At 28.6% G+C, this 144,179-nt stretch overlaps 4 protein-coding genes, 3 long non-coding RNA genes and 1 pseudogene across 9 annotated transcripts; 6 read left to right on the top strand and 2 right to left on the bottom strand.

The window, feature by feature from the left end:
* The first annotated feature begins 2,842 nt into the window (after positions 1 to 2,842).
* Positions 2,843 to 6,860, top strand: LOC132935120 (uncharacterized RING finger protein T02C1.1-like). The gene is given in 5 exon segments (XM_061001581.1): positions 2,843 to 2,896; positions 3,407 to 3,458; positions 6,199 to 6,392; positions 6,507 to 6,729; positions 6,787 to 6,860. Coding segments are annotated over 5 exon segments (597 nt in total).
* Positions 6,861 to 45,755: 38,895 nt separating this feature from the next.
* LOC132935470 (protein-L-isoaspartate O-methyltransferase domain-containing protein 2-like) lies at positions 45,756 to 51,586 on the top strand. 2 transcript variants are annotated; one of them, XM_061002031.1, is made up of 6 exons: positions 45,756 to 45,857; positions 48,232 to 48,589; positions 48,687 to 48,821; positions 50,109 to 50,209; positions 50,277 to 50,430; positions 50,491 to 51,586. In XM_061002031.1, the coding sequence occupies exons 2-6, from the start codon at positions 48,274 to 48,276 to the stop codon at positions 51,234 to 51,236; spliced, it is 1,452 nt and encodes a 483-aa protein (XP_060858014.1). In that variant the 5' UTR covers positions 45,756 to 45,857; positions 48,232 to 48,273; the 3' UTR covers positions 51,237 to 51,586. The 2 variants fall into 2 exon arrangements, with proteins under 2 accessions (XP_060858014.1, XP_060858015.1); XM_061002032.1 differs by having other exon boundaries at positions 45,766 to 45,870.
* Positions 51,587 to 54,025: 2,439 nt separating this feature from the next.
* On the top strand, positions 54,026 to 55,627 carry LOC132936099 (uncharacterized). The gene is made up of 5 exons (XR_009663396.1): positions 54,026 to 54,266; positions 54,352 to 54,623; positions 54,690 to 54,826; positions 54,903 to 55,086; positions 55,471 to 55,627. It is a non-coding gene; the product is annotated as an uncharacterized LOC132936099 (long non-coding RNA).
* A 564-nt stretch (positions 55,628 to 56,191) lies between these two features.
* On the top strand, positions 56,192 to 60,127 carry LOC132936098 (uncharacterized). Of its 2 annotated transcripts, XR_009663395.1 has the most exons (7): positions 56,192 to 57,648; positions 57,773 to 57,890; positions 57,977 to 58,245; positions 58,303 to 58,439; positions 58,503 to 58,687; positions 59,116 to 59,259; positions 59,860 to 60,127. It is a non-coding gene; the product is annotated as an uncharacterized LOC132936098 (long non-coding RNA). The 2 variants fall into 2 exon arrangements; XR_009663394.1 differs by having other exon boundaries at positions 56,192 to 57,890.
* Positions 60,128 to 61,769: 1,642 nt separating this feature from the next.
* Positions 61,770 to 72,184, top strand: LOC132935109 (protein ERGIC-53-like; annotated as a pseudogene).
* Positions 72,185 to 74,166: 1,982 nt separating this feature from the next.
* Positions 74,167 to 103,561, bottom strand: LOC132935101 (uncharacterized). The gene is given in 6 exon segments (XM_061001564.1): positions 74,167 to 74,254; positions 75,845 to 76,551; positions 76,553 to 76,857; positions 76,994 to 77,318; positions 77,403 to 77,663; positions 103,211 to 103,561. Coding segments are annotated over 6 exon segments (2,037 nt in total).
* Positions 103,562 to 108,309: 4,748 nt separating this feature from the next.
* On the bottom strand, positions 108,310 to 115,773 carry LOC132935228 (transcription initiation factor TFIID subunit 7-like). Its single transcript, XM_061001704.1, has 9 exons — positions 115,066 to 115,773; positions 114,078 to 114,200; positions 113,834 to 113,914; positions 110,647 to 110,853; positions 110,440 to 110,584; positions 110,182 to 110,309; positions 109,318 to 109,567; positions 109,074 to 109,243; positions 108,310 to 108,967 (listed from the first exon to the last, which is right to left on the bottom strand). The coding sequence occupies exons 1-9, from the start codon at positions 115,141 to 115,143 to the stop codon at positions 108,938 to 108,940; spliced, it is 1,212 nt and encodes a 403-aa protein (XP_060857687.1). The 5' UTR covers positions 115,144 to 115,773; the 3' UTR covers positions 108,310 to 108,937.
* On the top strand, positions 115,774 to 121,102 carry LOC132935229 (uncharacterized). The gene is made up of 7 exons (XR_009663189.1): positions 115,774 to 115,986; positions 116,126 to 116,369; positions 118,857 to 119,051; positions 119,129 to 119,221; positions 120,134 to 120,351; positions 120,427 to 120,748; positions 120,828 to 121,102. It is a non-coding gene; the product is annotated as an uncharacterized LOC132935229 (long non-coding RNA).
* Positions 121,103 to 144,179: the final 23,077 nt, after the last annotated feature.

The raw sequence follows: 144,179 nt of genomic DNA, 5'->3' as shown, positions 1-144,179 counted from the left end.
CTTAAAATATTTGTATCTATTTAACTAATTATATTGTATTGTATGGTAAACACGAATTAAAATAATTAAAATAATATTATAATCCACATATTAATTTTATGAGCGTTCCGGTTCATAAAATTTTCCATTTCTAGCACTGATAGTAATTTAGATTTAGTCGTATCAGAATCAGACAGTACCTACCGATAAATCGTCAGGAGAACTTCAAACATCGAAAAGATGATTAGAGAAAAAAAAGTTTCGTGATTAGATTTCATTTTCTACTCAATTGAGTGGCACATGTTGTAATTTGGTGGGTTGGTTTAATTTATTATGTACAAGATAGGTTACTATTTAATAGAAGTATTTAACTGATACACATTTTTAAATTAACATTTTAAGCAAAATCATAATTTTGTTTGTTAGGTACCTATCCCTATACCTATATTATTATTTTGTATAAAAGTCTTAAAAATATTTAGGTATAGATTATAGTGAACAAAATAAAAAATAATTATTCATAAATTGATTTAATTCCTATAGTGTTAATATTGTAGTTTTTCTTCAGGGAATTTCAATAAAAAAAGTAAAAACGTAGGTACAAATAAAATGTATGTATGTACATTCACGAATTGGGCACATGCGACATACTAACATACTGTGTATTTGACGTACCCACTTAGATACCTAATTTCATAATTTGATAATAATATACGTATCTTAAATCCACGAGTGTTGGATAAAATAAAATTAAAACTCTGAAATTGAATTCGCATAAAATAAACGGTTTCAATTATTGGGTGGTACCTATTCATTACTCGAAATTTCATATTTTTTTATTAAAATATTATAAAGAATTATTAGTAACAATGAACAAGTTATTCATGTACTGTGTCTGACGAATTTGATCGTAACGATTATACCTCCGAGTTCGGTACATAGTGCCTAATTTTGACGTGCGGTACTTCTGCATTATCGTAATTTTAATTTAATATTTTACCTAGAATTGATTTACTGATATACACGCGTTGTCGAGTCTCAATCATCGTACAATAATATTATACGAGCCCGTATGAGCTAAATATATATATATTTATACCTCACAATGAAACTATAACTTTATTACAATACGTATTACCAAGTATTGCAGTTGAAAAACCATACTCTTATTTTAAAAAAGCTGTTGAATTTTATGAAAATGATTTACCGGGGCTAAATGACGTTATAGAAACAGAGTACGAAATTTGGTAAGCTAAGTGGAAGAATATTGAAGACAACTTAAGGCCCACAACAGCTGAATGCAGCTTTTCCATGTTGAGAAGACTCAAAACGTATTTAAGAAATACAACTTTAGAATCCAGACTAGTGGGACTTTTAGCTATTCATAGAGACATTGACATACCAGATGACATTTTATTAGACAAATTCGCCAACAGTGGCAAAGAAAGAAATTTAAATTTAATATGATTTGTTATATTATTATTATTATATATTATTTCATTATTAATTTTTTGAAAACATAAAAAATCATAACAAAAATTGAAATTGTGTACTAATTTTTTAACTCTTGTCTTTAATAGGCTGAATTGGGGAATTCCAGTTGGAGAAAATACCACAGCCCAATCCCCCCCCCAAAAAAAATCTAAATACGCCCCTATAGTGCACGCTTTATTAGTGCACTTAATATTTTATATGCAGGTTATCAATTTTTGATTTACAAAGTTCTCTACTTACTGGAGTTTTTTTGGAAATTGATTTATGCAAAAGTCTCATTATGATAATAACTACTGTCTGGTGGCAAATCAAACAAACGGCCAAGAACCCTGAGCCTAACTATGTAGTTTATTATCGGTTATTACTTTTATTCATTGTCTGTAGAGCTCCATTTCAACAGCATGTACATTTTCGATTTTTCTAATTTTCTTATATACATTATTTTGCGGATAATTTGCTTAATTTTGCAGACTAGTCCTCAAAATTGTGCGATTTATCCGCAAAATGGTAGAATACTAAAAAGTAAAATAGGATTTTTTTTAATTTTTTGCAAAGGGTTTTTTTAGTTTGGTAAAAAAATATTTGTCCGCAAAATTACGTGAATTATCCGAAAAATAACATATATAATAAAATTGGAAAAATCGATTATGTACATGCTGTTGAAATGGAGCTTGTCTGTGGGCCAGGTAAAATTTGTAAGAGTGCAGAATCCGGCCCGTGAGCCGCTATTTGGTGACCGCTGAATTGTAATGCATAAAAAGAAACTGAAATATGTACAAGTTGTTATTTATATTATTATTATAATATCAAATAAACCAAATAATAACTGTTGTGAATATAATGATTCATTCTATTTTTTTGTTTATAAAAGTGAATTTGCTTAGCGTACCACTTACGACCTTTCCACGTACCACTAGTAGTACACGTACCACAGGTTGGTAAACGATGCATTATACAATTGTATAGGTATGTCACGATTTAAAATAATCCACAGGTTGGACATCGGGATATGATAAGGTGACTACCAAACTGAATTCTAGAAATTACAGAAAGCGGTCCCCGTGAGAAAAAGTTAATTACAGCAACGATTTAAGATATCTTAACTCGTGATTACAGTGTACACTACCGTCGGGTTAGTAGGGCGCTGGCGCCTTTTCCAACAGCTGATTTTGAGTGTCGATTTCATAGTAAATTTCACAGCATTGTGGGGGGGGGGGGGATCGGGTTATGAGCTTCCATGCCATCAGTCGCGATTCGTGAAACTAGTGTATTCTATTTTGAGACTGAGTATAGTATTTAATATCATAGTAGTATCTGTTAACAAGACACCTTTTGAGCAATATTAATCCCATTTGTAAATTTTGCTTGTATGGATCTTGTCGATCTAGGAATAAATGTGTCAATAGACATGAAAAGCTGTCACGTGAGTATCATATAATTAAAAATAATTTTAATAACCTACCTACTTACAAACTGGCTGTGACAAAATAGTAATATATTAAACATAATCAAATTTAAAAGATTCCAATCAAAATAACTGATATTAAACTAGATGCAAATAGTATATGAGTATGATTATAGTTATTTTTTTTTTTAACTAATAAGATCAAAATAATTATGTCAAAAAAAGTATTGACTTTTCTGAAATATTATAATTTTTAATGATAGGTAAAATACATTTTATAATTATATAAATCAAGTTCCTATATATATATATATATATATATATATATATATAACGAATTATATAAAAGAATAGAATACTATGCATTTTCAAATATAGTCGGACTTGGTTAACACAAATTTTAAAGGTTTAAAGTTCGAGTTATCCAAGATAATACAACAATAGAAAATTCTAGGGATATTGAAAAAGTTTGCGGTATCAACTATCTCGAGTTAAAAAATTTGAGTAAAACTGTTTAACTGTTTGCAGGTACCACCCGTCAACAAGTTCAGCAAACAACCACCACCGAGTCCACCATCAAGTAGGGTTTTCACAAAATTAAATTGTAATTATGGACGGTACTCTTTTCGCCCAAAAATGACCTTTCGATTTTCGCCCACGTCTCTTTTCGCCCAAATATTTTAAAACTACTTTCCCTTTTTGTCCAAGAATATTTTATAGCACTTTTCAGCCACATTTTTATAATACACACTTTGGGAAACACTATATCTACATCATATATCTACAATGGGCCGCTCAATATTTTAATATTATCTTTATAATATTTGGAAACTATATAAGTATATAATAGTATATATATATAAAGTTGATTTTGAATTAGCTATTCATAAAGCTATAGAAAATGTCTGGCCGAATACAACAATAGTTGGATGCCGGTTCACTTAACTCAATCATGGTGGAGAAATATTCAAAACTGTGGTTTAACTTCTTTCTATTAAGACGAATCATCAGAAATTGGTAAGTGGATACGGTATACATTTCGTATAGTATTTTTAAATCCAGATGAAGTTGTAGTAAGCAAGTTACTACTTAACAATAAAACAAATCCCACAGGTACATAATTACACTATACTATAATTTAGATACTGTAATTCGGCATATATCGGATAATAGAAACGGAAATAAGGGTTCTTTCTGTTAGTAAATAATATTACATTATTAGTTCTTGTTTAAGAAACGCACTGAACAATATAATTGCTCTGTATACCACAATGTACAAAATATAAAAAATATAAAACAGTAGAATGATTATTTTTAGTACAACGCTGTACGTGACGATATCCAATATAAAAAAATATTAATGATTATCTCAAATCGAATACACAGAATTATACTGGAAGTCATAAAAGGCGTGGGCTGGAACGATGTTCACACAAACCACATCCGTGAGCCGTGATACAGTATCTATAGGCAAGGGGTACGGGGAACTTAATATAAAAGGGAGCCCGAATCGGCCTGTTTTCAGACGTGTACTACCACCCATTAGTGCAAGCACCTTCACGCCACTCTGTACAACATTATTTTGGACTTAGAAAATTATCGAACAATATAATAAAATTCACTATAAACAACAACTGTCTTTTATTTATTCAACAACCACGACTTCAACATCAAACAAATTGTCTGCGACCTGCATCTATAATATCTTGGCAGCCACTTATCTACTATCAGCACTACGATAGTAGGTCAAACAACCCGAGAATATTACAAAGTGTCAAATTGTTTCGTTGAAGACCTACTATCTGACTGTCCAGTAAATGACAAATTAACAAATTATTGTGACTATTTAACCGATACTTACATATCTGAAGATAGTCTATTTCCACCGAGTATTTGGGCATCTAATACGTCGGAATTAATAAGAACAACCAACGCGTGTGAATTTTTCCATTCTTTTTTTAACAAAAGTTTTAATCACATTTCTCCACCAATAAGTGCCTGATTAAGTGTTATAAATAAAATTCAAACCTAGGTCTACATAAAATTAAATAGTATTAATTTACAAAGGTGTCCCAAAGATAAAAAAATTATAGATCGACAGCGAAAAAATGAGGAAAAATACAGCAATATAAAGCAGGAACAATTAATCGGTATAATTTGATTGAATCAGTGTCATTTAACTATTCTATCTAATACTACAATACTAACAAATAGGTAATAATATTTTGACGATTTAAATTATTGATAAAAACTTGCTTACATTATATAAAAATTATATAAATGTGCAATTAACAAACACAATACATTTTTGGAGGGTAATAAAAGCCGCCTCCTCGTGGTACTCTCTGGGTAATGCTAAATGGCTTTATAAAACTAATTTACCTAAATAAATAATTTAAATATAACAAATTTATTATTATGTTTGATATAATTTAAAGTAAGTGTTTTCCAAAGTGTGTGTTATAAAAATGTGGCTGAAAAGTGCTATATCATATTCTTGGGTAAAAAGGGAAAGTAGTTTTAAAATATTTGGGCGAAAAGAGACGTAGGCGAAAAGCGAAAGGTCATTTTTGGGCGAACGGGGTCTTGCCTTGTAATTATAATAGCTATAATTTATTTTTGTTTTGCATTATTTATTTTCAGACCGACTACAGCTGTTGTATACGATGAAAAATATTTATTTGAAAAATCAAATAAATTAAAGAAAATCAAATCCACAAAAAAACAACAGGAACAAGGTATAAATCACCACCTAAAATTGTAAGCTTAATTCCAGGGCTTGCATTTGAAAAAAAAAAATCCGTTTTATGTTATTTACAATTTTTGTGTTTATCGTTATTTTAAACTAAAACGTTACAGAAGTTTTGCGTTTATCGTTATTTAAAATAGCGTTAATGCTTATTAAATTTAAAAATAGTAACTAATGCGGGTAGGTAATGGCCCAGATACGGGATATAATATACCTAATCAATTCTTAGATTGATTGCATGAAATAAATGTTTCTACGAAACCAATAGACCTTTTAAATAAATAGATTTTAAAATATTTCGTTTTGCGTTATATTTTGTTCATGATATTCTATAAATTACGTTTTGCATTTTGTTTTGTTTAATGATATATAACATATTTTGTTAATCGTTATGTTTTGTTTTGCGGTATTAAATTTTTTGTGATTTTTTCGTTTTCTGTTATAATTACGTTTACAAATTTCAATCGTTTTTTGTCAAATATAACGTTTTAATCATAACGTTATTATATCGTTTGCAAGCCCTATTTAATTCATATTAAAATATATAAAAACATTTAAACGTTTTGTTCAGATTTAAAAGCGCTAAGAAATGAGAATGCCAAACTAAATGGAAAAATTGTTACACTCCAAAAATCAACAAGTACGCTAACTCGACAATTAAAAGAGGAAAAATATAAAAATGCTAAGCTTACTGAGGAATTAAATATTGCGCTGTTGGATAATGACGATTACCAGTGCTGTATTTGTCTTCAAGTATTCATAAGGGTAAAACTTTGATAATTTTCCAGGAAATAAAATATACATATAAAAGATACAATTAAAAGTATAATTTATCATAGAGAACCACATTTTTAATTATTTTATTTTACATTGATTTAGCCATCATTGCTTAGTTGCTCACACATGTTTTGTGAATATTGCATTGACAAATGGTTAGAGAAATCTAATCATTGTCCAACATGTCGGGTTTTGATAGTCACTATTACATACTGTTTAAATATGAACAATTTCATTCAAAATAGGATGCAACTGATGCCAGATAAAATTAGATTGGCGTTCAGGAACTTGGAAGTAGCTCGAGCTAAGGAAATCAAGTAATAAAGTACGTATACCGTGATTGAATATTTCCAATTGTTACAAAATTAATTTATTATTGTAGGTATACAAATTCAAGCTGAGCGTAGGCGACTTGAGTTTATAACTATGAGATTAAATCAACATCGTCCAAGCTAATATTCAACCCTTAAATAATGAAAAAGTGGTAAATGTATCCCTACCTCACTAAATTACTGTATACAACATATTTTGAATTAAAACTATTTCTATACTTGTTAAAAAATTAGTAACTTGATTCTATCATGCCTTATGGTTAAATATCAATAATAGCATATAAGTGGTTGTGTGTCACATTAAAAAATAGCTTATGTTTTTCTAAAAATAGGATATTAATTGATTTTTTAGATATTTGTATAAAAATTAATTAAACAAAGTGTACTACACTGTGTGATGCAATCAATTCACTAAATACTTTTAAGTTATGTACCTACTATAGAATTTTTATATAATATTAAAAATTCAAAAAAAAAATTATTTGTGTACAGAGTGATCCATTTAAGTGAGTACACTAATTATTTCGAAAAGTATTAACTTTTTTTGAATTTTTTTTTTTTAAAACTGATAGATTTATGCTTTTCTAAAACTGTATATGCTATTTTAATTTTTTACACCCTTATATTTATTGGTGAAACCACTATCAACTTTTGATTTTCAAATGGTAACATATAATAAAAAGATCATCAATTAATAAAACCATTTTTTATGATTTTACGAGTTAACATTTTTATTTTTTGTTGATTGCTTTGCGAGATACAGCTCATACATACTCCTCAAAGTATTTATGGTCGAAGGAGGTGTTATAGTCGGTACCGCTACAAATATTGTTTTTTTATAGGTACCTACATGTCACATTGGAGATTATACTTCTCAAATTAAGACAAAAGTCTGTTGATCTTAAATGTTGAATTGTAATTTTTTATGTAGGTAAACGCAGCTTTGTTTAGACTATTGTCTATTTCTTCATTTATAAAGAACCAGGAGCTATAACTGATAAATTTGATACCGTTAGGTAATAATAAACCAATATTACAGATATTTGACGATATTTTTATCATTATTTATAATTATCTATGACCACGGTATTATAAGATAATAGGTAGCATTAATTAAAATATCATTTAATATTAATTAATTAATGATAATAGTAAAGAAAAATTAATCAGTTGTGATACTGAATACTGATACTGAAGTGTAAACTTATAAAGTAAAATACTAAAATGTAAATTGTAAACCATGTGGCATAGCACTTATTACTTAAATAGTTAAATATTAAATGTATAGTATAATTAATAATTAAACTAATTATTGTATGTTTTAAACCGTTATAAGTAGGTATACGGACAGTTAGAATTATCTTTAATAAAATAATATACCTAAAGCAATAGTTGTTGAATCATTAAGTTTGTCAAAAAAATTCAATTGAACTTAAAATTATATTATACCTAAGTCATAATTTGTGATACATTTATGTATTTTATTTGATATTTTAATTAAAAATATCCGTATTGAAGTTTCATGTGTTCATCACACTTCAAAAAGTGTGATAGAAATTTGATAATACCTACCACTTGGAAGCACAATATTTGTACCTACATAAAGTTTATTGGTAAGCTTTCTTAAAATGTATAAGTAGAAAAATGAATTGTTATGATTAATACATTAATTTGTACATACATTATTATACATTATTATGTATTAACCGTTTTTATTTAAATTTTATTAAAGCAGTTTTGTTCATTCAGTTACCAATAAATATTATTCAAAGTTTGACAACACAAAAGTTATAAAAAAATATGTTAAATTAAAATTGTACATGCTAATGTTTTTTTTTAATTTTAACAAATATTATACAATTAAGTTAAATTAGCTAACAACATCAAATCAATCATTGATACTTAAATGTGTGGTAAAATGTATGTATTTTTTAATTAATTAAAAAAAAAATCATAAATTCACCTTCATAATACATGGAATTATAAAATATTATATTTAAATAACTACTTTGTTATAATATTAGGTAGTTACGTCTTAATCCTATTGTTGAGGTATCGATAAAATATTTTTATTTAAGACTAGTATATTGTATTAGTGTTTTGCGACTGAATAGGGCCTTCTGTTTGATTGATGTTGTTAGCTATAACAAAATGTTAAAATATTATTATTCTCATTTTTTAATTTTACTGTATTATTTTAAGTTAGGGGTTAAGTTGAGTTTGTTTCAATTTTTTGAATACGTGTTGTGATCTTAACTCATATTTTGCATTATTACATGACGAATATTTTGATCTAATCATTTAATTTGGAATCATAGTCCTGAGCTTTTAAATTATGGTAACATTTTAAAGGCCGTTTATCTAGCAGGTGCTCTATCAAATTTTATAAATGTTTTGCTACAGTTACCTGTGCATTTCTTTCATAGTAGTAAAGTCGATCGATATATATTATGTACCTACTTACATATAATTATAATAATTTATTGGGAACAAATCTAGTTTAGACTCCACGCAAATTTTTCATTTTTTTTTTTCGGAAACCTTTATATTACGAGTCAAGATCGGAGTTTCAAAAATGAATTGCCGAAAATCATCAGTTTTTAGTTAATAGCCTTACAAAGTTCACGATTTTCTGTGGACACATTTGTACAACGCAATAATTTACCACGCGTTTTGAACTTTTCTATTTTACAAAACAACATTTTTTTTCAATTCTTTTGTTGTAATGTACTTATGAGTTGAGCATTTTGAAAACGTTAGGGAAGTCAGAATTTGGCAGTTATTTTAAAGTTATACCTAATTGAAGTTTTTGGTATTTTTATATACACAATACACCCGGCGTGGTCCCTCGAGCGCTCTGCTTGCTCAGACAATAAAAATCAAAATCATCCCCTGATTTTTCATGTAAAACCAACATGGGTGGGTTTCAGAGTTATATTTTATCATAATTTTTAAAACGCCGATTTTTCAGGTTTCAAAAAAATATAAATTGAAAATTCGTTATAAGCCCGGTAAATAATAAGAGGTGCACGTGTGCGTTTAACAACGAAACTCCTTAATTTCGTAAGGCTATACCATAAAAACTATAATGATTTCCGGCAATTCATTTTTGCACCATCGTTCTTAACTAGTTGTAATACATAGGTTTCCAAAAAAAAAAATTCGCGAGTGCGATAAACTTGATTAATAACGCTAAATTTAACAAATATTTTGTTTGAAATAATTTCAAACCAATCCCCCCCCCCTCCTAAACAAAAATTCCTGAGTACGCCTCTGGTACCTACTATATGCAATACCCACGTATTATAATTGAATTAATAACATACAGTTGTTGAAGATAATTAATAACTATGGGTTTTTCCTTCTATTATTAAAAATATTGCTTATTAGACAAATAACAAAAAGATGCGTATAATATTATATTAATAATATGTATGGAAGGAGCAATTTTTATGAGTGTATATTATCTACGTGTATTATATTATGCACTGTGTACACGATATAATGCTTAGATTTCAACTCCAGTATCTTTTTCGATGGAAAAGTGAATCAAGTTGGCACATTGAGGATATTAAAATTTTAAATTATCAGTAGTTTTCAAGAGCACGTGGATAAACAAAAAAAAAAATAATAAAAAACGTGGATTTGCACGCAAAAACGGATTTTGACAAAATTATTTTGGTCTTGGTTGTAACTCTAAAAAAAATGAACGAAGATACATGCAATTTTACTGAATGTTTATATTATCATTTTCTATACACCATAAAATTTTCAAAATATTTTGACTTGTTTTGAGATGCTTACGGAAATTTTTAGTTTTTTTTTTCTATAAATGCCAATAAAATTGTATTAGAATGATCAAAAACCTTAAATCTGTAATACAACGCTCCTAATATATCCTTACAATGGCAGTTGAAAATATTAAAATACAATGTCACAATTTTTTTATAAGCATTTTAAGTTTGAATTTTCGCAATATACGTAAAATCAAGAAAATTTGAAAATATTTTGAGTTAGAAATTCATAAAAATTTTTCTTAAGATTTGAAAATGTAATACAAGATTTCTCATAAGTTTTTCTACTTATTAGTTATTTTATCAACAAAAAATCTATCAGTTGATGATGGAATGGTTGATTAATTGGTAAAACATTATTTCAGTTTGCACTTAAAACATTTAATTTTTTACTCTTCAATCATATTTGATATTATAATAATTGACAAAATATAAGACATCAAATAATATTTAAATTATTTTTTCGATACATAGTACCTCACCATTAACCATGATTAAATTGTTGATAAAGTAATAATGAATATTAATTATTCATGTATCATTATACAACTAAACACTACATGTAAATTGTATTATCAGAAATATAAAAATATAATTACATTGAAATTAATTAAGTACTGCTACTATTAAGTATTAATTATATTTTTAAATATATAGGTAATAATTAGCATAGTTTATGTACAGTGTACTTACCAAAGTTATATTTTTCTGTTATTGATGTATCGTAAAAATGTTTGTAAAATATTTTACTTATATTTTCCCAGGCCTTTGAACTAGCACTTCTCTGGCTATATTCAGCAGTTTGAGTGTTCCATAATGTATTCTCAACATTTTTAGGATGTGAATGTGAATGTGTTGTGAACAGGAAAAGTGGAGATAGGTTACCCAACAATTAAATAAGTTATAATCTCAATGGCATTGCAAATATTAAAGCGCCATGCGCACTATATATGTATTATTATGTATATAAAACTGTACAAAATAATTATGCTATTATAAGTGGGCGCCCAACAAATAAAAATAATATCCAATTAGGCTGAATAGGACAAGCTCATGTACCACTAGAGTTATAAATAATAATACTAAATAATAGCTGAATAATTAATATGCTAACTACGTGAAATATATAAATATACAATATACAGCGGGCGAAACGTCTTCGTTGATGAAGGTAGGTGAAACAATTGGGTGTATCAGTTGATCACACCAATGACATGAATATAATATATAATCGATGATCGATAGCCTTTTACTAAAGGCGGCCAGGTAATCACACCAACAGCTAAGAAAAAATAAAATTTTACCACATTATAACCACATAATAAAATTTGACACGGTACCAGTCGAAAGAGTATGATAAGCATAATTTTTATTTTAGATTTACAATGAGTAAATATAATGAGTAATGGTTAAAATAAGTTTTTTTTTTATAAACGATGCCGCCCCGCCCCTAAGGTTCCGAAAAAAATTGCCTCCTTGTGCGGTCGCACGTCCCTTCCGCCGACCATGGTTACTACACAGGTCTGATTGTATCAAATCGACTTCCTAAAAAGCCTAGATATTTTGTCAAAGAGTTCATACATATGTAAAAAAGGTGGATAAGTGGATGTTGCTCTGCTGTACAGTAGGTTACAAGTGGGTCACTGTAATGGATGGTGTTAAATTTGAATTCAATGATATAATATCATTGTATAAGAAAAACGATTCTGAGCGAAAACGGTCAGTCAGCCTATGATTTTACCAAGTATATTTGATGATATTATTGTGAATAAAGTAATTTATATATAACCTATTTACGTGGAGCCTTGTTTTAAATTTTCAATCCTTACCCATAAAAGTTAAAAATTTATAAATTTATAAATTTTTAACCACAAAATATTTAATAAATTATAAATTTGATAAATGTTGTCAAAATTTGAACTTTCAATGCTTATAAAAAAAAATTGTGCTTATGTATTTTTAACATTTTTCAACTGCTATTAGAACGATATATCAGGAGCCTTATATTAAATTTTCACGCTTTTTTACCCAACAAATAAATATTTATTGATATTTATAGAAAAAAAAACTAAAAAAATTGAAAACTGACAATGTCCGTAAACAGCTCAAAAAGAGTCAAAATATTTTCAACATTTTATGGTGTATAGAAAATGCTAATATAAACATTCAGTGAAATTTTCAAGTATCTACAGTCATTCGTTTTTTAATTACAATAAAATAAGAAAATTGTTACATGAGAAATCGAGTAATTATCAAATGTTGTAAAAATATAAATTTCAGACGCTCATAAAAATTTTGTATAAGTTTCTTCTAGACATTTTTTTTTTGATAAAGGTAGACAAACTTATGAGTAATCTTATATTACATTTTCAAATCTTAGATTTAAAAAGAAAAATTTTTATGAATTCTCAACTCAAAATAATTTGCTATTTTTCGTGATTTTTCCGTATTTTGTCAAAATTTGAACTTTAAATGCTTATAAATAAAAACTGTGACAAAGGATTTTTAATTTTTTTCATCTGCCTTTGAAACAATAACCTAGGAGCTTTCTATTAAATTTTCAAGCTTTTTTATTCGACGGATAAAATTTTATTGATATTTATAGAATTAAAAACTAAAAAAAATGGAAATTGACAATGTCCGTAAACAGCTCAAAATAAGTCAAAATATTTGGAAAATGTTATGGTGAATATGAAATGCAATTATAAACATTCAGTCAAAATTTCATGTCCTTACGGTAATTTTTTTGAGAGTTACACCAAACACCATAATCGATTTTCTCGAAAACAGATATTGCGTAAAAATTCCCGTTTTTCCTTAATTTTTCTTTTGTTTTTCACGTCGCTTGTGAAAACTACTGGGAAATTTTTACTTTTGACCCCCCAATAAAGTACCAACTACATTCACTTTCCTATCAGAAAAGTTACTATTGAAGAAAATCCAAGCACTTTTACTGTCCTAAAAGGTGATGACAGACACAAAAATAAAAAAAAAACAAAAAAAAAACACACATCATTGTAGAATCAATACATTCATCGCTTCGCTCAGAATCTAAAAATTAAAATCAGACATTCTAAAGTATATCTTATTTACCACCGCTTATTGGTCAAAAACGTATGAAAAATACGTGTGCTGCGACCCCATCAAGTCATCATCCACATCATCATCATCATAGATTTAATATAGATTTTAAGTATTCGTCTGATTTGTATGAGCTCGCTGGTCATTGCACCAAACCGATTCCGACCATCGCTACATCCCCCCATTATAACTAAATTCATCTTCCTTATTCCCGTGCATAAATTCAACTTCCTTGGTCCCATAATTTTAGGTCTCTTTTGGTCCCCTCCTATCGTTGTCGTCGTATCCTGGCCTACCCAGTCACTTTAAGGCAGTGCACATTGGGTTGCCTATGTCAACTATACCAGGCGTCTTAGCATCATCGTAACAAGCCCAAGTGGCATCAGGCACAACAATACCTTTATTTAATAATAACTAGGGCTAGAACGTATCATATTGTTTATTAATAGGTACTGACTTATTAAGCTAATCCCACATAATAAAATATGGCACAGGGGGACGGAGTGGCCGAGTGGACTAAGGCGTCGGCTGCGACGCAGTCGACCCGAGTTCGATTCCTAGGCCATGGGCGGCATTTTTCTTCGGACAAGTCACGGTGTCCGGAGAACAAGTGTCGCCATCTCCCACCCAGGCATGGCAGATACCTACAAGTGCCCAATCAAAAATTCTGCCAAACTAAACACATACGTGTTCCTCCCCCTACCGACTTAATAACCTACAGTAAAAACTAAAAATAGCTAATGGCCTCAGCTGCCGGGCTCAAGATCAATAAAAAAAAAAAAGGTGGATAAGTGGATGTTGCTCTGCTGTACAGTAGGTTACAAGTGGGTCACTGTAATGGATGGTGTTAAATTTGAATTCAATGATATAATATCATTGTATAAGAAAAACGATTCTGAGCGAAAACAGTCAGTCAGCCTATGATTTTACCAAGTATATTTGATGATATTATTGTGAATAAAGTAATTTATATATAACCTATTTACTCAGAGCCTTGTTTTAAATTTTCAATCTTTAGCCATAAAAGTTAAACATTTTATACATTTTTAACCACAAAATAATTAATAAATTATAAATTTGATAAATGTTGTCAAAATTTGAACTTTAAATGCTTATAATTAAAAACTGTGACTAAGGATTTTTAATTTTTTTCATCTGCCTTTGAAACAATAACCTAGGAGCCTTCTATTAAATTTTCAAGCTTTTTTACTGAACAGATAAAATTTTATTGATATATATAGAAAAAAAAACTAAAAAAATTGAAAACTGACAATGTCCGTAAATAGCTCAAAAAGAGTCAAAATATTTTGTAAATTTTATGGTGTATAGAAAATGCTAATATAAACATTCAGTCAAAATTTCATGTCCCTACGGTCATTTGTTTTAGAGTTACACCAAAAACCAAAATCGATTTTCTCGAAAACAGATTTTGCGTAAAAATTCCCGTTTTTCCTTAATTTTTCTTTTGTTTTTCACGTCGCTTGTGAAAACTACTGGGAAATTTTTACTTTTGACCCCCCAAAGTACCAACTAGATTCACTTTCCTATCAGAAAAGTTACTATTGAAGAAAATCCAAGCACTTTTACTGTCCTAAAAGGTGATGACAGACACAAAAATAAAAAAAAAAATTAAAAAATTAAAAAAATTAAAAAAAAAAACACACATCATTGTAGAATCAATACATTCATCGCTTCGCTCAGAATCAAAAAAAAAAAAATATGGCAGAGTACCAGTTGAAAGAGTATAATAAGCATAATTTCTAAATAGATTTACAATGAGTAATGGAGAAATATACATATGTTTATTTATAAACAATGCCGCCCCTAAGGTTCCAAAAAAATTTGCCAACCTGTGCGATCGCATGGGTCACACGTGCCTTCTGCAGGCCCTGGTTACTACATAGGTCTGACTGTATCAAATCAACTTCCCAAAAAGCCTAGATATTTTGTCAAAGAGTTCATACATATTAAATAAAAATTAAAATCGGACATTCCGAAGTATATTTAATTTACCACCGCTTATTGGTCTAAAACAAATGAAAAATACGTGTGCTATGATCCCCTTAAGCCAACGTCATTCATGAACAAAATAAAAAGTAGAGGTGAAACATAACCACACTGTATTTTTTGAAGCATATCCATTTAACCTTACGTTTTGAGACCTAGGTACTAGATATTATACGAACTGAACAATTGTATCATGAACTCATTATTAACAGCAATCCATGCACTAAATAGGTGCTTATTTTTTTAGGGGGGTTAAATGATTAACCTTTTTCAGAATGGTTGAGGCTTAAATAATGAGCTAATTAATTATTAGTTACTACAATACGGTATTTTGGGGGGAGACAATCGCTCCAACTGTCCGCCTAAATTACGTGCCTGCAGCCATGAACTGTAATTTACGAATCAGTTACCAGGCGTTCGCCCCCCCCCTCCCCCCCTGTAACAGTTATTAATGTATATAATAATTACTCTCATTGTCAACAAAATAATAATTGATCAACATTTTAATTTATTGTTATACCTAAGTAGAAAAAATAATCACCACAAAAATAATAATTATTATTTATAGTTAACCATTACTGTTTAGATAAAGATAATAATTAGTAAAAATAAGTAAAAATAGAAATAATAATAAGTAATAAATACTTATGTGGTAAACTGATATCGCCATAGTCTACGCGGGTATCGGTTATCTAGTTCGCCCAAACTATTGAAAAATACGCGATAATTATTGATTTAAAAAATAGATTCGCATCTCCCTAGAAAACTGTCTAGGAACGTCCCTGTCAGTTACAGCGTGGTTAATCGTGTCAAATACTTTACTCATATAAGTATAGATAGCATTAACCTTACACCTTTTTCAAAAGAATCCATTAAATATTTATGGTATTTAAGTAAATTTGAGGAAGTGAAAGTTGTGGACGAAATCCAAATTGTTGTGGAATTATATATTTAGAAAAATATTGAATATATTACATTACAATTTATAATATTCTATGACAGTATGACAAAAACTAAGTTAACATACAATGTTTGATTTTTATATTTTAATTTTAAAGCAAGTTATCAACATTTTAAAATTGTTAATGTGGTATCTAATCCATACATTATTAACAGTGGAAAATAGGCAGGCAATGTCCCCGATAAGCGGGCTTTTTTTTATGAAATAATATAATAATACCCGTAATAATAGTCCGCAAATATAGTAATAAAGGTCCATTATACAATAATTACTCAAGGTCGTGGACAATTCTTCGTTTTTTATAAATATATTGGAATGAATATTTTCATATTTTGGACCCCCAAGTTACGCCTTTTCCTAGGTAGCTCCTGGGGTGATGGTGTTATTTAATTTTTATGGAAATCATGAACTAACATACGTATGTATATCACTAGTAATGACAACTATAAATGAATTATTTTTTATTTTCTCATAGGACGACAGATAATTTTGATGAAAGTGTACAAGAAGAAGGAGGAAAATACCGGTGGAAAAGATTCATCCCACGAGCTTGTCTTTGATAATGAAATTATACCACCTCAACCCGATAGATATTCAACTCCAAAAAGTAAAAAAGAAAATAATTGCAAGGTACAAAAGATGACACCATTTCAAAAAGATTACTAAACAATTTATGTATAACTTATATAGATAAGTGTTGAATATTTTAAACGAGGTTGCTCACAAATAACTATTCAAACTAAAAATCTAAAATCTAATATAAATATACGGAGTTTATTTTTTATAGATATTTTAGGGGGGATGACTTGCATTTTTTACCTAAATTAAACGGTCGAACTGCACTCGAGTTCAAAAAAGGGTTATCAACAAAAATGTTCAAAAATAAACTTAATTTAAACCTTTGTAAAACACTAACTTCCTTTCCAGCTCAAAATGTAATCATTGGCATACTAATTTTTATTTTTTATACTTTTAAATTGTATATTATATTATTATGTATTATCAGTGGCGGCTATCCTTTAGTAGAGGTGTAGCATCCGCTACACCTTTAATTAGAGGTAGGTGGGGTGGGTTTTCGGTACTAAGATTGTAGGTACTAGATGTCTATAATATGTGTTATTTATTAATTTAAATATTATTTTTTTTTTTTTAAAATTAAGGAAAACTGGGGATTTTTACGCAAAATCGGTTTTCGACAAGATCGATTTTGGTTTTTGGTGTAACTTTAAAACAAATGACTGTTGATATATGCAATTATTACTGGTTGTTTATATTAGCATTTTCTATAAACGATAAAATTTTCAAAAAATTTAGAGTTGTTTCGACATGTTTACGGACATTTTCAGTTTCAATTTTTTTTAGTTTTTATCTCTATGAATATAAATAAAATTGTATTTGTTGTGTAAAAAATCTTGAAAAATACAATGCTCCTAATATATTATTATAATGAAATTTGAAAAATATTAAAAATCCAGTCACAATTTTTTTTATAAGGATTTAAAGTTCAAATATTGACAAAATGCGTAAAACTAACAAAAATTATTTTGAGCTAGAAATTGATAAAATATTTTCTATTTACATCTAAGATTTGAAAATACAATATTTCTCATAAGTTGGTCTACTTTAATCAAAAAAAAAAATCTCTACGAGAAAGTCAAATTAAATTTTTATGAGCGTTTGATGTTCATATTTTTACAACATTGCATTTTCACTCGATTTTTCATGTAGCGATTTTCTTATTTTATTGTAATTCAATAACTGTAGATACATGAAAATTTCACTGAATGTGTTTATATTTTCATTTTCTATACATGGGTTCTAAATTTAAAATTTCACTCTCCTTGAAATAATAAAAAAATATTTTTTTTCTTTTGAACGTTTTTGGTTATAGATGATTATAAATTATATATTGATTAATGATTACACAATTAGAAATAAAGAAAAACATATTATTTATGTTGATTTATTATTTCATATTTGTATATTCTATATTATTATGTAGTTCTGAAAAATATTCCTAGCATTATTTTACAAGTAAAAACATTTTTTATATGAGTTTTAAAATGTTATTGTATGTGGACCGTCAGCGATCCAAAAGATGGTTTAAATTATTTAAACTATTAAGTTGAAGTCAATTTCAACAGTGAATGAAATAATAGTGTATTTTCAGTAATTATAAAGTGTACAAAAGTCGTATATGTGTGTGTATATGGCTGAGTGATGTGAAGAGGCTCTTTTACTTAATACCTACTTAGATAATATTTTGTATATTGTAAAAGGTCACGATTCACGACTATTAAGAGCGGTTTATGTCTATATATTGTGAATATAATATAATATAGTATAATATAATATGCATCCGCAGAGCCATGGCTCCCAACAATATGTTCTGATGTTGAGTTGGTTTATGAACTTGTAACTTAAGAGTTAAAAGGCAATGTTTAAATTTGTTATATTAGAGATTTGTTAAACAACTTATAAATTATATGTAAATATGTTGCATATTTTTTTTTGTTACATACACTAAACCAACTTTTAAAAATGTTCACTCGAAGTTGACGACTATATACATTTTTAGATATAATAAACAATTTATTTTTATTTTGCATGGAAATGAAATATTTCATGAAATTTTAAAACTCTGACTATACACCATAAAATTTGAAAAATGTTTGATTCATTTTGAGCTATTTACAATTTCAAATTTTAATCAATAAAATTGTATTTGTTGGTCTAAAAAGCGTGAAACTTTAATACAAGGCTCCTGATATATTGTTACAATAGATGTTGAAAAAAAATATTAAAAATACATAGGCACAATTGTTAGGAATAAGTATTAAAGTTCGAATTTTGACAAAATTTAATAACTATTTTGTAGTTAAAAATTTATAAAATGTTCAACTTTTATAGCTAACGGTTTAAAATTTAAAACAAGGTTCCACGTAAATAGGTTTTATATAAACGCCTTTGTTCACAATAATATCATCAAATATACAAATAACTTATAACTTATAAGTAATATCAATATCATAGGTTGACTGACCGTCTTCGCTCAGAATCGTTTTCTTATGATATTATATCATTGAATTCAAATTTAACACCATCCATTATAGTAACCCACCTGACACCTATTGTACATCAGAGCGATACCTACTTGCCCACCTTTTTTTTTAAAAATATTATAGTGTTATATCTGTAATTGAACTTTGGAGAAAGAATATGTAATTCATACATGAAATACATATAATCTATTATTTTAAAGTTTAGTTGAATGTAATTTTATGTATTGGGTCAAGATAACTATGTTTGGTATTGCCGTGTCTTAATGTATGCAATATTTGAAAATTCCAAAGTTCTTATGGCAAAAATAGTCATGAGGTACCTAATATGATGTTAGGGCATTTATTTGGTAAAATTGAGAGGATCCTAATTTTATTTTTTAACATGTGGATTAAACTATTCAGTAGATGGGATGTTATATTATGGATGATTATTGTTGAGGGTGGATGATTACTTCTTATGTTTCGCTACACCTATATTTTTAAGGATAGCCGCCACTGTGTATTATTATAATATAATATTATTTATTGAAATTATTTTATGTAGACATTTTAAGAAAGTTAATTATGACGTATTATTTTATTGAATTACACAATCTAAGACAGATGTGTTAGAAAAATAGCAAATGCCCTTTTTTCTTGAGATACAGCTGCATTTCAGTTTACAAGAAACCGGATGATATGCTCTGATATCATATCAGTAAAAGTTTATATTAATGATGTATGAATTTTACAGTACGTATATCTTATTTTTATAACATAGTAGGTACTACTTAAATGCAGAATACGGACACAAGACCTTCAACTAGACAATACCAGCAAAAAATCGAAAAATATATTAACTTAGGTAAGTATATCATCAAAAATCGATTACCTAATTAGAGTTTTTGAATTCAGTTTTTATAATTACTACAAAAAATAATTTAAAATAATATTTTCGTATTTTATATAAAAAGCCCAATTATCGGGGACATTATACCTACCTATTTTCAACAGTTAATAAAGTATAGATTAGACACCACATTAAATTCCTTCGATGAAGGAATCAATAGAATTATTTTGTTAATTATAACTATACCGAGGCGAATAGGTATAGCATATATGGTATATTTTTGAACAAACGACATAGTTTTTTTTATACAAACAAGTATTTTTTTGATTAAATCCAATAAGAAAATGTGATATTAAATTATAATTTTAAGTTCTAACATAGACAAACAAAATAATATAATATAATTTTTAAGAAACCAGTCCGAGCTTAGCTCCCTGTCGTCCGGTGTTTATTCATTTTTAAATGTAAAAACGGTATGGCGAGCATGTTTGGCAAATCAATGGTATTATCTATTCAGCACGTTAAAATTAAGATACAAACCTGATAAGTTAAAAAAAATAATTATAATAATGACATTGTCCCGTCGGATACGATTGGAACACATCAGAACACATAATAATACTATAATGTATTATAATATGGTAACACATTAAAAAAGTATCAACTAAATAATTTACGGTAAAAAAGAGGGATTTCGAAAACAAAAGTTTGCAGATGTTTTCCCTAAGTAGTAGGTACAACAAATATCCAGAATTTGAATTAATCCTAACAAATAATTGTGTATGTGTGCCTATGCATTTTGTAAGTTTCTATTTTTGTAGTGGCGTATCTTATTAATAAATAATAATAATATTTAATGCGTTACCATATAATATGTATATTATTATTATGACGTGTTCTGATATTATGTTCTCGTATCCGAGCGGACGATGTAATTTTTTTTCGAACTGGTCAGGTATATTTCATATCCCGGCTTGCAAACGTTATAACACCGTTATGATTATTACGTTATATTTGAAAAAAAAAACGATTGAAATTTGTAAACGTAATTATAACGGAAAGTGATAATCAAAAATAATTAAATACCACAAAACAAAACATGACGTAAAACATAATTTATAGGTTAGGTTAGAAAAATAACGAAAAACGTAATTAATAGAATATCATTGAACGAAAAACAACGCAAAATGAAATATTACATACTATTTAATAAAGTATTGAATGCAGGTTGATACCTACTTATTCGAGTATATTCGTGGAATAATTTTCGTAGACATAAAATATTCAAAATTGCAATCTTCAAAAGGTTTTAACTTTGGAACTAAGTCTGACCAACAAATTCTAATTGCACCATTGTACTTAACTCGTTGAAATAAATATATTTCCGAAAATAATTTCTAAAAATCGTTTGGGAGCTGAACTGCATTTTCTATAATATGTAGATATCTGCGTATGCGTAATATACCTATACGCAAAATCACGAACTTCAAAATGGTATAATCATCTACTAAGTCCGACCAAAATATTCGGATTGCACCATTGGGCTTAACTCGTTAAAATATACCTATTACCTATAGTTTTCCGAAAAATAATCCCAAAAATTGAGCTAAACTGCATTATTTCAAAATATTTGTGCAATAGGTATTCAATTGGCAATATTGATTAGTGTTTATTACGAACTAATATTTTCTTAGTTACAGCTACTTTAGGGGATTTGGGTTTTTATTCTTGGTTTTCAAAATAGACTATATTTGTACCAATAAATAATAACAATGGATATTTTAAGGAATTATCACAGGGCGACATTAAAAAAAAATTTCACACTGGCTATCAAAATCAACATATTATTATGAGCTTATAAAAAACTTTTCAGAATTAAATATTATAGAAAATATTACCTATTTTTTCGGGGTTATTTAGTAACTTATGTCTTACGAGTTAATTTGTTTTATTGTCACGTTAAGTTAATTTTATTCCTAAGCCACAGATTAAAAAATATTCCATTTTGTAAAAATGAATTTAAAAACAATAAGTAATAATTATCCAAAATATTAAATATTATATTAATTAATAAAAAATAGTTTATAATAATAGTTATTACTTGTTATATTGAATATTCACAGAAATTCACAGAATATTTATAATATTACACCAATACGTAATACCATTGATTATAAATACTACTATTTTTACTAGTATTTATATAAATTATACCTAAAGACCGGATTTATATGTTTTTACATATCGTTACTGGGTCTATGCAGTCTTATGAGAGTAAAAAATGTGGATGATTTGTTCAATTCTGAATGCATAGAAAAAAGTTTTTTTTGCATATTTGAGAATATTTTATGGGTTAGAGAATATTTAACTCATTTAGCATATTTTGGAATATTTCGTAAATTGTGAGAAAAAATTTGTATTTATTTTTAATTTTAATATAACGGTACCCAGAAAAAATTTTTTTGAACATTTACAATTTTTTATTTTATCATTTCCAACTCTTACTAAAGTGCAGTAATATTCCATTAGAATACGAAACTTTAAATACCTAATAATTAAATCACTATTAATATAAAATTGAAAAAAAAAAATTTTAAATGCATATTATTGTTTACATGTTTAATACATGTTTATTGATTATTTTTGCATATTTTTGCTTTTTTTTTGTATATTTTGCATATTTTAGCATATTTTTTAAATTTTTAAGAGAATATAATGAGAATATTTTAAGGTTTTTTCGAGAATATTAGCATCATATTTAAGGTATTTTAAGAGAATATAAATCCGGTCTTTAGTTATAACTAATGGTAATACGTTATATATAGTTATCATATTATGTAATTGTATATATTTAATTTAGTATTATTGTATTTTGTAATATTATATTATAATTATTGAAAATAGGTACTGTATTTAGTTTAAGTTCAAGTATAAAATATTATTTGCTCTCTTGCATTGTATTATTCTATGGATAGGTACGGGCTACGGGCTACGGGCTACGGACGCTACGGTGAACAGTGGGTTTTTCATCCTCAATAATAATTTGCCAAACGAAATTATATATGTCATAAATAAATAACAAAATGAAACATAATAAATAATCAATAAATAAAATTATATATTAATTTCAAACATCAACATTTTTACAAAAAATCATTGTCGCCCAGAACGCGCTAAATAGATAATACCACTGATTCGCCAAGCATTGCTCGCCATATCGGTTTTACATTTAAAAATCAATAAACACCGGCCGACGGAGATTAGGCCAGACTGGTTTCTTAAAAATTATATTATACATACTTTGTTTGTTTATACTAAAACTTAAAATTATAATTTAATGTTAGATTTTATTATTGGATTTAATCAAGAAAATAATTGTCCGTACAAAAAAACTATTTTGTTTGTTCAAAAATATACCATAATTTACCGATTCGCCTCGGTAGTTATAATTAACGAAATAATTCTATTGATTCTTTCATCAAAAGAATTCTCTAGGTACAAAATTCTAACGAAATGCGTGTAGCTTTTTACGAAAAAATGTATGTAGGTACTATTCTTGAGTTTTGTTTGTACTACTGTCTATACTTAAATAAGACTTCTGTAGACTTCTGTTTTTGATAATTTACTGTAAATTATTTTTTGGAAAACGTTGATGATCACCTAATTTAAAATTCGAACAAGTAATCAAAAATCAAGTTTTTTTGAAATTTTTGATTTTAGTGGTTAATACATCAATATTACTGTTGTGTAGTCAAACGGTTTTAAGCAATAAAAATAATGTAGTACAATAATAATAGTAATAATTAAGTAATAATATAATATATATTTTATAAAGAAACAGAACATAACATGCGATGCACGTACTAATTAAAAAAATATCGATGATTTTTTATTAAGCTAACTATTTACTTAGCACTCGTTGAGTTCAATTTATTATTTATTTTATAATAATGTAAATTATATTATAGTGGTCGTGTAAAATCCATTAAAACTCAACGACGTTCCATCCATCGTTATCGTGAGACAGTCGGGTAAACACATTTAAGACGTCGCCATCGTCCTCGAATTCCGAAAACGCCATTAACATTGTGTCGCCGTCTGTGTACAAAAAAAAACACACACACTCACATTTATATGATATTATATTCAGCTGGCGTCAGATTGTTTCACCGATACTACTAACATTCTTCGGCACCATTATTACCTTTTAGCCGATCACGGTTAATCACACCAAGGTCAAAAATATTTTAAAACGTTTTACCCACTCCCTTCCCCCCGATTTCTTGCACCCCACCCACCGATGCATTGGTCGTTTGCCGCCCAAACAAGACAATTTCCCACCGGACAAAAAATTAAAACTATATAAAAATATAAAACAATTAAATGTAAATCAATAATAGTTAAATTAATATTGATATAACTCGAACTCGAACGTCATAATAATACTAATAAAAAAATCTCTAGGTACCTGATATAAATATTAAAAAACGTTCACAAAACGTTTTTAATATAATATTATCATCACTATGTAGGTACCTACCTAAATTATTACGGAAATGTTCTGTGATCCTGCTCTATAATTATTCGACATTTTAATAGCCGCACTTTAATCGCTCATCTGTAGAGCTTCAATGAAAAGCCATATTATATTTACAGCAATACATTTCATGTTTCCATAACGTTTTACGTGTTCTCCTTTTTTTGGAGTTTGTACATTTCATTGGAATTTGAACTATTTTGTAGTTCGGATAAATTAATGAATTTCGAACTATTTATTTTACTTAAGTCGTCTCTTTTCAAATTATTATTATTTATTTTTAAGTAGTATCAACTAACAAAAATAAATATATTGTATTACTACTGCAGTACTGCATATAAGTATTGTAGCTTGAACACAAAAGTGGACAAGTTAATGCAAATAATTAACTCAAATTCAGTTAAGTTAAGAAGACACAAGATCGATTAATTAAAAGTTAACCTTTAACAAATCATACATTTAACTATGGATGAGTTAAAAGTTAATAGGGAAAAAGAAATTATCTGAACTCAGTTTAAAAAAAGTTAATTTACTGTTTTTAGTTACCTAGTATGTGGATTACATAAATAGTGACTGTGAATTGTGATTCATCTAAATTCCTAAGTACTAATAAACAATTTTATTGAACTTTCAACGTAATGTACGGGTGTATGTGACTATTCTACTTTACATGATTATTAAATATTTAAGCTCAACACATCCCAATTGATTATTTAACAAATATTAATTTTTTTATATCAAACAGCAATTTAAGGTCATAATATAATATTGTGCATTTATGCCTATCGAATCTACTAAAATATATCTATTTACAAAATTATTTTATCAAGAAAAATAACAGAAATGTTTCCGTTATTATACCTAGTATTGTATTAATTTTATTTTATTTTAGTATTAATATTTACGTATAAAATCATAAAACTTTTTAACTTCATGGATTATTTTTAAATAAACTGAGGAAAGTTAAGTTATTTCAACTGACAATTGAACTAGTTAAGTTTATAAGTTTATTAGAAAATTAACTAACTAGTTAATGCCCACTTTGCCTTGTAGGTACCTGGTACACTACTGTCTACACCTAACTAATGTATCATTAACATTTTTTTAAACAATAAAAAGTTGACATATCATTTAAATATTTTGATGAGAAATACGAAAATTGTTAACTGAATAATTGATACACTTATTACCTATGTGGTTACTTTGTACAACATACATTTTCAAAATATCATGAACTATTAATTGACAACTTATAAAATTATATAAAATTTTTTGCTTGGTCAAAATACTTGAACATTTAGTAAAAGGTTCCACAAAACTCGTAAGTAATAAGTTATTCTTGGTGGAAAATAAAAAACAAGTTGGAGCATAAATCCACAATAATTTTTTTTGAGCATCTGAAGATAGAATTTCGACAAAACAGGTACTTATGTTATTATATATTTTTAGATACAATTTTTTCGGCCAAACGAAATTAAACCTACTGTAGTACTAACATTCATAATGGTTAAATAAATTAGTTTAATCACAATAATATCATAAAATATACTCAGAAGGTATAGGTACCTAATATTACAGACCGTCCGCGTCTTCGCTCAGAATCGTTTTCCGTTTTCAATGATTTGTATCACTGAATTCAAATTCGAAACATCCGTTAGTCGTTATAGAGAAACCTACTGTACCCACTTGATTATCTTTGTGTTAACATTCTGTCCACGCCTCTGATAGTACGCCATAAAATCTGCAAAATACCGTAGAAGATCAAATTTAAATTAAAAAGATAGAAACGGAAAAAATGATTTTGTACTCTTTCGAAATCTTGAGTTATACAAAAGTGTTATTTGACTACCAAGTACCAAATAACGGATGTACCTACCTAAAATATTAATATTTGATATAATATTATAGTAGTGACGAATTGAGATTATAATAATATTATATTATTTTTCTACTGTGTACAAAAAAAATATTAGTTCTGGTTTTTTTAATGAGAGAAAATTGGTTTAAAATTAGCTGTTTTCAAATGTATAATCATATTATAATATTATTGTACTTAATATAAATATAATTACATTAGTACCTATATTTTTGCATTAAGTTAATATTAAATACATTCGGTATAACAACTTGCATCATTTTTGTTCTTACCAATTATGAATTCCAGGTTTTCCAAAAAAACATGAACCTCGTAACATTGCGAACATGCAGCGTAGGTATAAGGTACAATGTACAAATCTTATACACAAAACACAATAACAGCTAAAAATAATTAACCGAGATAATTGTATTTTTTTAACATGTTAACGTGTTTCCCTACATTGTAGACCGTCCAAACTCCAAACTGATTGTATATTACATTATAAGGTTTATGTGTGATCTCATACAAGGCATAATTATTATAATATATTTAACTGACGAAATGTTTCATGTCTGTCATGTATCCAAAATCTAAAAAACACAGTTACTGAATCACCACAAATATAATGGTAATATATTATATACAAGATGATGATGTAGATACTTGAAATTATTATTTTTTAATCAGCCTCCTATTATTATTAGGACGGGTACAGGTAAAATACTATAGGTTAAAAAGTACGTCGCATATGGCTATGATGATAATTATAATAATAATAAAAATAATAATAATATATTCAGATAAGAAATGGAAAGTAGTTTTTTACGAGCGAGCCGAACACCAATGATGGAAATACCTAAGTGCACATATAATATTATAGGTGCCCATCATAGATTTATTCATTATGATAGGTAATGCGATACTATAATAATATTATAATATTATACTATAATAGTATTATGTATCCGATGATACGATTTCATTATTATTATTTTTTTCGAACCGGTTAGGTATATATAATAAATGAATCTTAACGCACTATATATAGGTAATACCACTCCGAAAACTACCGTTATTATCAAATTACATAATATTATTATTATTACTATGTGAGCATATATAGATGTTGAACGCCTAGTTATAAGCCTACAGTATGTTCGACGACGCTGAATTCCATTTTGGATTTTTGTTCGATTCACCTCTGTCAAACATAATTTATTTTTACCCTTCCACCCTCGTGTGTACTAATATATATTTTATACGCCTATGAACGTATAATGACTAATAATTATTAATGAGTACAAGTTTCTATTTCGTGTAATGGTTTATATTTGTACTCGGTTTATTCATAATACGTAGGGTTCTGCTGCACTAAAAATTATAGAAATATGCAGAAAAAATTGTCAAAATATGCTTGCATAAATGCAACTAAATTTTAATAATATTTTTAAAAAATGCATATAAGACATATTACAATTTTGGAAATAAAGAAATCAAAAATAAGTGGTTCATAAACATAATAAAAATAATGTGTAGACACGGGTTTACTAATTCGAATATATATTTATTAAAATGGACACTATTGCATGTTTTGGGCCTCTTTTAAGCTATCGTCACTTATTTTTTAAAAATATTGTCACATTTACAGGGTTAAAATATAACGAATAACGTGATATGGAAACACCGTAATGTACGAACAAGTATCTATTGATTTTCATTTCTTCGTACAATCCAGAATCTAGATGTCAATTAAGTTTACCACAGTTTTGTCACAAAGAAACTCATAAAATCTTACATACCTACGTACAATATGTGTAAATAGGGAGATTTAGGGGCCAAACCTCCACTAACAATTTTAACAGCCCTACCAAACGTGACTGACGGACGACAACTAAAGGGAAACCACGATTGAAAATAATTGTTATACTTTAACTTTTAAGTCTAAGAGACTCGCCTAAGATCACTGTACACCCAAAACTGTACCAACAAGCTGCGGTTTTCATTGTTCACAATTTTGTGCGCAAATTAGTTGTCGTAAATGTAAAAAAATATTCATGGTACAAATAGGTACAAATTATCGTACAATTAATGGTAAAAATATTGGTAAGTGGATGTCGCTCTGCTGTACAGTAGGTTACAAGTGAGTCACTGTAATGGATGGTGTTAAATTTGAATTTCAAACGCTCATAAAAATTTAATTTAATTTGACATTCTTGTAGACATTTTTTTTTTGACAAAGGTAGACAAACTTATGGATAATCTTGCATTACATTTTCAAATCTTAGATTTAAAAAGAAAAATTTTCATGAATTCTCAACTCAAAATAATTTGCTAATTTTCGTGATTTTTCCGTATTTTGTCAAGATTTGAACTTTAAATACTTATAAATAAAACTGTGACTAAGGATTTTTAATTTTTTTCATCTGCCTTTGAAACAATAACCTAGGAGCCTTCTATTAAATTTTCAAGCTTTTTTAACCAACAAATAAAATCTTATTGATATTTATAGAAAAAAAAACTAAAACTGAAAATGTCCGTAAACAGCTCAAAATATTTAGAAAATGTTATGGTGTATAGAAAATGCTAATATAAACATTCAGTCAAAATTTCATGTACCTACGTTCATAACTTTAAAATTACACCAAAAACTAAAATTTGATTTTGTCAAAAACCGATTTTGCGTAAAAATTCTCGTTTTTCCTTAATTTTTATTTTGTTTTTCCGGGCGCTTTTTAAAACTATTGGGAATTTAAAATTTTGACCTCCTAAAAGTACCAACGAGATTCACTTTCCCATCAAACAAGATACTGAAGTTGAAAATCGAAGCATTATTTCGCCTACTAATCGTGTACACAGACACAAAAATAAAAAAAAACACACATCATTGTAATAAAATAATACATTTATCGCTCTGCTCAGAATCTAAAAAAAATTGTTAAAAGTCCATTTTTTAGCAACGGGGGTGCTGGTGTAACGTTTGGCGCACCGGTGGAAAATTGATTTTTTCGGGGGAAATACTTTGGTACAAATTCTGAAATTGATGGTACAAATTGGTACAAAATACAGAACAATTAATGGTTAAAAAATTCGAACATTGGAATGCCAGGGTAACCCACCACATTGTTTAGTGTTAAAAGATTGGGAGTAATGAGAAAGCATTATTCTGAAAAGGATTCAGCTAACAATAATAAAAATAATAAATTAATAAGTAAAAATGAAAATGAAAAAGTTCTAATTAACTTTTATTTTTTTTTTATTTTATGATGAAAAGGTTTTAATACTGTAGAATCTTTTCATACTAAACATTTTATAATTTGTATTTTATTAATTTGTATACCAACCAATACAGCAAATTATTATTATAATGTTGTGAATTAAACTATACAAGTTGCTGCATGCCTTAAAACTTTAATTTTGAAAAAAAGTTGTTCAAGAAGTAAAATATTTGAACTCAAACCTTAAAATTGCTCTCCTGGACAATTTCATAAAAACGATTTAGAACCTTTTCATTCTAGACCCACGCAGTATGACTTATACACGGTCAATAACATTGTCAATAATGAATATTGATCGTCTACGTCCAATGTCCATGGTCCATTGAATTCTATTGCATTTCACGAATGTCACAACACAGTCCATACTAATTATTATCTAGGCTCTCTAATTCATACTATACCTATATTATCGACACCAGCTGTATTCCACACTCTCTCGATTTTAAATTCCCACCAAATGTATTATTATCATTGTATACTATAATTTATAATATTATTATACATTATTTTATATTTTTATGTTGTATTTAATATAATAGTATTATACCTATTCAATTAAAATTATATTATTGAATATCATTGCTGTTATTGTAATTTGTTATATTTTGTATTAATTTATCATTATTCAATATATTAAATTTATGGGAGTGCTAGATTTATGTTGACTAAAGTGGTCAGTCCCTGACACCCCTCCTCCTTAGTCCTTTTGTACAACTTGATTTTTTACACCTTCGCATTAATCTTAATATAAACAATAACCTATAACATACAACACTTTTATCTATATTATTATTCTAATAGGTACCTATGCACATGTAATACATGTATTATTATTATTATTATTATTATTAATAAATGTATCTTAATACCTATAGCATAATATTATAGTGGAAAAAAATTTGATGATGCTATCAAAAATTTAGCAACCAAAATTTGGCAACAAAAAAAGCAACCCTCCGAATTGCGTCTATGGTAGGTACTCTATAAAATAATATGGCGTATAACATAGCACAGTATGTTTTGAATAGGGTGGCGTCATAATAATTAATTAGGTAATTAATATTAAAATCATTATGAGGCCATTGCAAAGAGTGTATACACTAACACAGTATTAAAATAATCAAACTATAAAAGTCTTCTCGGAAAAGTCTCGATATCGACGTAATAAGAATTGAGACCAAGACTCCTCGTAAAATCAACATACTGTAACATAAAAACAATATATTTGGTGACCTTTGTGCTATGACCATGGTTCATGGGGCAAGGATATCATATCATAATATAATACAATGTATACCATTATAATATCACAGTATAATGATTTTCAACAGTCTAAATTATGAAAAAAAGAAGCATCCAAATACACATAAAATAACTGTAAAAATTTGTGTCATACGTTAAAATAACCAAATCATACTAGTACACTTTTAGTGGTCCCAAAAGTACTGCGTATCACCCTTACTCTTTAACAGTGTCGCATTTAGACATTAAGCTGAATATCTAACACAACATAGTTTGCAGATTTTCGTGATTTTTATTCTTTTTGTCAAAATTTGAACTTTAAATGCTTATAAAAAAAAATTGGGACTATGGATTTTTAATGTTTTTCAAATATCATTGTAACAATACATCAGAAGCCTTGTATTAAATGTTCATGCATTTTTACCCAAAAAATAAAACTTCATTTACATTTATAGAAAAAAAAACTAAAAAATTTAAAATTGATAATGTCTGTAAACAGCTCAAAACATGTCGAAATATTTTGAATATTTTATGGTGTATAGCAAATACTAATATAAATTTTCAGTGAACATATTATGTATCTACGGTCATTTGTTTTAGAGGTGCGCCAAAAACCAAGATCGATTTTGTCAAAAACTAATTTTGCGTAAAATTTCTCGTTTCTACTAAATTTTTATGTTGTTTTCCAGGCGCTTTTGAAAACTATTTTGACCTCCCGAATGCACCAACTAGATTCACTTTCCCATCGAAAAAGATACTGTTGAAGAAAATCGAAGCAGTTTTACTGTCTCAAACCATGATGACAGACAAAAAAAAACACATCATTGTAAAATCAATACATTCATCATTCCGCACAGAATCTAAAAACCGTATGAGGTTCACTACTTCACTAGATAATATTCTTACTTCTAAATTGTATAAGTCAATTCACTTTAATTTTCAAACTAACAGGCCTAAATGTCATCTGCATGACGTACCTCCAATTTGCTATGTTATGCGTTATTGCAAGACGTAGACATTTCATACGGATGTAGCTCCCAAGTTAAGCTCTTAAGGTAATATATCGTTGAAATCATTTTTTCTTATAAACACTACCATGTCTTGTATACTTGGAAGAGAATTGGAAATGGTTTTGAAATAACTGCCAAAATGAATATATTCATTGGAGAATTATGTTCCCAAATCTGTATTGTATTCATTTTTTAAACGGTTCTCATGTACACTATAAACATTTTCTCACCCCTACAATTTGGGGCCAGGGCAGTTCCCCCCCCCCTTAAATGCACCAATGCTCCTTAGTATCTTAAAGCAAATTAATATATTATTTAAATAAATTTATTTTATAGTAATATGTATGGAATTGAATGGCATAAGATTTAAATTTATTTTTCAAAAATTTAGAAATTCCCAACAATGTTTGTAACATTTGTGTACTGTTACAATTTTTAATTTTTCAAGATAGCAATTTTTTTATCATATTTTTTAAAACAGTTAAAATAATATTACAATTTTATTTATTAAAAAAAAATTGACCAACTTAAAGAATATTAAGTTTTTGCTTTTCTAAGAATAATAGTTATATTAGCTTGCAAGACACGAATCGCATGACTTAATCTATCCCGTGAATTTTCTTTATGACAATCTACTTTATACCTATACCTATATTGGAGAAACCCACGAAGATACTAATAGGGTGACTTTTAGGACATAGGTACTTCTTATTAGAAATGAGTGTTTTTTCGACTTAACAGACTCAAACAATTCGTAACTTAAATAGTATACAACTACCAATTGAGCAATTTACCACAAATCACAATGTTAAAATATTAAATATTCTTTAGATTAAATTGTATATCTACTGAATAGGATATAATATTAGAAAAAACTAATGTATGTATAGATTATCACTTTTAATTTAAATTAAAAACATTGCTGGACGAGTCTTTCCTCAAAATTGCACAAAACCAATGCAAGTTGGTGCACACTGCACATAAATGTATGTTAATGTCACTGTACCTATATGATAATAATGAAATGCACTTAATGGGTGTTCAACATTTATTTGTAAATAAAGTAAGTTAACTTCAAATTTACTAAACAGTAAATTAATAATTTTACCAGTGACCAACAAACTACGCAATAGGTATAGATACCTACTTATGTATACCTAGCCACCTAATATAATACATTTATCTATAACTTAAGATATCTATAGTAAGTTTAATTTTCAAAACATAAGTTCATTTATAACAGCAAAATAGTTTTTGTATAATATGTTTAATATATATGCATATAATTATAGCCCATATATAGGTAGCCCATATCACGCACCTGTACAACATGTGAGTAAAATTCATATTGATAATATATTAACATGTACTTGGTTTATTATTATATTTTATATAGAAAATTCTCAAATAATATTCTCTATAAGGTATAGGTATACTTAACTATAACTTACGAGAAACCTTTAGTTGATTGAATACCCTATAGGTATATGTCTCTGATTTTTAAATATCTGTCAACTTACATGGTATTACGGTTGTAATAGCTGACGGTTTTTCGTTAAAATTACATAGGCTCAACTAGAGAGGTGTTTGGGAGTGCTTCAGCATCGAAAACAGACAATGTCCGTAAACAGCTCAAAATATTATTTTCAAAATTTTATCGTGTATAGAAAATGCTAATATAAACATTAAGTAAAATTTTCATGAATCTACAGTTATTCGTTTTTGAATAACAACAAAATAGCAAAATCGATACACGAGAAATCGAGTGAATATCAAATGTTGTAAAAATATGAATTTCAAACACTCATAAAAATTTAATTTGACATTTTTGTAGACATTTTTTTTTTTTGATAAAGGTAGACAAACTTATGGATAATTTTTTATTACATTTTCAAATCTTAGATTTGAAAAGAAAAATTTTTATGAATTCTCAACTCAAAATAATTTGATAATTTTCGTGATTTTTCAGTATTTTGTCAAAATTTGAACTTTAAATATTTATAAATAAAAACTGTGAAAATGATTTTTAATTTTTTTTATCTACCTTTGAAACAATAACCTATAGGAGCCTTCTATAAAATTTTCAAGCTTTTTTATTCAACGGATAAAATTTTATTGATATTTATAGAAATAAAAACTAAAAAAAATGGAAATTGACAATGTCCGTAAACAGCTCAAAATAAGTCAAAATATTTGGAAAATGTTATGGTGTATATGAAATGCAATTATAAACATTCAGTCAAAATTTCATGTCCTTACGGTCATTTTTTTTAGAGTTACACCAAAAACCAAAATCGATTTTCTCAAAAACAGATTTTACGTAAAAATTCCCGTTTTTCCTTAATTTTTCTTTTGTTTTTCACGTCGCTTTTGAAAACTACTAGGAAATTTTTACTTTTAACCAGGGCCTTGCACCCGAATCAGTTATTCGGGTTTCGGGTTTTGGGTGCTGGATGTATTTGGGTGTTCAAACACCCGAATAAAAAATTTAAACAAACATTTGGGTTTTCAAAACCGTTATTATTCGGGTTATTATTGGTTAATATGGGTGCTGAGAAGTCTGGATAAAACAGAACTTTTGATGACCCCCCCCCCCTCCCCCCCCCCCAAAAAAAAAACAGAAAGTGTTCATGTTTATGTTATTTATAATAAAATATAAAAGTTTTACCCAAATTCGCAACGTTTGTTTTTAACTAAACTAGGTTAATTAATGTACAGTAGTTACCTTTTTCTATGAACTATAAGAAATAAGACAATGGGAAACTAATTATTTAACTACCTATTCGTTTTATTATAGGCATTAGAGTCCACGTAACTCATTTTTTTTTACTATATAACATGTCTAAAGTCTAAATAGGTACTGGACTTAAATTACATACTAGCATAATTAAAAAAAAAATTGTACTTATTAAAAATATTCAGAAAAATTTTATTTGATAAGCAAACAAAAAACAGTCATCAAATATCAAAATGTTTACGAGGCTTTCTGTGGTCAACAAATAGTTAACTTGCTAGAGCCTAATCCCATTTAAAAGTAAATACAAAAACATAATGAATAGGTATATTTTACAAAATCAACAGTTACAACAGATTGATATTTTAATTTTGCATAATGTTACGTACCTATATAATAGAATAGGTATTGATTATTTTGTGATGACTTAAAAATTAAAAAAAATAATCTTTATAAATATTATGAATAATATTATTATACTATAACTAAAAGGTAATATAAAAAATATATAGGTACTTATAAATTGTACGATGAAATAATAATACAAATGAAAATTGAGTAGGTACGTAGTGAGAGGCGCATCGTAGACTCGTAGACCGAATGTGATACAAATTACAAATGTACAATTTCCCACATACCAACGCCAAGTCGATGGATATAATCTTATTCTATAAAATCGCAAGAAAAACAGCTGATCTATAGGGAATTCATGGAGGATCTCATGGTGGAATAAATTAAACACCGCTCCGTTTCTCCAGTCCGCCGGACCGATCCCGTCGATTCCCTATAGCGCGACCAATCGCGTACCTTCGCAGCGGCGGCGGCGGTCGGTTTTTAAACGTTTTCGAAAAATGTTACGCTTTTTACGCTGTTTTTCGACTTTTAGACATTTTCACATATAGTTCGTTTCTTTTAAAAGCCGCGTGGTTTGTACGCGATATCGGTCCATAGCCATCGCAATCGACGCCAGCGTAGGTCGTTATTATCGCTTTTCGTGTCGTCTTTTCAATTGCCGTTTGTGCTCTATTTGTTAAGTTTATTTCTTTTGGTTAGTACACTTAAAAATTCGCGTTCACGAAATGTCAGTCGGTCTTCGTTCCAGCGCACAAGTGCACAATAAATATATATTGTTTTTTTTGTTTTGTTTTTGATTCAATAAATATTGCATTATGCGTGATTGTAGACGTATTATTTGGTCCTTAATAACGTAGCTGGTATATTGCTTAACGTAAACACAATTAAATATTTAAATGTATTATTAAACACAAATAAATGTATTATTCAAGCATACATAATAACGGTCAGATAAGTGAATAAAATACAATTAAAGTTTAAACAGTGTGTAGAATTACGATACATAGAATTATATACGATTACATCGATGTATATCGAATATATTGGTTTACGTCGCTCCGTAGACACACAGCTTAATTGTTGAAGTTTTGACCGTGGTTTGCATCACAAACTGTGGCTCGATAGGTTAGGCGTAGGTTCCCCAAACGTAGTATGATAGGTAGGTCCGGGTTCGAAACCGTCGTAGCTCTCTTCGGGCGGCAACGACTATACCGTGTATTCTAAGGCACGGCCGCCCGTAAATCGACTTTTTTGCATTTTTTTTCACTTTATATTTCATAAATAATATAATAATATACATGTTAATTTTACATTATATGACTGTATATTATATATTATGTAACTATATGTTATTTAAATTATTAGGAATTTAACTCATATTATTTTCTTTAAATTGCTCTTAATTTTTCGTAAGTTATTTCGAATGTTGTGTGATTGGGTTTTTGGAAAATACTATTTTTTCTCTTCACTTATAGAAGCTATACATACTAGACTTATTTTCTGCAGCACATTGTTCGCTACCTAGCAGACGAACTTTAAAGTTAATAGATTTTGACTTGATATGACTGACTTTCTAGACACTCCAACACGGTTTTCGACTTTACACTTTTTACATAAGAAAAAGTACCGGACATGCGACGGCACATACCTACCATTCAATCCGCCGTAAACGGATTGCTCATTTTGGTTTCGTCTTAGATGGTGATGACTGACTTCCTTAACACTTAAACATGCAGATTTTTGCATTTTTTTTTTTTTTGTTGATATAATTATATATACATTACAGGTACATGTTTATATGTATTGTTTTGGTTAATATAATATTATGTATCTATATGTTATTTTTTTTATGAATTATAATAAATAGGTACAAAATATTATATTTGTTTGTATTTATATTGTATAGTTATAGTTTGTATTTTTCGCAAATTATTTCGTAAGTTGTGTGATAGAGTTTTCACTTATAGACGCCCAACGTCGGGTCTGCAATCCACCGCAGGTGGATTGCCTACTTGATATGCTGTAGCACATTGTCCGCGATCCGACGAATTCGGATTGCCTACCTAGGTGGCTAATTGGATGTTAATCGATTTTGATTTGAGATGACTGACTTGCTAGACAATCCAACTCGGGTTTTGACTTTACACTTTTTACATAAGAAAGAGCACCGGACATGCGACGGCACATACCACTATATCCGCCGCAGGTGGATTGCTTATTTTTGTTTTGTCTTAGATGGGTAATGACTGATTTGCTGGACACTCTAACATGCAGATTTTCGAATTAACATTTTCTTACACGTATGAAAAAAGCACCGGACATACGCTGGGGGATAGTATCATCATTGAATTGCCGGTTTTCATGGGCCATGGGAGATTTCTAGACACTGAATCTTGACTGTCAAACGTTCTCACCTTCGAAACGAGACCGCCGAAGAGCCAAGTCATATCAGAAATTCTTATCACCTTCTATATGTATAAGTGCGACATTTATAATTCGAATGTGTCTCCAAAATCGGTACTCACTTACGACTAACACGGTCAAGGGGTCCAACTATTTTTTCTATTATTCACCTATCTACGCAACTAACGGGGTCCGCAATCCACCGCAGGTGGATTGCATACCTGGTGATATACGCTTCGTATATAGTCCGCGATCCGACGCAGTCGGATCGCCTACCTATGTGATTTTATGACTGATATCTAGACAATCAAATAAACCTATCGACTCTACACTTTTTAACAATTTTAACAACCAAAAGCAGCGGAGAAACGGGATATGATCCTGGAGATCGTATCCAGCCTATACATTTACAACGTTCGTGACGGATTGCTAGACGCTCAAACTTTTAAACATTCCCGCCAAAGCGCCAAGCCTTATCTCCAATCCATATCACTAATCCTTATCACAAATCCTAAACTTTCGTCTTACAGCCTTTGCGACTTTTATATTCCAAAATTGGTACCCACTCTCAGCGAGTCCAACTTTCCCAGAGTTTCACTTAGAGCTAGTAAATAATAAAATATTAAAATGTTTAAAATAGATGTCCATAGGGGCGCTGACTGTTGAGCCATAGACAAATAAAATAAAATATAAATTATGATTTCGTGATTACCGAAACACTGGTAAATAATAAATATAGCCGCGTATTACGATATTCGAGCTACTAAATTAGATATTATAGGACATAGGTAATTCCGCTTTGGAAGTTCGTCGCAAATAATGAAATAACACAAGTTATTATTAGTTATTAGTGTTTGGTATTTTGGTCACGGCTGTCAATACTTTCAGTTTTGTTGAGACCACGTCTATTTTATATTGCTATTGGCTATATTTGGATTTATTTTACTAATAAAGTAATAAAGTAATAAATTATATCATATAATAGGTATAAGAAATAATTAAATACTTCGTATTTTAATCAGAATCAATTAAATTATTAAACATTTTAATGGATTTTATTTTCAAGAAATTACCTATGATTGTTTGTTAGATTGTTCCTGTTATTATTATTATTGATTATTTAACTCTACAAAATCGAACTCACCACAAGAAATACATACGAAACGATATGTCGCATGAAGAATGAGAAAAAAAAATTATTCGGGATTTCGGGTTAACCCGAATAGTTATTCGGGTTTTGGTTAACACGGGTGTTTTGAAAACAGAATCATTTGGGTTATACGGGTTTCGGGTGCCTAAGGGTATTTATGGTAAATATTTTATTTATTGTACAATGTACAATGTACATATCATGTTATATAATATTAAGAAATGTATAATACTATTAACGGCGGGCTGAACATTCCCGAACCGAAATCTATGACCTCACATTTATTATCATTGTCGCCGTGGATATCGGACAACATTATATAGCAGTTATACGTCTGCAGATTGATATCCACGTAGAATTCCTGTAAAACGATCGTACATTTAATGACGATACTAATTGGGATAGAATAGTGATTAATAAATAATATTATATTGTGAAGAATAGTCGACTCGTTTACATTTTTCTACACGAAAACAACGTGTTATAAGTTTATAACAATTGTAACGTTATTAATTTTTATAAACGACGCTCGAACATGTATAAATTTGTGTACGTATACAGGGTGATTCATTAAGCGTAAAACATTCATCTCAAAAAGTATTAATGTTTTTGGTAATATCGTTTTTACATAGTTTCAAGTTGTTAAAAAAACAACGTTTTAGTTTAGACAAGCGGAGTAGTGGACAAACATTTTGCGGCGTAACCCCATACCACTCCACTCCGCTTGTCCAAACTTTAAATACTTATAACTCATAAACCACTCGTCCTAAATTCGATTTTTATGTATCAAAATACTTAAAAAAATATTCTGCTTTGGAAAATGAAATGAAAACTATATGTTGTCATTCAAAAAAGTAAAAAACTTAAAAAAATATAAGGATAAAAAATATTAAAAAATATGATTTTTAATAAAAACGTTGTTTTTTCAAACTATGTAGAATATTATTTTTAAAAACATTAATACTTTTTGAGATAATGAGTGTTTTACACTTAATGAATCACCCTGTAAGTTACTGCCAAGATACTAATATATTATATGATAATATATCGACTTCCTTTATAATTCTATTTGATATTAAGTTTTATTATTTACAAATAATATTAATTTTTATTAGAAATACCCACTAACATTATGTACTTACAAAGTACAAAGTACTGTTTCCCACGGATGTTCTATTTACATTAGAATAATCTTTTATCATAACATGAACTATCAGTACATTATACATATTTACATTATTATATATTTGAGATGTCAAGCAAATGATCTTATTAAACATTAAATTATATTATTAGAAATACTCACTAACGTTATACATAAAGTACGAAGTACTATTTCCCCGCTTCAATTAAAAGTCATATTATATTTACAGCAATACATTTTATGTTTCCAATAATTTGACATGTTCTCTTTTTTTTTTGGAGTTTGTACATTTCTTTGGAATTTGAACGATTTTGTAGTTCAGATTAATTAATGAATTTTGAACTATTTATTTTATTTAAGTCGTATCTTTTCAAATTATTATTAGGTACTATACTACATAATTCGACATAATTTATAATATATTATAAATACTATAACTCTATTTGATATTCAGTTTTATTATTTACATATATTATTAATTTTTATTAGAAATACCCACTAACATTATGTACTTACAAAGTACAAAGTACTGTTTCCCACGGATGTTCTATTTACATTAAAATAATCTTTTATCAGAACATGAACTATCAGAACATTATACATATTTACCCTTCATTTTTATTACAATACTGCAGCGTTTTTATATACTCGTCGTATTTGTGACGATATTTTATTCTTTAGTCTATACAGTAGGTAGGTATCCTTTTCTTTCAGAACTTTCGGTGTGTTGTAGGTCGCTTAGAAACTATCTATCCAATCCGTCCTCTTGCCGTTTACGGTTTACCTTCTATGAATTGAAACTGTTGTATAGCCGTTAAGTTAGACGTATAATTTCTTACACAAATATTATTAATTCCATTATTTTTAATGACGGACGATAAGTGAACTGCGATCTAAAACAGGTGCAGTAAATTTGAATGGTACACAGACGGTTCGCTTGAGATTGTGAAATGAAAATTATCAATTGGCTTTTAAAATTGAAAGTTCATAGGTAGGCTTAGCAACTTTACAAACAAAATTAAACAAAGCTACGGCACTACTTATAACTATTTATACTTACCAAATGTATACCCTTTACATTATAACCTTATAACATACATTATACAATTATAACCTTTCCATACAACTGTTGAAAAAGGTATCATTTTAATAAGAAATTTCTAAAATATTGTCTTAGGTTTCAAGTCTGTGATATTATCTACCAACTTATTATCACTAGGTTCAATTATGTACCTAAAATAATCTTATTATTTATTAGAATAACAATTTGGCTTATTAATTATTATTATGACATATATTTGGAGAAGGTATCAAGTGTTTAACAAATCAACAAATAATGCGCCGACATCCTCTTAAAATAAATGTATTCAATTAAGATTAGTACCTTCTTTATGCTTTATTCTTTACTTACATACATTTATGTATACCTATGTTGTTACTTTTACAATACATTTACCAGATTCTTAAAACAAAGTTAAACTCCTCATTACAAATTAGGCATTGTAATGCTTGTAATTGTGCTAAGAAATATATACATAAGATCCTGTGCCCGAAAGACACAAGCACATGACCTTTGAGCAATTTTACACACAACACGTCATGTATGTTCTTCATCTTGTTGTGGATAAAGTTCAACCAAGTTATGAGGTATAATATCAAAATTTGACTAAATATAAAAAGAAATGTTGATAAATAAAACAAATAATGATTTTGAAAATTAAAATTGTTCTTATTATTATAACAGTAGGTACCCAGCAATAGTAGGTACTAATTAATTAACCATCATATTGTGAATAATAAATCAAAATTCAAAATGTCTACAAAACACCACAATTGTTTTAATAAGCCAATATGTTTACATATATGACATATGTATTTATATAATTTTAATCTATGTAAGTAAATTAATATTTTTATTAACATGGTAAGAAGTAGGCTAACATTTTCAAAGTTTGAACAAATGATTTTCTTAATTTTAATTTAGAATAAAATGTATTTTGTGAGTACCTATCTATTAAAAATGTTATAAAAATGGCAAAGTTCCAACTGTAATATTGTATAATATTGATTAAATGAGTAATTTATTCCTATTCTATAATATTTAAAAATGTAATTTGTTATTTTGTTCTTATTTAGTTCTTAACAAAATACGTACATTTTCAGTTTACAATTTTTTTACTTTTTATTATATAAATATCAATAAAATTTTATTTATTCGGTAAAAAATCTTGTACATTTTATAGAAGGCTAATATATTGTTTCAAATACAGATGAAAAATATTAAAAATCCATAGTCACAATTTTTTTAAGCATTTAAAGTTCAAATATTGACAAAATACGTAAAATTCACGAAAATGTACAATTTGTATTGAGTTTGAAATTCATAAAAAATATTCTATTTAAATGTAAGATTTGAAAATGCACGATTCGTCGTAAGTTGGCCTACCTTTATCAAAAAAAAATGTCTACAAGCAAATCAGATTAAATTTTTATGAGCGTTTGAAGTTCATATTTTTACAAGATTGAATATTCACTCGATTTCTCATGTATCGATTTTTTTATTTTGTTGTAATTCAAAAACGAATAACTGTAGATACATGACAATTTCACTGAATGTTTGTATTAGCATTTTCTATACAGGATAAAATTTTGAAAATAATTTGACTCTTTTTGAGCTGTTTACGGACATTGTCGGTTTTCAACTTTGCTAGTTTTTTTTTCCTATAAATATCAATAAAATTGTATTTGTTGGGTAAAATAGTGTGAACGTTTAATGCAAGGTTGCTGATATAATGTTACAATAGCAGTTAAAAAAATTTAAAAATACATAAGCACAATTTTTTTTATAAGCATTTAAAGTTCAAATTTTGACATAATTTACCAAATTTAAAATTTTTAAAATTATTTTGCAGTTACAAATTTATAAAATGTTCAACTTTTATATCTAAGGATTGAAAATTTAAAATAACGTTACACGCAAATAGCTTTTACATAAATTAAAAAATTAAAATATGATTTCTGATTACTGAGAGATAATTAATTGATTATGATTTCTGAATTAAGTGCATGATTATAAAAAATAGGTTATGCAACATGGGCTAGATCGGTGGTCAGAACTCGTTAAGCTGTAGTTCCGAGGGCTGCTAGTCAGACGTGTCAGATTTTCATTATTTCATTTTATTATGTTTATAATCTATCACAGATTGGATACAATTTCGCTTAAGTTACCCGCATTTTTTCTTTAAAAGTTAAGTTAATTGACGTTTTAAAAACTATGGTAACCAAAAAAATTCTCCAAAATCATTAGTTTTGAAGTTATAATTACTTGAAGTTCGGTATTTTCTGTGTTTATGTACATATATGCACAACGCTTTAGCTTACCACGTCTTTTACGAATTAAAATTTTTTTTAACCTAAATTAAGTTTTTTAAAGAGTGTATGCGTAAATACGGATACTCGAGAACTTTAAGTGACTGTACATCTACACTTTTTTTAGTCCTAAAAATTAAATATTCAACAGGTGGCAAAACAAATTTTCTTTTTTGGTACTAATTTTGTATAGAAATGTCCCCAGCCTACTGAAAAATACATATTGTGTAGAGTGTTTGTTTTCCAGGAAGCAACATGCCAAGGGGGGGGGGGGGGATTAAGAGGACATTACACGTCTTCTTACTAAATTATAAAAGCCAAGTTAAACATGCAATAATAACATACAATTTCTTTTTTTTGCGATATATTTTCTTTTCTATTATCTTGTACTGCAAGATGACGCATACGCATGATTAGATACAAAATGTATCATTTTTATGTCGGAATTTATAGCCATTTTTATTGACTATTAATTATATTTTATTTTATACTTATTTTTTTTAAATTGTCATTGTTTCAATTCTAGTTCATTTGATCAAACATATACATTTATAATCTATTATATTTATGAAAATAAAAAAATGTTTATGTATCGTATATTTTATTTAAAAAAAAAAAATTTCATAAATAATATTGTGTTATTAAATTATATTAGTTGTAATAATAACATTTTTAAAAAATGCGGAGAAAATATCCGCATCAAAAATATATCGGGGGAAATGTCCTACTAGACCGAAAACAGTCGGGTGGAAAATATCCATTTACCGTTCATATATACAATACGTACAAGTATCATAGGCGTGCGCACAGGGGCAGAAAGGTGTGCTCTTGCTGCCCCTGGACGGTTTGAATATTGCATGGGCCGAACTGGTCCAAGCTGGGCCAACACACCGGTAATGGACAATAAAAAATGAGTTGGTTATCCAAAAAGACAAAAAAACACATTGACAACAGACTTCTACAGTATTCTATGACCATTATTTATTACAGATGTATCATACTATCATGTGCATAAATGCATAATATGAGAAGTTATCTATATAGTAATAGACAATAGTATAATTGATTGAAAAATGAAAACTAAAAATAAACATGATTCCCGTGTTCCGTCATAACGATGCAGTACACAGATACTATTAATAATTTCATTATCAATTTACCACTGTCCCTCACTCCCTCATTCTATTGCAGTTAATACTTTATTACATTCGATTTGTCATTGTCATATTTGCTGTTGATTGTTGTTGATGCATACTCGCCTAGTCGGCACTAGTCGGCAGTCGCGTATAATATCTTATATCACGCATTTATGCAACATTGTTTTGTTGTTAACATACGTTTAACAGTTTTATTTTTTTCTTATAATATTATATAAGTATTAGTGTATTATATTTATACAACTGTCAACTATACAAGGATTGGTGCAGTGCAATTTTAATTATTTTGAATCTTTTTATACTTTTAATATTAGTTGTTAAAAATATAATTCAAATGAATTCAAATAAACGTAAAGGTGGTGCAGAGAAAATCCGAGAGAAAAAAATGAAACTGTTGGCATCAGTAGGAAAAATGTTGATATGGTATACCGGTGTTGAGCAAAAACAATTTATGATTAACCAATGATTATCGTTTGAAATAGTTTTATTTAAAGGTCAAAGGTTAAATTTTGATTTTGAGCTTAAAAATATTAACTTAATACCCATGTATGGGCCGGCAACAATATTCGCTGCCCCCGACTTGAAACTCTGCGCACGCCTATGATACTACTAAATAATATATATAATATACGTGCTAACAATCGATAGTACAAACTATTCGGTAGTGCCCATCACTAAAATAGCCATACGTATGGAATAACGACAATTTGACGCGTCTGACTAGCAGTGATCGGCAGATAATGGAACTACGTCGCCGCCGTAACGAGTTGTGACCGGGCATTTGTGTACAAATCGTACTGCCGATGACTAATCTGTTCTTTATAATCGTGATTAAGTGGCCTTTATCACGTTAGTTACGAGTCGTAGGAACTTACTAATGAATAGTGGGTAAGCGCAATTGCCAACTTGTAAAATCAGTAATCACCCATGAATCCTGGTAAATTGATAACTCAAACTATGTTTTGAACTACCTAATTTTGGTTGGTCAAACTGAGTCACTGAGTTACCAAATCTTGAAACACTGATTTGACTCGATTAGTTCATTTGAAAGAGTCGACACATCGAGTCGAGAGTAGTTCTGGTCACTAGTTCATGAAGTACACGTCCCTAACGATAACGCTACATCGTCGTACAGACTCGTCATCACGGTATAGGTAAGTACAAAAGGTAATATAACCAGTAACCACATAATATAATAACTCACTAGGTACCTATTAAAATATATGATATTATGATTAGTAATAATGGTAAATAGTTAATAGGGAAATAATATTAATTTGTCTTGTCCCGGAATTGTTGTTTTTGTGTTGTTGCGCAATTGTTAACATTTCGTTTTTTGTGAGATTTCAAGACATCGGCGATTATTGGAACACGAGCGATAGGTACCACACTTACGTGTGGATATTATAACAATAATATGTAGGAATCTAATATTTGTTAAAAATGGTCTACCTATGCGGTGGTCTGATCCAGTGTTCGGAACGATCACTATAAAATTTACTTAGTTCACGTTTGCATTTTAGATTCTGGGTGGAGCGATGAATGTATTGATTTTACAATGTATGTTTTTTTATTTTTGTGTCTGTGTACACGATTAGTAGTCGAAATAATGCTTCGATTTTCAACTTCAGTATTTTGTTCGATGGTAAAGTGAATCTAGTTGGTACTTTTGGGAGGTCAAAAAATTCCCAATAATTTTCAAAAGCACCCGAATAAACAAAATAAAAATTAAGGAAAAACGGGAATTTTTACGCAATATCGGTTTTTGACAAAATCGAATTTTAGTTTCTGGTGTAACATTAAAACAAATGAACGTATATACATGAATTTTTCACTGGTTGTTTATATTCGCATTTTCTATGTACGATAAAATTTTTATTTGTTTTGAACTGTTTAGAAACATTTTCTGGTTTCCAATTTTATTAGTCTTTTTTTCTATGAATGTTAATAAAACTTTATTTTTTGGGTAAAAAGCTTGAAAATTTAATACAAGGCTCCTACTATATTGTTACAATGACATTTGAAAAATATTTAAAATCTGTAGTCACAGTTTTTATTTATAAGCATTTAAAGTTCAAATCTTGACAAAATACGGAAAAATCAAGAAAATTAGCAAATTATTTTGAGTTGAGAATTCATAAAAATTTTTCTGTTTAAATCTAAGATTTGAAAATGTAATACAAGATTATCCATAAGTTTGTCTACCTTTATCGAAAAAAAAAAGGTCTATAAGAAAGTCAAATTAAATTTTTAAGAGCGTTTGAAGTTCATATTTTCACAATATTGGATATTCACTCGATTTCTCATGTAGTGGTTTTGTTATTTTATTGTAATTAAAAAACGTATGACTGTAGATACTTTTTTAGTTTTTTTTTCTATGAATATCAATAAAATTTTATATTTTGTGTTAAAAAGCGTGAAAATTTAATGCAAGGCTCCTGATATATTGTTACAATAGTAGTTAAAAAATATTAAAAATACAACTGCACAATTTTTTTTTATAAGCATTCAAAGTTCAAATTTTGACAAAATTTATAAAATTTTTAACTTTTATAGCTAAGGATAGAAAATTTAAAACAAGGCGCTCCACGTAAATAGGTTATATATAAATTACTTTATTCACAATAATATCATCATAATATATACTTGGTAATATCATAGGCTGACTGACCGTTTTCGCTTAGAATTGTTTTTCTTATACAATGATATTATATCATTGAATTCAAATTTAACACCATCCATTACAGTGACCCACTTGTAACCTGCTGTACGCGGAGCGATATCCACTTACTCACCTTTTTTTTTAACAAACACGTCACGTTCTTAGAAAATATTAATGCGTTCATTTAATTTTTTTAATTTAATTTGTATGTATTGTTTAAATACCTACTAATACAAAATCGTAGAAATCATAATATTATTGTTGTTTTATGTCCAGCAGTGTCCACTGGAATTTCAAGTATATTTTTTTACTCATTAACTTTTATTATAATAGTATTATCAATCATTTTTTATTAAATAGTAAATACATTTAAAAATCGTTAAAATTAATTAAATATATAAACGTTGTTCTTGCTCATGTTCTATTTAAAAAATGAACAAATGACTTTCATGTATCGTTCACTAAATATGAATGACGTTCTTTCCAAACACTGGTCTGATCGCATTGTGAATATGGTCCTGTATAGCGTACCTGTTGTCGATGGTCAAATCGGCTATAATCGGTGTTGTACATTTTACACATTCAACATCTCTTTATCCGTGAATTCAGATTGTATTGCATGTCAGAAATCTACGAATTTCAATGTACATAATAATATGCACAGTATATAATAGATGTATAATGTATGTACCTACCTATTTTAGTTATTTATTATGCTTTTAAATATCAAATTTTTTTGTATTAACTTGTTATACCTAACTAAATTGAAAATTATAAATAATAAATTGCTTTATTTTGCACAATTCTGATATCAATCAATTTTGTAATTTCACTTCTTATTGTTAACATGGATTTTTGGTTTGCAGTTGATTACAACTATTATATTGGTGGTCTAACAATCAATAAAGATGGGTCAATATGAAAGTACAAATCGATTATACCACTGCAATGATCAGCTTATTGATGGATTAATTATGAGAGAGTGTATATACTCAACTAATGTGGAAAAAGTGTTTAGAAGTGTCGACCGAGAATTATATTATACCAATGATAATAAACTAAATGCCTATAAAGATACAGATTGGCAATCAGGAGATGTTCATTTGTCTGCACCAAGTCATTATGCTACAGCTTTAGAATGTTTGGATCTCCACAAGGGTCATAAGTTTTTAAACATTGGTTCTGGAATAGGGTATTTTAGTACTCTAGCCGGCCTTTTATTGGGTAAGGCTTATCTCAATAATTATTCATTGTACTTCCAATCCATTTATACTCTTTAAAGTTTAAATTGATTGTCGAAATGTTTCCTTATTTTTTATAGGTGTTAATGGAGTTAACCATGGCATTGAAATTCATAGTTCTTTGATAGATATTGCATATCAAAAGTTAGAAGTATTTAAAGAAAATTCTGCAGCAATTGACTATTTTGAATTTTGTGAACCAGTATTCATCAAAGGTATAATATACTTTATTAATATTAATTAAATAAGTAGGTACTCATAATTAATTAGAATCCTGTGAAACGGGTCTGACCAAATGTTTAAAAATAGGTTATAACTTATAAGTCTCTTGAAGACAATATTATTTTACATTTACTTTACAAAATCCATTTTATAAAACAACTTATAATAAATTTAAAAAGCCTGGGAAGTTGTTCTACTGTATAATAGTAGGGAGCTGTAGGGTCTTCCTTTTCGTTTAACAGTGTAATGAATATGTTAAGTGAATAATGAAAATAAAAGTTAATGATAATTTATTGTATCCGTCAGTTACTATTTTTAAGAATATTTTATTCAATCTGTATTTTGATATTATATTCTACTAATCCGTGCTATGAAACAATGCAACTCAGTTCTGCTTATAAATGATGGATTTTTGCTGTCTCAAACACGGTATAGAAAATAACAAGTAGGGAAAGCAAGCTTTATCACTGAATACAACTATTTTATCAGCAATCGGAGTTAGCAGACAACAGTTTTGATAATTTCAAAATAAATAATTGGCAGGTAAACTAAAAAATGTAATATTATATTATTTTACATATTATACACGGTAAAGAAGATAACTTATCTTTTATACCATTTAGAAACATCAAAATTAAAAATTATATTTCTAAACAATGTACCTAATATTATGAGGGAAGCATGATAATGTATATTGTATACAATATATATTGATATATTATTAACAAAACAAAATTAAAAAACAGTATGCATATTTTATTGATTCATTCAATAATTAAAAATATGTCTACAATATACAATGGAAACGTGTGTGTTTGTAATAGCTGCAAGAGGTGGTCTCCATGTTTTGGGTATAGTTTTTTTTAGATTTCCTAAGAATCCTGAGCGGTGAGTTGTAAAGTACCTACACAATTATTATGCATAAAAAAAAGTTAGTTATTTGAACACAATAATAATTGTTTAGATGTAAACAATGGTATGCTTAAAATAAATGTATCAGGAAAAAGATACCTTACAACCAACGCTATTCCTACTTGTTATTTAGATAGTTCTAATAATTTCAATATACCAACATTATTTTTCTATTAGGTTGAACTTATTTTTGACAAAAATATACCTTAATTCATAACCATGAAATTTCATATTAATATTACATATTAATTATTATTAGGTATAATAATATATCATATATTATTATTATTAACTTATATGTCAATATTGATGTACCATAGTCACTTAAAATTATTCTTAATATTATTAAAATGTAACTGTATATGTAGGTAATGCATGTAATCTAACGTCAGTGGGTTACTACGATAGAGTCTATTGTGGAGCTGAAGTACCACCAGCAGAATCTTCATTTATGATGGCTCTCATTAAAGTACTGTTTCATTCTACAGTTAATCTTTAATGATAAAATCAAATAAACTTTTATAATCTGTATTTAGATTGGAGGTGTATTGGTTATGCCATTGAAAGGGGCCCTCCAGAAAGTAACGAGGGAAGGTGAAGTCTCGTGGAAAATAATTCAAGTCGTTCAAGTATCGATACCACATCTTGTTGTGTCAAAAAAATGTAGCAGTATGGAAGTTTTAAAGTTTCGTAAGTTAATTTATTGTAAAGTGAAAATAAATAAATTTTAAATTTTTGTATTCTTTTCAGCTACTATTCAACCAATGAGTTTAAAAGAGTTATGCAGATCAAACATTCGTGCAACCATACGAGACTGCTTGAATGAAAGTCATCCTAACTTGCAAATGTGCATTAAGTGTAAACCAAATATAAGTTATGATCAAAAATTGTTAAACGAGGCTAGCCGTGGATTGGTGAGTTTACGGAGCGTTGTAGATATGATTTCTAACCTGGAAACATCAGATCTGGATTCAACATCTGGAAATGAAGCCATTGAAGAAGATAAAGATGACGACAATGGCGATGATGTTGATGTTGAAGAAAAAAATACTAGTGGACAGTGTGATAAGAGTTTACTTAAAAAAACTGCATCAGATACCAAAAGAAAATCATCAGAAGCTGGATGTTCTTCTGAACAAGATAAAACATTGCCAGAAAAACCAGAAATAACAAAAAAAATGAGAATTAATACATTATCTTCTACAGTCAATAATCTCTCCAATAACGAACCTACCCATCTTGATTTTTTGGAGTGTATGTTAAATGATTCACCCGAGTCATCTGATTTTGATGATGAAGAAAATGATAATAATGGTGAAGATTTGTTTGATGGTGATATTGACTACGACAGCGATAATGTTGAAGAAGTCACTTACCGCTTTAAATACCGCTTTCTGAGCAATCGTAAAGAAAATGAGATGAGTAAACTTCTGAAGGTTAAAATTAATCAGCTACCAGTACCAGCTATGCTCAAAGTGTTTCTCAACTACAATTAAGATGATTAATATGATTGTTGCCTGTTCATAGAAACATTTTTGAAGAAATACAATTTACTCCCCTAAACTATTTAAGCTGTGGGATATTAAAATAAGATAAAACACATGTCATAATATAATATAATTTGTATTACATTGTGTGGCGTTAAAATTTATTTGAGATTTTTTTCTGAATTTTTTGTAAAATTATTTATGTTATTTTATTTACTTTTATAATAGCCAGGATAATATAATACTATTTTTTTTGAACTATTTCAAATGCAATAATTTATATTTAATATATTGTCAGATGTATAAATGTTACAATGATTACTATTATAAAATATACCTAATATGTAAAGATCAATAAAGGAAAGTTTTCATAATGATTTTCAGGAAATTTTATTGAACTTAAATTATTAAGATTTTTTCATAAGCACAATTTCTTATAAGCATTTAAAGTTAAAATTTAAATAGGGTTAAGTGGATGTTGCTCTGCTCAACATTAGGTTACAGCTGTAGTAGAAGGTGTGAAATTTGAATTCATTACGGTCTTGCAAAAAATACTTTTGAATAAGTTGTAAGATACTAATACTAGTATTTGATTAAAAAGTAGTAAAAATACTTTTAAAATACTATTATAAAATTGAAGTTTCGAATACCTACAACTCACTAACTATTTTAATACAAATACAAGAATTTTTTTTTAAATTATAGATATACTTTATTATATCCATATTAGTATAGGTTTTATGTTAGATACTACTCTAACAATTTTAATGAAATTTAAAAAGTGGTAAGTGGGTGTCGCTTTACTCAACATTATGTTATAAATGGGCCACTCTAATAGATGGTATAAAATTTGAATTCATTACAGTCTGCAAAAACTACTTTTGAATAAGTTACAATTTTAATAATTTCACAAACACTAAAAAATGTCTTATGATTTAATTATAATCACAATATTATGTTAACATATTTAAATATTTAATTCACATATTTTTCAACTAATATTGAAATAATTATATAACAAAACAATAAATAAAAACTTGTAATAACTTAATATGTAACTATTTTCAAATTATTAGATTTATTTTTAATTTTAATCATTGTTATTTACTATACTCAATAATTTATGTTTTCATAAATTATATATCACTAACGAAATTTTTTTTTTTTTAATAATGAATTTATGTTATGTTTTATGTGTTATATAAATTACATAAAAAATTGTATGTATGTGTGTGTGTATTTGAGATAGGTACATTCCGATGTATAACGTATGCTTTAGCGAGATGTTTTTTGCTTGTGATTATATAATATTTAAACTGTAGGTATATAATGTGTGTGCGTACTGCGTTTTGTTTGTACCTATGTGTGTCTGTTCGTGTTTGTTGAAATTATTAATATACAAGTTCGCTCAGTTCGCAGTGGCGGCTATTCTATATAGGTACTCAAGGTTGTGTATCCGTCGATACACATTATAGATGGGAGGGTGGTTATGGACCACGGTTGGTATAGTGGGTTAGGATAGGTCCAGTCATGTAAAGTATTTGAGTAAAAGTATTTGAGAAAAAGTATTCAAATACTTTTTTAAGTATTGAATAACTTTTTAAATACTTTCAGCATGAAGTATTTTGAATGATATTTTAAATACTTATTTTTGTATTAAATACTTTAGTTTTTTATTTCGAACATTTTATTTTTATTTGAAATATTTGTTTGGAAAAATATTATTTTCAACTAAAATAATAGAATAATAGTGTTATTTAATATTCTGTATTTCTGTGTTAGCCAAATCCCGAAGGTTTGTAATAAATAATAATGTAATGTAATTAATAAATAATTAATAAAAATAAAATGATTATAAACTTACTGTGTCTATAGACTATATTACGATAGTTAAGAACTTACTTTAAAAACCAAAAGTATTTGAAAAGTATTCCAAATAATTTTTTTAAAGTATTTGAGTAGTATTTGAAATATTATACAATTAAAGTATTTGAGTAGTAGGTATCTTAGATACTTTTTAAAAGTATTCTTTACAGGACTGGTAATGACCATAACGTTTTTATTGTTAAGCATGCGGCCACTGCTATAAACTAATAATCAGCGCTTAGAAAGAGAAGTCAGGGGTACGATTGTAGAGTGAGCGAGAAAAGAAACTAATTAGTAAAATGTATACAGTTCCTTATGCAGGCTTTAGTTTATAGGTCTACTATGGCGGGTACGATGTCTTCATCGTATAAATAACCAATACAAGATGATATTATTACGATATTTATTAGACATTAGTGTGCACTGTTCACTTAAATTCCAGCGATTCCACTGGCATTACACTAGAGCACTATATGACGTGTAGTTGTTTGAAATCGAATACGAAATAATAATATAATCGTCGAGATAATCGGTTTGAACGTCTCGACGCATTGGCGCGCGTAAGGCGGACTGTCACTGCTTCACTGCCACCATAGGGCATATACGTTGAGGATCGACCGGGAAATGGCGTTTTGTTGGAGGTGGTTGTGAAAATAATAATAATAATAATAATAATTTCTGAATTCAGATCGGACCATAGATAATAATATAGGGCACGTCCATAAGTTGTTATCAGTATGGTGTCCGGAGCGCGGCGCGGACGTGCCGATGTCCTGAAGAAGTTGTTTTGATAACGTCGGAAGGTTACGTAATAATATTGATAATCTATGTTTCGGCGATAGGCGGTAAGGTACAATAAATACTTCTATAGTGCCCTCACATCAGCAATAGACTGTAATCTGTATTCTGAACTATCACTATGTACAACGAACGATGGTTATAATTGTTATCATATAAATAACAACATAATATTATTATTTTTTCGTATGCCGACGTTGAGTTTGAATCATTTGCGAATCACGATTATTTGAAACTTGAACAGAAATACAGACTACAGAACAGTCGTACAGAGTTCTATTCATACATTTTAGTACAAAATCGCCACGGATGAGTGTATTCTATTTAGCAATACATCCAATGTATCACCTCGCCACATTACGTTAATTTTCATTTGTAAGTATTATCTTCTAATTGCACTGTTTATACTTCTTAATAATATTGGAGTCAGTCTAGTTTGCTAATTTGTTCACAAATATAGATTTCCAAAAAATCAATGAAATAAAAGGAAATAATGACTAAAAGTCTTCGAATTAAATGATTATCCCAATTTCTACCTTGCATAGAATCTGCGGTAATCATTTCACAATTAGTGATTGTAAACAATGCTCAGTAAATTAGTAAACACGATCAGAGGCTGTCTCAAAACATAATCCAAACCACTTGTCTGGGATAGAGAGTTAAAATAAATTTTGTTATTTACGGCAACATCGGTACTACTCGTGAGTACTACTAGGAAATCGCATCTAAGAGGTAAAAACGTTTAACATAAATTATGAATTAGGTATTTATATATTATTTACAAAATGACAATTTCAGAAAACTTTGTTTCTCCAACGATGAGTTAGCAGAAAATGAACAGACGAATAAAGGATTTTGAGGACTTACAGTTGATGATTTTGATTAGCCCAGAAAAGCCTTAGATACTCAATAATGTCTAATTCACACACACTTATGTAAGTATATCACTCAAGTATCCAATTTTAAATGTTTGCCAAAACCAAAAGTCACTTAAAAGCTTATCGTTTTTAGGTCATAGAATGGATTATACTTATTATTGTTTTCGAAATTGAAATAATATATTATGTACCACATACAAGGAACTAGGAAGTGGAGCCAATGTATTGACAATTTTTCAGACGTTGACTTTCTTGAAGATAATTCTACCGACTCAGATGAAGCCATATAATATTGGAGCGAATTGTGCAACTCAAAGGTGAGAATATTGTTGATCGGTTTTTATTCTAAAGCTATTAACTAACATACCCACCTGTTCACGAGACACATCGTATTACATCTAATTGTGTGCGTGGACATATATTTGTGTATCGAAAGCGCTCAGCCCGTTTAGTCAAAATGAATTAATAAATAAATAATTGTATGTTACAATCTTAAAATATCCATGACTTGTTTTAAAAATAAAATACAATTAACATAATAGGTGCTTCCCCGTAAGGTTCCTTAAAAAATATTTTTGCCTTTAAGTTTGATTATAACATTATGTCATATCAGTCTTATTCACATTTGCATGTTGATGGTTGTGCAAAGAGAGAAAACAAGTGGTGCACTGACATATTTTTAACAAAGTTTTAATTTCTAGGTAATACAATTTTGCTGAGCTAGAATCCAATTTTAATAACGCAGAGGGCCTCAATGTATTTAAATTGCAAAAAAACAAATAACTACTTTGGACCATTGGTATGTTTCCTAAAAGGAAAGTGCATCTAGTTGGATGCGTTAAACAGGTAAAGATTGAATGTTTCCACACGTTTTCAAGTACATTGGGAAAAAGAAATAGATAATTAAGGAAAAATGATTATAATTTTGACAAAAATTGATTTTGTTTTATAAGTGTAACTAAAAAAACAATACCTCGGTATAGATACATGTTTTGTTTGCCGAATGTTCCTATTAGCATTTTCAATACACCATACAATGTTTAAAACAATTTTACTCTGTTTAGCTTATTATGGGGATAAGACCATGTCATTTTTTCGATTAGTTTTGTTTTTAAAATTACTGTCAATAAAAATGTCTTTGCTCTCTCAAAGAGTTTGAAAATGTAATACTGGGATCCTTATAGTTTCTATAATATATGTTCAAAAATATTAAAGATACATAGCCACCATTTTTGATAAGCATTTAAAGTTCACATTTTGACAAATTTCATCAACAATTTGCAAATTATCTTGTAGATAAAAATGTATTAAATGTTAAACTGTATTTGTGTGCTATTATATTTAGCCTATGCTTATACTATATAGTATATAATATGCTTTTATTAAATCTGTTTTGTTTTCAGGCGATGGTTATTTCTTGATTTCAAAGTTAATTATAAAATTAAATCTTAATTAAAATATACTCTGCTCAAAAATTTAAATATTCATTTTCCAAATTCCTAGTACAAACTTTTTATCACATATTTTATTATTTGAATGTTCTTTAGAGTTTACACATAGATTTTTCCTTGTCTCTTATTTAAACAATTGGTTCAAAAGCCACCTCAAGGTGTTATAACACATGCCATTTGTAAATCCGTAACTATTGAACAAGATTTGTTGATGTATACAATAAGATGTATATATGTATATATATATAGTATTATTGTATAAATATAATTTAGCAAATAAGTGAATTATTCCTCAGTCCAATGAAGCTAAAATGTGCTGAGGCAACACTTCAATATATGTTGTGCATATAACACCGCTACATGCACAGGCACGAGGCAGTCCCGCTGTCGTGGTGGAACTCGACGGGAGCGTAGAGGTTCGACGGTTGTACGCGGGTAAGCGACAACTGTAGCACGGACTAAGTGTTTTATTTTATCAATAAGTGTTTCTGACCGAAAGTTGTGTTTTAAAGTTTTATTTCAGGCTTTTGTCGTGAACAACACTTTTAGAAAAGGTAGCAAGACACTCTAGTACTTACTTAATCACCCAGTACTCGTTATCGTGATCAGTCGAGATTTGTCTGGGTTAAAGAGATATCACCCTAGGACATCCAGTACTCGTTATCGTAGTCAGTTGTTCGAGAGTAAAGTAACCTTAGAATTGTATAGTGTAAATCCTGTTGGACCTCTGTTTAATTATCCTTTTGTGCAGTACTCGTTATATTGGTCACCAAAAGGAGCATTAAAATAACCTCATACAGCCGGTGTCGATAATTTACTCGTTTGACGGTTAGAGAATCGGAAACCGAAATATATCTGTTATATACGCCAAGACTTTGCGTGGCGTATACAATAATACTTAATGAATATACTTTTTATTTGTATTTTTATTCGAAAGAACTAAATACTTCTTTTAATTCTCGTGGTCTACTCCAAATTCCAATTACTAATATTTCGGAATGAACTATTTTAAATGTTGTTTCTAAAATATTATTTTAAAATGTTTCTAACTTCTGACAATTTACATTAAGGTTTCGCCAAAATACAAGCAGATAACAGAATGACTAAACACCATAGATAATATTATATAAGATTATAATAATCATAATAATAATCTAAAGCCGCGTCACGTAAGATTTGGTGTGCGGCACGCTCGCTATCCGTGGGCCTACGGATCGCTTGCGCCGCAAGAAATATTTGCGGCGCAAATTTTTAAACAATGTAATTTTGATCAAGTGTGGACCCACCTTTATATTATCTATGCTAAACACCTGAAACCCCCGTCGGATCATCACTTCGACATCGGTAAAATTTAACGCCCGCCTCCGGCAAGAAATCACCACCAATTTATTGATAACCATTGTGACTTATCACTATGTACCACAAACTGTAATAGTAATAATTCTTATCAAATAAATAACAACATAACAATATTATTTTTTTGTTTGCCGACGTTTGAAATGTTTGAATCACTCCCGAATCGTGATTATTTGAAATTTGAACGAAAATACAGACTACAGCCGTGCAGAGTTCTATTCATACATTTTAGTACAAAATCACCATGCATAAGTGTATTCTTTTTAGTAAAACATCCAAAGTATCGCCTAGCCACATTACGTTAATTTTCGTTTGTAAGTATTATATCATGGTTGCATACTTATTATATTTCTTAATAATATGGAGTCAGTCTAATTTGCTAATTTGTTCACAAATATAGATTTCCAAAAAGTCAATGTAATAGAAGAAAATAATGGGTCTTCGAATTAAATGATTATATTCCGATGTCTATCTGGCATAGAATCTGCGGTAATCATTTCACAATTAGTGATTGTAAACAATGTTCAGTAAACTAGTAAACATGGCCAGAGACTATCTCAAAACATAATCTAAACCACTTACCTGGGATAGAGAAGTAAAATAAATTTTAGGAATTTACAGCAACATTGGTACTACTCTTGAGCACGACTAGTAAATCGTATCTAAGAGGTAAAATTCATGAACTTATGTTGTATTTATATATTTCTTACAACTTAACATTTTCAGAAAATTGTGTTTTTCCAACGATGAATTAGAAGAAAATGAACAGACAAATAAATGATTTGGATGCCTTACAGTTGATGATTTTAATTCCCCTAGAAAAGCCTTAGAAACTTAATAATGTCTAATTTACACACACTTATGTAAGTATCAAATTTTAAATGTTTGCCAAAACCAAAAGATATTTAATAGTTTATCATTTTTAGTTCATACAATGGATTATACCTACTTATTATGGTTTTCAAAACTGAAATATATGATGTACCACATACAAGGAACTAGGAAGTTGAGCCAAAGTATTGTCAATATTTCAGACGTTGAATTTCTTGAAGATAATACTACCAACTCAGATGAAGCCATACAATATTGAAGCGAATTATGAAACTTAAAGGTGAGAATATTGTAGATAGGTTTTTTATTTTAAAGCTATTTTGCTATGCTATTAACTAACATACCCATCTGTTCACGAGACACATTGTATAATATCTAATTGTGTGCGTGGACATATATTTGTATATCAAAAGGGCTCAGCACGTTAAGTCAAAATAAATTAATAAATAAATAATTATATGTTAAAATCTTAAAATATCCATAACTTGTTTTAAAAATAAAATACAAATAAGTGCTTCCCTATAAGGTTCCTTAAAAAATATTTTTGCCTTTAAGTTTGATTATAATATTATATCATATCACTCCAATATATTAAGACAAACAGTACAAAATTGGATCTACTGTATTCACATTTGCATGTTGCTCGTAGTTCAAAGAGAGAAGACAAATGATGCACTAACATATTTTTAACAAAGTTTTAATTTTTAGGTTATACAATTTAGCTGAGCAAGAATCCAATTTTAATAACACAGAGGACTTCAACATATTTAAATTGCAAAGAAACACATAACTAGTTTGGACATTGGTATCTTTTCTTACATGAAAATGAATCTAGTTGGATGAATTAAACAGGTAAAAATTGAAAGTTCCCAGATGTTTTCAAATACATCAGGAAAAACAAAAAGATAATTAAGGAAAAATGGTTATATTTATGCAACACCAATTTTTGATAAAAATTGATTTTGTTTTATTGGTGTAACTAAAAAAAAAAAAATAGGTGTAGATACATGATTTGTTTGCTGAATGTTCGTATTAGCATTTTCTACACACCATACAGTCTTTAAAACAATTTTACTCTTTTTGAGCTAGTTATGTGGATAGGTAATACATTTGAATATTTTCTATTAGTTTTGTTTTTAAAATTACTGTCAGTAAAAATGTCTTTGCTCTGTCAAAGAGTTTGAAAATGTAATACCGGGAATCGGGATCCTATTATAGTTTCTACAATGTCTGTTCACAAATATATGAGATACATAACCACCATTTTGCATATGCATTTAAAGTTCACAATTTGACAAAATTCATCAACAATTTGCAAATTATTGTGTAGTTAAAAATGTATTAAATGTTCGATTATATATTTAGCTTATGCTTATAGTAATAATTGATAAAAAATTATAACAGTAATATTATTTATCAAATTGAATTAAATAAGTAAATTATTGTTTACAGGTCAAGAATCCCATTAACAACGAGGAAAGACAAACTTCTTTGCAACTTCCGAAAAACTTGAGTCGCTGTTATTAAAATTCTTCAAGTATCAACGATGGACATAATTGATGAAGACTTTTAAATTAGGTATATTCTGATAGGTACCTATTTCCTTTAATTTGTAATTATTTTTCCTATGTTTGCCCCCACCACCCATCAGAAAGTACTTAGTTACTTTATTTAACTAAAAAAAAAACTATACCTATAAATTGTGGAGTTATGCTTGTGAATAAAATTATTTTTTCAATGACTAATGTAAGAAAACTTTAGTTTTAAATTTTATAATAAAAAAAAAAAGTAATTAGGTTGTACCTATTTAAAATCATTATAAGTTATATATCAAACTTTTAAAATGTATTTTTAAGTTTAGAAATATATGACCAATGTAGTAATGTGTTGTAAATTATTGTTATTCCTGTAGCAGTTATTTGTACATACTAAATAAGAAATTAATACTAAGGGAGAAAATAATAAATCATAATATAATATAAGATAATATAACTGTAGCCATATAAAACAATTAAAACATTTTGTTTTTCATGTCTATGGACTTAAAACTAATAAATTTCAACTTTTAACTTAATTATTTCTGTGCTTATGAACTCGATCTATTTTAATATGATAAGAGCGCGGATTCGTATGATTTTACATATTTATTCTGGTTGATGGTATGATATGCTTAAGTGAGCACAGAATTAGTTTCATTACGATAACGATTTAAACTGTGAATCTTTTGGGCTGCATAATACGACAATTAACTAACTTTTTTCATTTTAAGGACTTATTTAAGATTTTAATTGCATTTTCCTGTTTTTTTTTTTTAGATATTTTTGAATTAATTACTATTGCAATATAGAAATGTTTCTATATGAGATAAAGAAATCTAATTTGCTTCATGTCATTCTGATTCCAAATAAATCATATTTTTATTGTTTTTTGCAATTATTCCAATATTGGCTTTTAAATTTTTAATATGTTTATTGTGCCATAATAATAAAATAAATTTACTTTTATCAAGAATAAATTAAAAAGCACGATTCATAATATACTAGTGCACGACAGTAGTTACAGCTCTGAAATTTTTATTTGGGTCCAAGGTCGAACCACTGGAATCTTATATAATATATAAATTCAATTTTCGAATAGAAATATACATTTGTATGAATTTCTAATTAAAATATAGTTTTCAAATTGTCGTGATTTTTACAAATTTGGTCAAGATTCTAACTTCAGACGCTCATAAAAAACTATTGTGGATTTGCGCTAGACTTTTTTTTAATTTCCACTAATACAACAACTTACAAGGAACGTTGTAGGCGTATTATATTCTCAAGTTTTTGGACCAAGAGAAAATATTTTTATCGACATAAATTAAGAAAAAACTAAAATAATCAAAAATTTCATATGCATATGAATACCTAGACATGAATCTAAATATTTTGAAAAAGTTCAAATTCTGATATAAACACCCGTGAAAATTGCATGTATCTACAGTAATTTATTTTAGAGTAACACCACTTACACGAAAAACCAAAAACGATTTTACGTAAAAATTCACGTTTGTCTAAATTTTTTTTTCCCCCGCGCTTTTGCAGACTAGGTACTGTTCATTTCGAACATCCCCTTTGCACCTACCTACTAGATGCACTTTCTCACCGGAAAAGATGAAAAGCGAAGCATTATTTCGAATACTTATCGTGAACACAGACACAAATAATAAAAATGGTTTACGCAGAACGTAAATTTGCTATACATAACGGAGACAATAAAATGCCCGTGTTACGTCTTAAATCCGTGGGTCGTGGAGCTGCATCGTTCACGAATTTTCGGACCTCGTTTAAATGTAATGCCCGCGATTCTGTCTTATCACTATGTACAACGAACTATACTATGGGTGCGTTCGAATATGAATAGTTAGAGAAGAGTACGTTTAGTTAGAGTGGGTTAGTGATAGTGTAGTGTTTGATATCTTCGTAGATAAGCTTTATTATCAACGGAGTTAAAACAACCTACCTATTTTTTCGGGGTCAAAAAAACTTACTACCCGGATTATAACAACTCGGTGTTACCGAACGGTAGTACGGAGTTAACTCTGCGTTCCCGAACGAAGTTGAGTAACTATTTTTTTATAGATTTAACTAGAGTTGAGTTTTCAAACAGTGATAACTGGTAATCATTTGTCGAAAAATGGCGGATGATTATACCTACTTCTATAGTGCCCTACCGGCCGCGGCTACTGGTTACGTTACGTGTACGTATTAAATGTATTGCTTTTTAAGATTATTGTCATAATAACAATAATATCGTGGAACCTCTAACGTTTAACATTCGAATCGCCGAAACACCGTTTTTCCCGATTACGCGGTTGTGATCGACCCGCGAACAAAAGTTTCGAACCGCAAGTCAAAGGCGCACAATAGTGCATAGGTACATATTATACCGATAATACAGAGAAGTCGCGTAGTCCGGTCGTGAGAGTGCATACCGGCTTGTCCATCAAAAAGCTCCAGCTGTTAGGGAACTTGTTGCAGTTCCGTCTGCCGCTGCTGGTGGTGTCCGTCGTCTTCGTTCTATTGTCGGGCTATGCCGATTTAGGACGCTGCAACTAGGTTCCGGTTCGAGTACAAGTACAGCTTCAAACCTCCATATTTGGCACAGAAGGATGGATCTGTACCGTTCTGGGAATACGGCGGAAGTATGTCAACGCTTACCGTGTTTCCTTCTTTATCTTTTTTTAATTTTTTTTTTATGTTCATAGGTTTCTATTTCGATTTACTGATTATTTTCCTCACTGAACGTTCCATATAGGTACATTTGATCACGTTATGTTTAGAAACGAATGCTAGAAACAGCTTTGTAAACTTTATGCCCTACCAATAGCTGGTAATAACTGTACAGTATGCTTGCATTCAAAGAGGTATTGAAATTTGTTTTGAATTTAACGATGTGCACTTAGAATTTTATCAACGGAAAAATACCAAATAAAAATCTTTTAAAACACTTGAAGCCGACTTGAAGCTTACTTATCTTGAAGTGGTTGTAAAAAATAACAATAATTTAAAGCCACTTTAATTTTTACAAAGCTGCACATTAGTTTATACCTACTAATTAATATTAAAAGGAATTAGGAAGTTTATTTTAAATACCTACATTTTTTTTTTTAATATTGATCATTAAGCCCGGCCACTATGGCTATTAGCTGTTTGTTTGTAGGGGAGGGTACGTTAGGTTGGTAAACACGTGTATTTTGATTAGAATTTTAAATTGGGCACCTGTAGGTTTCTGCCATGCCCGGTCAGGGAAATGGCGGCCTCTCTCTCTAGACAGTTGCCTGCCCAGAGAGAAAAGTCGCGATTTCATATTTGTTACGATTACATACCTAATACTCGTTTCAAACATTTATTAATGTACCTAAACATTTATAAGCATAAAAATTATAAAAAATTATTATGTAAACAAAATAATCATAAGTTTCAAAAAAAATCAATAAAAATAACCAACACAATGGGAGGTATGTATCTTAAAATACTCTCCAGAGTGTTTTATTTCAAAATGCTTTATCTATTAAAAATGAGAAGTGTTTGAATCGATTATAAATCACTCATAAACAGTTCATCCTTATGCAAATTTTATGTAATATTTGTTAATAACTTATTAAGAGTTGGAATGTTGCTTTATACTAAAAATATAGTTTATTTATTTGTTGTTTTTGTTTTGTATAGATGCTATTGCCAGCACTGATAATAATCGAATTGCACCATCTTTAAAAAGTCAAAAAGGTTTGTTCTTATCCAATTCATTATGATTTTATACGTACTATATTTTTATTCTCATAGTACTCATAGTATTATGACAATAGAAGGTTTATTTAGTTCCATCAAATGCTTTATTAAGTTTAATACTACTGTTTAAATATTATGGAAATTAAAATTAAATATTCATAACAATAACATCTTAAGTTTTATTTCTTATTTATTGATAATATTGTATCAATAAATAAGGTATATAAGGTATGATCTACGTATATTTCAAGGAATATAGTTTACTTTTTATTACATTTATATATTTTAAGCTTGGAAGAAATAATGCTTCATATATTTGAATAAATCTTTTTTACAGAATTTATTATAAATCGGTAAATTAAACATTTTAGTGTTCAGTTCTTTTTCTAGTAAAATTTAATTTAATTTAAATTTAAAAATAAAGTGTGTACTTTGTATTTTTTAATGACTAATATATTGTGTGGGAAGTGAGCGGACTATTCAGTCGCGGACGACGTGTGCTGCACGAGTCGCAGGCAAGGGCCACTTTACACCCAAGACTGAAATTACCTTCCCACACGATCTACACATATTATTTTTTGTCACTACTCTGCTTTCATCGATCACGGGATCATGCAGGGATCTATGCAACAACCAGACTATTCTGTGCATACAATATATCATGAAAGAAACGTTTTGGTTTTATTTATTTTAAGCTTCATGCATGGAGGTTATAATATTAGTATAAGATGTACCAAAACTTTATGTTTTGTAGTGACTGTGGTATACATTTCAGTGTCTGGTTGTGCAGGGGATACGCGTGATATGCGTGTCCAGCACTTGGGGATTTCCACTTTACCTCCCAGCGTTATGTGTATTCCCACTTTAGCGTCTGTTGGACGGAAAAATATTGCTTTCCAAAGCTACAATCATCATCCAAACTTTCAGTGCATACGTGACAAAAAACTTATTACATAGGACTTTTTAAAAAAGTAAAAAATAAATTTTAGAACACATAAATAAGAAAATAACATGTATTTCTACAATTAAGTCTTGTGAGAAACATTTGTTATTTTATTCCATATCAATTAATATTAGTGAATTTAATAAACAAAAGTTTTTTTTTGCAGGTGCAATTTGGACAGAAAGTCAAACAAAGTTTGATTGGTGGACAGTTGAAATACATTTTAGTCAGCGGAAGAGGTAGAATTGGTGCTGATAGCCTGGTATATTTATCATAGTATATTATTATTATTATTTATAATAATATTAAAATATGATTTTAAACAGGAATTTTGGTATACATCTTCTAAAAAAGGTGACTTCAATGGTCCAGTATTTGGTAACTGACAAATTGACTGGTTTGGAAGTATTCTTTGATTCTTTCGACAATGATGGCAAACACAAAAATCCATATATTATGGGTGTAGTAAATGATGGAACACAAGTTTTTGATCATGCAAAGTAAATAAACCAATTCATTTATTAAATAAATTATTTATTTACCATGTTTTTTTTAGTGATGGCTCTACTTAACAGTTATCCGGGTGTTTGAGAGACTTAAGAAATAAACCTTTTCCGACAAGAGACAAAATTGAATATTATATGAACACATTAACGGTATGTGTTGTTGTGTAGGAATAACAATCATGATTAAATATCATATAGCAATTGATATTGCTCGTAGGGACAGCTGCTTATCTGACTGAATGCGCTCTCTAACATATTTGTCAATAGTGATTTCGATATAATATAGCATATAAATATTCCAGTTCTGTCTACGAGCGCTACAAAATTGTTTTATCTTGAGTAATTATGGAGAAAACAGTTCCATAGCTTGACGGGCAACAATTATATCTTTAAAGGAACATGAAACAAAAAAAAATGACTGGTTCAATTAATAAATAATTTATTAATATAACTAACAGTGGTGGCGTGGCGGCAGGCAATGAGGTCTTGGTTATTTTTTTATATTTTTTGTTATATTCAACAAAAATTAAAAATTAAAACAATTATCTTAAGTCTGTAGGTTTTATAAAATGTTAGTGTACGTTTTGTCGTTTTACTAAATTTAAATGTACATAATTAATTTGTATTACCTCTATTAACTATGATAATAGAAAAGGTAATGAGGTAATATTATTTTGATGTTTCACATAAATATATACTCTTATATAGATGATTAGATGAATATATATTTATTGTTCTAAAAACTAAAAATAATAATATAAACATTTTGAACAGAATATTATAAAATTCAATTGTAAATCTCGAATATCTTTTAGACCATATTTTTTCAATATTTGGTCTTGGTATTAGAGCTATGGACTTAGGAATCTCAATTTCTTCTGATATTGTTATGATATTATATTTGATTGTTTTTTTTCCCCAAATCGAGTACTTCTCCTATAATTTGTTTTCGCCAATCATCAGTACCCTCATATACATTTTTTATTGTGTATTTCCCTAACGGTTTCGAGTATACCATTTTATCACCTACTACTTGTTTATTTGTATTATAATTATGGCCCAAGATGGATCTTATGTACATACCTCTATATTTCAAATGAATTCGTTTTGGCATATACTTTAGCCTTGCATTATGATAAGATTCCAAGCGCCCAGTATGCACAAAACGTTTTGCATCTGGCAAATCTTTTATAAAATCTTTGGCAGTTATAATTTTTTTCAATGCGTAGTCAGATGGATTTTAACCATAGTCTTTTATTTATTTATTCATCTGTTAATGGATCATGATCGCAGGTTTTTGTTACTCCATTTTCTTCCCATTCATTTTCATTTTTTATGTGATGTAGTAGAGACGTGAATTTTTCAACTAATAATTGACCGTCATCTTTGCAGTTTTGCGAAGCCCACCAAAGATGATTATTAATACTACTTTTCCATAAATATGCATTTTCATGTTTTTTTTTCTAAGGTTTTCATTTTTTTCAAGTGACAATAAACAATCCCATATTACTTAATTAATCTTCTATATTTGATGATGGTTTTTGCTGTATCTGTTAACATTCATAAAATTCTTCTTCTTTTTCTTGGTTTTCTATTTCAAAAGATATGTCATTTGTAGGCTTATAAAATTTGTAGCACTCATTGCCTAAATCACACTATATGCCTTTATCATTCAGATTATCACTGAAGTAAATACAATTTGGATTATCAATATCTAGTTAATTATCGTCTTTGGAATCAGATTCATTAAAATTGTCAACTTTTAATTTTTTTACCGGTGTATTAGTTGAATTTTGTTTTGATATAATATCTTTTTCGTTTCTTTTTCGGTATATTCTTATACTTTAAGGTGTTTTGGGTCTAAGATCACCAATTTTGTAAATAGTTGGAATAGAATCGGAATTTAAATATAACTTTATTTTTTTATTTGGCAGTAATTGTTTTTGTAGTTAACTCGATTCTGTAAAATCTTTTTCTTGAAAATATTTTGAACATACTCTAGATCCGCTACCCGGGACAAAATCTTTACGTTTACAAAACACTAATCATTGTTTAAATCTAAGTGGTGATTTATTTCTTTTTAGAAAACTATAAAAATTAACATTTTCAGATTCGATGCAAGTTGCCATTTTCTTATTATTATTTGAATTGCAACCAAATACAGAACAAAGAACCATTTTACCCCTAAAATAAATTGCACTATTTTGTTTTAATGTGAATAATTTTTAATTTAATTGTATGTACTTTAATATCAAAACATAAAATATATTTTAATATTAATTGATATGGTTATAACTTATAGGACATAAAGATAATATTATAAAATAGGTACATACATATAAAATACTAATAAATATATGAAAATATAAATTGTTATAAAACATATTTTGCTTATACGAGAACACTTCTTATAAATTATAATATAATATAACATAATATAGATACTTATAATTATTTCAACTTAGTATAAAATATATAAGTAATTAACAAATAATTATTATTAATAAATAAAATAAAAATTATTATTATTTATAATACATTACTTTACCTCCTAAAACAAAATTCCAACGATGAAAATATTAAGTTGAAAAATACGTCCTTCACAAAGATTTCTAAACAAAAATGCGGTTTATCGATGTTTGTCAACATAGAATACGTCTTAGTTTGGATAAAAACATAATTAACCAAACAGAGTATTTGTATACGTCTGTTCATTGTTGTGACTACGAATTTATTTATAATATAATTGAATAAAACAAAAATTATAAATAAATAATCTTAATGTAAAATGTTAAATTTTTTGAAATATTTAAAATCTTATACTTGAATTTTTGTTACTTCTTCCTCTGTCATTATCTCTTAGTCATTTTAATATTTATAAAAAACTAAACGTTTTATTAAAAACTTTGTCCCCAAATGTGTTATTCCATCTTACTAACTCATAAAGTCATAACATAGCAAAATTTACATTCAGAAGAATCCATTTTACTTTATTATTAGAGGGAATTTACTAATTATAAAATTTAAAAGTAGGTAGTAATATCATTAGGGCTAACTTGTTTTTTTAAATATTTCAATAGATTCTTACTTTGTAATGTAATTATAAATACATTCAATCTAATATTAAAAATAAAAGAGTCGAATGTATTCTTCTGAACGTACAATTTGGTATGCTATGCGTTAGTAAGGCGGAGACAATAAATTTAGGGACTATATCCTTATACTTTTATTATATACCTAGTTTGACCATAAGCAACAATATCCATTGTCTGTTTGCTTGTTTTCCAGTTATTAGTTTTTAATTCAATTATTCCATCTGTATATCCTATATAGATGCTGACAATTTCTAAAATTATATCAAGTCATCATGAAAGCATCAATTATATTTTATGTTTTTATTTGTTTAGGTATTTTTTCATAGTGGTTAATAACGAAAAGTATTGAAATTTGCGAAAATGTATTTTTACCTAAGCATGGTCATTTTGGTGTATATGCTGCTACCGGTGGTCTTGCAGGTAGTGATCTCTTTATATAATATTATTGTGTTTATTTAAATAAGCTTATGATTAAATACAATTTTATATTTCAGATGGTCACGATGTTATTCATTTTTTGACATATAGTATTTACCCACCAGGAACAACATTCAAACCAGCTGGTACCTCTCAACAGACTACCTTAGATGAAAAAAATAAACTAACAGAGTATGCAGATTACCAACGGAAATTAGATCAAGAAAAAAAAAAGTAAGATAGTTAATAAATATTAGTTGACTCTTGGTAAATCAAAATTTTGAAATCTCAAGCACAGAAATCTCTTTCAAACAATATTATAACATTTAATTTTCCTCGACTTGAAATTCTCAATTTAACTTCCAACCTTATAGTGTATACTCATTTGTAATAATAGCAGGGCCGGATTTAGGAATGTGGGGGCCCTGGGCCCACCTTAGAAGTATATATTATTTTTCGATAACATACATATATTTAATATTTTAATATATTATTATAACTTTATAAGTGAATTTAATTTAATAATAGGTATATTAACATTTACCGAAAAACAATATTTAATTAGAAATAAAATTATGGTTTAAAAATATTTATATTATAATGCCAAAATAATAATAACAAAAAAAAATGTAATACAATAAAAGTTGGTAGTAAATTATGTTCATTAAATATTTATATTGTATAATATATTTATTATATTATATTATATGCCTACATATTACATAGTCTATAATAATAATATTAATATAATACTAAATAGTATATAATTAATAATAATTTTTATTCTTCTATTTGTTTATTACGTTCTACCTTTAACTTTCTTTTTTGAGCACCAGAAGTATATATGCGAGGTGTTTTATGACGATCGTCCATAGTTTTGGTAATTGATGAATTAATGACTATAATAGAGTAAACGATATTTATATTATTTTATTAGTAATTTATTTCAGCAGTTTATTCAAAGACAATTTTTTAATTTAGTAGTGACGGCTCGTGCTAATGTGTAATCACTCCCTACGTACATTTGAAAATAAAATGATATTTACAATTATCCTTCTTATAGTACCTAAATAGGAATCATTATGGTTTATAATTCTTTTATAATACCATTGATTTTTGAACAAATCGCGTTTGTACCTACCCTATTATACCCGTTAGTGTGGCAGTCCGTGCAGTGGCGGACTTGGAGAAAAAAACAGCCCGGGAAAATTATAATTTTGGTATACTAACAGCCCTTTATATTATTATATAATGTATTTATATATATTTTTTCCGTGGCGAACACAAAATATGTATTTTATATTGTTTAATTTATTAATTCAACAAAAAAAATTAACGCACTACCATATAACCATGAGCCGCCACTGAAATTTAGTAGATATCCAATAATATAAAATAATTAATAACATAAAATAATAATAAATCTAAAAATCCTCATATAATTATTCAGTGAATGTTTCAATCGGGTAGGAATATTATTTTAAAAATAACAATTAAAAAATAAAAATCAACTAATATCGTCGGAATAATAAATTTAATAGTGAGAAATAATACATTAAACTAACCTGGATACTCGGGTACTCGTGTGGACGTATGGTTGAAGACGAATAAAGAGGGTACTCATTACTCACCGTACTCGTCTATATCACATCAATGTTAAATATAATCTTTATCCACGTTATTGCATATTTTTATATAAAACGTATTCGGCACGTATTTATCAACAACAGCGGTCGGGCGGCTTGCTATACAAGTAATATGTGTTTATTTATAACTGATAGTCTCAAAATTTTAAACCATACCAAATTAGCAATATTATTTAGTTGTCCTTATCGCTTATCCTACTCTACGAGTCATAATAATCTATTTTAAATTACTTTAATAATTTTACTATATAAAATATGATTGAACAATATTATTTGTGATTTAAATTTATTTTGCAAACATTATATTGTGTGTGTGTTACACTTGGGCGCAAAAAAGTCCCATTAAGTGGGGGCCCTCATTTTGTGGAGGCCCGGGGTCCAGGGCCCCCTGGGCCCCCCTTAATTCGGCCCTGAATAATAGCATGTCTTATTCTTATTTATTACTTTGTTGTAAAATGTAGTTATCACAAGCAGCATCCAGAAACTAAAACAAGAGAAGATGGCGAGTTTGGAGATTGGTTTGAAACAGTTATTCAAAGAGAATTAAATCAGATATTCTCTGGTCAAAGCCAGATTGTAGATTCTGTAAAAGTATTGAGCCAAAAACTTGATGAAGTTGATGGTCATCAGGAAAGAACACTCAGTTTGCTATTGAACGTTTAATCTTCTATGGCGGTTGTTGGATCAATGAGTGGTGCACGAGGACAACCTCTTGGTAAAAATTTTTTGCTAAATATTTATACGCATTTATTGATATTTTCTGTTTATGATAATGTAGGACACGGGAAGACAAGATGCTTCTTAACATTATTTTAGAAAAAAGTTGGGAATATGTTATACAGTAGAACTCCAATTATCCGAACGCCAATCATCCGGACGTCCAATTAACCGGACGAGAAAAATACGGCACGTGCCGTTATTCATACACGTGTTTCATAATCGTTTTTAGATTAGATAAAGAATAGGTACTACATATATATTATTCTTAATAATATCCGTCATTCCAACGTAGGTATATTAAAAATTATCGATAGTACAATACATATACATATGTATAACATTTTACAATATTGCCACACATACATAGATATTATTCTTAGTAAGTCAGTTGTTGTATAATCGTCACACGGTATAGTACAATAGTACAATAAAATAAATTATGTGCCAAGTCAGCTTTTTTTTTGGTTTTAAATTATGTCACGTATGTACTTTAATTAAAGCTTATTTTGTTTCAGTTGAATATCTAATAAAATTACATATTTGTTTATGGTTACGTGTGTATATAACTTTTGATATATCATATGTCAATCATCCAGATATTTGCTTATCCGGACCACCCTTGACATTAATTAGTCCGGATAATTGGAGTTCTACTGTAGTTGTTTTGATAAAATCAAAAATTACGCTAATTCTATTGGTTGTGACAATTCTGAATAATACTACTTTTCAAATACTGATAGTTGATAATATAGTAAACAATTTTTCAATATTTATAAATAAAACTTTAAAATGCATTGGGGGAAATAAAGTTATATGGAGAAACATTTTATTTTTTAGGTTATTCAGTTACCTTCTATGTGGAGATTGTCAATGGCAAATCAATATGTGAATCGTATAGATATCGTAGTTCAAATGCAACTTCACATACAGAATTTTAGAAAGTCATTCACTTATAACGAAGAAATAGAAGCTGTTGCTCAATAATATTATGTGGCATAGGTAATTCTGATTTGAAAGTTACTCAAATACACATTCCTAACATTATTTTAGATAAAAGTTAGGAATATGTTATAGTTGTTTTGATAAAATCAAAAATTACGTTAATTCTATTGGTTCAATCCTTCTGTATATAATACACCTTATATCAATGTTTCTTAAACTGTGAGTCGTCAGTTAATTTTTGGTAGGCTATAAAAAATTTTTTGAATTATATAGATTCCAAGAAATTTATGTTAAATTAATATTAAATATACTTATATTATTTTACTAATATAGTACCAAAAATTACGTGGTTAATAAATAATAATTTGTCGTATATTTATTTATTACGACGGTTATTATTACGCCTCATTATTAAAAATAGATTATTTTGTAAAAATATATTGATTATAAACCTTTAAAATAATAAATACCTAATAAAAGTAATAAACAAATTTTGTATTTTATAACTACTTTAAACCACGTGGGTCATGAAAGATTTTTCAGAGGAAATTTGGGTCGCGGTACAATAAAGATTGAGAACCACTGCCTTATATTATTTTGTATATTATTAATTATACATAATTATCAGTTATGTAATCTGTATATATATAGTTTTTTTTAAATTAATATATCTGTATATTATTAATTTTACTTATTATTATTATGCCGGTCTGTAGGACAACCTAATTGACAAGTTGAATTTTTACTTGAATACTTATTGAATAACAGTAATTTTTGATATTTTTTTTTATCAATGATGTTAGTATCAATAAGTTTTAGTTACGTCTATAAAATCATCAAAACTTTCACTTTATTCTTACAATTTTCTAAGCAAGTGTTCATATTTAAATATGAATTTATTTATTGTTTGAATTTTTATTTTAATAGAATTCTAATACTACTTATCCAAGGTAATGAGCTGACGAGGTTACGGACATTTTCAATTTTCATTTTTAGATTCTGAGTGTAGCGAATGAATGTATATATTTATAATAATATGTGGGTTTTTTATTTAATACTTGTCAGGAAATTCCCAAAAATATAATTATTTTGAAAAAATGTACCTATTATGTTTTAAATTAGTTTACTCTTAAAAATTATATATATTTTAAAAAATAAACTTAGATAAATGTTTTTACCATAAAAATTGTTCTTATAATTAGATTTACATTTCGCTATTTTGAAATAGATATTCCAAAATATTGTTAATCAAATTTTTGAATTTAAATTTTCAGTTTCAAGAAATAAAAATTAAAAAATGTGTACTATAAATATAGTGTAAGTGTTAATAAATTATAAAGAAAAAAAGAAAAATTTAAAATATTGGTTATAACAAGAGTTATTGCATTAGTCAGATCTTTCTGTTACACTCTATTTTACTTTTTTGGACTTCAATTAGTATTATATATATGTTATTTTTTTTAATGTTTTGCGAAAGAGTATTTATTTAAACTTACTGAATAAATTGGTTCTGTACATTTCAGTATAATGCAGAAATATTAACTAAAAAGTCATTGCAGAAAAATCACATTAGTATTACAATATCATTGTAAAATCAAATATAAATACATTCAATGCTCCGTTCAGAATCTAAAAACATTAAAAATCGGTAGATCTACATAAATAAAATCTAAAAATATCAAAAAAATTAAAATCTGGTACAGGGGAAGATGACCTCCCAAAGTATTTTAAATTCCTATAATTGCGCCTATCAGCCTATCAGTATACGTTAGTCGTGATATCACCGAAGAAACCACACAGTGTACAGTGTATTACTTAGGACCGTTAATGCATATGCAGAAAACTTAGCTAGTCGTTTTTTGGCTTCACTTTCAACACATTTTAATTCTAAATAATAATAAATGCAAAAATTTTAAACATATTAATTGTAAATAACATAAAACAAAATTTTTCTTTCAAACGCAAGCCCTAATTAAAGGATAATAATGACTTTTCAGCAATGAAATATTTATTAAAAAAAAGTTAAAAAAATAATAGAAATTTCAAAGAAAGTAATAACTGATTGCAATTCAATTGAAATAATAATGGAGGTAGATAACATGATTGTCACCATCTTAAGGATATACAAGTCACCACGTATCAATTAGTACCTAGTGCAAATAATTTTAATACTGGTTTGATCGCTCACTTATTGCAATTTTATATTAACCCTACATACTATATACTATTAGCAAATAGCATGTCCGCATGTGATATAAAACATATAGATATCAATGACTCAACTAAATCGTGCAATTGTTTTAATGTAATGGCTGGTGGAAAAACTAAACCTGTATTGATCATATCTCTAATATTGAGAATTTTCAATGTTATAATATAGGTACCTACTTAAATATAAAATCCCTGATTAATATGGCACTATAGTATCTTTTAATATAAAAACCAACTACAATCATAATGGCAACTCAACTGAATCTACAAAAATATATCGACAAATTAACAACATTTATCATAATTCTATTTTGAAATTAGAGAATTGGTCAATTCTACTAAACAAGACAAATCCGGATATTGCTATAGATATTTTTAATACTAAATAGGAAAGGCAATTATTAAATATTATTACTTCAAAGTTTAAAACATCAAATAAATATAAAAAAGGTGGGAAAGTGGGTGTCGCTTCGCTCAGAATCTAACACATCTATTGTTTTAAAAATGATTTATAATAATATTATGTAGTTGGTGAGCTGAGCTAGATCTAGAACCTGATCTGCTCCTGAAAATAAAAAAAATATTGTACAAAATCAGTAGATTAAATATGTTATTTGGTAATTTAACAAATGAACAAACTACTATAAAGTTACACAATCCAGAATTTAAATGGGGAATAATTAGCTATCTAAAAATATGATCAAACTTGAAGTATTTTAACATTTAGTAAAATATATACAGCTTTACTTTTTAAGTTTTATAAACTAATTAAAAATGAGCTATCTTTATCACCATCAGTACCACTGCATTAAAATAATAAATAATACAGTTTTATTCAATTACTATAAACATATTTTTTAATTGAGTGCTTTGATTGACATATTAATATTATGTTTAACAAATAAGTTACAACTTTAATAATTTATAATAATAAGAAAGTATTACATTAACTGTCCAGAAATTTGTTTTTTTATTTCACTGTCGCTACTATTATCACCACTAGTAGATATAGTTGCTTTGGATACAACTCTAAGTTTCTGATTGGATGATAATATAGGCCCCTTCTTATTACTTGTTGACTAAACACAAAATGTTTTAGCTATGAAACTGTTTTGTTTAAGTAAAAATTTAAATAAAAAACTTTCTGAACAGTAAGTTTTCTTTGATGCAATTTTATCAATTGCACCAGATCCTCCTGATGCAACACTATCTCTCCTCCGTTTAGATCCTCCTCTTTTTTTATTTTCTTTATCACCATCAGTACCACTGTATTAAAATAATAAATAATACAATTTTATACAATTATTATAAACATATTTTTTAATTGAGTTCTTGTAGACATTTTTTAATATGAATAGTTTGTTTCAGTTTTAATCTTAAATAAATAAACTACTCGTTATATTAAAATTCAATTTTAATATATATAAATACTCCAAAAACCATTTGATCATAGTTATCATAAAGAAATTTAACAATTTAAAAATAATGATAAAAATACTAAATAATATATTATTTTGTTACTAAGATAAAAATGTCACTCAATGACTTAAAATTATTGAAAAAAAATATTTTTTAAATTATTAATAGTTTTTGAAGTAATGAGTGTCTTATGTTAGGACTTAGAAACATCCAGAAAACTCACATTTTGTTCAAGACTTTCAGTAATTTTGGTTTTAGATGAAATTTCTCTTGACAGACAGAACATGAAATAATATCTTCTGTACTTTTATCATAATAACCTACACAATTGTCGTGGATAACTAAATCAAAACCATAACATTTTTCAATATTATCTATTTGTTCAATAAGATTTTGTAATTCATTCTTTGTTATAATAGGCTTATCATATTTGTATGTCTTTCCGTATATTTGTATTTTTGGCAAAATGCTATTAAAAAAACTAATGGTTTTTACAGTGTCATACAAATTGTCTTGTTGAGAAAAAACAGTTGAATTTTGTGAATCATCATGTATACTGTACCAAAATACACTAGGAAGTACAATCATTTTAGAAATTTTATAAATGAATCCGTTATCTTTCTCTATAAAATCTTCATCATTATTCTTCTTTATTTCAGGCAATTCAGATGAATTTGATTTAGTTGTGGGAGAAATAGGTTTTAATAATATACATCGATTATCAATAGATTCTGGAGAAATAACTGTATTAGATGACAATTTATCTGGTATTTTTAAGGTTGAAGTTGCTTTCTGTTTATACTGTAACAAGCTTTGTTGTGATATATTATACACAGAACTACTTGAAGGGGATGGAAGACAATGTAGTAAACTAACAGACGGACAACTATTATTTGTAGTTATTTTAAAATTCTTAATTGGTTCCAAGGTAATGGACAACGAACTATTAGCTGAAAGGTTTTTTAGTTTTTTTTAATGAAATTGATAAAGAATTATCAATTGAAGGTAATGGAAGTAAATCATCATATTCAACTTGTTCCGTTCCTAATGTTGGTAGTATCAGTTCTGGTTCTGTTTCCAACTTTATTTGAAAATCATCATCATCAAGAGGCTCAATTTTCACAATCGACAAATTAACTGGTTTTACAGTATTTAATTTTAATGTTGGATCTAAATCAGAAGTTGTATTGTATTCATGTGTGTCATTTATAACCGCAGTATACTCTTTATTTTCATTTTTAGACGAAAACATTTTATTGATAGTGGCTAATGATTTATCTATAAAACAAAGAATTATAACAAATAAATGTATGAACAAATTATTATTAATTTTTTTAAAAAATACAATGAAAATAGATGTTGGATAATTGATCACATACATATCAACTAATTTTTATAAGAATATTTTACATACCTAGTACATTGTTTTTAATTGTTTTTGTACACAAAAGATTATCAGGTTTATTTCTTTTGAATTTCATGACATCATATATTGTCCTAAATACAGGCCCATCGTTAGTTTCTAATTTTTGTATAAATGGTGTTGCATTAGATGCTGATAAACCAGCATTCATTGGCATTGGCAAAGAAAAACGTATTAATTCTTTGATCTTTTTACAAACACCATTGACCATTACTGTAGGTTGAAGCACGTCTTGGGGTCTGAAATGCCTTTCACACACAATACTGTTTATAGTCAAATCCAAACCTAAACTTAAGCTCCACTGATTTACATCTTCCTACAAAATAAGCAATAAAAACAACAATGAACGGACATCAATAATTATTTTAAAACAATATTTATGAATGATTATAAAAATTACATTTTGTGGTGTGAAAAAGGAAATATCTTCAAAAGCATTAGTTGTGCATCCAGGTATAGAACAATAGATTCTCGATTCAGGCACATCATTCATTATTGGTACTGGCAAAGCAAAAGGCACTAATATCTTTAATTTTGAATTCAAACCATTTACCAATAAGTTGGGATGGAGTATGTCCTGGGGTGTGAAATGCCTTTCACACACAATACTGTTTATAGTCAAATCCAAACCTAAGATTGAACTCCACTGATTTACATTTTCCTACAAAATATGCAATAAAAACTACAATGAGCAAACATCAAAAATTATTTTAAAACAATATTTATGAAAGGTTATAAAAATTACTTTTATGTTTGTATAAAATATATAATGTAATACTAAAATAAGTTCTAATCCTACCTTGGCGACTTTAATAGTGAACAGATGTATAGTACGCGTTATGGCCTATCAGTTTTAGGATCGGTTTTTCTCTTCTACACCAGTCAATCTATAAGATAGTGTTTTTACTTTTTAAGTATACAATATAAAGTACTTGAGTTATTTTCGATTCTATATAATATGCCGTCCAATAAATCCAACACGACAACTACTATGTCGATAAACCAATTACAAGTAAATATGCAAAAAATGCTTTCTGATACGAAAAGTAATATAATAGCACATGCAAAAGTATCTATTAAAGAAGAAATGAAAAAATTCAATACACAGATATTTTAAATTAAAGAATCATTATCTTAGGTTTTTTAATAAAATTTTTTTATTTAATGTCCTTTCTTGGTTAAATTTTTCTTATATAATTGCCATACATACATATTTTAATGTTTATATTTCTGCTGTAATAATATATAGATGTTAACATATTTTAGATTCTGGGTGGTGCAATGACCTCACCTATTAATTTTACAATGATGTGTGTTATTTTATTTTAATTTTTTTAATTTTTAATTTGTCTTTTAGGTCGGTAAAAATGCTTAAATTTTCTTTAACAGTATCTTTTCTGAAAGGAAAATGAATCTAGTTTGTACATTGGTGGGGGGGGGGGGGGGAATGACCATTTTCCCAGTAGTTTTCAAAAGCACCGTGAAAAACATAAGAAAAATTAACGAAAAACTGAAATCAAAACATTGAATTAATTTTGGTTTATGGTGTAACTCTAAATTCTAAAACAAATGAACGCGTAGATATATGCAACTTCGACTGAAAATGTAATAGAAGGCTACTATAATATATTATTACAAATGCAGTTGAAAAATATTAAAAATACAGTCATAATTTTTTTTTATAAGCATTTCAAGTTCAAATTTTGACAAAATGCGTAAAATCACGAAAATGTGCAAATTATTTTGCGTTAAAAATTCATAAAAATTTTTCTTTTCAAATCAAAGTTTAAAATTGTAATATAAGATTCTTCATAAGTTTGTCTACCTTTATTAAAACTATTTACCTGAACATTATATTTTTATGAGCGTTTGAAGTTCAAATTTTTACAACATTGGATATTCACTCAGTTGCCCCTCCCTTGGCTTTTTCTGGGTTGATTTTCATATATTATCATTGATGATTTTAATGTTTTAAAAAAACTAAAACTGACCTAACAATTCTAAATAGTGGACTAAATTATTTTTATTTAAGATTCTGAGCGAAGTGATGAATGTATTGATTTTACAATGATGTGTGTTTTTTTTTTTTTGTGTGTCCGTTATCACTTTTTAGGACAGTAAAAGTGCTTGGATTTTCTTCAAAACAGTAACTTTTCTGATAGGAAAGTGAATCTAGTTGGTAGTTTAGGGGGGTCAAAAGTAAAAATTTCTCAGTAGTTTTCAAACGCGACGTGAAAAACAAAAGAAAAATTAAGGAAAAACGGGAATTTTAACGCAAAATCTGTTTACGAGAAAATCGATTTTGGTTTTTGTTGTAACTCTAAAACAAATAACTGTATATATGTATGAAATTTCTAAACGTTTATATTAGCATTTTCTATACACGGTAAAATTTTGAAAATAATTTGATACTTTTTGAGCTGTTTACGGACATTTTCAGTTTCAATTATTTTTAGTTTTTTTTTCTATAAGTAGGTATCAATAAAATTTTATTTGTTGGGTAAAAAAGCGTGAAAATTTAATATAAGGCTCCTGATATATCGATCTAATTTTTTATAAGCATTTAAAGTTCAAATTTTGACAAAATTTATCAAATTTATAATTTTATAATTATTTTGTAGTTAAAAATTTATAAAATGTTCAACTTTTACAGCTAAGGATTGAAAATTGAAAACAAGGCTCCACGTAAATAGGTTATATATAAATTACTTTATTCACAATAATATCATCAAATATACTTGGTAATATCATAGGCTGACTGACCGTTTTCGCTCAGAATCGTTTTTCTTATCCAATGATATTATATCATTGAGTTCAAATTTAATACCATCCATTATAGTGACCCACTTGCAACCTACTGTACAGCAGAGCGATATCCACTTACCCACCTTTTTAATATTAAAGATATAAATTCTTATATACATTTTAAACTTTTAAATGATTGTAGAAAAGTTTAATAGATATAACTTATCATTTAGACTACTTATTTAATCTGAAAATTAATTTTTTTTTTCTGTAACTATACGTTTAAACTTTAGATCATATATTTACTATCAAATCATATAAAAACATGTGCAAATTTAAAAATAAAAAATAAATTTAAATTTAGAATAAACTTCAAAATGTTCTAAAAATCTTTAAATGCAAAAAATGGCCTTAAATTTAGAATCGTCAAAAAATTCAATGTAGGTATGTTATAAAACGAGTATCGCGTGGATTTGGAAAACAATGCAAAGTTCATTATAATCCCAACCTCAATCATTACCGTTTAATATAAAATATCATAAAATAAACTATTTTTAAATTACAAATAAAAACATTTTCTTTTTTTTTACAGAGTGAATTTTATTACACTCGATTCAGAGTCAGAAATAAGAACGTTGCTTTTATAGATTATTAGATATAGTGGTGGGACCAAGTGCAATACGCCAATACTGCAGTGTGAATAAAGTTTTTTCTTTTTTGATACAAAAATGTAAAGTTCATAGATGGCATACCACCTACAATAGCTACAACTTTTCAAGCTTGTAGTATCAATGACTGAATAAGCTAGAAATAATAAATTTTATAATTTACCTACAATTATAAAACCAACGGTAACATTTTATCTATTAAAAAAAATGTATTTGATAATTTAAAATTACATAACAATTAATTACAATTAATGCTGCAAGATTAAGTTTTAACTAACTATACGTACGTATAATTCATAAATATTTTTACATTTCTTGTCTATATGAAAGAAAATATGTCACAATAGGATAGTGAGACAAAAAATGTAAAAAAGAAAATATTTTGCCCTCCCCTTGACAAATTCCTGCGGACGCCCTTGGACCGACCGTCTTCGTTCTGAATCGTTTTTCGTAAACAATGATATTATATCATAGAATTCAAATTTTATTTTATTCTGTACCTAATCAAAACATTTAAAAAGTATAAAAACACAGTTTTTTTTTTAGTTCACAGTTATTATTTTATGTTCAAATTTGGATGAAATTACATAATATTAACTATAACCAAGAGTGATGTTTTTAGTAATTTTTTTGTAATTTTATAATATTAATTCAACTTACCGGCTACTGTATTAATAATAAGTAATAACACATATAAATATTATATAAAATATCCTAGACTGATGGTTTGATCCGCTCAGAATCGTTTTTCGTAGGTATAGATACAATGATAATATTATACCATTCCATTCAAATTAAATACCATCCATTTCAGTAACCCGCTTGTAACGTTCTGTACAGCCTGCAGTGTTGGGAAGTTACTTATTTTTGGTAATTAAATTATATTACTAATTCCTTATCAAAATTGTAACTAAATTATTTCCAAGTTACTTTTTTTATTTGGTCAAGTTACATTATATTTGAGTACCTAATTCAATTGTAATAGAAGTTACTTTTTTTCAAAAATATCACTGGAGCTTAAAACCATGTTGTAACTACAACAATACATAAACTAAATAATGACAACTAACAATTTTAAATTATGAACAGATACTTATTTTGTTACACTATTATTATTTTTTTTTTTATTATTGGACTTAAGCCCGGCAACTATGGCTATTACAGCCGTTGTAGGGGATTATAAACTGTGGTTGGTAAGGTTCGCATGGTAATAGGTGCTGTTGCGGTAGGTAGGTAAGCAAACACGTGTATTTATGGCAAGATTTTACTACTACGAACCCGTGTGGTTACCCATCTGGGGACTAGTATCAGCCGGCGTTACTTACTTTCAGCCGCATTGCACGATTGGTAGCAGCCAACGCACCTTCCAAGCCACACTATTATTATTATTATTGATAGTTCAACAACGCTGCCGTACGCGCAGACACCGACGCTGTAAGCCGTCCGCGACGATACAACACTGAGTAAAAATAAGAATTCCATTCTAAAAGTATTAAGAGGATGTCACCCACATGTGTAGTCCTCGTCTTACAAATGTACAACATAGCAAAAACTGTTTTGCGCGGGACAACTTTATCGCACCATATATTATGTTGTTGAACTACCAATTTTTCACAACACGTAAAGAAGAACTTTACCTGTGCAATAGCGTGCTTTTTTTTTAATAACACTATACAATAATTTTTTATTAGCAAATAAAAAAAATCAAATGTTTAGAAGCAAATAACTTTTGTTGTATTTATGTTATATAAAATATAGGCACTCTGTTGCATAGATAATTTTTCACCCTATATGTTCAGATATTTTGGAGCCAATACTACAAACACAGAAAGATAAAAGTTGTCCCGCACAAAACAGTTTTTGCTATGTTGTACATTTGTAAGACATAGCAAATTTTACGCTCAACAGATCACGTTTCGCCCCGTTAATTTTTAAATTAGAGTGAATTGACCTCTAATAAAATTCAAATGTAAGAATATTATCTAGGACATCTAGGGATTTTTGTTGTATTTTAATTTTAAATTGAGTTATGAGTAATAAAAGATGTATAAACAATTAACAATTTTAAAATACTTATAATTTACTTTCAAATTGAAATATAACAAAAGCCGATAAGATGCCCTAGATAATATTCTTACTTTTAAATTTTATAAGAGGTCAATTCACTCTTATTTTAAAATTAACGGGGCTAAACGTGATCTGCCGAGCGTAAAATTTGCTACGCCGTACACGTGTAAGACGGAGACAACATATGCGGGTGCGACGTCCTCTTTAAGCTGGTTACACACGGAGCGATTCGAACGCGCGTACGTGATTTTCAAATCGCGGCAAATATAAAAACGCGTACGCGTACGCTTTCACACGAGCGTTTAAATCGCGTCAAATAGCTCTTCAAATTACGATTATTATGTGACAGTCAAAGTCGTTAGTTGAGAAACGATATTTTTAGCCGGAAAATATTGCCAATGACCAAAATTATTCAACTGTGTAAACAAATCTAAAAAAGAAAAAAAATTCCCAATAAATAAAAAATTTGTCTATTATACTAATAATTTACATACATCTGCATATCTAAAATTATTCTCACTAATATTTGCATAACTTTACAATGTAAATCAAATAGTGTTTTTTTTTTTTAATAGCAGCAAAATGATAACGACGGTGGTGGTCTAATCGACAGACGAGGAAAATATTAACCACTCTGTGATAACGCTCATAAGCACCGCGCACGAGCGACACACCTTCTGGTTGTTCGCCTCAAAGGCCCCGGGTACCAGACACTAAATTACGATCCTCTACCGTCTACCCAAATACGTTACCTACTTATTGGCTTTATATATAAGGTAGCTCATACACCAGACTTAATATCCTCACGGACCTTGAAAATTGATGAACTTCGATCATTGGTTTCTGAGTATAAGTCTGTGTGAAAATTGTATCAGACATTATCCAGAAACTAATAATAAAGGTTTATTCACGCGGCCGAGGCATCTCCGTTTTTTAAGATCTTGTAATTTTTTTATTTGCAGCTTGGCGTGTTCCTATTCTAAATAGGGACCCCTATCGAAATATTTAACCGTAAGTAATGTTAAGAGGCAATTTTTCTTTAAAGGGCCCAGATGCTTGCCTATAGTGCGAGTAGGCATGATAGTAAAAGCCTCCAGTAACAAGTAGGAGAAAGTTTCTTTGGATTAATTGCACTATTATATAAAGTAAGTAAGTTTTTATCTCTCTTCTTAAAAACGATTGGCTTGGACGAGGCCACGAGTACCTATCCCGCTTGCCCGACCCTGGATGCAGGTATCATGCTAATATTGCATACAAAAATATGTACGATTTACAATACTATACTGCACTTATAAATTGAAATACAGTACACGACAGTTTTTCATAAATGTTTGCGCTGTCGACATCTTACTTGTAGTTCGCGCGACAACTCGCACCGTACAACGGTTATAACCAGTTATAATTTGTGATTTACAGTTTTTTTTTTTTATAATATAAACATAATATAATATATATGTTATATTTTAATATTAATACATAAATACACAATGTGTTCTAAAAATGTATTAAACCAAAAAATAGTAACTACTAATTTAATAATAATTATTACAACATAGTAACTTAATTATATATAAATAAATAAATTACTTACAATAAAATGTAATTAAATTACCATCAAATTACTTAAGTAATTTCGTTACAGTAACTTGTAACTTGAGTTTAGTTACTCCCCAACACTGTGTACAGCAGAATGCAGATACACATGCATATTAGATACGGTTACATCCCCATAATACATTTCCCCGTCCAGTGATTTTCCCCGTTTTACATTTCCCCGTAAAAAAAGTCCATACTGTATAATAATATGTTTATATGGCGTATAGTTAGGTATACACTGTATATGGACGAACTATTTAACTTTGTTGTTTAATATTCTTATAGTTGTTATCAAATATTTATTTATTTTTACTAAGAATAAAGGCTTTGACAGCGGAGGTCATTTGTCTGTTTAGTTGTATAAGATAATAAGATCCGTATCCAGTAACGGTATACATGACCAAAACTTGAATAGTTTGTCGATAACCGTCGGTGTTTAAATTCATTATTCAAATTAAACCCTTATAATATTGTGTATAATTTTTGAGCTTCACATTTCTTTTTATAATTTAATAGTTTTTCATCAAACTGCATTTTCATAATTATCGTCTACATTCTACACAGACACACAGTACCTACGCATTAAACAATATTTTATGTTGTTACTAATTATTAGTTACCTACTATTATTCGTATTTCATTGTTATTGAGAGTAGGTATTTTATAATACTGCTATAGCCGTCACTGTTAGTACAATTATTTATATTCAATATTAATTTTAACCAGACACTTATAGGTAGACATATTATATCTTAGTCACTGGGTGTTTGTAAGTCTATATACAGTCACTCTGTCACGGTGTATTAAGTATAGGTACCTAAGTATTTCCTTATAGTTTACTAGTTTAGTTTTTAGTTATAGTTTTTAACTATAGTTTTTTTATTTTTACGTTTTATACTTTTATATAACGAACTTAACAATGAATATGTTATGTTTAATAAAAGTAAATGGTAATTACTACTTATGGCTTATTGTGGGCTCAAATATAGTGATAGGTACCTACCTACCTCTCTTTAACAACCTTCTATTTTACGAAACTTTATATATATAAACGAAATTTGCATACTTAGGATAATTTAAATGTATTTTTTTTTATTTTTATTTAGGTTACCTATTTATTAATATTATATATTATTATTTATATGCATTTTGTACACAAAAAAAAAAATTCTGATATAGTGATATATATTATTTATTATTTGATTGTAAATGTATACTATTAATTAATACCATGATTTATTTATTTTTGGTAACTTCAACTAAGCATTTAAAGTTCAAATCTTAATAAAATATGGAAAAATTCTAGAAAATGATCTAATTATTTTGAGTTGAGAATTCATAAAAATTTTCTTTTTAAATCTAATATCTGAAAATGTAATACAATATTCCTCATAAGTTATGAGCGTTTGAAGTTCATATTTTTACAAGATTGGATATTCACTCGATTTCTCATGTAGCGATTTTCTTATTTTGTTGTAATCCAAAAGCGAATAACTGTAGATACATGGACATTTCACTGAATGTTTATATTCTTATTTTCTACACACCATAAATATTTTAACAAGTAATGTTGGGTAAAAAAGCGTGAAAATGTAATACAAATGTTAAAAATACATTTCACGAAATTTTCAAACACTAATATTGCATGTACTCGTTTTTCGTATTGCCATATTATTGTATATACTATACAATAAAGCTGTTATATTCTATATCATTTTATCATTTTATAATATTAACTATATTAGTACAAACGATCTCGTTCACTCATCGTCCCTCTTCGTTACACCGCCTACTCGTCCATTCTTCATGACGCCGCCGGCTCGCAAGCCGCGGCCCGCGGAGGCGACTCGTTCGACCGTTTACGCATGACGTGTTCCAACACGTACACGCAACACGCTTCTACAACCGTGGACGCTGACAAACGGACTTCACCACTCACAGCCCTTTTATTAACCCATACAAAGTTGAGAATATTTTAACGTAAAACATCAACGATGTCACATATTGTTACGGTACCTAATCAATTATTGAAATTTTTAAGACATTTTAATTTAAATGTTAATCTTTTGCTTATTCTTAAATTAATATTATTAAACATAATATTAATAATAATGAAGAGGGTGAAGGGAAATAAAGATAACTGATATCGAGTATCTAATATTTTCGATTTTTGTCGACAGTCACCGCCGCGCGAATGCTTAAGTAACAGTTACATGAAAACATTATCTACATTTTTTATCGCCTGAGCAGTCTCGAACGAGCTCAATATTATTATCTTCGGTACTGTTTTTATATTCCGTATGATATATATATATACAAAACTATACATTTTAATTCAATCAAATTTAAAAATGGACTTTGTTCCGCCTGAAACTGGATTTCTGACCACTGTGCGACGGAGGCGATGATAATATTAATAATAATAATATTATTTGATAATTGATAGTATTGCCAGTTGTCACCGCCGCGACCGTTGCGCAAATAATATTACTGCCGAAAATATAACTGAAAACAGGTTTACTTCCCGTCCAGCTAATTGTGTAGCTGTCGATTGTCAAAATAATAAAATATATAGAAAAAAAACGAATTTAATTTCTTTCAATAATATTTCTCATCGCCATCGACAAGGGCAAAATAAGTTGACAACAAGCAGCGAATTTTCTATTGCAGTGAGCATTCTAACATTCTATGTATAGTCTTATATTTCTGTCGTATTTATAACCAATGATACAATCGGAAAACTTGTATTCATAGCATTATATTTTGAAATTTTGAGCAATAATACAAATTGCAATAATATTAAATATTATAATATGTCGGAACATTATTATTTATTTGATTGCGGGCCGTGGCAGTTGTAGATTATCGTATTTTATCGTAGCAGTTGTTGGCGTTGTAGCAACACATCGGCGGCGGTGGCTGGTATTATTGCGTCTATGCAGTGCAGGACGGTGCCAGCTCGTCCACATTCATGCAGTTGCACCGTAGATTACATTGATGAGTGGTGCCAGTGCCCAGTGGTGGTGACGTCTGGTGCACGCAGGCACGTAGTCAGAAAATATTCACTAGGTGGGCCAATGTTAGATGGGCCCCCTACCTAAATATATTACCTTGTACAGTTGTAGGGGTGTTCGACAGACGAGTTGACGACCATAATAATAATATAATTCTATATGAAATATGAATCAATATAATGACAATACCCTTACTCAAAAGTATTTTAAAAATAGACATAAAAGTATACAACAGTCACTGTCTAGATAAGATAAGAATAACATGACATGCTAGTATACTATAATAATATGGTACCAGTGTTGGGCTTTAAATAGCAATTATTTCCTAATCAATCGTTGACGATATTATGATTTATAAAAAATAAATTATCACCGATTCTTAGTAGGAACAGAATTTAAATGTAATACAATATACATATTTTATTCCAGAAATGGACATGGATTGAATTTAGTTACGTAACTTATTTTAGATTCTAATTAAAACCCGATATATTTGGTTTTATTTGTGTAATATTTAGACAATATTAAAAATTTGAAATTTCATTTAAATTAAAAGCCCCCGTATAATAATGGGCCCCTCTGAATACTTTGGGTGGGCCGGCCTACGGCCGGACACATAATAGGGTGGGCCTGGCACACCCTGGCCCCCCCCTTAGCTACGTGCCTGGGTGCACGCGAATAATATTATGCGATGCAAGTACGTTCGTACGCACAAGCGCGTTGTGCGGATTTTCAGCATCGGACGGGTCGTGCGGGACGGAGGGGATTCGTCGGCGTCATATTAAGACATAGTGAGTAGACGACCGCGGCGCGTTGTTTGCGCGCGGCGGCCGTTCTCGGAAGTCAAGCGCGCATTAAAGTCGGCGGAGGCGGCGGCGCGAGTTGAAGTCGACGGCTGCAACTTCTACTATAACGTGCTATTGCGGATACGGGCGCACGCGGTGAACACGCCGGGCCCTCGTAATCTGCCTCACCGCGGACGAATAAGGAGGAACGTGTCGTACTGTCGTCTTACGCCACGCTCCGGCGGCGGCAGCATTCGGCAAGGCTGGACAAGTTAATGATTTTTTTTAACTCAGTCAAGTTAAGTTAATATGCACCAATAACAAAAAGTTAAAAGTTAAAAGTTAATTTAACTATAGGTTAACTCAGTTAAGTTAAAAGTTAATACACACTTTTTGTTAACTTTTTATTAAGTTAAAGAAAAGTTAATTTGTTTATACTAGTGTACTTAATTTTTTTCCAACCCAAAACTAAATTTTAGGATATAGTGTTGATACTTCATACAGTACTTCCATATAAGTTAGATTCGAATGATACACATTTTTAACTTTAAACAATTTACGATACATAATATTTTTTGACATGAAAACGAAATAGACTGAAATAGTGAAATATTATAAAATTAAAAACAAAATAAATTAACTTAACTTACTTCCTAAAATGAAAAATTAACTCGTATATCAAGTTAATTAAGAAAGAAATTTAGTAAGTTAACAGTTAAATTAATGAAAAGCCAAAAGTAACTAGTCAAGTTAAAAAGTTAAAATAAAATTGACTTTTTAACTTAACTTTAACTTTTTAACTCGTTAATGCCCAGCCTTGCATAAAACATCACAAACTAAACCGTTCTTCGAACTTTAAAAATTACATTATGAATAAAAATTATCTTTTGACTATTTTAGTTTTAAAATTATTTAAGAATAATTGGTACCTTAATATCAAAATCTAAAACTTGAATTACATCTTGTCCTATCTTTACTAATAACCAAGATAATGATTAATAATATACCCCAACAGGCAACAGCATCATGTGACTTTGAAAGAACTAAAGAAGCTTCAACCAAAATAAATCAAAAAGCCGATCATTTATTTGAAGCTTGAAAATTTAATACATAGCTCTTAATAAATTATTACAATGATGTTTGAAAAATATTAAAAATTAATAGCCACAATTTTTTTTTATCAGCATTTTTCTTTATAAATCTAAGATTTTAAAATGCAATACAAGATTTCTTATAAGGTTTAACCTTTATCAAAAAAATTAAAAATGTCTGTAAGAAAGTCAAATTAAATATTTATGAGTGTTTAAATTTCAAATTTTCCGTAATTTTTACGCCTTTTGTCAAAATTTGAACTTTACATGCTTATAAAAAAAATTGTGACTTTGTATTTTTAATATTTTTCAACTGTCACTGTAACAATATATTATGAGTTATGACTTAGAAGCATTGTATTAAATTTTCCAGGTTTTTTACCAAATAAATGAAATTTAATTGTCATTCATAGAAAAAGACCAAAAAAATAGAAACTGAAAATGTTCGTAAGCAGTTCAAAACAAATCAAAATATTTTGAAAATGGTATGGTGTATATAGAAAATGTGAATATAAAAAACCAATGAAAATTTAATGTAATTACCGTAATTTGTTTTAGAGTTACACCAAAAACCAAAAGTGATTTTGTCAATATACCGGATTTTGTGAAAAAATTCCTGTTTTACCTTAATGTTTATGTTGTTTTTCCCGACGCTTTTGGAAACTATTGGGAATTTAAAATTTTCACCTCCCGAATGCACCAACTAGATACACTTTTCTATCGAACAACATACTGTTGAAGAAAATCGAAGCAATTTTACTGCCCCAAACGGCTGGTGACAAATTCAAAAAAAGTAAAAAAAAAATTTTAAAAAACATACATCGTTGTAAGATCAATACATCGCTCTACTCAAAATCTAAAATGTCATCCAAGATGCTATTGCTGCCCGTGATTTTACATTTTACCTACTCAAAATGACGCACATGCAGGGTATCACTAAGATACATAAGGACTTTACATATATTAGGTATATACCTACGTTACTCGTTAAGATAATGTTTAGATTAGAATACATTTACATCCAAGAGTTTTGAAATATTCAAGTAAAATTATTTCATTGTTTAGCTTGTTTCCATTTCAGATTTTCTATACACCAATACAAACTGTCAAAGTATTTTATTACAGCTAATAATCATTTTTCGTATAGCTACAATGATTTTATATCGTTCAATTCCAATTTAACGCCATCTATTACAGTTATATCCACTTGCAGAGACGGAACTAAAATTTTTTACGCCCGGGGAAAATATGAAAATTACGCCCAATCATAGACCAAGATTAGATAAAAAAAGATACAATTTTTTTTTTAATGGGTTTTAAATTTAGGTATATTTTAGTTTGGCACTAGGAACATAGTAATAATAATGATGATATAAATAAAAATAATTACATTATTTATAAACCATAAACTTGGTTTGAGAATCTGTATAAATATTTAAATGCGCTTGTACAATTTCGCGATTTTTACCAATAAAAAATGTATTTAGATGAATTCATTTAGATGAGTAAAAATTATCTAAGATGAACGTTTAGATACCTTGTAACTATTTATCTAGATAAGATAAAAGATGAACAAATAATTATCTAGATAAGTCCGAACACTGTTCACTGAACCACCAAAAAGTCTGTGTTGGGTGTCATTTTAATAGGTAGGTTGAATGAATTAAAATGTATTGTTTTATATATATATATATATCATACGGAATATAAAAACAGTACCGAAGATAATAATATTGAGCTCGTTCGAGACTGCTCAGGCGATAAAAAATGTAGATAATGTTTTCATGTAACTGTTACTTAAGCATTCGCGCGGCGGTGACTGTCGACAAAAATCGAAAATATTAGATACTCGATATCAGTTATCTTTATTTCCCTTCACCCTCTTCATTATTATTAATATTATGTTTAATAATATTAATTTAAGAATAAGCAAAAGATTAACATTTAAATTAAAATGTCTTAAAAATTTTAATAATTGATTAGGTACCGTAACAATATGTGACATCGTTGATGTTTTACGTTAGAATATTCTCAACTTTGTATGGGTTAATAAAAGGGCTGTGAGTGGTGAAGTCCGTTTGTCAGCGTCCACGGTTGTAGAAGCGTGTTGCGTGTACGTGTTGGAACACGTCATGCGTAAACGGTCGAACGAGTCGCCTCCGCGGGCCGCGGCTTGCGAGCCGGCGGCGTCATGAAGAATGGACGAGTAGGCGGTGTAACGAAGAGGGACGATGAGTGAACGAGATCGTTTGTACTAATATAGTTAATATTATAAAATGATAAAATGATATAGAATATAACAGCTTTATTGTATAGTATATACAATAATATGGCAATACGAAAAACGAGTACATGCAATATTAGTGTTTGAAAATTTCGTGAAATGTATTTTTAACATTTGTATTACATTTTCACGCTTTTTTACCCAACATTAATTGTTAAAATATTTATGGTGTGTAGAAAATAAGAATATAAACATTCAGTGAAATGTCCATGTATCTACAGTTATTCGCTTTTGGATTACAACAAAATAAGAAAATCGCTACATGAGAAATCGAGTGAATATCCAATCTTGTAAAAATATGAACTTCAAACGCTCATAACTTATGAGGAATATTGTATTACATTTTCAGATATTAGATTTAAAAAGAAAATTTTTATGAATTCTCAACTCAAAATAATTAGATCATTTTCTAGAATTTTTCCATATTTTATTAAGATTTGAACTTTAAATGCTTATAAAAAAAAAAAACTGTGACTAAGGATTTTTAATACTTTTCAATCGTCATTGTAACATATATAGTAGGTTTTTTACTCAACAAATAAAGTTTTAATGACATTTATAGAAAAAAAACTAATAAAATTGGTAACTGAAAATGTCCCTTTTTTTTTTTTTCCTGTTTTAACCGACGACGCCATGGGTGCTGCTTTCGCATTGCTTCCGCGGCGAACTGAAAATGTCCCTAAACAGTTCAAAACCAAAATATTTTGAAAGTTTAATCGTGCATATAATATGCTAATTCAGTAAAAATTTCATGTATCTACAGCCATTTTTTTTAAAGTTACACCAAAAACAAAAAAAAATGGCCATCACAGTATCACACTTGCAAAATCACACTTGGCGACACGGTTGGTACCGCCGATCAAACGCCTCATCGTCCACCGCGCACAACTTAAGGCCCGCCGACGATTTGCCGAGCGGAGCCGGAAGCGTCCGCCCGCACTCCGTACCTACCATTTGCCGTTCATACGTTTTTCTGCTTCCGTCCGCATTGCTCAACGTTACCTTCACACCGTTCCGTCGTTGTACATTTGACACTTTGACGGTACCGATTTCCGTCCATTGTTTCGTACCGTTCTTTTTCGTCTATTTGACGGAAATATTGCTGGCTCTTCGAAAAATATATCCGACTTATCTACAGCGCAAAAGACATGAAGTGCTACGAGATGTCAAAGTACTTTTAAAGAAAATCGAAACCATCACAGGGAGGCGTAAGTACCTACTTCATTATTTGTTTTTAATAATAATAATAATTAAAAGTTTGTTGCAAGGCTTCAAGCCTTGAAATCAAAACGAAACATTTTATTTTAATTTCGCTTCGTTATCCATATTTGTTTTTCTGATTTAAATTCAAAATAGTAGGTTTAGGTATAGAGGTATATTGATTTTATACCTTTGTGATTTTTATATTGTTGAGCAATATCGATTTGATTGTAGGTAGATAGGTATTATACATGAATTTAATTAGAATTTAAACATTAGTTTTCTTATTTTTCGAATTAAAATAAATACTTATCGATTTTACATTTTTATGATTTTAATTTTGAGTTTAAAGATGAAACCAATGACGAAAAACCTGTCGTCGTTTGCGCGGCTGCGTAACAGTTCTAAGAACATTAAGCATCAGTTATATTTTATTATTACATAGATAATACCTACATAGTATGTACTACATAATCGGCTTATCGGCTATTATTGAATTTTTAATCAATTTGTAGGTAATTTATAAAAATTTAAAAAGCAGTTTTACCTACCTAAAAATTATAGTTTCAAATTTTTTTCGATTTCATTATAAATTTTGAATATCATTAAAAAAAATATTTGATTTTGATATCAATTTATTTTAATTTCTTTGATGATTTTTAAAGTTTTTTTCGATATTTAAAATCGATTTCAAGCCCTGGTTTATTGAACATCAAAATTAGGTACAAGTTAAATAAAAAATATAGTTACAAAAGTTGCAAACTCATCCTATAATCAATCAGCTTGCATGCTAATGAGTTGAGTTCAATTAAAATGTAATGAATTAATAATATAATCCATACCTACAATAAACAAAATAATATAACAAATGGTGGGCAAGTGGGTGTCACTCTATACAGTAAGAACTACAAAATAATTTTTTAATTTCAAATTTGAAAAATGTGCCAAAATTTGAACTTTAAATGCTTATAAAAAAATGTATTATTAATTTTTTTTCAATTGCTATTGTAAAAATATATATCAGGTACCTTATATTGTATTCAATGATCATGCTTTTTGACCCAACAAAATTTTTTTATTGATACCAATTTATAGAAAAAAACTAAAAAATTAAAATGTTAAATTGTCCGTAAACAGCTCAAAACAAGTCAAAATATTTTGAAAATGTTTTAAGTTTAGGAATTGATAAAATAAAAATTTGATAATATAAATCAAAGTCTACTGTTTTATAACTAGGGTACGGGACTTGTTGCATTTGCATGCTTTTTTGTAGTGGTCATAAATTATTCTAACCTCTAGGTGAGTAGTTGTACATTTGTTTTATGAAATTACGAAATTAAATACTAGGTTTGAATTTGCATTTGTTTGCATATTTCGTCATATTTTGAGAAAAGTGCATATTTGAGCAATTTTTAGCATATTTCACATTTTTATATTTTTATAAACGTACAATTTGTCGGGAAAAATCATAATTGGAAGGTCGTAGTCAGTCATATCTAACACGTACGAGACTGTTTACGATAGACTCTAGTCTCTTTATCGCTTAATAATCAACCTTTTGATCGACAATAACGACAATATTGTATAGTTGTGGTAAAACCTAATATAAGTCCTAAACGCCTACAGACTTATCTTTAAACAAATATAAATTCAAACTTAAATAAACAAAATTATGTTTTTTATATAAAAATATAAATCATATTTTTATAATTATATAATAAACTTAAAATAAAAATTAGCTGCATATCTTAACGATTTTGACTGCATATATCGATAATTTGAAGTGCAACAAGTCCCGAACCCTATATAGTTATAACTATATATTATAGTTATAATATGACGATAACGCGCATTGCTATGATATAATATTACAATATAGTTATAAATGGCGATTAATGCCACGGAAAAAAACAATAATAAATAAAAACCACTGACGATTTGCGCCCGGAAAAAAGTATAATGTGTTCTCGCTGACACGGTAGAGCAGGGATCGGCAACCTGCGGCCCGTGTAGCGATTTTATGAGGCCCGCGATTACAATTTATAATTGGCATAAAAATATGGAATATCACATTATGTTAGTCGATAATGTTAATAATAAATATAATATACCAAACAGCCATGAAACTTAAATAAATCGAATTAAATACTTTGTTTAAAATTTAAACTGTAAAATATAAATAAAATAAGGTGTATAGCTCGTGAATTTTTTTTTTTTAACTGTGTGGTAATTGACACCAAAAAGGTTGCTGACCCCTGCTGCAGAGCGAACTCGTTTTCGGCGGCCGTGTTAAATTTGCACACCAGTGAGCCGACGGTAGCTGATAATATTATATCATTGAATTCAAATTTAACACCATCCATTACAGTGACCCATTTGTAACCTACTGTACAGCAGAGCGACTTCCACTTATCCACCTTTTTTTCTTTTGCTGCATTTTGGTAAGCTGCACCACTTAATTTAATTCGCTTACCAGACATAGTATAGTATTCAATAACATACATTTAACAAACACAATACTGTTGTCTACCGAAATTGCGTCGAGACTGTGGTCGTCAACAGACGACAGTCGATGATAAGATTACTAAAATGATCGTCAAATACGTATTTTCGCGATTATTATTAGATCATACAGCCCGCATTGCCCGCAACAGCAAACAGGCGACAGCTCTTCGATGTGATTGAGTCACTCGCCGAAAATTAAAAGCTATAAATAACACAGACACACAACTGTGATGCATTTAGTTATTATTGAATCGTTGATAGATAAAATTATTATTGGTATTAATATTTTTAATATAATAATAATTATTTTAAAAATGTAATACAAAATTCGTAACGGAAAACGTATAATATTATAATATGATATATTTTTTAAAAATCTGCCGCCCCTCAAATCACCTTAAAATTGCCGCCCCGGGGCAATTGCCCCCCCTTGCCCCCCGTTAAATGCGGCTCTGATCTCCGCAGTCCCTAAAATATAAAATTTTTCGTACCACACGAATAGTCTTAAATCGGTTAAATCTAAATAAAAAATCAATGCTCTAAAAACTAGCACCAATTATATTTCTTCAATCAATAACCCATAAAATAAATTAAATAACAATATGTACCTATAAATATATTATTTCATTACTGTGAATAAAATAAAATTATTATTAGTTAATTTATATATTAATTTACTCAAATTTATTCAACATTAATAGCTACATTTTTAGCAATATTTTTACTAGGATTAGTTGAAGTTACCAAAAATAAATAAATCATGGTATTAATTAATAGTATACATTTACAATCAATTACTTTAATGTTGTTAATAATATATATTACTATATCAGAATTTTTTTTTTGTGTACAAAATGCATATAAATAATAATAGATATTATTAATAAATAGGTAACCTAAATAAAAATAAAAAAAATACATTTAAATTATCCTAAGTATGCAAATTTCGTTTATATATATAAAGTTTCGTAAAATAGAAGGTTGTTAAAGAGAGGTAGGTAGGTACCTATCACTATATTTGAGCCCACAATAAGCCATAAGTAGTAATTACCATTTACTTTTATTAAACATAACATATTCATTGTTAAGTTCGTTATATAAAAGTATAAAACGTAAAAATAAAAAAACTATAGTTAAAAACTATAACTAAAAACTAAACTAGTAAACTATAAGGAAATACTTAGGTACCTATACTTAATACACCGTGACAGAGTGACTGTATATAGACTTACAAACACCCAGTGACTAAGATATAATATGTCTACCTATAAGTGTCTGGTTAAAATTAATATTGAATATAAATAATTGTACTAACAGTGACGGCTATAGCAGTATTATAAAATACCTACTCTCAATAACAATGAAATACGAATAATAGTAGGTAACTAATAATTAGTAACAACATAAAATATTGTTTAATGCGTAGGTACTGTGTGTCTGTGTAGAATGTAGACGATAATTATGAAAATGCAGTTTGATGAAAAACTATTAAATTATAAAAAGAAATGTGAAGCTCAAAAATTATACACAATATTATAAGGGTTTAATTTGAATAATGAATTTAAACACCGACGGTTATCGACAAACTATTCAAGTTTTGGTCATGTATACCGTTACTGGATACGGATCTTATTATCTTATACAACTAAACAGACAAATGACCTCCGCTGTCAAAGCCTTTATTCTTAGTAAAAATAAATAAATATTTGATAACAACTATAAGAATATTAAACAACAAAGTTAAATAGTTCGTCCATATACAGTGTATACCTAACTATACGCCATATAAACATATTATTATACAGTATGGACTTTTTTTACGGGGAAATGTAAAACGGGGAAAATCACTGGACGGGGAAATGTATTATGGGGATGTAACCGTATCTAATATGCATGTGTATCTGCATTCTGCTGTACACAGTGTTGGGGAGTAACTAAACTCAAGTTACAAGTTACTGTAACGAAATTACTTAAGTAATTTGATGGTAATTTAATTACATTTTATTGTAAGTAATTTATTTATTTATATATAATTAAGTTACTATGTTGTAATAATTATTATTAAATTAGTAGTTACTATTTTTTGGTTTAATACATTTTTAGAACACATTGTGTATTTATGTATTAATATTAAAATATAACATATATATTATATTATGTTTATATTATAAAAAAAAAAAACTGTAAATCACAAATTATAACTGGTTATAACCGTTGTACGGTGCGAGTTGTCGCGCGAACTACAAGTAAGATGTCGACAGCGCAAACATTTATGAAAAACTGTCGTGTACTGTATTTCAATTTATAAGTGCAGTATAGTATTGTAAATCGTACATATTTTTGTATGCAATATTAGCATGATACCTGCATCCAGGGTCGGGCAAGCGGGATAGGTACTCGTGGCCTCGTCCAAGCCAATCGTTTTTAAGAAGAGAGATAAAAACTTACTTACTTTATATAATAGTGCAATTAATCCAAAGAAACTTTCTCCTACTTGTTACTGGAGGCTTTTACTATCATGCCTACTCGCACTATAGGCAAGCATCTGGGCCCTTTAAAGAAAAATTGCCTCTTAACATTACTTACGGTTAAATATTTCGATAGGGGTCCCTATTTAGAATAGGAACACGCCAAGCTGCAAATAAAAAAATTACAAGATCTTAAAAAACGGAGATGCCTCGGCCGCGTGAATAAACCTTTATTATTAGTTTCTGGATAATGTCTGATACAATTTTCACACAGACTTATACTCAGAAACCAATGATCGAAGTTCATCAATTTTCAAGGTCCGTGAGGATATTAAGTCTGGTGTATGAGCTACCTTATATATAAAGCCAATAAGTAGGTAACGTGTTTGGGTAGACGGTAGAGGATCGTAATTTAGTGTCTGGTACCCGGGGCCTTTGAGGCGAACAACCAGAAGGTGTGTCGCTCGTGCGCGGTGCTTATGAGCGTTATCACAGAGTGGTTAATATTTTCCTCGTCTGTCGATTAGACCACCACCGTCGTTATCATTTTGCTGCTATTAAAAAAAAAAAACACTATTTGATTTACATTGTACAGTTATGCAAATATTAGTGAAAATAATTTTAGATATGCAGATGTATGTAAATTATTAGTATAATAGACAAATTTTTTATTTATTGGGAATTTTTTTTCTTTTTTAGATTTGTTTACACAGTTGAATAATTTTGGTCATTGACAATATTTTCCGGCTAAAAATATCGTTTCTCAAATAACGACTTTGACTGTCACATAATAATCATAATTTGAAGAGCTATTTGACGCGATTTAAACGCTCGTGTGAAAGCGTACGCGTACGCGTTTTTATATTTGCCGCGATTTGAAAATCACGTACGCGCGTTCGAATCGCTTCTTGTGTAACCAGCTTAAAGAGGACGTCGCACCCGCATATGTTGTCTCCGTCTTACACGTGTACGGCATAGCAAATTTTACGCTCGGCAGATCACGTTTAGCCCCGTTAATTTTAAAATAAGAGTGAATTGATCTCTTATAAAATTTAAAAGTAAGAATATTATCTAGGGCATCTTATCGGCTTTTGTTATATTTCAATTTGAAAGTAAATTATAAGTATTTTAAAATTGTAAATTGTTTATACGTCATCTTTTATTACTCATAACTCAATTTAAAATTAAAATACAACAAAAATCCCTAGATGTCCTAGATAATATTCTTACATTTGAATTTTATTAGAGGTCAATTCACTCTAATTTAAAAATTAACGGGGCGAAACGTGATCTGTTGAGCGTAAAATTTGCTATGTCTTACAAATGTACAACATAGCAAAAACTGTTTTGTGCGGGACAACTTTTATCTTTCTGTGTTTGTAGTATTGGCTCCAAAATATCTGAACATATAGGGTGAAAAATTATCTATGCAACAGAGTGCCTATATTTTATATAACATAAATACAACAAAAGTTATTTGCTTCTAAACATTTGATTTTTTTTATTTGCTAATAAAAAATTATTGTATAGTGTTATTAAAAAAAAAGCACGCTATTGCACAGGTAAAGTTCTTCTTTACGTGTTGTGAAAAATTGGTAGTTCAACAACATAATATATGGTGCGATAAAGTTGTCCCGCGCAAAACAGTTTTTGCTATGTTGTACATTTGTAAGACGAGGACTACACATGTGGGTGACATCCTCTTAATACTTTTAGAATGGAATTCTTATTTTTACTCAGTGTTGTATCGTCGCGGACGGCTTACAGCGTCGGTGTCTGCGCGTACGGCAGCGTTGTTGAACTATCAATAATAATAATAATAGTGTGGCTTGGAAGGTGCGTTGGCTGCTACCAATCGTGCAATGCGGCTGAAAGTAAGTAACGCCGGCTGATACTAGTCCCCAGATGGGTAACCACACGGGTTCGTAGTAGTAAAATCTTGCCATAAATACACGTGTTTGCTTACCTACCTACCGCAACAGCACCTATTACCATACGAACCTTACCAACCACAGTTTATAATCCCCTACAACGGCTGTAATAGCCATAGTTGCCGGGCTTAAGTCCAATAATAAAAAAAAAAAAATAATAATAGTGTAACAAAATAAGTATCTGTTCATAGTTTAAAATTGTTAGTTGTCATTATTTAGTTTATGTATTGTTGTAGTTACAACATGGTTTTAAGCTCCAGTGATATTTTTGAAAAAAAGTAACTTCTATTACAATTGAATTAGGTACTCAAAAATAATGTAACTTGACCAAATAAAAAAAGTAACTTGGAAATAATTTAGTTACAATTTTGATAAGGAATTAGTAATATAATTTAATTACCAAAAATAAGTAACTTCCCAACACTGCAGGCTGTACAGTACGTTACAAGCGGGTTACTGAAATGGATGGTATTTAATTTGAATGGAATGGTATAGTATTATCATTGTATCTACACCAACGAAAAACGATTCTGAGCGGAGTCAAACCATCAGTCTAGGATATTTTACATAATATTTAGGTATATGTGTTATTACTTATTATTAATACAGTAGCCGGTAAGTTGAATTAATATTTTAAAATTACAAAAAAATTACTAAAAACATCACTCTTGGTTATAGTTAATATTATGTAATTTCATCCAAATTTGAACATAAAATAATAACTGTGAACTAAAAAAAAACTGTGTTTTTATACTTTTTAAATGTTTTGATTAGGTACAGAATAAAATAAAATTTGAATTCTATGATATAATATCATTGTTTACGAAAAACGATTCAGAACGAAGACGGTCAGTCCAAGGGCGTCCGCAGGAATTTGTCAAGGGGAGGGCAAAATATTTTCTTTTTTACATTTTTTGTCTCACTATCCTATTAGTTATAAAGTATTTTTGTGACATATTTTCTTTCATATAGACAAGGAATGTAAAAATATTTATGAATTATACGTACGTATAGTTAGTTAAAACTTAATCTTGCAGCATTAATTGTAATTAATTGTTATGTAATTTTAAATTATCAAATACATTTTTTTTAATAGATAAAATGTTACCGTTGGTTTTATAATTGTAGGTAAATTATAAAATTTATTATTTCTAGCTTATTCAGTCATTGATACTACAAGCTTGAAAAGTTGTAGCTATTGTAGGTGGTATGCCATCTATGAACTTTAAATTTTTTTATCAAAAAAGAAAAAACTTTATTCACACTGCAGTATTGGCGTATTGCACTTGGTCCCACCACTATATCTAATAATCTATAAAAGCAACGTTCTTATTTCTGACTCTGAATCAAGTGTAATAAAATTCACTCTGTAAAAAAAAGAAAATGTTTTTATTTTTAATTTAAAAATAGTTTATTTTATGATATTTTATATTAAACGGTAATGATTGAGGTTGGGATTATAATGAACTTTGCATTGTTTTCCAAATCCACGCGATACTCGTTTTATAACATACCTACATTGAATTTTTTGACGATTTTAAATTTAAGGCCATTTTTTGCATTTAAAGATTTTTAGAACATTTTGAAGTTTATTCTAAATTTAAATTTATTTTTTATTTTTAAATTTGCACATGTTTTTATATGATTTTATAGTAAATATATGATCTCAAGTTTAAACGTATAGTTACAGAAAAAAAAAATTAATTTTCAGATTAAATAAGTAGTCTAAATGATAAGTTATATCTATTAAACTTTTCTACAATCATTTAAAAGTTTAAAATGTATATAAGAATTTATATCTTTAATATTAAAAAGGTGGGTAAGTGGATATCGCTCTGCTGTACAGTAGGTTGCAAGTGGGTCACTATAATAGATGGTATTAAATTTGAACTCAATGATATAATATCATTGGATAAGAAAAACGATTCTGAGCGAAAACGGTCAGTCAGCCTATGATATTACCAAGTATATTTGATGATATTATTGTGAATAAAGTAATTTATATATAACCTATTTACGTGGAGCCTTGTTTTCAATTTTCAATCCTTAGCTGTAAAAGTTGAACATTTTATAAATTTTTAACTACAAAATAATTATAAAATTATAAATTTGATAAATTTTGTCAAAATTTGAACTTTAAATGCTTATAAAAAATTAGATCGATATATCAGGAGCCTTATATTAAATTTTCACGCTTTTTTACCCAACAAATAAAATTTTATTGATACCTACTTATAGAAAAAAAAACTAAAAATAATTGAAACTGAAAATGTCCGTAAACAGCTCAAAAAGTATCAAATTATTTTCAAAATTTTACCGTGTATAGAAAATGCTAATATAAACGTTTAGAAATTTCATACATATATACAGTTATTTGTTTTAGAGTTACAACAAAAACCAAAATCGATTTTCTCGTAAACAGATTTTGCGTAAAAATTCCCGTTTTACCTTAATTTTTCTTTTGTTTTTCACGTCGCGTTTGAAAACTACTGAGAAATTTTTACTTTTGACCTCCCTAAAGTACCAACTAGATTCACTTTCCTATCAGAAAAGTTACTGTTTTGAAGAAAATCCAAGCACTTTTACTGTCCTAAAAAGTGATAACAGACACACAAAAAAAAAACACACATCATTGTAAATCAATACATTCATCACTTCGCTCAGAATCTTAAATAAAAATAATTTAGTCCACTATTTAGAATTGTTAGGTCAGTTTTAGTTTTTTTAAAACATTAAAATCATCAATGATAATATATGAAAATCAACCCTGAAAAAGACATTTATAGAATAAAAAACTATAAAAATTAGAAACTGAAAATGCCCGTAAACAGCTAAAAATAAGTCAAAATATTAAGAATAAATCATTATTCATTACATACTCGTAAATTTATGTATGTTTAATGTTTATATTTATAAAACAATAAATTACAATTTACAAAATATAACTAATAGTATACTTAGTTGTAATTGATAAATAACATAACAATTGAAAAATGTACATAATTTGTTCATAAAAAGAAAAAACATACAATATTCCATATTCTTTAAGAGGACGCTACACCCGCATGTGTTGTCTCTGTCTTACAAACGTACAACATAACAAAAACTGTTTTGCGCGGGAAAGAACCGAGAATGCTATAGTTATAACTAAGAAACGAAATTTTCACACTGTAAAGATGAAAACATTTACTGTGCAACATCGTTTTTATTTTTCCGTTATCACAAACACCAAAAAAGTTATTATTGTTTAAAAATGCATTATTTCAACCTTGAATAACTTTTTTTGTATTTGTGATATCGGAAAAATAAAAACGATGTTGCACGGTAAATGTTCTCATTTTTACAGTGTGAAAATTTCGTTTCTTAGTTATAACTATAGCCTTCTCGGTTCTTTCCCGCGTAAAACAGTTTTTGTTATGTTGTACGTTTGTAAGACGGAGACAACACATGCGGGTTAGGTTAGGTTACAATTGAAAATGTACATAATTTGTTCATAAAAGAAAAAACATACAATATTCCATATTCTTTAAGTATTTTATATATTATAATAAATATGTATCAAATTAAAATATCAAAAAAAAAAAAATTCATACATATAAAAATGAAGATCATATTAAAAAATATATAATAATAACCATGTGGTTACCTGGCTAGTTAACTAGTATATTACAAGAAAAACATTCAATAACTAGTGTTGATTAATTTTTAACTGTTTAAAGCCAAATCAAATGACCCAGATTATACATAGTCAGGCCCACTTTCATAGGAATAATGCAATTCCAATTGCATCTCTAGGGTTCAATAATATTGACCGATTTAAGGCATGTCTTGCATTATCTTGATCATTATTTTACTCTTTCTGGATTTAATTTGATACATTTTTTTAAATAAATTATAGTTTCTGGATAGTTTTTAAGATTATGCAAATTTATCATAGCCAGTTCTAAATTAATATCAAAGTTTTCAGGTTGAAGGTTTAAGCACTTTTTGTATACTTCAACAGACAATACCATATTATTTAGATGACAGTATGTAGCTGATAAATTTCTTAATGCAATTATGTTTTCTGGTTCTAATTCTAATACTTTCAGAAATTCATTAGCTGCGTTTTGGAACTCCTTAGACCTTAACATTAAGGTATGCCATTCCCAAATGTAAACGAGTATTCTTTTATAAATCAAAAGGATTATTTGGTGCTCCGACATGTTTAACCCGTACACGTTTTCCTCCATGTATTTTATTTTCGTGTTTGCTACGATAGTCGTCGTCAAACACACTGCCACAAATCAAACATTCTAGTTTAATTCTTTTTCTTTTTTTTAAAGAAACTTCACTCATTTTAATTACTAAGTAATAAACCACAATCACGTTTGAGTTATGAGCACAATATACAAATATATCAAATAAACAAACACGTTACGTCGTTACACCGTCCAAAACATAAACAATTTTTGACTATCATCAATTGAACACATATTGTTATTCTAAATTGTATAATAATTAATAACAATAATAAAAGTAATAATACTAGTAGTACTGATTAGTGGTTAGATGTCATCATTGATTATGGAAGTCGGCAATTGGCGTTCGATGTTATCTACACTAACAATTTGTTGTAAATCCATGATATCTATTTTTAGAATTTTTCTTGTTTTGCGCATTAGCGATTATCATAAACCGAGGAGCCAATGTTTCCCAACATTTTAATAAACCATAAACCATTTAGATTATCTGATTTCTCAATACAAAATAGTAAATACAAATTTAGTATTTACATATTTTAGCATTTGATCACCAGACAACGAATTGCCGATTTTTTAAAAATTCTTAGAGTAGGGCATTTGCCATAGTCTGCCCCCCCCCTAAATGACGCCCCTGCTGAATGTTTATATTTTGATATCCTATATACCATACAATTTTGAAAATATTTTGATCTTTTTGAGCTGTTTATGGAAAATTTCAAATTTTCATTTTTTATTTTTTTATATAAATATCCACCAGTAACCTAATGTACTGCAGAGCGACACCCACTTGCCGACCATTTTTTTTTGTTAACTTTTAACTTAACTGAAGGCAATTTAATTGAATTAACTTGACTTGCAACAGTTAATTATTTCCATTAACTTTCCCACCTTTGTTTGTTTTATTATAGAGAAGCGCTGTCTGTAAAATAAAATTTTACTGAAACAATATTTTTAATACATCTGGGAATTAATTATAACCGCCGCTGGATGTCATCGGGATATATACAATTATGTACCTAGTACACTGACGCAGGAGAATAGAGAGTATCGTCTTAGAGGGCCTTATACGTCGTCTGTGAGTATAGTTTGATCACTAAATGCAAAAATGAATAAATCGTCTATCATATTTCAACTTCTCCTTTGATACAGTACATTGTATGTTAAAAATGGAGGTTGTGTAATTTGACATAGGAATTGTGATGACATTTTTAGTAATTGCAAAAGTAATTTAATTACACAAGTTGAATGATTATAATATGGAAAGAGAAAATGTTTGAAAGATGTTGCTCCCGGTATAACTTTAAAGTATAAAAATGATTTTTTTGTTTTCATGTACAATAATTAATAATAAGCAAATTTCACAGTTTAACAGATTTCCACATTGTATTCAACAAATCTGGAGGTACTGCATTTTGGCGCGTTTTTATTTATAGTGGTTTCCCATCATAAGCATACTCCACTCATTTTCTTTGTTTCTTAATCATCCTAAACCACTACACCAATTATCTAATGTCTTGATTGAATTTAACGTTTTCAATCATACACTGTAAGGTACAACACATAAATTCCCTATTTTATAATATAACCATCTGATTGTTTTGTATAGTCAATAAATTATTTCTATATTTATTATATTCTGGATGTATAATATGTAAATATTATAAATTTATAAAGTTTAATGTTAAGGCCAGCTCATGTATTTTTAGTAAGGGGCATTATTTAGGCAATATGCAATTTCGTTGCCGCCACCCGTGGCAATTGTGTTGGTCGTCAATGATGAAAAACTATGCAATATTAATTTTCAAGCTTAAGCATATTATTATTACATTATTACATGATATATTATAACTAATGAATGGTAAATGTAAATATTATACATTTATAAAGTGTAATGTTAAGTGTACTGCAGTAGGTCGTGTTATAAGGCAATTGGTATAGGCAATATAACATTATGACAAAAAGTGATTTGTAAGTGTGCGCAAAGTAAACGCATATAAGTGTATGCGAGTCTAATTTGTTATTGTTTTCAGTCAATATTTCTTAAAAATGTCCTGAATTATAACAGAAAGACCACATAATTCAAACCTTGTATGTCGGTCGTTATTTATATTCACCGTCAATTAACTTAAATTGTCAAGGCATTGACAATGATATTAAATAAGATACACTTTTTTCGATTAAAATAATGGCTGTTTGACTAAAATGCCAGACAAAACTGAAGGAATCTATTTTGAAGAATTCCAATTTTTAAAACTATTAACAAGTTAACTAGGTTATTATTGAGGTGATTTTGAATATCTATTTTTACAGCTATGATATCTATGAATCAAAATGATATTTTTTAATTAAGGATATCATCCATCATGAGTCATGACACTAATAATATTTGGAATATTAAAAATTGCATCAATTCAAATCTAGTAAACTTGTTAATCAATCATAATCCGTTTTAAATGAATACCAACCTAGCCCGAAACCCCCTCCAATTTTTCCACCCCTGCAAATACTTGAATCATTAAAAAAATTACTATATAAATTTAGCGTTTAAAAAAACGTAATATTGTGTTCTTGTACTTGCCTAAATAAAAAAAAAAAGATTTATAATAATTGTGACACTTTACCCATTTAAGTATAATTGTTCATTAAATTTATAAAAATTATAATTTATTGTAGTTTTTAAACGTGTTTGAGAACCCTGCACTCTTTTATAAAATGTTAGTAGGGAAACATATTACGTGATCAAAGTTCTTAGTGCATCTGAATCCAGTTTAGGTAATTAGTAATTACTAATTACTATCTTAAAGAAATATAATAATATACATATTTTGGAGTTGAAATAGTAAAATGAAAATAAATAATAATAAATTAACTTGTAAATTTAATAGATACATCAGACATCTAAGATGGGCGTAGAAGTTCAGTTAATTAATGTATGTAATTCATTGTTTTGACTTGATTTTGATTGTTTAATTATATTTGTAGGCATTGTGCACAAGTAATTGTTTACAGAAATCTCGGGTTGTTGATAAAAAATGTAAGCTTTTATTGAGCAGTGGTAATAATGAATGCAAAAATCATAGGCGGTTATTGGGAGGGACTTGGGGGGCTTAAGCCCCCCCCCCCCAGAACGTAGTCAAGCCCCCTCGGAAGGTTCTAGTATCTCTACTTCAATTACAACAAACAATATTGATACAATTGTAGAAAATAATCAAAATATAAAAAAAAAATATTGTTTTGTAAGAATTTATTTTCAACTGTTCCCCTTAATTACCGCTGATAAGACCGTTATATTATCCTATCCATATCTTTATTATCTATGATAATCTATGACAGAGGACTATAGATAAGTAGGCCAAACTCTGCTGGCCACCTGGAATGCCGCCCGAAAACCATGAACCATAACCATTGTTCTGGGCATGAACAAAAATATTAAACAACAGAATATTTTTCTCAGCTTTGGTGTGAAATAGAAACCTTTGCTAAAGATCTTGACATATCAATACAAACACCGTCTAAAGGTGAGCCTTGATTATACATATATTTATTTATAATTCTTAATTTTAAGTAAATATTTACTTAACTAGGATGTAAAAGAAAAAGACAAGAGCCAACAATTTTTAAAAATGTTGATGTCACTGCAACCAAAAGTACTGAATATAGTATCAATGAAACTAATGAAACCACTGAAGGTTATTTAAAAAAAAATGCTTTCTTTCCTGTATTTGATGCTATATTGGTAAATCTGGAAAAAAGGTTTTCTCCTGAAAGTCTCCAAATGGCTACAGCTGTTTGTCAATTTTGTCAACTTAACTTTGAGGAAAGTGTTTTTTTTGTAGATCATTATAAAGTAAGTATTGATTTATCGTTTATAAAAATGAATTTCTACTTACACTCTAGTTTTCTAATTTAAAAAGTAATCCTGTATTTTATATATTTTTTAGGATTTGATGTGTGTATCTAAAGATTTACTGAAGTCAGAAATGGCAGTGGCAAAGAATTGCATATTGCAGTCTACTGACGAAGAATATATATCTTTAAATTATGTAAAAAAGGTTTTAACAAAAAGTGTTTTCCCTAATTTATACAAATTATTTCAAGTTGCCATAACAATACCAATAAATTCCTCAACTTGTGAAAGGAGTTTTTCAGCAATGCGTCGAATCAAAACTTGGCTTAGAACTTCCATGTTGCAGGAGCGGTTCAACAACACATCAATATTGTATATTGAAAAAACATAACTAAATATATTAATACCGATACTGTTATAGATATATTTGCAAAAAAAAAATAGATTAATAACATTAAAATAAAAAACATATTTAATAGCTTTAAATATTTATTTATTTATGTTCATAAAACCTATACATATTTTGGGCCTCAGATAGAATAAAGTAGGAGAGCTACTAGCTTGCAGGTTGAAGTGTCTAATAATGTGTTGACGCTAATGGATATGGTAAAAATGTTAAGCCCCCCACGGATATGATCAAATATCCGCCTATGGCAAAACTGTATTGATACATTTTCTAAAAAAACATGCCAAACAGGAAGCTGACAAGCTGCTATTGTAAACTCATATATTTCAGATAAAGAAAATAAAAATACTGTTCAACAAGAATAAACGGGATAAATATTATACTGAAAATTTGAAAATGTTATATTATTATGTAAGTTTAAAATGAAATAATTTAGTATTTTTAAATATAATATAACTCAATTAAAAGATACATAAAAAAAAACTATTCTGCTAACCGCTTTCACAAAATATCCAACTGATAACTTTATATTATACAACCTTATCAATACTTTGATTAAAAAAAATCTGTATGTCTATAACATACAAATTACAAACTAAATATAACAATAGGGATAATATTATAAGGTGTGTCACAATGTTTTCCAGTAGAGTTATGTCAACCTTATAAAGTTATAACTTTACTTATAAGTAATAAATATTTAAAAAGTAATATTATACCTTGTGATTAAATTAATAAACTGAATATAACTATGAAAATGCTTGATACTTCAAAAGATACAAAAATTACATTTTCTTTATCTGCTATGCTATTAGTAAATTTAAAATCATACATAATTAATTGATTATTGATCAAATGTATACAAGTATATAAAAAAAAAGTGATTTTCTGAATATGTATTTACAATTGTTTAGTTCAGTTTAAACAAAATATCAATATACATAATGGACACTTGATTATTTATATACTTATTGATAAATAAGGATTTGAATTGAACTTATCTTATATTATATTATATTAACTTATTATAAAATGATTATTTAAAACATTAAAAACCAGTCTTCAAATAATATTACAATCTGAATTAAAGATGAAATGATTGAAGTTCTCGAATCTATAACAAATTAGGCAAAACATGTACAATAGATCAGTGGCTGTATAAAATATATTTTTATAATCGAACAATATATTCTGAGAAAAATATATATAATATAGTATACCTGTTGTTCTTTTTCTAGTTGCTCAGTAAATAAATTATTAGATAAACGTATAAAACGTTCTCTTAAATTTATATTTTCAATATTGGCAATTTCCCAATCTTGTTGTGATTTACGTTCTTTAAGTACTTTAATTTCTTGTTGCAACTGATCAATTTTATGTTTTACGTCATCTGAAACAAATTTAATGTTTGATAAATATAATAAATATATACCTGGGGATTTGTTGATTTTTTTTATAACTTACTAGCAGACACATTTCCAGCTTTTAATGTTGATAAAACTGGTGTATCACCAAGTTCATTATCATCGCTAAGTTCTAATTCAGACTTAAAATCCACACCTTCATCATATCTATAACTCATACTTTCATCAAATGTGGAAATTATTCCTCCTTCTTTTTTTATTCCATGGTTGGAATCATCATCAGAAATAAACATTTCTTTAGTAAACTCTGTAATAAGGTTCTTGTTTCCAGAAATTGAAGGTTTTTCCTCCTAAAATTGAAATTACTATTATTTAATATATTTTGGCTGAGGATTCCTACGATAATATATTGGTTTTATAATAATGTATTTTTTTATAGACATTAGAAACTATTTTATTTTTATTATATTTTCAATATATAATAAACATTTTCAAGCTCTGTCAAAACGCATTAAAATTGAATTCAAGATCCCTTATAAATTGTTCCTACACCAGTTACAAATTCCAAAGATACTTAGTCACAATTAAGGTATTAAATGAAAAATTAATGTCTCTAGCAAGTTTGGTAGTTATTAAGTTGTAATTAAAAACATATCAATCATAGAGAATTGAAACTTTTTACCATCAAGTACTTTATACTAGTGTAGGTAGTATAAATAAATTATAAAATACCCATAGAAATAAAGGTTAACTAGAAACATACAACTACAGACTCCACTCAGTTTGCACACTTTATATACAATGATTCCACGCAGTATCGTTTTTCATACGCAATGATTTATCATTAAATTCAAATTTATTACATCCACTGCAGTGGTAACTCAATGACTAGTTATACCAAAATCTACTGTATATTAAGTTTCTGAATCCCCAGTGGTAATAATAATTGAATTGAAAAATTTACCATTAATGAATTAGTATCAGACAAACGGCTATTGTCATTACTCATATCATCATCCATATCCATTATATTTATATGACCAACTTCTTCATCTGAATCACTTAGAGCTTCACCAAAAATATCTCTTTCGGCTAATAAAAAAAATATAAATAAACAGTAACATGGAGCTAACAAATAAAGTAAATAAATTGAATACCCTAAGAAAATTGTATTCAATGAGTTAAGATGTAAATTTAATATTATAAAAACTTTAAACAATACCAATGTCTTGCTTTAGATTATTATGCATTTCACCTTGCATAAAAGGTTCTTCTTTACTTTTTCTATTGTTTTGAATCTCTGTTTCGGATACTAGTTCCCATTTTACACTAAGAGCTTCACTATCACTTTTTAAAAGATATTTTACCTATGACAATATAATAGTACACTTAAAGATATATAATCACTTTTAAATAACAATTAATTAACCTCTTTTTCAATTTCTGGACCGTCAGTAGATTGTTTTATAAGGGTTTTACGAAATCTTCGTTTTCGTACATTTTTCAATGGTGGCGTTACACCATGTGGCCACAAATATTTTTTATCCACTTTATTAGGTTCTTTTTTTTTTGAATAGTTTGTTACCACATCTTCGTCAGACAGAGATAATTCTTCATTTTCTTTGCATATAATCATCTAAGAAAATAATTATATTAGTTAGACATAAAGAAAATGTATTATTTAAATAATGAGTAGGTAATAGACAAATAACTTTAAACAAAATATTGAATAATACATTTTAAATTACAATAAACCACATTTATTAGCTACTGAAATATATCCTAAATTTTAAATTTGTATTTAACATGATTATAGTAGATTAATTTTAATAATTTACTAATAATTATAAATATTTACAAGTAAGGTACAACTTCTTTCTAAAAGTTTAGTCTTTCAAACTCTAACGAGTTGAAAAATGAAATAATAGTTTGGATATTTTAAAATAAAATTTGTGCAAGATGGTGGTAAAGCAACCACAAATAAGAAAATTCAGCGGTTAATTGGCAAAATACAAATTGAAACAAAAATGCTATTATGATATTTTGTAATAATAAATAGTACTTAAAAAAATTAACTAAGTACACATATTAATTCAAACATTAATTTAATATTATTATATAACATTTATTTTTGCACAAATACTTAATATAATATTGTACATAAGCAATATTTTTAATAGTAGATAGTTCCGCGAAAGACCACAGATAATATTGACAGTTTACTATGTATAATATTATCAAAGAGTACCAAGCTCAGCTCATGGAACAACGCACAGTATGCCTATATGCACACACACACAAACTAATACCAAACAATTTATTTAATATTGATTTAGGTTTATCACAAATATCCAACAATTTAGATATTAGTTAAAAAATTCAAGAGAAAATTGCAGATACAAAAATTGCACAGCACAAACTGAGACAATTAGACTAGCACAGATCAAAAATAAAATAAAACATATCGATGACGAATATAATGATGGCATTAGGGTTATTGAGTATATTCCAAAGATTTTAAATGCCTTTGCTATTTGAATTATTTGACATTTTAACTGTATATTTTATATTATATGTCATTTGATTGGCTTATATTTAACGTGCATATTATGAGTTAATAATATATATAATAATATCAAGTTTTTAAAAACTATTATTTTTAATATTCTTACACCATTACAATATATTTTTAATCTAGTTCTTACTACTGGTGTTTTTCCACATTCATTCAAAAATACTATCATTATCCCGTTACATAAGAAGTTAAATAAAAGTGATTGTACAAATTATCGACCAATAGCACTTACAATTACACTATCCAAAGTCTTAGAAATGTGCATCAAAGATAGGCTTTATAACTTCTTAGAAACATGCTCAATATTTTCCTGTAACCAATTAGGTTTCAGGAGAAACAAAGGTACCGATAAAGCTTTAATGGCTGTAATTAGTCACATTTATAACAAACTAGATATGAATAGAGCAATAATAGGACTTTTTCTAGATGTTAAAAAAGCTTTCGATTCGGTTGACTATTCAATATTGCTAGCTAAATTAGAAAAATACGGTATCAGGGGCAATGCAAATAACCTTATATGTAATTTTCTAGAAAATCGTATTCAACAAGTAAGAGTAAATGACAGTTTAAGCGATTATCGGATTTCAAATCATGGAATACCACAAGGTACTGTATTGGGTCCTCTTCTTTTTATTGTTTATATTAATGACTTATTGAATATTAAGTGTAACGGATCAATTTTAAGTTTTGCTGATGACACCTCAATTATTATAGATGACATAAATAAAAATCATATTCATAGTAAATCGACGCATGTATTAAGTATCGTCAAAATATGGTTTGATAATAACCTCCTAGAACTTAATTTAACAAAAACTTGCTTTATGAACTTTAGTATAAATAAATTGCCACCCACTAGAAAAAATTATCTTAAGGCACACCTCATAAATTGTAACGAATTTAATATAAATACAATGTCTGCTATTAGAAATGACAGTAAGTGTAATTGCACTTATATTTCTTCAGTACAACAAGTAAAATATCTAGGTATTACTATAGATGCTAACCTTAAATGGCAAAATCATATTATTAATACAACTAGAAAGCTCAGACTGTTGTTCTATAAATTTAAAACTATTAGCAACATACTATCACCAATCACAATGAGAATGGTATTTGTAGCTATGGCTCAGTCAATTTATTCATACGGTATTGGGAGTTGAGGTGATGCCTACAATATACATCTAAATTCACTTGAAACCACTATAAATTCTCCTATTAAAATATCTTTTAAAAAACCATATAGGATGAGCACTGTATTGTTATATAAAGAATGTAATCTTTTAAATTTAAATCAATTATATGCACGGCATATATTATCGAATATGTTTTTCTTTGATGTTCAAAAATTTAAATTTAAACATAACCACTGTACAAGAGCTAAGCAAACCAATATGTATTTAATTCCTAAGTGTAGAACGGAATTTGGAAAAAGAAACCCCTTGAATGCTGGAATTAAGATGGCTATGGAATTAAATATTGACGTTGGTTTGTTTAGAATCTTTAGATATTATAAGAAAATGGTAAATGAAAAAATTAAATTGCTAACATAGATAATTTTTCTGTATTCCTGTCAATTTGTTATATTTATTATGTTATTCTAAAATATTTAAAAATTTATATTCATGATAGCTTATTTTCACATAATCAACTATGATCGACTTATAATGTGTTAATTTAATTATTTAGTAAATGTAAGAGTTATTTTTTAAGAACCTTGTCTCCACAACAAGCCTAGTTTACGGAGACAATCATTTATATATAATGCCAAATTATAATATATATAAATATTTGTAATTGTACATGTATGTATACATTTCTGTTTTAAATGAAAACAAATAAATAAATAAATAAAAAATAAAAACATAATATATCAATATAACATCTCAACTTCCTGTTCTGAATGTAACATTCCAGTAAGTATATAGGTTCTTAGAGATATATTGCAAAAACTAATTAGAACACATATAAAAACTACATTTTCCATCCCCATCATATGCACTTAATAGTTTTGTATTAGATATAATATTATTATTTTTACCTGACATATATCTGCAGTTTTATATACAGACTTGTTGTCAATTGTTTTTTGTCCTTCAATGATAGTTGGTAAGTCAACAACCTATAGACAGGACAAAAAAAAATTATTACCACAAAAAATGGCTTCTAATATCTAAATATATTTTAATAACTGGATTAAACCAGTTGGCGTTGCCACTCAACATACATAATAATAAAATAAATGTCATATTATATAAACTATTATATTAAGTAAATTAATAAACCTTTGCAAATAGATGATGATTGCCAATGACAACTTCACCTCTGCGAATATCATTCTCTAATTTTATACTTAGTAGTTCATCGGAATTTTTTCTTATTATTTCTCTTAACGTATTAGCAGCATCCTAAAACACAAAATGTGAGTAAAAATCTATTATTATCATAATTTTAAAACATAGTATTCTTCCTAATAAAGACAAAATTTTTTTTTTTTATTTGAGATAAACAATCTGTATCTTAGGGGCACTGTAAGATTTTTTGGTAAGAGTTAATTATAACAGGCTACACTTGAGGTGAGAAGTCATCCACTAATGAGCTATAGCTTCTTCTTGTACTAATTTTATTTTTAGATCAGTGTGGATAGCGTGGTTTGAGACGTAAGGAGTGGCATTTAAAAGTTTCCTGAGTGCTATGTTTTAAAGGTTTGTATTTTATTTATGTTTGATTTTTTTGCATTACCCCATAGCTGAATGCCATATGTCCAGACTGGTTTGATTAAAGATTTATATATGAGCAGTTTTGTGTTGATATTAGTGTAATTGTTATTGCTAATAAATGTTTTGAGAAGGCGTAAACGAGAGTTTAGGTTTAGTCGTTTAGATTTAATATGGTGGGCCCAGGTTAATCGTCGATCTAGAGTTAGCCCAAGATATTTTACTGTTTGAGAGTTTGGAATAGAGATACCATGGATGGAGACAGCTGGGCAGGGTGAAAGTCTAAGGGTAAAAGTACAATGCACGGATTTTGATTGATTGATTTTCAACCGCCAATTGGCGTACCAATCTCCCATGAGAAAGAGGTGATTTTGGAGATGGTGGGAAGGAAGACAAAACTTAAGTATTATTTAATTAATATTGCTATGTAAAAGAACATTTTTTATAAATATTTTGAAGTTAATATAAAATACATGTGTTTTTAAAGTAACTGGTAAGTGGTCTTTATTGATAAATATAAACTCAATTAATAAATGTAAATTTTAATATGTACTACCGATGGCACTCTTAAAATAACTTCGGTTTCCAACTCAATAGTTTGTTCTGACTTTTGTTCCATCTTTGGAGGTTTCATTAACGCACGAATTTGCGATGTAAATTACTAATTGTTAATAGCTGCTATGCACAATAATAATATTTATTACACTTCCATATCGATAATTTAGGTATTAACATGAACCACTGTATACATGTTAAAACAATCTTAAATCGTGAGACGAACTGAAAAAAATACAAGTAAATCAAAAAAAGGATGGTAATAACGCGGATCGTGAGTCGCACACGGTAAAATATTGTCGCAAAAGGCAATGTCGTTTATCATCACGTAATATTCATATTTTTTTGATTGTAACGACTCGAATCGGCGGCACGATGACCGTCGCTAAGTTCAAGTCGGTGTGGCCTTGTTCAGGGATTAATATATAATATTATTATTAATCAGTTGCCTTGTTTTACATAATGTAACCACTTATATTCATGCAATTTCGGGACAAGGGCGCGATGTCCACGCGCCACATGCAAGTATTTCCATCTCCGGTTAAATCATGGACAAGTATACTATAAATGTATAGTTAATTTAACGGACGGTGTTCGGCCGGTAAGAAAATCTGTTATCAGCCGGTTGAGTGTAACCGAAGTGTAGATCATATTATTGTACAATATATTATTATACTCAATGCTAAGATATAATAATATTGGTATAAGGTCGCCGAGCGGTGGTGGTAAAATTAATTTGCCTTGACGGTGCCGCCGCGGTAGACGTAAAATTGTGTCCGGCCTAATTTTGCCGTAACCGCCACCGCTGCCACTGCAGCAGGGATTTGGGGAAGTGGTTCGTAGCGAATTTGTCTGACGGTACCTCTTATCAGCTCTTAATCATCGGTATCACGCTATCACAGCGTACTTGCGTTATCTAAGAGTAATTTATGATAATATTTATTTAAATAATAAAATTAAAATACGTAATATTATTGACTATTGTAATAATTTCTTATTTTATTAATTTATATATAATTTACCTATGATTATTTATTAATTTATTTTATATTCGTAAACAGAACATTCCTGAAGGTTTTGGATGTTTGAAAAAACTGTAGAAAATACGAATGCCCATCAATAAAAATTGGATAATACAATGAATCCTATACTCGTTGAACTATATTATGTACTGTTAACCGCAGTTCAAAAGAACTTTAGATTAAGTATGAGCCAATATGATGAGCTGATATCTCAAGAGTTGGTGTTTTGTTAGTGGCTGGAGGGCAAGGTACAACGCTTGGAGTTAACTACCCTAAACGAAAGGTATGTATGACTTGGGTTTGCCTTCTCATAAGTTGATATACCGTACACAAGGGAAACATATTCGCTGTCTAATTAGGCTGTCAAATAAAGATTTTGGATGCAGTAAAGGTTTACCGTGTTTTATAATGACTAGTGAATATACTGTTGGACCTACTCGTAATACTTATAGAAAAATAATTATTTTGGCCAAGTAAAAAAAAATTAACTTAAAAAAAAAATATATTGATTTGTTTTTTTATAATTTGGGTTGAAAACATTGGGGCATTCAGCAAACACTAGATATTTTAGTATATAGGTTTATAGGGTAGGTCATATGCTTAATTTTTTAAACAGCACGGTTTTAGTGCCCTGAAAACCTGGGTTTGAAAAAGTGTGACATGGACTTCTGCTTCTAAACCAGATTTTTCTTTGACATAATTTTCATTGTACCATTTACAGTATATAAGTATTAATTTTAATTAAACTGTAATTTTAATTTATTATTAATATTTAATGTAACAGTGTAAAGATTTAATTTCAAAATGTCAATAAATAATATGTTATTGGATTAATATACTTAATTTTACTCTTCGAAATTATGAAGGTTTAGTTCAATTATTATAATATTGGCTACTGCTATCTTTAAATTAATTTGGAACGTTTGATAAATGAACAGCTGTATTTCATAATTGAAATAAATATGATCTAGGTAGATAGTTACAATGTTCAAGTTTAAAAATTTTTATTTATTTCCTTAACTACTTAGATATTGTGTATTTTAAATTTTTTTATTGCAAGGAGCTTCAAAAAAAGATTTGCCCCAGGCATACGAAAGTTTAAATCTGGCCCTGCATGCAAGGCAATTGCTGAAATCTTTAGGTCTCTATACTATCTAGTCTATAATTTATTTTGTTAACATTATTATGGCTGAAGCCCACAGAAAATCAGCTCGTTATGTGGTGCAAAAATAGAAAATACTTTTGGTGTCAATATATCATGTAGGGGGCTTTGCCTCCCTGTCCCTCTTACACCAAATTAAATTAAATCTTTATACCTCAATAATCAGTTTAATAAAACAAGGCATTAACACCTAACTAGTTTTGGATAGTTTAAAATTACACCACAATGTATTAATTACAAATAACAATATAAACACAGTAATATTTTCAGCTGATAAAACCATAATATGATGAACATAATATTATATGATAATATAATCACTAATTAATAAATGTGTAACTAAAAAAATAACAATTAATCAAAATCTGTAGGTACTGCAGGGTACACACCGCACGACTTTTTTTTATCCTGGCATGATTTTATGGAGGCACAGTCTGCCGAAGGGGGCCAGTGCCCACCCGGGCCCCTCCCTTAAACTCACCTATCATATAGAAAATCCTGTAAAATTAGAGAATCAATGAACTAAACCAGCAATAATTTCAAATACAATTCCCATGTATAAAACCTAATAAAATTGAACAACTACATAGTATTAATATATATCACAAATAATAATATATCAATAGATAAATTATTAGGTAGTAAAAATTACTCATGTTAAACCACCAATTATAAATAAAATATGAATCCTAATGATCAATTTGTTGAAGGTGAAAATTAATTTTAGATCCATAAATAGTAGCTTTACTTCTTCAAACTGTAATTCTTGTAAATGCTCTTAAGAATGATGAAAGGCCTGGTAAATGAATAGAAAAAATAATTAAGCTACTAAGATATTATTATGTGAATATTATTTGATAGTGAGGGATAAATAGGGCCGGATCTAGACAAAATGTAAAATAAAATCCAAATTTTCTGCCTTTTTGTTTTGAATCTCTATTCACCCTTTCTCTCATTACCCATATACTCATACATATTCACAATCACATTGAGTTTAAGGCACAGTAACCTAACCTTTAAGTTATAAGGTATAATTCACTAAATAATTTTTTATTCAACTAGATAATTATTACATATTATATATTATTAAAGGATACAAATTTTATTTTTTAATACATTTAAATAGTTCAAATTTTTGTTGACATTTATCTAACTTAAAATAATACATTTTCTTTACAACAATTTTAAAAGCAATACGTTTGTATTTGTTATATTATTTCAATTTTTCTGTCTTTTAATGCTGCAAACTCTTCCATGTCCAATTTGTTTGATACATCGTTTTCAATAGAAAGAGTTGCCAGACCAACTAAACAAATTTGACATATTTGAAACCGCAAATCTATACTACAAAATATGCAGTTACATTGGAAAATAGTTAATGATATATTTATAGTAATATATTTAATAAACTACATAAATATTATTTTATTACTTTAATTTATTTTTTGACACAAACAAGGATGCTTTTGTTTCCTTTAATTACTACTTAGGTATTATTTAGCTAAAACCTCAATAGATATTAAATGTTGTATTAACAAAACATTGAATAGATAATTTTTTGATTAAATAATTTCTATGACATTTTTATAATACTTTTTTGTCTTCTAGGGTTAACTGTTGTTGGCATTAAAGGTTATGGAAGTAGTGGGTACGGCAGTATTATTTTGGTGGCTGCAATTCAAAATACAAACTATATTTGCACGTGCCAATTTGATCGAGCTCTTCAAATTTGGGGTATCAATTATCCAGAATGGGACAACCAAGGAGTTGGTAGTGATAGTTTGAAAATTCCTCAACAACCTAGTAAGTTGTTTGAATTCTTTTTAAGTTCTTTTACTTAGTTAACATTTATTTTTATCTAATTTTATTGAATGTTGTAGATAAAAACTCAGGGGTCCAATCAAAGTTAAGATAGTCATGGCCCAATGAAGTCAATTTATATGTCTAATAATCCATACCTTATGGAAACCCAGGTAGTTTTATTTATTATTTTCTTAATTAATCTGTATTAGAATACTGGTCCACTGTATTTACACTACTTTCAATAGTTTAAAGGCTGTTGTGTGCAAACTGCCAGAGATCTAGATGTTGGTGAATTTTTTTAATAAATAGTTGAAGACAATTTTATCAGTAATATAATGATAGTTTATGTCTATTTATTTCAAGTAAAATTATAAAAATGTATAAGTTGTGTCTACATGAGTGGCGTGAAGGTGTCCAGGTCCCAATGGCTATAGTATCTATATCTGCCTATCCAGTACTTCGGGCTGTTTTATAAATTATGCCTGTTCCATTGTCTTGAACCGTAGGGAGTAGGAACCACTAGTTCGCAATTTCCAAATACCTGAGCCTAGTTATCATTTATTTTAATGAACTAGTAAAGTTGACAAGCGTCTGGATACAGAAAACACCGAATGGCTGCAAGGTGGCAGCCTTACGCTCTTATCAAAAAATATTAACAAACATTCATTGTTCATAAAAATAATTGTTAGTAGTTCAAATGTTCAATTACTTTTTGACATCAAATTGGTAAGAATAATGTAGTTGGGTTCACATTAATTGTCATAATAATAATAAATAAATAATAATTACAATATAATAGGCATACACAATACACATCATAACACACAACAAACAATTTCTTGTATAGATACAGCTAAATAGTTATAATAAAATGTCAATGATCAAATTGGTAAGTATAATATAGTTAGGTTCAAATTAATTGTCATAATAATAATAAATAATAATTAGGTAAAATAATTTTATTTTTCCTTTATGAAGTACAATAAGTGTGTCCATAGATTTGTCTCTAAAAAATTTCAATAATGCATTTATAGACTTATCAAATCGTTAACTTTCTTACCTTCTAAATAAATACGTTTCAGAAGACTGTGCATTTTTTCAATATTATACTCCGTTTAACGAGAGAGTGTGACTGGGTGGCGACCAAAACATGTTCATTTTCCCGCATCCCCACCACATTCCTGTCAATGTTGCCTACCATCAGTATTTGTCGATCGCCGTCGTACCCCCGAACGACATTGTTATAATATACTTAGCGGTTACTGGTGTAATCATGTTTATTATTATTACATGTTTTATGGTATTTTTAATAATTAAAATAAATTATACTTATTTTATAAAAAAAACTCCTAATCTGATTTATTATAATGGTTAGTCGCAGTTAATATTTGTGGTGCGTTACTTGAGCCACTGTATACAGAGAGCGGACGCCACATGGTGGGGGAAATTTGGCCTCACGATGTCGGAGCTAATTCATTTCGATGCACATGGTTGTCGCACTCTCTATTGGAATGGAGTACAGTGTTTATCGCTAGATGAAGACGATGACAGTAAGCCCAAGATTCAACACATGTACCATTAACAAAATAATTAGCAAAATCAACAGCGTCATTAGCCGACAATTGGTTTATAGCTTCTTCAAAAATTATTTCAAAGGCTTTAGTATCTTGTTCATGAAGTAAAGTCCTCAAAAGTTTGTATGTTTCACATTTCTTATCTTTAGATTTGATTTTAACTAAATTTTTTCTCCGGGCACTATCAACATACCAAGTGCAGTATAATCTATGTTTTGGATGTTTCATTTCAACAATCCATGCATTGAAAAAACTTTCAGCCATGTCGGACATGAATGTTTGGCTACAATAATTGTCCTGTTAATTATCAGCACTGCCTCATCGATACGAATACTAATCATAAGGCACATGGAAAACCTTCTCTCATATCGTCAAGTACAAGAGTGTTGTTATTAAAGTGATAGGAATTCATATCATGAGTTTCATCTATAAAAATTACATCATGTCCATATTTTTCCAACATAGACTGTTGATAATTATTCATTATAGTATTAATTAGAAATCATATTTTTTAAGTTCAAAAATTGTTGATCTGACTCGTCTTGTTGTTTATAGTATATAAGGCTAAATTTGTCATCTTTTTTTAAATTTTCAACACTTATTGCATCATTTGCATGTAGTAGAGCTTTATTATTTATATTATAAGATGTTTGAATATTATGTAAATCTTTTTTTGTTAAGAGATGTATTCTTTCTAATGAATTATTTGAAATTTTATCACAAATTTCATCTAAAATATGTTCAAAAGGTATATTCTATTCTGAGACATCTTACTCACTATGTTATCTCATACGTCCTTATTTAATGGTAAATGTCCTAAATCATTATTATGATTTGCTATAAATTTAACTGTACATTTTTTACTCAATTTACATATTGTAAAATCTTTAAAAGATGGCCAGAATCCGTTACTTTTATTTTAACCTTTTGTTTTTTAATGCCTCAGACCTGTATTTTTTTAAATATAATTTCCATTTCTATGGCATTTAATAAATGTTTTTAATAAATGTTTTATAAATGTTTTATTACTATGATCATTATCAATAGATCGACAAATTTGTATGTAGCATGATTTGGTTATATGTTCAATTTCATTTTTCCATAAATTAAAATTTTCAATATTTTTGAATTCAAGACATTCTATGGGATACTTCAAATCAAGTGTAACAATAATTTCAATTGAATGGGTTATTACTTTATTTTCATTGAGATTTTTGATATAGCAAAATGATTTGTCACATTCATTACAGGAGAATACATAGTATAATTCCTTGTTTTTATTTTTTTGGTTGGTACTATTCTTTCAATATTAGTTAAAGGATATTATATGACATCTGTGTTTACCAAAAAATGAACAGTACCCTCCCCCTCAGTTTAAAATAACCACCCAATAGCCTAAGTTGCCGCGGGTTAATAAAAAAAAAATAAAAATATTTAATTGAATAATACACCAAATATTTTAAGCTAAATTATACTTGTATAATATTTTAAAGTAAGATTAATACATGTTAAGCTATGTTATTGAACTATTTATTATATATAATATTTTGATTTGTGGTTTATGTTTTCTGAATTTTTAACTGTGAAATAATTAATTATTGTTTAATGTCATATTATACTAGATGTAATTTTTTATAGTTACCTTTTAATAAAATAAATGTATTACCTAATATAATAAATTAGATGCATAATAATATAGTAAAATAATTTGATAATTAATGAAAAACAATAATTATTGCAGTTGGTACGGGGCATTTTTTTTCCTATGAATGTTGTTAGGGAATTTTTTCCGGGCTTTTTTTTTCTTAAATTTGCTATGTGAGGGGGGTCGGGGGAAATGTTATGTAAGACTGTTGTTAACTCAAAATAATAATAATCGCACGCTTGTAATAATATGAAATGATAAGATTTTGGGAAATGGTGTTGGTTGTTTGCAGTGGCGTAGCCAGGAATTTTGTATGGGGGCTAAGTATACAAATACAATATGTCTTTTATTTACCACTTTTTATTTTTTTATTAATCTTGATAAAATTCTAAGGTAAACACAGTCAATGGGGGGGGGGGGGTATTGCCCCCTTAGCCCCCTACGCCACTGGGTGTTTGGAGACTATTATAATAATAAGATTTTTAATAACTATGGTCAAAACTTCATGACGTTACAGTGACAACCACTTGAAAGTCCACCAACAAAATTTAAGAAAAAGCTCTCTGTCATGCAAAACTAGAGGTCAACTTGGTTCAGAATATACCAAGTTTATCCCTGGACATTTTTCCCAGGACAAAGCACATTTTTATGAAATGTTTCCAATCATAACCAATATAAAACTAACTTAGCTATATCTAGTTTAAATAAATTAATTGAAGAAATTGTATGTGATATTTTTGCCAGGATACTCAGGTGATTTTTAGTCGTAATTATGTAACAAAAAGCACAAGAATAACCCAGTGAGAAAAAACGCATATTTTGAACCATATATTAAGTTAAATATTAGTAAAATTTGTAACGGAGTATCCGTCACCACATAAAACGGTCCTTTTCAGGACCACCAATCAGCGGACAGTATGACAGCACAAACCCCGCAAACCAACATTAGGAAACAATAATAAAGCCCCAAATAACAACACTCCAAATACAATAGGGGTTGCATATAGGGGAGAGTAAGACGAATCCAACGACACCCTCCCCACGTCAATAACCCTAAAACAGAGTTAATTACAGGGGCGGAACCGTTTTCGGCCAAAATGAACCTTTCCCTTTCGGGCAGTTCACTTTTCGGCCATTCTGGAATGTCCGTTTTCGGCCAGTACACTATTTTGGTCACCATTTAAAAATATTTTTTTTTCTATTAAACTATACCAATTTATATAATGATCATATAATATTATTAAGTATATTTTTCTTTGAAAATAATTTTTTTGGTCGAATAAATATGTCTTCTGCGGTTTTCCTTTTACAACTTGTATTAACTATTTGACGATCAATAATTTTTGTTTCATATGGATTATGATTATTTTCGTTTTCATTTTCATTATCATTATTTATGATAATTTTGTCATTTTTATCAGTGTATAATTTAGCACTGCACGATCGAACCACACATTTACACCGCGTTGTCCATCAAGTTTAGTGTTAGCATACGAAAATTTATAATTTTGAAACACTAACATACGTTTACCACGATTCCTTTCAATAAATTTTGTCATAGTGTATAAAAAAAATAAACTAATTTAAGTACACACCAGACTATTGAGATTATACGAACACACGTTGTGCGTACCTACACACACTAAACCGAGTTATGACTTATGATCAATCGATATTATAGAACGAAGATAGGTAACGATGAAAGATATTCCTTACGCCTAGACAGTTGGTAGTTATTACTTTTATCGACCGTCAACGTATAGATTCAACGTAGGTATACGTAGATGTTGGATTCTCAACTATAATAAATTAGTAATCACTCTTAATAGGAGGATTCTATAGAGGATCCTATAGAGGATATGTGTGCATGTGCTACAGTTATACGTTTTCCTATAGTTTTTTTTTTTTTTGTAAATTGATAATATTATAATGCATCTGTATTAAATTTAACTGTATTATATGATACTTAAATAGAAAAAAAATATTTTTAATTGGTGACCAAAATACTGTACTGGCCGAAAACGGACATTCCAGAATGGCCGAAAAGTGAACTGGCCGAAAAGGGAAAGGTTAATTTTGGCCGAAAAGTGTCCTACCCAATTACAGAACTTCCCGTACCACCTGTAAACACAAATAAACTCGGCGGCAGCAGATAGTTTACTAGTTTGTACAACAGACGACTTATATACCGGACGATTCAGCATAATCGACACAGTCTTCAATAATCCTTCAATCAGTTCAAACCTACACACACCGAACTACAGAAAGTTCAAGACACATCGAGAATTCATCAGCACAGTATTCCTGCTCACACCGCGGACGAAGTCATCGATACAGCGGCGAAGACACTCGTATACGAAGCGGCAACCGACGAGCGCAGCATTCCCGCTCACCCCACGGACGAAGCTATTGACGTGGCGGCGAAGACACTCGTTATACGAGGCAGCGACCGACAAACACACCGTTCGTGACCACATCACGGACGAAGCCATCGACGCAGTGGCGAGAGCACTCGCTATACAAAGCGGTCTCCGGTATTGACGAACACGCGCACAGCTACTAATGTTATCGATGCGCTTACGATCGATCTACCATCGGGACCAAAAAGAAACGGTTCTTTTTAGAACCACCAATATAATCTCCCACCCTCGGTGTGCCACCTCAGGTATCACTGTGAGATATTATCAACTCAAACACGACTTATACGAGACCGTGAGAGAGTGATTCTAAGTCATCCCCTTTCTTATTATATAACTGTTAATAATACTAATTGTAAATCCCAATATCTGTATTCTTTTTAATCGCGCCTCTGCAGGCCCGATACCACCCGTCACGACTCACGGCCCACTTCTTTAAGCCAACTGCACGGCCCGGATATAATTCCCTCACATACATTAGTGTACATAATCCACATCACATTGTAATGATATGCTCACACACCATTATAATAAACTAAAATTTTACAGAATAATAAACAACGGCCAGACTGTTGCTTGTAGAAATCGGTCGCATCAAATAAAACCATTAACAACGACAATATTAAGATATCGGCACGCACTCATAACAATATTACGTAGGATGTGTGTGACTTTATTTTATGCTGACGCCAAAGAATAATCTAGTTCCCAGGCCCACGATAACTTGGTGACAAAGCCACCCACCACTCTCTGGTCAGCATCTTCGCGTCCGTCCCTTAAATCAGTGCATGAGCACCAGCCACCAAGTAACAACCTCTCAAGTACCAAAGAAACCGATTTCAACGAGCGACAACTGGACTTCTTATGCAAGCAATAATCAGTGCGTTCGTTAATTCAATTTGTGTATTTGAAGTATCACTTTATTTTATCTAAAACCTAAAACTCCTACAATATTATCTACAAACAACTGCGAATCAGGTAAGGCATATAATATAATATTTTATGTTGATTGCAGTTAATACATTCTATGTGCTTCTTTTCATAAAATTATATTGTACGGTGTATTTGATCTAATTCTCGAATACACGATCTCGAGAGCCCTCCGAATACCTGGAGGAAGGTAATAGCGTAATTTTACTACTCTAACTTTTACTATTTTAATATAACTATCGACAGGAGTCATATTTATATTTATTCTTATTTCTACGTTATTACAACATAATAAACAAACGAGATTGTACCCAAAAGCAACCGAGTGTATAATTATTCACGATCACGGGACGTCGGGAATCGACGGACTGTATCAAAATATACACATCTTTTGCAATTGAAATTATGTACCTAACAAATAATTCTAAATTATAATAACCTATATTCTATAACATAGACAATTAAATCCAACGAAAACGCTATGCTAAATTGAATCTTACAGTTTACTATTTTATTCAATGTATATTTCAATGTATAATATTATGATTGGCAAGTTTCTCCTTAATTCTTAATAAGCTACACGAGATCAATCAGGTCACATTTTTGAAATGTCGTTCCTAAAACTTCGAAACATTTAATTTTAATATACATATATGAAATATTTAAATGTCGATTAATTTAAATTTAAATTATATATCATAAAATATTACCAGATCGATCTCAAGTAGACATATCAACACAAATCAATTACAAATGTACCCACCTTATACTTAATTCAAAGATATAAATTAAACAAACCTCGATGATAAAACGATAATTTCCTGTTTTTTAGTTGTCAATAAGTAACAAAAAACAAAAGAAATTACCAATGAAGGAATAACATATTTTTAGATAAAATAATTATAATACACTGTAATGATTAGAAAAAGACTAGAAATAACCGTAAACGGTTACCGTGACTAATACAGTCATTAACTACTAAATTATGTTATGTATTGACATATTACCTTTTTGATCCTTATGACGACTTCTTTGTCGAGATTAGTTATAAAATAAACACTTTCAAATAATAAAAATCAGCTTTTATTGGTTTATAAGTATTGACTTTATTTATCTAACATATAACATTCACACTTAATATTATGGTTAATTTATTTTATAATCATATTCTTTTGCACAGAAGGTCTGCGTAGTCTTCAAACTCACTTTTTTAACATCTATACTAAAGGTATGATAATGAAATGTACCTACACTGCTGCAGCCTCCTTAAATTTGATATTGTGTGTGTGTGTGTGTGTGTGTGTGTGTGTGTGTGTGTGTAGGTGTGTGTGTGTGTGTGTGTGTGTGTAATTATAATTATATCTGATATGACATTTAATTTATTGTCTTAATTCTAAATGTTATTAATAATTAATAAATTAAAGTTATTATATAAATTGATGTGAACTATAGTAATTTACTGTAATGAATATAATTTGATATCTTAATTTAATTGTATGTATAATATTATAATGTATATGATCTTTAAATTTAAATGTCGTTCGATAAGAAAGAATAATTAAATATGATATATATATATATATATATATATATATTATATGTATATCATTACAACACAGTACGAAAACATTTGATATGGTCTGTGCAAAAACAAGACAACTCCAATTTTATCAAAAAGCCAATTAAGTTAATATTTGATAAAAAAAAAATAATGAATTCAAATCTGAATATCTATTCAAGACGTGGCAAGGCAATAACTCGTATAGGTAGGTATACAAAATATAACGTACTAGGAGTTGTCTGGTATTGTATTTTTTGGTTAGGTTTGTCTGATTTTTGCACTGATACTTTAATTTAATATGATGAAAACATTCTGCATATTATGTAGGCATTATGCTAACTTTAAACGTATAATGATTTAAATACTTAAATATGATAGGTACCCTGATGGTATTTCAGGGTCCTGCGGCAACATTCGAATAATTCAATAATAACTACCTACTTATAAAACGCTAGAGCTCCAGATTATCTGCTCTATTCACTACAATAATCACCGATTATACAAATATCAGATCACATAGAGTATGAAAAAAAAACACCTATAATCAAGCTGCAGTATTTGATGGTAACTAAACGAAGGTAACGCGTTACTATAACGACATAACATTGCCGTAATGTTTCATGTAAATTATTTAGAATTGAATCCAAGTACTTAAAATTATATAACTCCTCTCAAAATTTTTATTTGTGTATTCGGGTAAACGATTATATCAACCTTATAGTTTTTAAAATCTTCTAACCCAACAAAACAGTGACTGCCTGAAGTCATGAGCACTATGGACAGTGGTCACCGTCAGTACTACACGCCTTCCGATTCCGAGACGAGGAGTCAATGCTTGATTTCATAAACTGTGGTCATTGCTGAAGATCCCTGAACAATTCTTGTACTGTCGTGAATCACAATCTGGACGACGACCATCGTCATATTATTACAATACATTTAATATTTAAACACTAAAAAAACATGATATTTACCTATAACATATGTCTACGAAAACGATGGCGATGATAATTGTGGTTGGTGCTCTTATCCTCCACACCGAACGCGAAACCATTATCGATTAAGGAAACTACTTATATTATAAGCGTGTTATAATATATTATCAAATAGTTCTTTTGATTTCCGCTCCAACCTTAAAAAGACCGATTTAAGACAAATCAAATGTAAATAATTGATGTAAGATTAGATATGATATAATATTATTTTAGTCATCTACAGAAAACACTATTTTCTGGGTTGTACCTTTTGACCTTAAATAATATAGCAATAAAGATTATAGGGTTAGCACCGTGGACCGAAAAACTCCACACAATGATTGTTAAGGGTATAGCGACTGAAAATGTACGCAATAGGCAAACGAAGACACATCGGATCTGATGCCCCTCCTGAAACCGAGTGGGTAGGCCACTTCACTCGCGCATCTGATCACAGGAGTCAGAAGGAGGCGCTGACGGTGGCCACATTGGGAACGGTGGGTATGTCTCGAAGGAACGAAAGCAGGTTATACATAGGAATTCTGAAGTTCAGGCTAATTATTTGTTGTGGGGGGGAGGGGGGTTCTCTTGGTCCATCCGGTCTGGCGCAATCACAGAAATTAGGCACTTCTTACGTATCGTACTTAAAAAAACTACTTAAAATTACGGCTGGTGAATGTCTGATCAGGTGAAAAACTCAATTCTACGACCTGGGCGGCCACGCACACCACGCACACTACAGGATTGCTGGCGGCCTTACTCTTGTTCTCTGGCACCGTCACAATCTCGGGCGATAAGTAGCGTCTCCGGTTGTCAGCATTCGGCGGGCGTAATAGGGTGACAGGCGGTTCTCAATAAACCCAACAAAACATGTTTGTAAACTTACTGATTTTTTCCGCCGTGAGGAAGTGTAAGGTTGGGCTTGAAGAAGGTGTTTAAGAATGAACGCAGACACAACTTATTAGAGTAATTATGTGACGTATATTTGTACCTCAATGGCAGCAAACAAAAAAAAACTGTCTATGATAAACGAATCCAAAAATGACTTGTGTCTGCCGTAATGGCGAGAACCTTTTTTATGACAAATTAAACAGAATAGGTGTTGCTGAAATAGCGAACGACAGAGAACAGAAAACAGAATGAAAAAAACACAGTGTGATAATACACATAATATACAAAGATATTTTACATAGAATGATAATTACAAGAAAAGGATAAAGACAATATACATTTTATTACCTACTAATATATACATAATGAGTTCGGACGGGGAGGAATGGTGGCTTGACCAAACACAGATTACACGACTGGTCTTCTCACTGTGCGACTGTGTGGCTGACATTCAACGATAGCGCAAACAATGACTATATTATCATATAATCAAGTTTAAAAATAATCACACAATAAATATAATACAGAAAACAGGTCAAAGTATACTAGGTATTTGAATGCAATGGGAACTTTAACAATATTCCGTTCAGATAAATATACTGCAAATAATAATATTGATAATACGATAAACGTTCCACCGGAAGTTTTTATTCGTGCTGTTCTCTTAGTACCTACCTTTACACCTTTAATAATGAAAATAAAGTAAGCCAAATTTAACTATCTATATTTAAATAATGGATCCTGTGGCCTCTACGGCTCTACGGGTCATCACAAATGAGCTTTAACTTCAATATTTGTTGTTTGATATTTACAATACAAAAATTAAATGTATGCCATTAAGCATAAATTGTATTATCTGATATCATTGAAAACACATTCTAATATTTCAAACATATAACCTAGCTACTAAATATAAAAAAATAAATTAACTAATAGTAATAGACCTAGAGAAAAGTAAACACCTACTTTTAAAAATGTACCGATCTGGAATCAATAAATATATTTAATGATAAATTATCATTAGGTAGGTACCCTAATAATATATGATTATTAGTTATTCGATATAGGTAAACCACTCCAAATACAAATATTTGCTCATCATAATATCGATTAGTTTTCCTATTTAGTTACAGGTAGAAATTATGATATTTTATAATTTTCAAACGGATTAGTACGACATAAAAATATCTGCAGGGAATACTATTTTCTGTGTTGCACCTATTACTACTTTTTGACCCTAACTAATGTAGAAACTGCTATATCATCATAATATAATCAGGTTTTAAAATAATCATTAAACAAAAATAGTATAAAAATCAGGCCAAAGTACATGATTACAAGTGCAATGGGAAATTTAAACAGAATACCATTCAGATAAATACAGTGTGGTGTACTGAGTTCTAATAAATTCACATATCTAATTAGATACACTTTTAAGTTTAATTAATACGTATAACATGACACATGATGTGTGTGAACACCGAATTATCGTACATGAGTCTACAACGTAAGAAGATAATTGAATATTACCTACATCAAATCAAACAATGACCGATGCTTCTAAATATTCACCGAAACCAAATGAATGTAAAATGCAACTTGTAGTAAATATATATCATGCGTCATGAAATTATTATACAAGTACTTACATACAGCCGCGTTCACAAATCTGTACTTGGCATAAGTGACAAAATTCCTCATTTAGAAGAAATAATAAGTTGTTATACATATTCATCGACAGAATCAAAAAATTGCTTGTATATTGATATATATTCATAAAAAATTTTTAATAAATATTCATCCATATTCATAATTTGTGTTTAATTAAATTAATTGTTATGTGTTCAAATTGCATTAATGTATTTTAATTATTTACCTTATTGCTATAGCCAAGTAGGCAATCCTTATAAATTATAATAAATGTATTGAAAAAGAATGGTCTATGTTCAAGGCCTTAATTGTAGCTAAATGGAGGGGCCTTTTTTTATTTATCCTACCAAGTAATGTGTGCTCAGTCAGTCCGCGACTAGTGTAGCTACATTAATGCTGATCATGCGAAAGTTGTTAAAATTAAATATGAATTATTATTTTTTGAGTATTTGACTACTGTACCTCTACAAATTAAAACACAGTAGAGACCGTTTATAATGACACCGGTTGTAGTGACTTATTGGGTGTAATTACCTAAGATTAAATGTCCTGGCAAAACTCCTATATTGTATGTACTAATTTGTATCAGTTATTATGACGTCTATATAATGACTATACGGATGTTATGAGGTTATTTTTGGTTATATTGGAAAAATATTTTATCTATAATGACTTTACTTTATCGAAGGTACTATTACAATACCGATAATACCGAAAATGGCATCGTTGTTTAGTTGTCAGTTTTATTTTATTTTATTTTATTTTATCGTCAGTGTATGGGTAATCATCGTGCGGTTAAATGTGTTTTGTGTTCGTGTGTTAAATTGTATTGTGAAATGAGCAAACGAAAGCAATTCACCATCAAAGAAAAGGCAAATGTCATTTTTTGTAAGAAATTGTACACATACAGATTTAGATAATGTTTTATTACGATGGTTTAAAAATCAAAGAAATCTATGCATTCCAATTAATGGACCAATTCTTCAACAGAAAGCCAATGAATTAGCTGAGGGCCTTGGTAAGCATGGAAGACGATAATAGTGAAGAAGCTGATACTCTCGATGGAGATTTATCTATTAATGCAGTGTTCAATGCAGCAAAGATGTTAGCAAATTATATGGCTCTGAATAACGTAATTCCAAAGATAAATTTCGTAGAACTAGAAAAAAGTAGAGCGTGATTTTTATACTAACAAAGTTTAATCTAAAATAACAGATTTCTTTAAATAATAATTGAACTAATTATTTTAAATACATATGTATGTATATAATTCAATGTTTTTATCTTTACTTTTTTGAGTTTTTTCTATATTATACATTGCATAAATAAATAATAATTATAATATGTATTGAAGTTACAATATTTTTTTCGTCATTTTGGTTATAATGACAACCGGTTATTATGACCTATTTTTTTTGGTCCCTTGAACGCCATTATAAACAGTTTCTACTGTATAACATGGAAAATGAAATCCTACGGAAACACTATGCTAAATTGAATATTATAGTTTTATATATTATATTTAGTTTAATAAATAATTCATTCTATTTGTATAGTAAATTATTATATGCAAATTTCTACGTGATTCGTATATATGCTACTTGAGATCGATCCGGTTTGAATTGTCGTTCATAAACTCCGAACAATTTAATTTTAATATTTCTGTAATATTTAAATGTTGATTATTTGAAATTTAAATTATATATCATAAAATATTTCCAGATCGATTTCAAGTAGATATATTCACACTAAACAATTAAAAATGTACATTATACTTAATTTAAATGTATAGATTATATAAACCTCGTGTAATTTTCTCATAAGGAAAACCTTGAAGTTTTGAATTTTAATAAGTAACAAATACAAGAAGAATTCCCCTTGAAGAAATAACATTAATATTATTATTTCTAAATATTTTCCGTAATTAAAAATGTGTAATGTAACGATTGTATATAATTTCCACGATGATAACCTCAATGTTTTTTGGTTGTAAATTAGTAACAAAAAACAGAAGAATGTATCAATGAAGAAATAACATAATTATAATATACAGTACGAAAATATTCGAAATGGTCTGTACAAAAACAAGACAACTCTAATTTCGTCAAAAAGTCGGTAAAAAGTAATATTTAATTAAAAAAAATTATAATATCTGTACAGTACGAGACAAGACAATACCACAAACGTATAGACAATTTTATGTACCGGGATTATTTGTATTGCTGATATTGCATTTTCTGGTTTGTTTGCCTGATTTTTACACTGATAATCTTATTCAATATAATAAAATCATTCTACATATTATTATGTTGACATTATGCTAATTTTAAACTTATTGTTACTTCAATATAAAATTAATCTGATTAAATAATCAGATCAATTCTACAGTTTATAGTTTAAAACATATAAACCTACTATAGATTTTTTTGGGAATAATTCAGTTCACATTCTATTTTGTGAATACGCCTAAATGAACTGAGTCGTAAATCAGTCATAACATTTTTGTTGACGCACTCCAAATATTATATGTATAATAGAATAAATTCGGAACGCACTCGGGAGATCCCTGATCAGGCATATCCGTATTCAAAATCATTGCCTTAATCCGGCAGTCAGAATTGGACAAATACATTTACTGTAGGATATCGCAGTGATCAATATAACAAGTGCATAATTAACAAAAACAAATAATACACATTCAGAAAGTTTCAAATTAAAATTCATTCAAAATTAAATTTAAAAAAAATGTGATACTGAGTTAGGATTATAGATTCAATTCCAGTCACTTTGTTGTGTTGCTTCATATAATTTCTTTAAAATTGAATCCAAGTATCGAAAATGTATATAACTTTTTTCAACATTTTTATTTTTTTAATCTAGTTAAAAAGTTAAATCAACTCTAATTTTTTTTTAAAACCTACTTACCCAACAATACAGTGACTGCCTGAAATCTTGAGCACTGTAGTACACCGAAACAGTGGTCGTCGTTAGTGCACACGCCTCCACTGCTTGAGTTCATCTGTAGATGATGCATCTACTGTGGTATTTGCAGAAGTTCCCTGAACAATTCTTTTGTTTTCATGAATTACAATCTGGACGACGATCATCGAACTCTTATTCTGTCACAACAATAACGATAAAATATTATAACAACCATCCGATTATTTAATTTTTAAACACCATAAAAACCTAATATTAATCACCTATAAGATATGTCGATGACGCCGATTACGATGACGATGGTGATTTGAGGTTGGTGCTGTGTTTCATATAATGATCAACTGTTGAGGAGTACCTGCAGTAGTTCTAGTCTCGATCCCGTGTGTTTTGGTATACAAGAGGGCATCAACTCAGCTACAATCGTATTTCCCCACCGAACACCAAACCATTATCGGTTAAGTAAACTACTGTACATTATAGGCGTATTATAATATATTGTGACGTGGTCGGGGGAACGACCAGTTAAATATAAGATATCTAGGGAGAATCGTAGGATCCTATAGATATAAATACCGTAGCCAGGGGCAGATATGTAGATATCAGGATCTTAAATATATTTAAATTACTAGGATTCCTTTTCAGTTTTAATTATGTTTTATTGTCTACTAAACACTTACAAATATTCACAAATATATCAACTATGTTCTATTATACTATGTAACTGTATCGTAGTCATACGGAGTCCGGTAATCGTAGTGTGTATTGAGGTCTAAGGTGCACAGCAAACTGACTTACTAATACATTGTGTGTGTTGGCTATAGGCCTTACAATTATGTGTGTGTTTTAATATTAATAATATATCGGTCAGCAGTTAATCGTACATACGGTAGAGTTCGTATTATATACATAGGTGTCATGTAACATATTTATATTTATAATTGTTACAATATTATCAAATAATACTTACGATCACAACACGAACCTGATAAGAACGACATAATATGTCGGACAAATCAAATGTAAATAATTATTATAAGATAAGATAATATGGTATAATATTATTGTAGTCATCAGCAGAGAACACTATTTCCTGTGTTGTACAATTTGACCATAAATAATAAAGCAATTGCTGTATCATCATATAATCGAGTTTTAAAATAATCACACAATAAATATAATAGAGAAAACACATGTCAAAGTACACTATTGGAAGTGCAATGAGAACTTAAACAATATACCGTTCAGACAAATAGAGTGTAAATAATAATATAGATAATACTATAAATATTCCACCTGAAATTCTAGAATAATAGAGTAAAAAAAATTATTATATTACTGTAAATTTAATTTTTATATTCAATAACTTTCTAAATATAATAATTATATAGTAGAAATGTTATAATATAATTTTAATTATAAAACCAAATATTTACTATTTAATACACAATATTATATAATATTAAGTTTATTATGTTAAATTAATACATTTTACTTATTTATAAGACAGAGACAACAAATGTCCGTGTAACTTCCTCTTAAGGCGGTTTCAATCGGAATTTTCTCTATTTGTCTAACACCCGCGTAACATAGGAATCGTGTTCTATTAACAACGTACTAATAAATCTAGTGAAGCGATAAGAATGATGAAAACCAATTTGAGTACACAATAAATACTACAATGGAATCTACGGGTCAGTTTTTGGAATTAATTTTTAGTTTTTTTTTTAATTATTAATTAAATTTTCAAAAATGTTAAATTTTTTTTTAAGCTAGTGATATTCTAAAAATGGCTCTTAGATTTTAAAGTAGACTTTATGCTTGATTCAAATTTGTTTTCATATTTGTTATCGCTTCACTAGATTAATCAGTACGTTGTCAATAGAACACGTTTATAAACTTATGTTGATAAAGACCGGCCGACCGGTGTAACCGCGAAATTTTATTTTACCTCAGTGATATTTTGCCCCACTAAGGTAAAACTAGTGATTATTTACCCTTGGTTAAATTTCCCTATATACATTTAACCTCAGTAAATTTTCGCTAGGTATATTTTACCCCGGTAAAATTTTACCATCGATATTTTTACTAGTGAATATTAACCCAGGCTAAACATATACTAGACTTAATAAAATATTATATATTTGAAAATAATATGTTTGGTTTAGGAATTTATTATGTGTTTGAATTATTCGTCTTACATTCACGAAGATAGACACTGTAACAATTTTAAAATGTAGGTATCAAATACATTAATCTTTAGTTTAACTTAACCGAATAGATTAAAATTGTAATTTGTAAATTAATCACTTTTAACAGACAACTTATAATTAAAGAATCTACATTAAACTTATAGTATTCGTGGATCTAGTCATTTTTTCCATTTTAAATTCATAAAAATAGAGAGGAACTAATGTATCGATTTTACAGTGGGTTTTATAATTTTTGTTTCTTTGGTTTTCAAAGACTTTTTTATATCAAAAAAATGCGTCTATCTTCAACTTCAATATATTTTTCGAAAACATAAACAAAAAATATAAAAAAGAAAAGTTTTATACAAAATTGATTTTATTATTTTGTTGTAATGCAACAACGTGAAACTATATATAAATACAATGAAACCTCTCAATCCCTGACAATCTCGGTCACAAAACCTTCGTTCGCTATTTGGAGGCGTCGGCTATTAAGAGGGGAAATAAAATTAAAACACGTATCGCCGTTCCCGAAATGCCGTCCTTTATTTGGAGGTGTCCGCTATTGAGAGTTGTCCGTTAAGGGAGGTTTCACTGTACTGAAAAAAAAATGGGAATGACGTATCGGTTTTATATTTTATTGTTATTTTACTTTGCATTCGACTTTCAAAATAAACAAAAAATTTTTGTAAATTTAAATTATGTTTTAATTGTTTTGAGACAATATTTAGACAAATCGATATGTCATTCCCTCAAAAATACTATTCTCTATCTTTTTTGTAATGAGTAATTTTACTATAAGACTACTTAAAAATATAGAAAAAATAATTCTGCGTAAATGCGTTTTGTCTATGTTGCGGTGGGCCAGAGAGAGAAAACAAATAATGCTCGGACATCCTCTTAAATATTTATGAATTTTGAAAAAAAATATTTAATATTTAATTAAAATATAAGAAATGTTATGTATTTACAGCATGTTGTTATTATTTATATTTTGAATATTTCACTGAGAAAATGTGTGGTGTAAAAGTGCTGTAATTGTGTATTAAAGGTTAGACCTTAGACAATTTTGGGCCACTTTAAAAAAAATTCCAAGGCTGCTCTGAAGGGACCCAGTCCGCCCCTGTCATAGACCATAGTATTATACCATAATATATTTTATACTATAAAATATTATTATAGAATATAGTTTATTTTATAGGTTCTTCATAATATAGATTCCTATACAAGATAGCAGGTAAATATACCGTCATAGTTCTATCTACAGATTTGTGCGTGTCGTATGGTAGTCAATGTATAATATAATATTTTTCTGTTTGTAATTTTTTCTTTAATAATATTATTTTTTTTTTATAAATACGGGCTTGGGGCATTATTCCCAGTAATTACTAAATAGTCAATAATTTCAAAAAATCATTAATTTAGAAAATAGGGAATATTTACGCAACAACAGTTGACAAAACTTAGTTGTTATTGATCTCTATTAAAAATCTAACTGAACTATTTTGTAATCCAAATACCAATGTATAACCTGCTTTCGTTCCTTCGAGACATACCCACCGTTCCCAGTGTGGCCACCGTCAGCGCCTCCTTCTGACTCGTGTGATCAGACGCGTGAGTCAAGTGGCCTACCCACTCGGTTTCAGGAGGGGCATCAGATCCGACGTGTCTTCATTTGCCTATTACGTACATTTTCAGTCACTATACCCTTAACAATCATTGTGTGGAGTTTTTAGGTCTACGGTGCTCACCCCATACAATATTTATTGCTATATTATTTAGGGTCAAAAGGTACAACACAGAAAATAGTGTTTTCTGCAGATGACTAAAATAACATTATACCATATCTAATATTACAACAATTATTTACATTTGATTTGTCTTAAATCGGTCTTTTTAAGGTTGGAGTGGAAATCAGGAAATATAATATTCTAGGAACTTGAATAAGTACTAGATACTATGTAAAGTAGTTGAAAAAAAAATCGTTAAAAGTATAAAAATTAAAGCAGTTATACGATGGGCACGTTAAGTTTAATGAAATATAAATAATTTATAATAATTATTTTACAAATTATATAATAATACTATCATAAACAGTAACCGGGAAAAATAGTCCCGGGAAAAAATTTTACTCTACTCTACCCTACTGTAGTGTGTATAATGTATAAAATGCTTGTACATAATTATTTGTATTTTGTTATGTACCTACCATGATATTTTAAACATTTAATATTAAAATACTTTTTTTAACTATTAATTATATAGGTACTATTGTATTTATTATTCTAAATTGTATTATTTTAGACTTTTTAAATTAATTACCTTTTCATAGTGTGGGGCATTTTTTGTCTGGACTTTTTTCCCGCGATGTACCATAAACACATGAATTTAATATAAAAATATTATAAATTAAATTAACTGTAAAAACTGTATCTAACGCAATTGCACTCATTGCACGTTAATTTTAAACTTTGATTATTTAAGTATTTTAAGGTAAGAATTAAGAAAATAATATAAGTAATGGTTATATTAGCCATTACCAGGGCTCGGGACTTTTGCTTATTTTTATGGATTGATTTAAAATGTAGCAGAGTGCTATGGAAGTGTACGTCGTGTTACAACACGTTCAATTATAAAATTTGAAAGTGCTTTTTTATTTTTTTCAACGATTTTTCAAAAAATTCTTATTTCTAGTTTTTCTGATTAATACAAAATGGCTACTTTCGAATTTTGAAAATCAAAAATAAAGATTTTAAGCATTTTATTTTTCAAATAATTCTAACTAATAGTTAATACCATGTTTATGAGATTGGACTATAGTTATAATAAGTTATGATATTGTACCTACCCAGAAAATAAATTTACCTTGGTAAACGGTTTTTTTTTTAAAGGGGCCCATACAAAATTATTGTGCCGGGGGCCAATTCATTTGCCAGACTGACATTGTGTAGTATTCAGTATAATATAGACGTATTATCCTTATTACACAAAGTTATATAAGTCAAAAACTACTAGTTCGAATTTAGTTTCAGATAGGAAGATAACAGTTTTCAAATAAAAAATTATCTCATGTTGTTTTTACCACCGTTAAAAATATTGAAAATCCACATATTTTTTTCTACACATTTGAAACTGACAAGAGGACATCCGAGAGGAGTCCTATATTACCACGAATATGTTAATATCAAATGATATGTAGCACAAGGGTGTCCGACTCCAAATTATATAAATAGGAGGCGGAGGAGACATTTTAAATCTTATATATTTCATACAAAAAGAAACGATTCCAAAAAAGTGGGTAAGTGGATGTCGCTCTGCTTGTAACCTACTTTAGTGGGTCACTGTAATGGATGGTGTTAAATTTGAATTCAATGACATAATATCATTATTGTATAAGAAAAACGATTCTGAACGAAAACGGTCAGTCAGCCTATGATATTACCGAGTATATATTTTGATGATATTATTGTGAATAAAGTAATTCATTTTAGTATTAGGCATAAAGTAGGTTAAATTCATTTTTCCCAAAAAAATTATATTTGAAAATGTCATTGTGTGTATAAAACATAACAATATTCTCTAAAAGTTTCATATACCCACTAATAATATTTTTTAAATTACAACAAAATACCCAAAATCATTATTATTGGATTTAATACGTAATTTCGTCCAAATTTGAATTTAAAATATCTGTAAAAAATAACTGTGTTTACTGTTTATAATGTTTATATATTTTTTAGATTTTTTGGTTACAGTATGAACTATTTATGAGAATCTTTAAAAATTAAAGATTAAATTTTAAACCTTAGTTATAAAAACTGAACATTTTATAATTTCGTAGTTACAATGAATGGTAATTTTCGAGATTTTGATAAATGTTATCAAAATTTGAACTTTAAAATACGTTTATTAAAAAAAATTGTGCCTACGTATTTTTAATATTTTTTAACTGCTATTGTAACAATATATAAGGAGCTTTGTATTAAATTTTCACTCTTTTTGGCTCAACAAAGAAAATGTTATTAATATTGATAGAAAAAAAAAATTGAAATTTGAATTTGTACCTAAACAGCTCAAAATGAGTCAAAATATTATGGTGTGTAGAAAATGCTAATATAAACATTCAGTCAAAATTGCATGTATCTACGGTAATTTGTTTTACAGTTACGCCAAAAACCAAAATTCCCGTTTTTCCTTAATTTTTCTTTTGTTTTTCACGGCGCTTTTGAAAACTACTGAGAAATTTTTACTTTTTACCCCCGTCGCGACGTCGGCTTATTTCTGTATAACAAATAATTACAATAGCTGGCATATAGCTGAAAAGACGACGATCGCGAGTCGCGACGGACACCTATATTACGATATTATATTAGTCGACAACACAACAATGTATAGAACTAAATAATATAGTTTATTTTGTATTTAATTTAACCCAGGCAGCAAAGTCCATTGGAATAAGGATTTACAATATAATGTTATACAATAAAATATTATAAAATATCTTGTACAATAATAATTAGTTTTACAATTTATTTATTAATTCCAACGAGATAATGTAGTCGACAGGAGCGTATACAAGATGGGTGATGTGGGAATCAGATCCTCCCCCCCCACCCCCCATAGGCAATTAGTTTAAGTTTTATAAAACTATAGTATGTAGAGTGTAGTCTAGTGTAGTATGTCTCCGAGTGTTAGCGCATTTCAAGGAAACGTAAAAACAAATTAAATACATTGTGGACAACAATTATTTAATTCAGGGGCGTCATTTCAACTTTTTGAAAGGTATTAGAGCTAGTTAGGTAGGCCAAAAAAATTTCAGCCGACCAATATAATATTATATATTGTACTAGTTAGTACAAAAAATATTTTAATATGTACCAGTTGAGGAAAATGACCACATTATATTATTATTGTATAATAGTAAATTAGTAAATATCGATATTATCTAATTCTATTTGAATATTTGTTCATTACTAATTAAGTAATAACTATTTTCTTAATATTATACTATAATCTAATGCTACATTATACATTTATAGGTACTATTATAATTTATAGTACAGGACATGGTATTCTAGTATTCAATGGCAGATCCAGGGGGAGGGCAAAGGGGGCATTTGCCCTCCCCCCCAATCGCTGTAGTTTTCCTTTGTTTTACACTGTGTTTAGCCAATTTTGGAATTTTTATACTTTTGCCCCCCCCCCCCCATTCCCCTCCCAAAATTAATCCTTGGATCCACCCACCACTGCTAATATTCATATAATATTTGATATATTATTGATATTTATACCTAACTTGTAAGTCAAATGTCAATAGCCATTACAGTTCTGCAGGGCCAGATCTTAGCTTTTTAACACCCGGGGAAACTAAAAAAATACGCCAATCTCAGGGAGATTACCAGAATTAGTATTTTTTTTTACGGAAAATCAAGCACACTCACACAGTACAGCAATATACTGGACCAATAATTTATTTACCACAAATAATTTAAACGATTTTAAACTAATCAAGTAATAGTTTAGAAGCACTTCTTATAATGGTGTATTTAAAGCTAAAACATGTGGAAAATATTTCCAAGTTTCAGGCTTAGAATTAAAATAATATTGATAATAATAACATGTATAAATTATTTATTAACAAATCTAAATTAGGTATCCATTGCTTACTTTTAATATAAAAAGCTTTATGTAAAAGAAAAATATTTAATTTGCAACATAACAATATTATACATTTTTCATTTTTAATATTTGTTACAATCAAAACTTAATATTATTATGTACCTAAATACGGAAAAAATACAATGAAACAAAAATGTGATGTACTGTAAATTGTAATATAATGATTATAACATGAAATTTACTTTATCATGGATTTTAACTTATCGATAAAATGTATATGTGACACTCGAATTGCCTCCTAAACTTAGCTAGGTGACCTTTTTTTACTTGAATTGCCTCCCGGCGTTTTCGGAGGCAATATTCGAGTATACCCAAATGGTCTACTCGAATTGCCTCACATGACACACCTGGAATATTAATTAATATATCGATAGTTGTACGTGTACTATCGATTATTATATTATTCCGTAATGGTCAAAAATAAAATGTTTAAGACAGTATAATTTACCAGACAGATTAATTTTTCGAATGCAATAATCTTATCCGCGATTAGTCTATCATCACCAGTTCAACACAATCAGTTTCGTTTTCGCAACCACGATAAATAACACGTTATTATATAGTATACATACATTTTTATAAAAATGAACGTGATAAGCGAGATCAGCGAAAAGGGTAAAACCATTATAATATGTGCCTAATATACCTAACCTAACCATTCTAATATGTGATGGTTTTAAGTTTGGATACAAAAAATAATTAGCTATTGACATTAAACGGTGGACATGTACGAAAAAAATATGTACAGCCTATTTGAAAACCGATCAACGCAATAAAATCCAGTTCGAAAATAGTAAACTTAATCACGATTGTGCGAAAGACTCAGAGCAAAAAATTAACAGATAGATACTCAGCAACAAATTGAAACGAAAAGCTTTAGAACAGATCTCTGAACGACCAGCAAAATTATTTTTAATATTATCAATTATTACTGCTGTGTCCGTCTATTTATTACAATATGTATTTGTTAATTTTATTTATTTTTTTTTTTTGTTTATTTTATTTTACACTGTTTATATTATTTTACACTATACAACTTATATCATTATTATTATTACTGTTATACTATGCACCTGACACGAATAAAAAACAACATTTATTTTATACAAACTTAAGTTTTTGACTGTATAACAGAATGATATTTCATCTAAATTATGTTTGATATATTTTTTTATAAATCTATTAATTATAGCTATCGCAGGCGATTACAGTACAATAGTAGGTAGTGACCCTCTTAGGAAGCAATTCGAGTGAATAATATTTTTGAAATCGGCCCAAATAACAATGAAATGTTTTTTACACGTTTAATAAATATTAAAACATTTCAAAAATAATGTTTTTAAAATATATATTTTTTTTATATTAAAAAAATGTTAGATTTAAAAGATTTTTAATAAAAGATAAATTACATATCAAAGTAATGTTTATTATTCAATATGTATTTCTATACATTTTAAAATTATTAATTAATAAATTTCTTTTTTTTAATATTTTAGCGCATATTTATGCAATTTTAAGTGCTATAAAATCCCAACCCTGATAATTAATAATAAGAATAGGAAAAATATTTCATTAAAAGTTTCCTAAAATATCATGGTTTTTACTTTGCCTTTTATTATTTAAGGTTTATACAATAACACGACTAATTGGGGGGGGGGGGGGGGCTGTATCTAGTATCTACATAATATATTATATGCAAGAAAACGATGTAATTGACCATACTTTAATATGTCACTAATCGGAGAGTTTAACTAAGTGTAATCTATGAATCTATGATAGACTAAGGCGTGTCACTCTCACGCGCTGACAGTTGCGGACGGGTATTTCCACGACACTGCGTATACCTATTTCATATTTGTCCTTTTTAATTTTTAAATCAATGTTATTAGATATAACTTAACTCAATTAAAAATAAAATTATTTTATTTTATTCGCATATCCAATATTACACATTTTCTGTAAAATATTATTTGAACCAAGTTTTGACATTTGTTTTATAGTCAATTTTAAAATTTCAATTTACAAATTTCAAACCTTACAAATACGCCCACGAAAATTATACGCCCGGGGATAAATCCCTGACTTCCCCCCCCCCCCCCTAGATCCAGCCCTGCAGTTCTGCACGGTCCATTTTTGTTTGGCCAAACTGTCCCGAAAGACCGAAACTTAAATTAAAAACATGTATCCACCCAGGCCATGTTTCGTAATTTTTTTTTTTAATTCTTGAATTCATGATTGTGGTCGACGATAACTGTTTGCTGGAAAAAAAATAGTTTAGATATTGTACTTGTACTAGGTATTATATATTATATAATTTTCTTTAAAACGTAGGTATATGTAAAATTTACAGTATAGGTTTTATTTTTGACTAATCCAGTCAAAAGTCAATCATCCGGTCTTAACCAACCGGAAATATTTTCATTATGACCTGGCCCGTGCACATCTCTACTCATGTCGACGTATTAAAATTAATATACGTTTAATACTTTAATATAACAATTAATATTATACAGTATCCACGTTTTATATTACTCTAAACATATTGCAAAAATGTGATTGTGTATAGTCAATAATAATTACTTAACGACAACAAATGTCACGTGTGAAAATCATGTTTAAATTACAACAAAATAAATAAAATCGATATTTTTCATAATGTTCAATTTTTTTGAAATTTA

This window comes from Metopolophium dirhodum, chromosome 1 (genome assembly GCF_019925205.1).
Source record: "Metopolophium dirhodum isolate CAU chromosome 1, ASM1992520v1, whole genome shotgun sequence".
NCBI lineage: Eukaryota > Metazoa > Arthropoda > Insecta > Hemiptera > Aphididae > Metopolophium > Metopolophium dirhodum.
Note: the sequence above shows the minus strand (reverse complement) of the source record. Positions and strands in the feature narration are given on the sequence as shown.

Coding starts and splice junctions, on each gene's coding strand:
- LOC132935470 (XM_061002031.1), top strand. CDS start 48,274: ATGGGTCAATATGAAAGTACAAATCGATTATACCACTGCAATGATCAG. Junction 50,210..50,276: donor TTATGATGGCTCTCATTAAA/GTACTGTTTCAT, acceptor ATCTGTATTTAG/ATTGGAGGTGTATTGGTTAT. Junction 50,431..50,490: donor TATGGAAGTTTTAAAGTTTC/GTAAGTTAATTT, acceptor TATTCTTTTCAG/CTACTATTCAACCAATGAGT.
- LOC132935228 (XM_061001704.1), bottom strand. CDS start 115,143: ATGAAACCTCCAAAGATGGAACAAAAGTCAGAACAAACTATTGAGTTG. Junction 110,854..113,833: donor AAACTGCAGATATATGTCAG/GTAAAAATAATA, acceptor TTATTTTCTTAG/ATGATTATATGCAAAGAAAA. Junction 110,310..110,439: donor TAATCTAAAGCAAGACATTG/GTATTGTTTAAA, acceptor TTTTTTTATTAG/CCGAAAGAGATATTTTTGGT.